Source organism: Strigops habroptila, chromosome Z (assembly GCF_004027225.2).
Source record: "Strigops habroptila isolate Jane chromosome Z, bStrHab1.2.pri, whole genome shotgun sequence".
Lineage (NCBI taxonomy): Eukaryota > Metazoa > Chordata > Aves > Psittaciformes > Psittacidae > Strigops > Strigops habroptila.
The window spans coordinates 60,222,514-60,354,030 of record NC_044302.2 but is presented as its reverse complement, the minus strand read 5'-3'; the positions used below and the strand labels follow the sequence as shown (position 1 = coordinate 60,354,030).

Genomic DNA, 131,517 nt, shown 5'->3' with positions numbered 1-131,517 from the left:
TCCCCATGCCAGGTGTTCACTAATTGTAGAACTGAATAATGGATAATAACACATCCTAGTGTATTTATCAATCCACATATCTTTTTACAATGCAACCGAGGTCATTTGAGACTCTTTGTAGGTTTTTTCATCTCTTACTCTTCATTAACAAGGAGCTGACTGTAAAGGCTGCTGAGCAAAAAGGAGGCGGCATTACCTGGGAACAATAATAGAGGGTGACACCACATGAAATAGTAATTAGGTTTGACCAAGGCCAGGATAGAGTTGCTATAATCAGTATCATTCAGAATTTATTTCACACTTATGAAAGGATATGAGGTGAGATAGATTTAATGGTGACCAAGCTACCCTGTTTCCCATGAACTCCAAACCTTTAAAATAAGAGGGTAAAAAAAAAAAAAAAAGGAGATGATGACCATATTATTAGCAGCAGAGTTAGCTGTCTTGTCCCTGGAAAAAAAATGCATTGCCATTTTAATGAGCTCTAAGGGAACAATAATAGGATAATTATCTTCCAAACACACAGGCCACTGTATAGCCCACTAGGTTTTTGAGGCTGAAAGCAAAGGTAAAACACTTAAAATATATTTTTTTAATCCCTTCAGAAACTTCACAGAGAAAACAAAAGTAAGGTCTGTGAAAAATGGCATCCTAATTCTTAAAGAACTACAGTGCAGTAGTGCAATAAACAAAGAGGTGAAGAAGTTCAGTGTGAAACCACTTGATGGGCAGTTAAGCTACCCATCTTTTCCATGACAAACTAGCTCTCCATCACTGTTTGATGACTTTACATTACTTCTGATCCTTGATTTTACACTGTAGTAATAATAAAGTTCTTATTTTTCTGCAGTGGAAAGCCAGCTGTACTGCAATATCCTAGAGTAAGTGGTGAGCAGATTTTTTAAAATTCCAAATCAAAACAGTAGATTTTTAAATTTTCTGGTGGAAGGGTAAGGGAAATTTGAGTGAGACAGGAAAATTTAATTAATTTTAGCTTTAAACTGGAGAACTATTATATCAAGTGCCATGTTACACCTGGCATCTGTTTATCTCTTTTCTTTCTCTTTTTCAGTCTCCCTGCCGAGTGACTACTAATAAGTAGATTTAACCTGTGCCATCTGTTGTTATACTATAGACCCATCCACAGCAGCCTCCTGTTTATTATAGTATTACATTTAATCCATTTTCTTTTGCCAGCGACTTTTAGAAATACACACGTCCAGGTGAACCAGAAAATTTCAAATCACTGTTAAGATGCAAAGAGCACTGCCTCATATATTATACTACATTCTCTTTCATTAATTAATCCAGTTAGTCTTGGAGTACGTCTTAGCTGTATTTGTTTTGGGTAGGCTATTTATTAAAGTACCTTATTGGAAAGGGCAGGGAAAGCCCTATACGGTTATATTGTATAGCAGATTCAGTAATTGAAGATTTAATCATTATGCATCACCTCTTTGGTCCTTTTCCATGGTTAGATTTCTTCTTTGCTTTGCAGCATTTTTGTTCACTGGGAAAAATACTGCTATCACTGCAGTTCATGACAAAATAATACTGACTTCAATGAGAAGAGGAACTTGTAGCACTAAAGTTTCTTTTGCTGAGCAGAATAGTAGATTGTAGCTCTGTAATCATCTTTCTGTCCTCATCGTAGAAGCAGGAACCTTGTAGGTAACAGTTTATTAGAAGTGATATGCAAGCACTGAAAATGGATGTATCTGGCTGTCATACACACACGGGTTAGTAAAAAATTAGTAGATAGGCATTTTTTCCTTTTCCAAAGCTTTTCAGGTTTTTTTGTTTTGTTTTCCAAAGATGTATTTTGCTGTTGTATATGCAGAGGTTAGTCACAAATGAGTAAATACACATTTATTTATTTATTTTCCAAAGATTTTTAGAGCTATACCTTCCTGAGTAAGGAAACATAGCTATGTTCTTGTCTAGCAAAAATATCAAATACTACAAATAAATCATTTGGGAAAGGTATTGCCATTATGACATGAAACAGTTTTAGATAATTTTAATAAGTGCTGCAAATTTCTAAGTTGATAGGTTTTCAGTCCTACTATTATAATAATCTACTTAGTGTGGTCAATGACTTCAAACCTGCAAGACTGGAGAGTACTTAAATCTCTCCCCTCTTTTTTTTTTTTTTTTAAGAAGTAAGAAAAGATGGCCATTTGAAGAAGTGGTGCTTCCTAACTCTTATTTCAGGGATGAAAACTGGCCATAAAGAGATTTGGCAAAGAATCTTGAAAGTAGGTGGTCAGGATGAGTAACAACCTTATGCAACAGCAGATTTTGCCATGGTATTTCTGAGTTCAGGAAGTGCAGAGGTTAGCAAGGTCTGATGTTATTTAACTGTTAAATAATGAGCTTTTTAATGTGAAACGTAGTGTCCTCTTAAAGAAATTGTTGTTCTTCAGATAGTCAAGAATAACACTTCCACAGGCAATAATATCAATTCAAAGTGACAGCTTATACTTAGGGCCTGCATATTAAAATGTAAATTGATACTTAAAGCCATATGAAAAAATGGAGTTATATCAGTAAATATTGGTTTAAATTGAAACCTCTGTATATTATTTTCCCTTGATTCTATTTTTTCAATGTCACAGTGTCCTGGCTAGCATCTAGATTTGGTTATCTTAAGAGTGATATAAGAGTTCACCTACCTTTCCATTTCTTGTCCTTTTATTTGATTCTGCATCATGAACAAAATATGTTATTTATGTATTTATTTATGGATGTATTTTACTAGTAAACAGTGACTTTACAAAGGTCAGAATAATGCACAAACTTTAAAAGTTTAATCTCTCAATTTTTATTTTTTAAAGTGTAAAATGTTAAGCTAAGAACTATCAAGACTGCAGCATTCCTGGGCCCTAGTTCTGCAAATGACTACTTATAGACACTTTTCCATGTGTATCAAATAGGATTCCTTGCCAGCACAACTCTAGGGTGGGCTAGGTGATACACAGTTTTGGAAAGGGGAGAGCTACATTTATAGATGCACAATGTACAGATAAAGGAGGTTCTCAATATCTTTAGTACTTCTGAAAATCTTGCTTGATTCTTAAGTAACTCAGACCACAGACAAGTAATTTTCCTTCCACTGTCTTGGGGTGACATCCACCTTTCCTCTCATCATTTTTAATCAATTTTGTGCACAAAATACCCAGGTCATTCTTTTCCTTCACTGCAAAGTTTTTCTCCTGACCCTTATAGAAAAGTGAAAGATGCTCCCTTTGTAATACATTTCCTAACTACAATCTGAAGCCATTATTAATTTAATAAAGATACGGATGGTAATCGTGCTGGTGTTCCAATACCACACCCATCTTCTTTTGTTTTCTTTATTAAAAAACCACCAAACCTTAACATCTATACTGAAGACTAACAGTCTGTGAGATATAACTAAAACTAAATATGGTTGATTTTGAATTCATCCAATCTCAAGAACATGCAAGAATTAAAGCACAGGTGGCAGGAGGCCAGGCCTACACAGGCGAAAAAAAGAGTTTACATCAAAACTCAGACACATAAAGCAAGCATTCAAGTGGTGAAAGCAACTATGGGTAACTCAGGAAGAACTGAGAAAGACAGAGTTACAGAGAGACACTGCCTGAATGTGCAGGAGTGGGGTTAGGAAAGCCAAAATCCACGTGGAGTTGGATCTGGAGCAGAATGTGAAGAGCAACACGGAAGACTAGGGAAAAGGTGTGCTGCTGCTTTGCCTCAGTCTTTACTTGTAGGACCCATCTTCAGAAGTCCCAGGCATCTGAGGTCTGTGAGAAAGTTTGGAGCAAGAAAGGCTTATCCTTGGTGGAGGCGGATCAGGTTAGGGAGTATTTAAACAAACCAGGTGCATGCAAGACTGTGAAGCCTGATGGGTTGCACCCACTAGTGTGGTAGGAGCTGGTAGATATCATTGTAAGGCCTCTCCTGATTATCTTTGAGAGGTTGTGATAAGTCAGACAGGTTCCTGAGGACTGGAAGAGAGGACTCCTGTCTTCAGCACGGACAAGAAGGACCCAGGGGACTACAGGACAGTCAGCCTCACCTTAGTTCATGGAAAGGTGTTGGAGAAACTAATCCTGGAAATAATTTCTATGTGTATGAAGGACGAGATGGAAATTGGGAGTAGTCAGTATAGATTTTTAAAGGAGAAATCATGCCTGACTAACCTGATACTCTTCTAAAAAAAAATGACTAATTTGGGGACAGGGAGATGGGGCAGCAAAGAAGATGAAGCCGTAGTCTTCTCAGTGGTGGCCAAAAAAGACAGTCTGCACTAATTTAAATACAGAGAATTCCATTTAAGCAAACGAAGATGGCTTCTTTTACTGTAAGGGTGGTCAACACTGGAACAGGTTGCTGAGAGAAGTTGTAGCATTTGCATCCCAGGGCACATTCAAATCCCAACTGAACAGAAGTCCTGAGCAACCTGCTCTAGGTGGCACTTTGAGCAGAGGGTTGATCTGGGCAGTTCCACAAGTGCCTGTCAGCGTCAGCTGTAGCAAGATTCTGTGATCACTAAAGATATATGGCCCTTCCAACAAAACCTGCACTAAGACCAGCACCGAGAAGAAGCAACAGTGGGTTATGGTCATTGGTGATTCATCCCTGTGTGCAATGGGATCACCTGTTTGCAGACTGGACCCTCTTTTCAGGGAACTTTGCTGGATCCCTGGGGCCTGAACTAGGGACATCACCACAAGACTGAAGAGCCTAGCACAATCTTCTTACTATTATCCACTCCTGCTCTTTCATGTGTGTACAAATGATATTGCAACAAAAAGTCTGAGGTCAGCCATAAGAGATTTCAGGTTCTTTTTTCTGAGGCTGTCCTCTCTGCAATATTAACAATATTCAGCATCTAAGCATGCTACTAAGCATAAAGATCTGTTACTGCATACATTTGAAAAGGTACAGGTTTATTGAGTTAAAGATGCCTCCAAATACAACTGCCTGCCGAAAAATCAAACATTTGTGTCTGGGCCATTTTTCCTCCCTTTTGCTAGATAGAGGAAGATATGACATATCTAAGAACTCTGTGAGCAAGGTAGTTTTTTGCACTCACAAATGTTTATGTGTGGAAAAAGTGGATAAATTAGCACTTGGTAATGGGATGCAGAATGGTTCACCTCCACGTCAGTGTGCTGAATCTGGTCCAGGCTGTCTGAGCAGAAGCTGTAGGTGGCTCTCTAGTGGGAAAGACTGCCTCAGTCTGAGGCAGTTCTATTTCAATTTCTAAAAACAAGTACCCCTTTTAAAAGTAACTAGCCACCATCTCCAGAGTGGTTGCTGGCTAAGCTGCTACCGAGGTAGGAGGTGGGGTGAGAACACCGCTAGTGCAGGGATCTCTCTGAATCTCAGTAGGAAAGGCCCAACAACAAATGACTGAATAAGATAACTGCTTGAATATGACAGAATAAGAAGAGGAATATAGGTAGCGAGTAACATCTTATGTCCCCTCAGATACTGGTTAGCCCAGCAGCTTGGAACAGAGCCTGAACAGGTTTTCCGATGTCATGCTGCACAAAGCAGATCATATCCACATGGAGAAACTCTCCATTTCCGTCATTCAAAGTCATGTATAAATTCCTTACAAGAAAACAGTTCTGTTTTTGAAGGATATTCAAAAGCCTCCTTGTCCTACTTGTCAGATAAGTGCAAGGCTGTACAGCCTTGGTGCCAAGTGGGAGCTGCCCGCAGGCTCCTCTGGTACTGTGTATGGGCTGGATCCATCTCATGGCTGAGGGGCATGTGGGGCATGACACGGCATAGCCTCAACGATATGCTGGGCATGCAGTGCCCACCCAGGTTAAATGTGCTGTGGGTCAACTGGCTCCCATGCAACAGGCTTCTTTTTGGTCAGGATCAATGCAAGAGCCAACAGACCCAGCAGCACAAGCATAAACTCTCTCCTGCAAAAATGCACTAGCTTTGTCATGTGCATGTTACAGGCTGCTTTTCTGCATCCTTTGCTGCCCTGAAATCTGTCAGTCTGGCATGTTTCAAGAACACTAGATCTACTACAAATAAACCAGTTTACTCTGTGAAAGGTCTTCTGATAATGATAGAGAAAAGCAGTTGCATATTTTGTCTCCCCAGGCATATCTTCTCCCTCGGAACTCAGAGCTTTAAACAAAACAAAAAATAGCTGTTTAAATTTTAGGGTGAAGGAGGATTTAGATGATTTGTCTTTGATTCCACTTGTTTTTTAATGAAGATCTTTAATGCGCTCTTATTCAGTAGGTGAATAATTTATATGGTAACAGGTTTGGATAATTGCCAGAGTTAGTGGCTATTGTATTTCAATACAGCTTCAAAGTTATGGAATAATAATAAAATTAGCTGCATTGTGGATCCTGTCTTTCCTGATGTTATCAAGCCTTCCCTAATGTATGAATAATTATTGATATGACAGAACCATTCTTAATATTTTAGTCCAAAGCTATACCACAACGCTGTTTGACACTGAAAAACAAAGACGCATCCTGAAGCAGAAAAAAGGGTTGTGTTGCTGTTGCAGTTAACAAAGATAAAGCTGCTAAATATTGCCAGCAATAAGCATGAGGCTTTTTTATTTCAGGTAAAACTCTGTTTTTTTTCTAATTATTGCTCATGTTGGAAGACTGTTGTGTTGACTTTCAAATGTTCATCTCTCTTAGAAGTAATGTATATTTTTGCTAACTCAGTGAATGAAAACCAGTCTAGTTGGGTATCTTGTGCTTGAATTTGTAAGAGTAAAATGGGATGCTTATTATGTTCCAGGAACGATCTACATATGAGGCAAAAGCAAGCTTTATTCTGGCAGACACACTCGTGATAATGAAGTCGGAATGTTGTAATTACATTACAATCCCTACATTTAAAGGCCTTACTTAGGGAAAAAAGTGAATGTTTTATTCACCTTCCAAAACAATGTGTTATATAAAAAAATAATTGAGAATAGTCAATGTCAAAATTGTCTGCTGTAATACAGTGCTGCAGCTTTGGATTTCTGAAGGTTTGATTGGTTTTCTTTTTTTTTTTAGAAGATGAGCTATATCCCTGCAGCATTGTATGGCCAGACCAAACAGTCCCTATGTATAAGCTGAATCACAGAGAAATTGTAGGCATATCCTGCAAGTGAAGATAGGCACGGATGCCAGCTGGTCTCTATAGCTAAAGAGGCTTAAGGATCCTTTTGGAGAATAGGGAGGAGAAGAAAAACGAGTTACACAGAGCTGGTCTAGGAAGGTGCTGCATGGCCTCATTTTTCAGCAGCTTCACAGGAGTATACACATTGCAGTGGCATTATGCCACTCACTGCTGGGAATGGCAAATTTAGTAGGTCACTCGTGCCACAAAGGAGTATGAGTGGCATAGTTCACTGGGATTTTTCACTGGCATAATAGTAGATTTCCTGCGAGGCTTTTGCCAAGAAATATGAGGTCTGCAGCAGAACTGCTGCATCAGAGGTTTTCTGGAGCACACCTTTTAATTCTTAGGAGCCACATTCTGTGAAGAATCTGTTTCTTTCTTGAATAAAGTTGTACATTTTATAATATAAATATAAATATATATTAAAAAAATGATATGAATTATATAGAAATATAAATGAGAACCCCTTTTTTCTCCCTTCATAGACTTCTGTGAGTGTGCCCCTCTCCCAGGGACATAGTGTGGGCCCTCAGCCTTTACAAGTCTCCCAATCTCCAGTTAGTCCCTGTGCCTGAGCTGGTCTTCATCCTCAGTCCTACTCTCAGCTGTCCCTTCTCCCATGACAGGTTGCAGCTGGGAAGCAAGCTCCTGTTCTTTGGTATCCACCATAGCATCTTATTCTCCTGTCACCAGGAGCTCCTGATGATGATGATTCCTGCTTGCGACAGACTTGTGTGATCTCTGATGTCCTGTGTTTCACACCAAAAGAAATGGTCCATCAGGTTCAGGTGCCAGTCCCTAAGGACAGCTAATGTTCCAGCTTTCTCTCCATGTGATGCCTTCTGTGGTGGCTGTGAAGTCACCCTGGATCATTTTCATAGCAGAATCACATCTCTAATTATCTTAAAAGACAGGTCCCAAGCATCTTTAAGGTCACTCTGTTATCCCCATTTTGATTGAAAAAGTCACAAGGAGAAATCAGTCTTCTTGATTACCAGCCAAAAGCCTTCATAGACCCTTTGGAGAGGAAAGGAGCTGTCAGATGTTGCCGAGCTATCCCATAAACCCTTGTCAGTGAAAAAATGGCTTAGAGGTCACAGGGAAGGACGTGGGGAAATGTACATTCCAGAAACTCTTGCAAGAGCCAGCTGGCAACATTTGCCGTGTTGTGTTTCAATGCACTTGGTTGCCACTGTATTATTACCATCCTTTTTGCAATAAGATGTGCTGCATACTCTAAACAAAACTACTTTACTAGAATTAATTTTCCTGATTTTTCTCATGCTACATACCTGCTACAGACTGCACAAACGAATTATACAACTATCATAAGATAGCAGTAGTTGAAAAAATTCTTTAGAGCTATTAATCTTACACAGTTTTTTAATTCTTTGAAAATGCTCTTTGTTAGAATTATCAAAGGTTTCCTAAATATTAAGTGAGTATACAACAAAGTTGTATGAATCCCACTGAAAAAACGGCCAACAGTGATACAGAAAAAAATTCAGTAGCACAGTACACGTCCCTATTCCAAAACTATTTCTGAATTATTTAGCTGCTGGAGCACTTAAAGACTTTTTCAGAAGCTGTTATAACTCTGGTACAAACTCTTAATATTATTTGGGAAATCATAAGATTTTGCTTGAATTTTGGCAGAAGAGTAATTTAGTAGGCCTTAAAAATTGCAGTGAACCATGCGGAATAGCCTTGAGCTTAAACTAATATTTTTCTTTTTTTTTTTTCCCCTCACAAATTACAGAATTTCCAGGATCGGATTTGTATGTATTAGAAGCTAAGCAGCAATAAGGCAGTTTGTTATCACAATTAACTTATTTAACTTTAAATGCCTACAAAGAAGTGAATAATGTGGGGTCCTCCAGGGATTGATATTGATATTGGGCCTAATGCTGAGGACTGGGAAGCCTGCCCTGTGAGGAAAGACTGAGAGAACTGGGCTTGTTCAGCCTTAAGACAAGAAGATTCAGGGGAGACCTTATCACCATGTTCCACCATAGGGTGGCTACAAAGAAGATGGAGACTCTCTTTTTACAAGGAGTCACATGGAAAAGATGAGGCGTAATACGCACAAGTTTCTCCTGGGGAGATTCTGACTAGACACAAGAGGAAAATTTTTCACAGTGAGAACAATCAGCCACTGGAATAATTTCCCCAGGGAAGTGGTGGATTCGCCAGCATTGGATACCTTTAAGATTTGGCTGGACAGGTTGCCGGGCCATTTTGTTAGACCATGCTTTTGCCAAGAAAGGCTGGTCTATAAGATCCTTGAGGTTCCTTCCAACCTGGTATTCTATGATTCTATGATTCTACCTCTAAACTTCGTAATAAAGAAACAGCAACTTTGTGCCTCCTGGCGTGACCACATGCAAATGATGCTAATGTGCCTCCAGTGTACTAAGATCACTTGCAAGTAATTTTTGTCATTCTTTATAAAGAAGAGAAATTGACAGGCTATGAAAGATTGTACCTTCAGATGAACTCATCACATGCACTTGCCTTTGTTTGTATGTGTAATATAAAATTTAAATTAATTCACATTTGGCTGAATATACTGTATATAGGTAACTACTTAGATATTTATATAAAAATCACTGATTGCCTTCATCAGATTTCTCCACTTAATAGTGATTGACTGGAAGGCTGCTAATCAATACCCTGAGAGCCTGGGAACAATCTTTTCTTTTGGCAATGTAGGCTACACTCCCTTCATGCAGTCTGGTTTGAAATATCTAACATGTAAGTAAATACAGACAAACCGACGCTGCTACCACTGTCCCTGGGCACCACTCCTTTGGGTCAGAAGGAGTTTCCAAAGCATCACTTCATCCTTTTCAAGCCCTGCCATCAGTATACACTAATGCCCAGTGGTCAAACACATAACAGACCTTCTACCTCTACAGCACCACAACGCTCTCACTCTTAGCATTTTTCTTTTTTCAGTGGTCATGACAGAACCCTCATTTCATATCAACTAATTTCCTTTATGAGCAGACCCACCATGTTCAATCTTAAAAAAACCCTCACCAGGTTTCAACAGTCCTCCCACCAGCAGCTTTGTTGAATTTCATCAAGCCCAGATCTCATGTGTTGGGTAGGATGTTTGATTTCCTCAGACTTACGTCCAGTTGGCTGGACACACAGTAAGGTTCAATGTTATTTAGTGATTTGCTTCACATGAAGATGTAGTTGCAAACCACAGTTTTTAATAAAGATAGCACTCAGAAAAACAACACAAGATTTTTGCTTGCAGTCTAAATGCAAACTAATCCATTACTGAGTATAAGAAGGATTTTGCTGAGGCAAGGCAGCATGACTGATTGTAAAAGAGCATGTTATGCTCCCTGAAACAGACATGTGAAGATGCACTTCAGAGAGAGAAATCACAGAAAACTCACAGAGACATTTTTCTTTCTTCTCTCCCCCTTGTTTACCAAGGGAAAAATTGCAACCATTTTCATTTGGGAGATTTACCTAATTTCAGAAAGTCAAATTTCTTTTTTGAACTTTAGAACCAAAAGGAAAGACCAGATAGTTGCAACAGGTAGAGCTTAACACATTCTGAGATATGGATCAGCTCAAAAGCTGAAACAGCTAATGGTTGAAGAAAGAGACAAGTACAGGGTAGCCTAACATCTACAATGCAGCAACCTCACTGTTGTCTTTGGGGCTTAGTCTCACTGCATTTCACTTTCAGTGAACAAGCATTGAATGTGTATTACTCACATAAATCATTTCAAACAAAAGGTTTTTTTGGGAAGTTATACTATCTTTACTTTCAGGAATCCTGGGAGCTGGTTGAAAACGCACTTCATATGCCAAAGACCTGAAACTTGAACTCTCTCTTGTATCAACTGCTACTACTTCATGGCAAGTATTTTTCATTAAAGCAGCATTTAGAATGTGCTTTTGCCTTGCCTGTTTGCAATCTATTCCCATCAATACTTTCCACCTGTATAGAACACAATGAATGTTTTAGAAAGAAAATTTACTTAGAAGTTTAGTCCCTGGGTAGTAAATATTAATTAGGCACTTAAAATATTGTTATAAAGCAGCTTTTGTGACATGGAGGGCATGCTTTTCTGTCAGCTGCTCAATATTTATTTTAGGCATATTAAACCACCCCAGAAATATTCAGTGCACGAAAACCTTTTTATGTTTGAATGGATTAAATTTACAAGTTCAAATTAATGCTCTAAATTACATTTACATAATTCATTCTCCACAAAGGGAATTTGTTTTGCATGTGTAGCTGTTAATATATGCAATTGAAGACAAAACCACAACACACTATTGTTGCTAATTTGGACTAAGCAGAGTTTATAGACCATTTCAGCTCCTTATTTGTTTGTTTGCTGAATCTTTTTTTCAGTAGCTGTGTTTCACAATTAATCAGCATGTACATGTGTTCTCAGATAAAAAAGGTCTTGCTAAATAAACTCACACAGACCTTGCTTTGGTTCTTAGGAATATAATAATGCTTAAAAAGCTATTATTAGTATTTTGCTTATTAGCACAAATATGAAAAGGCAACTGGGGAGTAGCAAAGTAATTGAACAGAAGGTTAGGACTAATGTCGCTCCTTGCTGACTTGAAACATCTGCAAGAAAAACTAATCCAAGACCAAATATTAGTTAGTATTATGCTTTGATTTTAAAAAGACAAGATTTTCCGAAAGTTAACTAAGGCACCTGGCCAGTTGGTATCTTTGAAATTAATGGAAGTTTTGTTGCTAAGTCCCTCTATCATTTTGAAGCCCCAGACCCCACTGTAATTTCCAACACCTGAAACCACTTGTACATTTGACACGGTTAATGTTAGCAATTTGGTTTGCAAAATTGAACATCCTTATTACCCTAATACTTGCTTTCGGAAAACATGCCTTGTATCATACTAACAACCAATGATGTTAATAAGTATGAAGTGTGGGCACTTTATATGGCATTTAATGGCCTGATCTTGAGTGATCTGTGTTCATTAATATGTACTCAAGAAATGAGACTCCCTTTTTAACCCTGTTAGGTTTTTAAATGAACAGAAACATTGAAATTATCTTCTCTTTTCTGCCTTTAACATGTTTGTTCACTAGTTAAGAAGATAAACCAAATCCAGAAGTACCTACAAGCACCTACCTGGCAGTCAAATAAAGTAATTGAAGCCCAGTAGTTATTTGAGTGAATCTAAAAACAATATTTAAGCTGGGCCATGGTTTTTTTCCCTTTGTTGACCTCTGCCTCTTTCAGCACAACATATGTACACAAATAAAATAATTTGAATAGAAAATTATGCCAGCTTCTTAAAGACTTATGTCCTGGTAACTCACACAGACCCAAAACCAGATTATTTCTTAAGATGTATAGAGTAAAATGTTCTTGAACTGTAATTATTGTTACTATTATTATTTATTACCTCAACACTCGTTTCTAGAGCTTGTCTGAACAGGTTTTATTATTAGTGCCGTTTCATTATCTGTAATTTCAGGCTTAATTTCAAAAACTCCCTAAATTTTTCCCCCACCACAAAAATTTTCTATAAAAAGAAAATAAAACAAAATTAGACAAACATTGCAGTGAGGATGCAGGTTAGTGCCTCGACACAGAAATTTCCATCCTCGAATGCCCTTCCACAGCACCTCAAGAACCCTTGTCACCATGGCCCTTGCTTGCTACCATACTCATCCACTTGGCCCCTGTGGGAAAGTGTTACTACATTTCAGCAGGGACTTCCATTGACAGCTGTGCATGGCCTCCAGCCAGCAATGGTGTTCTTCTCTGGTTTTTGTCTTGCTTGGAAAACAGCTGTAGAGGTGAAACTGATACACTGTGCTGACATTGGCAGCTCCGGACCATCTCCAAAAAGACACTAGGTTAAAAAGAAAGTATATGTATTTACAGCCCAGCGCTTATTTAGGGACTGTTAGGCAAAGCCTGCCTTAAGTCAGAGCCTACCTCCTGCAGGGAATGACATGGTGCTTTCTGAATCTGGAGGAAATCAGCAGAAAGCACATTTAAAATTTTTTGAGCTGAGAAGGACTGACTGAGTGTTCATTTGATGCATTCTTACCCCCCATCCTCTGTGCTACTCTTAGCAACCCTAAGCAAGCAGGGCATGAATTTTACTGTGCAAGGGCTTGGTCTTGTAGGTAGTCAAGTAGATCTTGTACCAGGATTATACTGCTATCCGCTCCCCTAGTCGTGGAAAGGGTGGTAGCATCTGTCTTTCAAATGCGGGCTATGGCTCCAGCTATGGAAACCCAGTCAAGGAAATACATGCTGGAGACTACCAGCGAAACCAACAGTACTGAGTCTGGCTGGAATAGAGTTAATTTTCTCATAACAGTTCGTAGGGTGCTGTGTTTTAGATATGTAGCCAAAACAATGCTGATTGATAGCACACCGCATTTTAGCTATTGTTGAGCAGTGATTGCACAACATCAAGACCTCCTCTGTTTCTTTCTCTGCCATTCCAGTGAGGATGCTGGGGGTGGGCAAGTGATTGGTAAGGGGACAAAACCAGGCAGATGAGCCAAACTAACCGAAGAAATATTCCACATCATATAACGTCATACTCAGCAATGAAACAGAGAGGAGGGAGCTTAGGGAGGTTTCCCATGTTTTGTCTGGGAACTGGCTGGGCATCAATCTGACCATGGGAGATGGCAAGTGATAGCTTTTGCAACACTTGTTCTGCTTCATTTTCTTTCTTTCTTCTTCTACTTCTCCTTCACATACTGAACAATTTTTATCTGGACCCACAAGGTTTTTTGCTTTTACTCTTCCTTTGCTCTTCCCTGTCCCACCGGGGATGAGGGGTGAAAGTGAACAAGCTGCCTACCAGGGTTAACCTGCATGATATTAGTTCATCAAAATATGTTAATATATGATATTAAAGGGCTGAAATCTCTCTGTTATTACTGAGCTGAGTGCACTACTAACAGCAAAAGTTATGAGAAATACAAACTTTAAACTGATGCTGTGTGCATTGAGTGATTGTATTTAAATCCTGCTTTTTTTCTGTAGTTATACAGAAATTGTCAAGTTTTGTTCATAAATACTTGTGATATGACTGTACAAGCATGGTATGTTGTTTTCAAAGACTTTAATGATTTTAATTAAAACAATTTTCAAGTTCTAACTGCAGGGGAGTCAAGGTACTTGACTCTGTTTTCTCTGACAATAGGAAGGACTGAGAGCTCTCTACTGTTACACAGAGATGTGTGGAGGGTCCTAACCTGAGAACAGGCTTGGGAACTCTACACTTTAATGTTGAGTGGAGTGTCCTCACTGCAAAGACAAGCCAGAATTTTTTCTACTTCAGTTTGACTATGCAGGTCAGCCTAACCCAGGTGCGAGCAGCAAGCCCTTGCTGGCACATTGATAGCTGGTGTTTGTTACCCAGAAATAGAGGCAGATGTGTCCTGATGCCTTAATAAATTCTGAGGTTCTGTGATTCCTCCACTCTGATTCATAAAAGAGCGTGTTTCTTCCTTGGGTATGAAATGGGAGTCACTGGAGACCTACCTACCTAAAGCTGACTGACACCAACTGCACCCTCACTACAGAATGGATGGCTTAAGAAGCTGAGCCCAAAATCTGGCTCAGGGTTTAGCATCTAGCCTAGATAGCAAGCTAGCCACAGCTTGAAGCTGGGCAAGCTTTTATCTGGTGAACAGGAAGAAGATTTATGTCAACTGTGTAGTAAATGCCCAATTACACTGTATAGTAAAGGTATGCGCAGGGATACCATCTGGTGGGAAGTTTTGCTACTGTTCAGGCAAAGAGAAGTCAACTTGGAAAGTGCACCTAGGTCAATAAATGCAAAGCATTCTTAGCACGTTGTGTTGAAGTCTGATACTGGGGAAAGTGCAAAGACAGGGCTAATACACAGCACAAAGTATTCCAGGATGTTGGAGTCCCTCATCAGAAAGATCTGTAAGGTCTTTCTCTTTCACTCCTATTGAAGGGCAGTTTGACTCATATTGGAGCTGTTCAAGCTTGTATTTGACAAGCTGTAAATAATAAGCAGACCTTTTACATATTTAGAGCTTAAAAAGAGCCTGTTGAAAAAAGCTGGTTACCAACCAAATCATGTTTTAGTAGAACTTGTGCTGTCTCTCAAACTGCACATAAGATACAGGCTGTGCTCTGAATGCCATTTGGTTCTCTGATCCTCTGTGTCCTGCTTCCACTTTCTTTCTCTATGCTGGAATATCAGATGGCTCTCACTCTCAGAAAAACTGCTGGCAGTTGGCCATTTGGAATAGACAAGCACAAAATTCAAAGAGAGGCTTGCCCAACTTGTTTTTAAATGGATTTCACTGGACAAAAGTGATCAAAAGCTGGTATTTTCCTGAGCAATGGAGTATTTTAAGAGAGCAACTTGCCCTTTGTTTGGGGGGAGGGAATGCAGTTTGTTTAATAATCCCTGTATTTCTCATTGCCACCTCAGTTTGCTGGTTTATTATATAGAACTGCCCCTGAAACATGATTGCTTAAAAATGTTTATGCATCAGCCAGAATGCTCGCCTTGTTTGACAAATGGACACATACACAAAGGACAAGCTATCAGTCTTACAGTTCTCATAATGTAGCATGAACAATGTCTGTATTGGTACTGTAGGCTGTTTAGAAGTATGTGAAAGAGAAGAAAATCAATGAGTGCATAAACAATGGGCCCTCAGGAAATAATGGGAGATATGCTCTTTGATCTATTTGACGGGCATTCTGCAGCCTTTCTGCAGGAGCAGATGAGTGGTAAAAGCAAGTAAGCTCACCAGGAAAAAATGAGTTCAGCATAAGGGCTGCAGAAATTACTGCTCAAGAAACCTCTGCTACAGAAGTTAATGGATTGTTTGTGTTAAGGTCAACCAAAAATTTTGGGTGCAAAAGTGTGAATTTCCTGAGCCTAATCACCACTTTAGCTTAGCAAACATGAGTGTTCAAAAGAAAGGCAAAGGAATTAAGCTGTCACCAGTAGACCTATTTGAAGACATAATCACTCCTGTCCACAAGGCCATTTCCTTCCTTTCATTTGCCATACATTATCAAATAACTTAAAGTTTCAGCTAAAGAAAACAAGTGAAAGAGGCTGGGCATCAGAAAGCAGCATAGATATTGTATTGGTACACTACAGACACAATGAGGAAGGTTTAATTACAGGATTTTGTAGTAATAATGTCATTCTAACAAATGGCAGGCTTTTTTTCTACAACTCCTTTCCATTACTCTGCTGATACAAAACCCCGAGCTCCTGCACCTGATCCTGGCAATCCCTTCTCCTCATAAGTCCCACCAATGAACTCCTTCAGTTCCTTTCTTAGGTGCTGCGCAGGGACTATGGACAACCATTTCAGCATCTTCTGCTGCCACTAGTACCGCAGACAGAGTATGAGGAGCTGTCAGTGGTACTTTCTGTTGCAAAGTATTGTGTTTGTGTAGCCCTGCATGTGGGAAAAATAGCACACCACAGAATGACTAAAACTTTACAGGGCTTTTTCAGGCTCAGGTAATTTTTTTTTTTTTTTTAAGTGCTTTTAGTTCCTGAAATACAAGTTGTTATAAAAGTGTCAACTATTATTGATCCAGCTCAAATTCTGATTTGTGAAAAATCAAACTTCAGGGCACATTATTGTGAATTTTCCATTTTACAGCTTTTACGCACAAAAATGATCTCCAGTCCCAATGCAGAGTATGTCGTACACTAGCATTTAAGAGAACAGCACTGGAAAATGGAGAATAGGCACGGAAAAAGATCTGAAATATACGCTTAGAAAATGAAGTGGTGATAATAAACTAAGTTCCATTTAAATTCAAGATAAAGGGAAATATACTCAGAAAATGACTACTCTGATGTACATAAAAGAAATTAATGGACTCCTTAACAGCCTCCAAATGCTCCACATGCCTACATACACAAAGAGACATCTTAGAAAAACCATTACTTGAGGATACCATTAATTCACTAAATAATGGAAAAACATCTGGCTTGGGTGGTCTCCCATATAAATTCTATAAAGTCTTTAAGGAACCTCAGAGGTCCATTTTCTGTGCAACATTCAGCATGGCCTTTGAACACGGTGATGTGCCAAGATGTTTGGTGCTATTCTGGTTGAGAATATCAGATATCTGGTTGCACATATCCAGCATCATTCATCTAGCTGCAAAGACATTTCCAAAGAGCTTAAATCTTACATTTCCCATTACTGAAAATCGCAATTGGGTAATCTTTGTTAATGGAGATTATTTGATTATTAATAAGCTTATTTATGTCTTTCTTCTATTAATCATAGGAAGTAAAAAGGTTCATTTGTACTTCATGAAGTACAAAAATAACTTAATTACAGTGCCTTAGCTTTTAAACAGTAATAACAGGCTTCTACGTCCATATCAACAAATCATATTAGAAATAACATTAGATTTTTTAGAGGAAATATTGTTACTTCAGCACAGAGAGCCAAGAACTACTCAAAGCACCCTTTTTCTTCCCAAAAATGCTGATTTCTCAAAACAAATATTGTTGCTAGGAAAGCATTCATTTCAACAAAATCCCGAGCTTGAAAAATGTTTGGAAAAGTTTCAGAATTATCAAAATAGCCTGTTCAAAATGCAAGATCCATTTTTTTCGCTAGTGTACAAAATACAAGGTAATTACAGTGGCAGTTTTAGCAGGTTGTTGAAGTATGCCAAAGAAATGCTTTAACTAATCTGAACCAAATTCACCCCTGACTGAAGGGCAGGGTATCCAGACTGAATCCTTTCACTGTATTTCCTCGTTACCCATTTAGAAAGATCCCCACAGTACCCTGGGACAAGTAGCTCCTTCTGGCCATAGAACCAGATCTATGAGTTGTTCACAGCAAGAGATGGAAGATTTTCTTCCCATTTTGTGTAGGCCAGGACTGGCCCAAGGTTTTCATAATCTGGATCATCTGGTATCCTTTTGTCACTTTTTTTTTCCTCACAGGGAACTGTAACCACAGCAAGAGGATTAATGCATAGGAAAAAAAATCCATTTTTGTAATTGGAGCTTGCATTTGTTTTCCTGGCATTTTTAATTATTTTATAGTTTCTTCTCTGATTATTATTGCCACTTCATCATCCTGGTTCTATTAACTTAATGGTCTTACTCATTCTCCAACCTTTTTGTCACTCCAACCACTTTGTTTCTTTCAGTTACCTCTTTCTTTCTTCATTCCCTCTCTCTGCTTATTTTTTCTCCCTTAATTTCTTTCGTCCCCTCTGTTTCTCACTCTTACTGTTCTCTCTTTCTTGACTCCCCACCTCTATCTTCTGTTCGTATTTCTTTCATCATCTTCTGATTCTAACTTTACTCCTTTCCTTATGCTGCAGCTCACATGGGTTTCCCGTCTCACTACACCCTCCCATATTCTTCACTCTTGGTAAGATATAAAGCTGAATAGCAGTCATCCCATTTATTGCCATTCCCCATCCCCTCCATCAGTGTATTACAAGAGGAACAAAATTAAGCTGTCCAAATGGCAAGTATTTGTATGTTTCGCATGCTTTTTATACTGGTTTTCTTTTAATATTACTGATAGCTGTTTCCTGTTTCTAAGTATTTCAGACTGTCTGATAGGCAGCAACTTAACCCAGAGCTTGCAGAAGACTTATATAATATTTGTGATTATGAAGAAAGCCTTGCAAATACCTACTAAATGTGGCCATTGCAACGAGGTCAACCTGTACTGGCAGACGTGAAATGGCCAATACTGCATTTCGGAGCTCTGATGCCTGGAGGAAATTATTTGTATCAATATTATTAACTTTGTTTTTACCAATAGTTCTGGAGAGAACATTCAGTTCATATGTTTTTAATACAGTGAAAAGCACCACGGATATCACGATAGTTTTCTGACCCTTGCCTAAATGAGAGCAGATAGCCCAGGTTCTTTGGCAAACAGAATTAAAAATAAAAGCAGAAATGGCAAACGCAAACTACAACAACACAACCAAATTGGCTTGTGCGAATAACATGTACAGCTCATATTAGAAGAAAGAAGGACAACTTTTTCTTCTTAAAGCATGACAAAAGCCGCCAATCCATAAACCGCACTGCCAACAAGGCTAGCAACATGCATTCAGCTTGTCAGGATTTCACAGTGTGCCAAGCCACTTGAGAATCACTCTTGTGGTTACCATGTCATCAACTCCTCAATATGCTTTTGCACTGCTACAGCTTCAAGTAATGATTTTTCTCTTTCAATAAAATATAATCAGCCCCTGAAAAAATATATTTAAAAAACCTGAGAGAGAGGGCTCTCTACTTAAGCCTGGAAATCTTTGTTCTTCAGATATTGATGTCATTCTCTGAGTTTCTCCAGGGAAAAATAGGAAAACCAAAGTTTTTATAAATTAATTTACATGTAGAGCAATCAACAGAATATATCAATTGCTCAGTATCATATAAAAGTGTATTTTCTGCTGGTATTTTAAATATCACTTGAGAATGACTTTGGAAAGACTGTGTCAAATATCTAAGCCCACACTGTACCTGCTACATGTATATCTGTTCTTTCCAGTTTTCCCTGATAGTGATATCTTGAGAACCTGTGTGCATTACACTTTTCCCATTCATGTGCTTGCAGAGTTATAAAATGACAGGTAACTTCATAAATGTTTTATGTATACAGATCATCTTCATCATCTTTCAACAACACATCACACCTCAGGTACCATCTAACCCGAAAGCTCTCCAAAATCTGTGTGACTTCCTCTGACTCTGCTTGCCTTTGAAACAGGCTCTACATTGCTGTGAATCACTGACTGGAAAACTTCCTAATGCTCAGTATGGTCTGGGCCCCTCTTTATCAGCAGAGGGGCAGATAAATCATCAGATTTATGGGCATTTAATCCTATATTTACAGGTGCTCCCTATTCGAAGGTGCTCTGGGTTTAAGACTGGAAAAACAGTGGCAAGCTGAGGAAAGCCCAGAATCAAGGGATAAATGTGGTTGGTTAGTCCCAAAGGCTGAACTGTCAAATAGGTTTGTGAGAAGGGACTAGAAAATAGAAAGCAGTGTAGCTGATGAGCTTAGAAAAGTGATTTTAAAGCCAGGAAACCATAAAAACATCACACAGCTGAGCCAGTAGGACATGAGTGGAACAAAACCAGCTTGAAACCAGGGAAGAGAGGCAAGGAGGTAATAGGTAAAACGAAAAGAAAGAAGTTTGCAAAAGCAGCAGGAGTTTCTAAAGTAGACAAATTTCCCATCGTTCTCGGAGAGTGAAGAGCATGCAGATGAGTTTTCAACCAGCCAGAAACCAGGTAACAATGGAGCAAGTGTGTCTCTGTGAAAGTGTAGGCAAAGTTGGAATGACTTGTTGTCATATTGAAGCTGAGGGATTTCTAGTGATGGGTGCGTTCAGTAATAGGTCTCTTTTGGTTCAAGAATGATTACTGCAGGAAACCAACTTGATTCAAAGTGAGTGCACTTAATATTCTATCATCTTCTCTCAAATATTGTGCTCATCAGTTCTCTGATGCTTTGAAAACCCAAGCGTGGAAAACTGACAATGAAATAACAGGAAGCACAGAATGAGGTCACTCCAGAGCAACTGGCCTATGGATACAAATCAGTAGCAAGTTTTTCTAAGGTGTTCTTCACCACAGTAGGTGACATTTAGCTGCATGAAGAGATGTTGTGGAAGACAAAAGAAAATAAACATAAAAAGTTGACAGAGGAAACATGAACTCCATGCCTGAAGAACATTCCCAATCATCTCTCTGTTTTTCATGTAAAAAAGAATGTTTTGGAAACCGGACAACATGAGGGCTGGGGAAAGCATCAGGCAACAGAATTAATTATATACATCTATGAGACATTCACAATGGCAGACGGAGCAGTCAAATTTTCAACATTGATGTGAATTATGTATTTTCGGACATATCTATTGTTAAAATATTGCCTGAAAGCTAATTTTAAAATGCAAATTCTGTTTCTTTTTGCATCATGAAAAAATATACCTTCAAACTGAATTTGTCAATGAACAATGGACCTGTCATATGCTAGATGTGTGGCACACGTGTATTTCTTAACGTTAGGAAGTCGAAACACAAAACAACAAAAAAGGGAATTCAGTCTCAGCCCACACAGAAAAACAAAGTGTGTCTGAAAAGCCTGTTTCAGAAAATCATAGTCACAAGGAAATTGTGCTGGCAGCACACAAAGGTTTTCATTTCCTACTGTTTTGCATTTTATATTTCAGCTCCACTTTCAAGGCTTTCTGAAGTGTTTTCATCTTTTACCTTTGGGCTGGTGAGAAATTGTATGTACCTCTGCACACACCCAGAAGACATGGTACTGAAAACCCTCTTTGGGGTATGACAGTCCTCAGCTTGTGGGAAGCATTTTACAAAGACAGCTTTGAATTTTGGCACTCTGTTGTGTGGACAAAGCCCTTACTCCGTCCCGCGCAACACCATGCATACCACTGCTCCTTAGCCTACACTGCCTCCCTCCTTGGTGCACTGCTCTCCTCACTTCCTGTCCCCCAAAGGGAAAGCAACCACCTGGGAGAGAGCAACACACTCCAGCCTCCAAAACGAGGGACAGGGAGACACAGGGAAGCACAGTGAATAGAGTAGGAAAGTATCAGGAGGACAGAGAGAAGAAGAGGGGAGTCCCCATTCCCTGGGTGCTGGCGAAAGGAGCAAGCCCACTGACCCATGCTGTGGGGAGCCATGGTAACCTCCGTGGCAAGCTCCTTCATAAATGGATCAGAGCAGGGGAAAGGCAGAAAAGAGGTTTGAAAACCTCAAAAACATGCCACAGACTTGGAGAAACATCTGCCAGAAATGCAGAACACTCGAGTAAGGAGAAAGCATCCGCCATGCCTGGAGGTGCACATTCTTCCATGTCTTTCTTACTCCTTAGGGGCGTACTGTGGCTCATACATTTTCACAACATATGCTACAACATATTTCAGTATGTCACCAATGCGATATGGATCATTACAATGTCACAGTGCAAACACATGGGGGAGATTTTTCAGGTCTCTGTAGTAAATGACTAGAAACAGCTTAAAAGCATACATATGAGGTGTCAGTGGTTAGGATCCTTCAGTCTGGAGATTTCACACCTTTTTCTCACTTGTGGCAGTTGTCTCTAGAGAGTTTCTGGTAATACTAAATTCTATAACACAGGGAAGCTCTACATTCCCATCAGAAATTTGGTGATTTTCTACTTTGTCCTTGGCTAGACCTGAAATCCAGAGGAGCAGGTAGTGCTGCTTTGGAGATCCTCCACTCCTGATGGATGAGAGGCAGAAAACAGTCACGCGGATATTTCACCCCAGGGAATGTTCCTCATTTGAAAAACATTTGACTGACAGCACAGGCCACCATAGCTCACAACCTAAGCACTATGGAGAGTCTGTTCCAAAAAGCTTCCCAGGGGATATAGTCGGTACATAGTCAGTTTTGAAGGGACTCATACCCCATTTCTGCATCAGAGAAGAAGCAAATTCTGAAGATGTACGAGACTCTGGAGTCTGACATCTTTGACCATTTTGGCCACATATGCCAGGATGCAAAGAGCTTGATGTGAAAACTGCGCATGTGAAAACTGTCTGTAAGTGTGGTACGCTTGAAAAGCTGTCCCCAAAAACTGACTCATCTGGCACTTTCCATAGCAGCGTGGCAGCTCCAGGTTTGGTCACTTCCATTGTTGGTGCACCTAGCCTTCATGAGAGTGGAACCAAAGAGCAGCCCAGGTGTTGACACTGGTGGGCTCTGTAGAAATAGGTGCAGGAATAGAAACAAAGCCTGCCTCTGCAGATTTCTCTTCCTTCTCCAGAATTTCACCCCAAGATTTTAGCTACTCAAGAACACATAGTAACTGAAGTAACTGAAATGAAAAATAGTTAACTTTATCCTTGATCTTACAGTTTGTATAATAAGAATAAAAAAAATAACACAGATTATGATAATATTGACTAGAAAGCTCAGACTGGTTGATGTAGCTCATTTTTTTGTTAAACAATAGGTTTGTTTTGTATTTCTAACTAGACAGGGTGTTAGCATAAGGTGATAGGCCAGTAATATTTCCATTAGTGTCATTTATGCTGTTCATGACTCTTTTTTAATAGACAGTACTTGGAATTTGTTTACTGCTTTCTTTTTCATGTCCAATCTGCTGGAGCATCTAGATCAGTTTCATTGCCTGAACCTTTCCCATCAGCTGCACGCTGGCAGCCTATGAAAATACTTCATATATGTAATATGGGGGCTTCATATATAGTTATGTTAAGGCACAGTTATAGTACAAGACCTACCTTTTGTACTTTAACAAGGTAAGGAGCCATGCCCTAGTTTTGTTTAAGCAGTAAAGCAGGTTTTTGCTTGTTATAAAGGAAAGGCAGATGCAAGTGAAGGTTTTCTACAAAAAAGAAGTGTAAAAAGGTTCCTTTTTAGCTCATACTGCTCCTTTGGCAGTCTGGGCTTTGATGTTGTGCCAATCTTGCCTCCAGCAAAGATTACAGCTGCAGCTCTAAGATTTCTTTGCAACCCTTCAAGAACTGCTCCAGCGTGGGTCCTTTTTATGGGGTATAGCACATCAGGGACAGATTGCTCCACTGTGGATTCCCCACAGGCTGCAGATCCTTCCAGAAACCTGCTCCTGCATGGGATCTCCATGGGCTGCAGCTGCCTTCAGGGCTTGCCCGCTTCTTGTAGCACAGCTGCAGGTTGTATAGCTGTTCTGGCATGGTCCTCCATGGGCTGCAGTGGAAAAACCAGGTCTATCACAGTGTTCTCCACAGTCTGCAGGGGAACCTCTGCTCTGGCACCTGGACCACCTCCTCCCCCGCTTTCTCCACCAGTCTCAGTGTCTGCAGGGCTGTTTCTTTCATGTTTTTCTCACTCCTCTTTCTCACAACTGATGTGCCTTGTTTCTTACCCTTTCTTAAATATGATACCACAGAGGTGCCACCAGCACTGTGGATGGGCTCAGCTGTGCCCTGTGGTGAGTCTGCTGTTTTGGAGCTGGCTGGAACCAGCTGTGTCTGACATGGGGTCATTCCTTGTCTCTTCTCACAGACGTCAACCCTGCAGCCCCCTGCTATCAAAACCTTGCCATGTAAACCTAATACGCCACTTCATCATAACAGACTTCAACCTATGTGCTTGTGTGCAGGAGTGCTCCAGCAATGGCCGCTCTATAAGTTCTTCCCCTCATGTCAGAAGAGCTCTAATGACATCACCTACATTGGTTTAAGGTGGAGATCAAGCACAGAGCCATCACTCACCTAGCAGTGCCACCTAGACCTCATGGGCCAGTCCTTAGACCCAATGTAGAGCAGAGACCTGAATAAGATATTGCAAAACCAATATATTCTTTCACTTTTGAACGTTAGCAAGCTGACTATTTATAAACTAAGCAAAGAAAAAAAGCCAAACATGCTCTCTCACTTTACAAATACTTTACATGAAAAGTCTGTCCTTGTTGCCCCTTTTCGGCACTACAGGTGCTGTCAGCAGCAGCTCCAGACACACACGTTTTCAGTCCTGGTCTATCTAGACTTGTGATGAAGAGACTGATCCTAATACTGGTGAAAACAAAAAGCTCCCCCCAGATAATCTCACTGATGCTAGAGCAACACATGGGCTCTTCAGAAAATAAATGTATATAAAACTCAAGTAGCAACACATTGAGAGGCAGTCGTCTGTCTGCGGTGGAAACAAAGCCGCACAAGCCCATGTGATAACAAATGAGAACTTTGGCTCTGATCCATGGCCAGCGATGGAGCTGACCAATACAGACCTAGCCATGGACCATTAAATGTGGGGCACAGCAGTGAAAGGAAGAGATTATCTGATTGCAGTGTATTGTTTTATCAGCAGTTGAGGACTACACTATACAAATAGAATAAAAGTGCAACACATTCATACTCTTGCTTCAGAGAAGAGGCCTGGCTGTATTTGTATTGTGCTGTATATTGTATTATTAATGGCTGCTTAATTTGTACTGCCTTTAATTTATCTTTGATAACACTACTGTGATTACTATTCTACGCACCTGTCTCTGTTGTTACCTTGATCTCTACACATGCTTTTTCTGTTTATTCCATAAAAATTGGATCAAAAGCTTTCTGATGCTTGCTCTATCTGTTTGTACAATACAATCTCCAAAAGTGGAGATTAGTGTCTGTGGAAGTAATACACTCAGAATTATACCTACTGTGTTTTAGAATATGTTTTTGCTAGAAATGGTGCCATCAAACAATACAGCCATCATCAACATAGTCTTATTTTGTCACAGTCGGGAAAAAGACATCTTGCAACAGTTTGTTCTGAGGCATATGAGTATAAAAGGCACTTCCAAGAATCTTGAATGAGATAATTTTTATAGAAAGAACAGTAATAGTTCACAATGCCACCAGAATAGTTCCTGGGTCATTTGTACCAAGACCTCATGATTCAGCCTTGTGTCTCTGAAATACCTGTATTTGCAAAGACCATCTGAAAATGGAAGATTTTTCGTCTTTTGAAAACCAGTTTCCCTAATGACCCTTCTCAAAATAAACCAGAAGGGGAAGAATGATCATTCTCCTCTGCTTTGGCCAACACTACCAGGTGTGGTTCAACTGGAACTTTCTTTGGTAGATTCAAGTGTGTCTGGTAATTTTTTTTCTCAATTGCGAGTGCTGCAAAGTCAAATGCTCTCAGTCAAATGTTCCCAGAAATCAGGCTACTTCTCTGTTTGGTGGCTAATGAGTGATGACTTGACTGGATTTCTGCAGAAGTAACTACCACAGCGCTATCTGAGAAAGTGTAAAGCATGAAGGGAATCCAGTTCACTGTCTGCAGCCAGCCCATACAGTTTTAGTGGGAGTCAAATACAAAAAATGTTTTTTGCCACATAATTAAGCATATGCAGGAGGATGTACATACAGCACAGAAGCCGCTTTTGCCTGATATCTGTGCTATGGGATTTTGGGAGATTTTTGCACAGACCAAAGGTCTTGCGTCAGAGGAGAAATAAATCTAGATGCAGCTGAAAGAACCTTCCCATTGCTATTTTAGGGACTATTTCAACAGAAGGAAGGGGGTGAGGGTGACTTCTAATACAGGAACAATTTCTGTATCATTTTAGATACTGCTGCATGCTCAAAGGACTGCAAAGGACACCATCTCTATGGATTGGAATAGCAATTATTAGAAAAGGAATTTCGTTTTTCTAGTTATTGAAATATACTCATACATGGAGAAGAAAGTGCTTCTAGTTGACACTAGTATTTTGGTGGAACTTCGGGCAGCAAGCTTCATGGAATGGAAAGTTTCCATTATTTAAAGTCTTGCATTTCCATGGAAAGAAAAAGAATATAGAGAAAACACGACAGTGAATTAGACCAACATTTTAACCTTTTCTTTTGGTCATTATTTGGCAAATTCTTCATTGTAAACAGTCAAGTTAAAGTCTGCAGGACAGAAATGTACCTCTTGGAACTAGCTGAAAGTATCTTTGGAGAATATTCTCCCTTTTGTGTCCAAGTGAAAATGCTTTTGCGAGCAATGTTCCAGAAAAGAGAGTCTTATCAAAGCTGGTAAGAGTAACACCACCCCCCACCTCCCTACCTCCCACAAGAGCTTTAGTTATAAAAGCAATAAGCATACACAACAGCCTTTAGAGAATGATATTAGGAAATATGATGGAAAGCTGATGTAAGAAAACCAAATTTACCCGAGCCTGTCTCAACAGCACAGTGCCTCTGGCTTTGAGCCCTTCAAAAGTGTTTTTTGGGAGTGTTCTGTGGATGGCTCCGGTTCAGGTTTCTGAAGGATGGGTGCTTTGCAGCCCCTTGGCTTTGTGAGTACATTTCTCGAATGTTCCCGCTAACACAGTCACAGATCTGAGAGATGAACAGCCCAGGGTAGGTAGCGAGTGCTCTGCTGTCTCACTGCACTTCATGAAACATTTCTTAGTTGGAGTGAAAGTAACGGAGAGACTCTCCTTACTTAAGTTTTGAGAACACTGTATCTATCCAGTCACTTTTAAAGAGCTTTGAAAATTCTGTATAAGCTCTTACAACTCACTCAAGGCAGGTTACTGAAGAGGATTACTTTGCCATATTTAGCAGTAAGTATGTAAGCTCTTGAGTAGTTGTTCTAGTATCTCTGGAAGGCAAAAGAGGCTCTTCATGCTTCCTTTTTCCCTGGTAATAAAGTGTTTGAAAGACACTGCAACAACCGCTACTCCAGAAACAAGCCACTTACTTGAGTCACAACTGACAAGGATGTCTTATCATTGCTTTCTCCACAATATGTTTCCCTTTCCTTGCCAACGGTACTGTTTTCTAGGGCTGCTACAAATCATTCATGTCACCCTTAACACTTTTTTTCTTAACCCTCTTCACTGCAGTAAGCTGATTCCTCCTGCTCCCCCTTACCTCTATAAGACAACTAAGGAAAACTGTATCTGCATGTGAAAAGCCTTATTGTGTTCAGCAAGGCCCAAGGCGGAGGACATGCTTGGCCAGTGGTGGAAATTTCAGTAAAATGGACCTTGGTACTGTTACCGGTATTGCTATTCTGGGCCATGCATGAGTTTCAGAAACCCTTAGCCCCGTATTACTTGCAGCTAAATAGAACTGGGGTACTATAGCAGGGTGCACACTACCATCTGTTGCAAGTGTTTGAAGTATCTAAGCCTTTATTTATTCCATAACTCATTCTACTACTTTCACTAAGATTACTACAGACAGCCAGTAACATCCTTCACCACAGTTTACAAAGATAATAAGGAATCTGGGGGGATCAGCGGGCAGCATTTTAGGAAAATGTGATTTTCAGGGATGGCTGCATAACAGTCCAAAATGTGGAGCTATTCAAAGTGCCCATAGTGGCCCCTTGAAAGCAAACCACCTTGACCAAAGCATACCATATTTTTATATTACCCGAAAACGTGTAAAAGTATTTCACCCGAAATTCTGAGCAACAAAAACCCCAAGTAGGCCATATATATACAAACAAAAAAGGCTCCGTACTTGCATCCCTTCGTGTTTTCTTGGGAACAGCTTTTACTGATTTTGTTCTGCCACCTAGTGATCCGAGAAAGGAAAAATTCCAGCCCTCCTGTGGTGATGTGTGAAAGCAAAACAAAGGTGATCAAGAGTAAAAGCAGCAATACAGAAAGCAAGATGTGAACTGTGCTACTGTAAAACCATGGAGTAGTCAGAAGAAGAAAGGGTGAAAAGAAGGAAGCAAGAGGCTTGAAGATAAAACATTTACCTGGTAAATGGAACCTGACTTGAAATCTCAGCCTGTGTTTCTGCTGTGGCTTTGTTATGGGGGTCAAGGTAGCACAAAGAGAGAACTGATAGTACTGAGGGAGTTCTGCAAGTTTTCCTATGTGGTTTCAGGTCAATCCACATACCGCAATCACTTACACAACGTAAATGTGTAGTACAGAGAGTACTTCAGTTGACTTTGTCTGAGCTGTTTACAAGAATAGTGTGTAACTGCAAGGACAAATTTCTTTATTAAAATGCCAGGGCATGATTATTCAAAAAACTGTGAGGGCTGGATGTCTTTTACATAGTATGTGTGAACTGAAAATGGATAAAGGCTTTTTTTCAGTGGCTTCTTGGGGAAGTACCTGCAACTCAGAAATTATTCACGATAAAGAGACTTTAGAGTCTTTCTGTGTGTAATAATTAGTGTAATATGGCCAAACAGCCAGTTAGAGTCAAATGACAGTTTTGTAGGAGAACGTCAGTCAGCAATTAAGAGTAGTTGGAATATATGGGGTCATAATGATAATAAAGTAGCTACAGAAAGTACCTGGGAAGGTGCAATGTGACAGCAGTCATTCGGTATGGGCACCAGTTTTTTGTGTCCCTGCTGTTATCTGAGCTCACGTGCTACAGTAGTGCAATACTGTCTCCTTAGCAGAAGGAAGTAACATTGGTATGAACCTGTTCATAGTCTTCTTCCTTTCTTTGAACCAGAGCTGTTTAGGAAAAGTACCAGATGTATCCGTTTCAATCCATCTGTAAGACCCTCTGGCAGAAACTAGGCATGTAATGCATAGTTCCTCATTACTTTTCAGTATAGAATCACCTGGAGGAAGCCCTGGTATATAATTCCACAATTGTAAAAGTCCTGCTCTCCCATTTCTACCAACAACTTTTGCTATACTGCAACTGCTAACAACACCCCCTAGGATACTGCTTCATTTTACAGGCTGGGAACAGGGACATCACAGAGCTGAGAGACTGTCCCAGGTATATATGAGGCCTGTGGCAAAACTCACAACTGGACACAAATCCTGGTTTGTAATTCTACACACGGGGCTGTTCTCCCCAACATGGGGACTCTAAATGTTGCAATTTGACTGCCGCTGAGGTTGGAACACTTTCCCAGCATATGGAAAACAAGCAAAAAGACCCAAGTGTAATATTTGTTACACATATTTAATCCTGGTAACATGCAAGATTTTGCATGTAAAAACTCAAGGTTTTCTCATTTCATGTAAACAAATGTGGTCCTCAACAGCCATCTATACTTGTCACCATGGAACTTGCAGCAATGTTGTGTAGGGTGTCCCCCATCTCTCGGACATTTCAAGCCACCTGACATCAAAGGCACCAATCAATACAGCAAAAAGAAAATCTCTGTTTTTGCCATGGCAACCATGGCAACCCATACATTCTGATCAATGCCTTTTGAGGTAGTGCACTGGTTGCTATAGCAAATCCTTACGCTGTAGAATGCCATAGCAACAAGAAATTTTTTATTTTTTTTCCCCTCCGCCTGTATAAAAACCATCATGAAGTAGTTTTGGGCTAAAGACTAAACTGGTTTGCACCAGTCTGTTTTTCTCAATATTCTCAGGTTTCAGATTCGGAGCTCCGTTGGGGCAAAACAGACACATGTGCGCAGTTGCACTGATGATTTTACAGTATTGTATAAATTGAAGTACTTCCTTTGGCTCCTGTGGACTGATAGACTTTAAAACTAGCTTGAAATTACAATCAAACACAAAGGAACAAAGTCTCATCTGATTTACACTGGTGTAAGTGTATGGTATCTTCAGCTTCAGTGAAGATCCCCATAGTTTAGACTGGTGTAAACAAGAGGAGAATTTGGTTCAGCCTCTCAAACATGAAAGTTTTGTAACCTGCCACTTGTTTTTGTGTTTGATAACAGATAACAGCGTAGGATAGCAGCAGGCCTACTTATTCTGTGGGCCTGCTTGCAAGAGAGGAATGGTACCATGTGGGTGAACTGGGCCTGCAGACTTGAAGCTCAGGGCCCCACACTAGCTGCCCCCAGTGCATGTCAGCCTGTGTCACCAGCTGACAAGCAGAGATCTGTGCTCCCTGGGCAAAGAGCTTCTCTTGCCCTGCACCAATGCCCTAGGCACAGATTTTATTTCACCACTTACCTGGTGAGGCTGAAGTTGGGAGTCACCTTCCCAGATACACGCCACTGCTAAATAACATGTTTAAGTGGCTAAAGTAAAGCTACAGTCCTCTTGGAGGTCTGCTGGTGGTTCAGACTCACAAAAATTGGGAACCACAGATTTGTGGCGCTGCATAGTGGGAAGCAGTCTGACCACTGTGTAGCAGAAACCATTTCAGTCTGCAAAGGAAGAGAATTGGTATTCATATTCTGCATCTTTAGCCTCTCTCCACTCATGTCTTTTGTGATAAAGAGGTGATACCTGGTTTGGAGAACACTTACTTGACTCCATAACTTGCTGTATATGACTTGCTGCTTTGACATAGTGTCATCCTGGTTTCAGCTGGGATAGAGTTGATTTTCTTCCTAGCAGCTGGTAGAGTGATAGGGATTTAGGATGAGAGTAATGCTGGTAACACATTGATGTTTAGTTGTTGCTAAGTCCTGCTTATCCTAAGCCGAGGCCTTCTCACCTCCTTACACCGCCCCACCAGTGAGTAGGCTGGGGGGCACAGGATGCTGGGAGGAGACACAGCCGGGACAGCTGACCAAAGCTGGCCAAAAGGATATTCCATACCATATGATGTTGTGCTCAGTATAGAAAGTAGGGGTAAACCTGTCTGGTGGCTGCTGCTCAGGAAATGACTGGGAATTGATCAGTGGGTGCTGAGCAACTGCATGGTGCAACAATTTTTTGTATATTCTAATTCTCCTACTATTATTATTGATGTTATTATTAATATTAGTAATGTTAATACTGTTGCTGTTTTTTCCTTTTCCATCCTATTAAACTGTCTATATCTCAACCTGTAATTTTTACTCTTTTTTTTTTTAGCTTCTGATTATCTCTCCCATCCCAGTGCAGGGCCAGGAGTGAGCAAGTGGCTGTGTGGTGTTTAACTGCCTGCCAGGTTAAAACACAACATATAGAGACTCAATCGTTCACAAAGGTATCTAGGTTGCAAATGCTGCTGTAGCATGAGAATTAGAAAAAGATTTTGAGGAAAGAGTTTTAGGAAAAAAGTGCGCTTGTTTTTTCCAGCTACCTCTGAGCCAATTAAAATTGAAGTATTCCTTTCACCTACCAACCTTGCCTCTTTAACAAATTTTAGTGCTTTTCTAGCTTGAGGCCAGGGAGAACTTGTTTTACATTAAGGATAGGGTTTTTTTTTTATTGTATATGCTCTGAGCATGATAAATTCTACTCAGTATGTTTCCTGGAACTGTTGTACACTGAACTGTTTGAAACATTTCCTGGAAATATTACCGGTTATCTCTAGCGACTAACTAACACCTTGTGAATGTTACAGTAAAAAAACCCACAAAACTATTAGACAGGTATCGACATCCATTGCGTAACTTCTGAGGGCGACAGATTCAGTCACACCACCTGTGCTTCATTAACTTGTCATCTGTATTGGTTAAAACCTATTGTGCATTGCCATGCCAGCAACCACAAAGCAGGTTAAGCTCTCCCTTTTTTTGCAAGACCTATGAAACAGGGATACTTCTACGTAGGCTTCATCCATTATTTAATCTATTATTTCCAAAATGTTCACGTAGGTCTTTGAATCTGTAGAAGTAAAGAGTGTGCATTGGGTTTGCATGGAAAGTTTTGGTAGCAGGGGGCTACAGGGGTAGCTTCTGTGAGAAGATGCCAGAAGCTTCCCCTGTGTTCAACAGAGCCAATGCCAGCTGGCTCCAACATGGACTCTCCACTGGCCAAAGCTGACCCCATCAGCAAAGGTGCTAGTGCCCCTGAGATAACATGTTTCAGAAGAGGGTGAGGGTGGGGGTGGGGAGTGGTGGAGAACTGTGCAATTGCAGCCAGAGAGAGAAGTGAAAACATGTGAAAGCAACTCTGCAGACATGAGGTCAGTGCAGAAGAAGGGCAAGAGGTGTTCCAGACACCAGAATAACGATTCCTCTGCAGCCCTTGGTGCAGAACATGGTGCGGCAGGCTGTGCCCCTGCAGCCCATAGAGGACCCCACACTGGAGGAGGATGCTTGAAGGAGGCTGTGATCCCGTAGGAAGCCCACGTTGGAGCAGGCTCGTGGCAGGACCTGTGACCTCTCAGGGGACCCACAGTGGAGCACTGTGCTCCTGAAGGGCTGCACCCTGTGGGAGAGACTCATGCTGGAGCAGTTCTCAGTTCGTGAAGAGTTACAGCCTATAGGAAGGACTATGTCTGTTGAGGACTGTCTCCTGCAGCAGGGACCCTACGCTGGGGCAGGGGAAGAGTGTGAGGAGACCTCCCCTGAGGAGGAAGGTGCAGCAGAGGCACCGTGTGGCGGACTGACCACAACCCGTATTCCCCATTCCCCTGTGCCGCTGGAGGGGAGGAGATAGAAAAGTCAGGTGTAAAGTTAAGCCCAGGTAGAAGGGAGGGGTGGGGGGAAGGTGTTTTAAGATTTGGGTTGTATTTCTCATTATTCTGCTCTGTTTTGATTGGTAATAAATTGAACTAATGTTTCCCAAGTCGAGTCTGTTTTGCCCATGATGGTAATTGGTGAGTGATCTCTCCTGTTCTTACCTCAACCCACAAGTCTTTCACTGCATTATCTCTCCCCTGTCCTGCTGAGGAGGGGAGTGACAGAGCAGCTTTGGTGGGCACCTGGCATCCAGCCAGGGTTAACCCACCACAAGTGCTAGCAATCATTTGATTAATTCAAATGTTTCTTCCCTGTGTTGCAGGTTCACTGCCACTAGCAATCATGCTGTTGGAAATGTGCTCCTGGATGCCAAGAGTTCAGGATCCAAGCTGGCAGGTTAACCCTGAGCAGGTGAAATTCATAGTTCCCTTTTTGTGTCGAGAGAAACACAAAGACCTCTACACTGAACTCCTAGCACCATCACAAGCATAGAGGTGAAATAGTCACTTGAAAGCATGGTGGCACATGTTCGCAATCCCCTCCTGCTTTCACTGCTTTTTTTGCTACATTTAGGATGCAATATCCCATATTATCATCGTTTGATTAAGCCGTTAGCAGGTCAGGTGGGCAATCTCTTTGAAAAGGTGTAGGTAGAACAACGTCACATATCCTCTGCTAAAATTGCCATCCATGTAATCCTGCTATAAAGGAGTCCTAAAAAAGAAAAGAAACACATGACATCTCTTTTGTGGGAGGAAAGCTGCTGCCTCAAGCTAAAAGAGAAACTGTTTTAGAAGTTTATGCATAGTTGTCTTTACTAAATGGAGTAGCCCTTTCGACCAGCTTATAATTGTGGGAATGAGAAGAGCAGCACTTCAAAAGGCTAATATTAACCAGAGTATGCTAGGGAGTAGCAAGGAGGGGGAGCACCAGTGATGACTTGTAAATGGAGGATGTGGGGTGTGTTCTGCTTGACAGTGAGAGTTAATGACTCTGACTACTTTCCCTTGAAAGAATATTTTTCTCTATTTCAGATTCTAAACTTATTTGCTTAGCTAAACCCTGCTGTAACCAGGATGCTGGCTAAAAATTGTAGACCAAACCCATGCAATTTCTTTAGGAGAGGTTTGCATAAAATATTTGAGCATACATAGCTGTCATTATCAGGATTAGCAACATTCCTTAAAAACACTGAAAATTGAGTTTGACATGCAGTCTCCTAAATCTAGGTGGGTGAGGCCAAAGAAAAACATTTAACATCTAACCTGTGATGAAAGTCACAAGTAGTAGTAATACTGGCATTTAAAAATTTTCAGAGGATTAAGTTAATAAACTGAGTTTTATAGGAAATTAACACCTTTTACAATTAAGCCAAATAAATACCTCCTGAAAACAGCTGTACTGGCAGCTGTCTAAGTTCATTAATCTGCATTTCCCTGAACAGATTCTGCAATAATTAATGGAAGATTAAAATGTTAGCTATTGTTTTATCACAATTCCATTTGCACAAGTTTGATTTCGAGGTATGTCAGGACTTCCTGATATTCCTGTACTTCAGCTCCTAGCTTTTTTTAACAAGTCCTTGGCATTAACAGTGTTATGGGATAGGAATATACGTATACCTTTTGCAAAACCATCTGCAAAGAACTTTTCAGTTTTGAAGTCCATGAAAAGTCTGAAGCTAAAAAACATACCACCTTTCCACTTCAAGAGGATCTTCTAGAGGTCTTGAAGATCCATTAATACTACTTTCACAGGGAGCAGTCAAGATTGTGACTTCATTTTATGCACATTTGATTTGCAGCACAGCTTTTGTTGTTTCTGGCTGATGACTCCAGGATCAATTTTCACAGTTGTTAACAGCAAAGTTTGAGAAGAATTGATACAGGAGACTTTCCTTTGAGTTTGCACATTTCCATTCATGTGAGTTACCTCTAAGCAAGGTCCACTCCCCTGGACCAAGATGTGGCCTGGATACCTCTGTGGACAGAAGGAGAGTGACTGGGGCACACAGAGGCTAGTTCCCTGTGGGCGCTTCAGTGATCAAGTGGTGGGGTGCGCCACATTAACAGCTCGCTTCACATGTAGCCATAGTTACCAGAAAAAAATGTGCAAAAGCTTCTGAGAACAGAGTAATTTATCTTTGTGCAGTAAAAGCATTTCTTTGGTATCAAAAAGAGCAGAAATACTTCTAGGAATGGATGACAATTATAAATATCATTTCTAGTTCACAACTTTCTGTAAGAGGCAGTCATATCCTCTGGATCAGATTTTCATGTTGCCTACAGCAGTTTAGTTCTACAGATTCATTGGTTTCAGGGTAGAAATGAAATCAGGAGAATCAGGCTTAAAAATATTTTTCTCTTTTGATCTGTACTGGGAAAAGAGATCTGCAGCAAGAGGTGTCTTGCAGTTATTCCAGTTTAATTTATGAGTAATTCCGAGCAAGTCAAAGGAATTGGGCTGGTAAGAGATGGGAAATAAAAGTTGGGAGTTAAATTAACGCTTGTGGAAAAGGAAATTTTTTATTACCTTTCTACCAAGGACCACAGCTTTTATTTATGATACACCCCCCAGAAAAAATTAAGGCTTAATCCAAGTGCAGTGAAGAGCAGGTTGATCCAGTATCTGGCAACATCCTCTCCAGGAACTCATGCTGTATTTTCCTCCATGGAAGATCTCTTGAGATTGATTTACACTGAGGAAGAAGATGGAAGCAGAAATCAGATATACTCCTTTTCTCTTACGGGAATCTTTCTCTCTCTCTGTATGTATGTATTTACATAATACACACATATGCACATATATATATGCACATGCACACACACGCATGTTTTCTTCAAAGTAACTTCAAAAGTGTTAAAATTTTCATGAGAAATGAAATGGAGATAAGACTTTCCAAACACCAGCCATGTCCCATGACTAAATGTTCTCTCTTTTTATCAGGGTGATGTCTGGTTTTCTGTACAAAGTCCTCAAGTATATCTTCCTAGATAACTGAAACAATTGAGGCTTTCAATTCACTGTTCAAGGTTTTTAAGCATTTGCTCAACACTGATTCTAGTCAAATCAAAGCAAATTTGTGTCTTTGTAGCAACCTGGTAGAGGCAAAATTCGTGTGATGAAGAAAAGTTAAAGTGATGAAGAAATATGAAAGAATGTGCCTGTATCACAGATGATTTTTATTATGCAAAAAAATTTTTTACACCAGTTCAATGTTAAGAAAATCTTGCTTGGAACATCAGGTTGCAAAACCAGAAATTGCTCACAATGATATGTGAGTGCTGATGTTCAGGCAGAAGCTGGTGATCTTGATACCAACATGAATGATTTTTTTAAATCACGTTTTTGTGAATAGTTGAAATCTAAAAATGTTACCATAAAAAGAAGGACAACATACATAGCTCATATGCCCATATTCAAAGCTACTTTTTAAGACAAGGCATGGAGGGAAGACATATATGTGTCAAAAGAATAATACAGGAAAAAGAATCACCTGAAGTTAGAATTGGAATTTTGATCCCCAACATGAGGAGTTCAACATTACAAGAAATTTTAAGTTGTTACAAGTCTTGATGCTAAGAATATGTAATAAGAAATCTTCCTACTACACACACAAAAACTCTGTTTAGTTAAGTGAGGGGTTATGAAGGCAGATCTAGTGCAATCAATACTGAAGAAAATTCCCCGTTTGAGGATTCTGTCAAGAGGATTCTTGCAGGTTAGATTACAGCAACATCACTATTACATTTACATTGTATGTTGTAGAGAAATGCTCAATCTTAGAGAATTGTCTTTGTTAAAAGAAATGTGAAAGGGAAGATAAAGTTCTATTTTCAATAGCATGGGAAAAAAGTTGAATTAGTGTTTACTTCTAAAGCAATTAGTCATGAAAATGGAAAAAAAAGGCATCACATTATGAGAAATTGAAAAGATTCTTGGCATAACTTAAATACAAAATACTTTTTGTTAGATAGTGTTAAGTATGTGTGAATTTATTTCTTATTTAGTACCATTATCTTTCTTCTCTACCCGAGATAGGGAAATACCAAACACAATTTACCTCAGAGTATCTTTCTAGTTTAAATTCTGTGTAAACAGGCATGATTAATATTATCTTCAGCCAAATTCACAGACAGCAGAAGGAAAAGCTCCTGGCTTTTTCTTTTTTTTTCAGCTAGAGTTATTCAAATATTTGATTTATTTTTTTGTTAATATTTGAGATGAGCCTGAGCTAAACCACTGAATCTTTACATGCTAATCAACCTCTAACCCTTCAGGAAGCTTAGATTTGGACGAAGATGTTTTGAGTTCTCTGTTAGTTCCGTGTATGTTTGGCATGTAGCAGAGAAATGCCCAGGAAACGAAAACAGTTCAACAGCATTAAAAGATGCAAGTTCGTGGAAAGCAGGTGCGTAAGAAAAAAAGCCAAATACAAAAAATAAAGTCAGGCTTTTAGAGACTATGTGAGCTCTTAAATTATGCTGTCAGAAAGATAAAGACTTCCTCAATACCTGGTGAAGAGTTGCTGGCAGCATTTGACTAGCTTTGTGCTGTTGGCAGGAAAATCTGTGGAGTTGAAGGCATTTCCTAATAAAATGTGGCAAGGAACTTCCAGACCAGGGACAGTCAGCATTCCTGTGAAGCAAGTAACAACTTTGTGAATGAGTAATGAAGCTGAAGGTAAGACTTGGGGATGTCAGTCACTGGGGCATGGTCAAATGAAACGCTCTGGCTGATATGAAATCATCCTCCGAGATGGTTCTGTATAAATGCAAGATTAAAACCCTCAAACTGTGGGGTTTTTAAAAAATTTGTATCATTTTACAGAACTGGATTAAGGAGTGACCACTTGCATTGCTACAAATGCAGCATAGCTCCACTTTAGTTACTGAAAGCGCTCTGGCCCGGCGGTGAGAAAGCCATTACTTTTTAGTAGCATTAAAAGGGGAAGAAAAACACAGTAGTCTAAAAGGTTACTGTATTTTGATGAAGAAAACCTTAAGCACGTCCTATTCCCACTCCTCCCGTGAAGGATGCTAGTACCTAGTCATTAAGCCAGAGAATGCTAATGGCTTTCTCACTGCTAGGCCAGAGCGCTCTCAAGTGACTGAAGTGGAGCTATGCTGCATTTGTAGCAATGCAAGTAAATTCAAGAACTTTTCTTTTGTTTTAAATCTGTTACAGTTATGGAATACTTATCTTCGTTTTGCTAGATGTCCTTCAAAATTTCCTATAAATAGTAATATTAGCATTCATTGCAGTAATGAATATGAAAGTGACAGCTCCTTCTTCACATAGCGTTGTGGAATGTGGACACATTTTCAGTATGTTCTTATCTTAACTGGGATAGTAGAAATTGCTTGGCTATTTTATCTTCTTCTGGGCATAAGGAAAAACATTAGGGTTGTCGGGAGTTGGTGGAATACAATTTTCTTTCCAAAGCAGATTTTATTGTTTTGGAAAGATTTTCTAGTGGCTGTTCGTAATTCTGTTCTTAAGACCAGGATTGTGAAATGACACATTCTAGTAAGACTTCCTAATTCCTTAGTTATACAGCACAGAGTCATGTATTAAACTATTATGGAGAGCTATGAAACTAATGACATTTCAAGTGTACTAGTTTTATAACCTGCAGAAAATAGTGTGTGCTTATCCTTAAAATGTGTATGTTTCTGTTGCTGCAAAGAACACAAAGGGATAGGGAATCTATGGTAGAAGCAGACATGCTGTTTTCATTTACATAAATCACCAAGACCTTTCATTGCTCTAGGAATATGAGTGCTTTAACCTTCATCATAAAATTCTTCATTCCACATGCTCAGAAAAGTACAGTTAAATACTGGGGATAAATTTTACCTGCTGAATAATATCTGATCAATTATTTAATCTTTCAGATCATTAATATCACGTTCTTTCTAATTTTCTCCCTAAAATGGCTGTTGCATTGTGACTCTTTATTCAGCTTGAAGGTGAGACTTTGAAAATAAGGATCTGTTATTGAGTCTCACCTTAGGGCAATTTCATTAACCTAAGTGCTCTGTCGGAATAATATCAGCCCAAAATATCAATTTAGCATTAAGGCAAAAGTCCTCTCAGCTTCCCCAAAAGTCTTCTCAGCTTTCCCCTCTGCTTCTTCTCTAACACCCTCCATTCATTCCACTTCTCCATTTCTGCTCCGTAATCATTTCTGTAGCTAGTGGTGTGGAGGAGGGATTGTAACTCATTTGTAACTTGCTTTGTCCACGAGTCATGTGTTACACGCAGACTAACCAAAAAAAAAATTAGTTAAGACACAATGGAAGAAAAGAAATAACTCTCGAATCCTCCATCTCACACTAACTTCTAATCCTGCCAAACTCGCAAATACCAGCGTTTGAGTTACAGGAGCTGTTTATCGTGTTGCGCACTGCCACCCGGTGGTCACCGACTGTAAGAGACACCAAACCTGGGTACGGTACCTGCAACACAGGCTGTCATGAAACAGGCGACAGTTCCAGCAATCATCGCTCTGAAAGCACCACCAGCTATTTCCTTTTTTTTTGAGGGAGCAAGGCTTGCTAGGAAGAAAATGAAAGTATGTGTCAAACATAAGTACATACAGATATAAAGAAGGGGAACTTGCTGGCTTTTCCACAACAAGAGGAAATCCCCACCCTGCAGTTTCAACCAGGGGCAAAAAGAAGGGGAAACAAGACAGTTTTAGCTGGCCATTTGAAGGCCTAGTGCCAATGCTGGCTCTTTCTGTTAAGAAAGTGGCTTGTGTATAAAATGCAACTGCAGTTTGCTTCGGCGGTTTGCATGTTTGTGCTGGCCAAGGGTGGCTTTCACAAGCAAACCCCAGACAGGGCACAGGGGTCTGGCTCCGTGCTGGGTCCTGCCCCTCTGTGCTGGCCCACTGCTGGCACTGCAGAGCCCAGTGGGTTCCCAGGTAAAGGTGCCTGCCAGAGATTCTGGCTGCTTGGTGAGGAGAACACAAGTTTGTTCAACTTTTCTTTTTCCCTTGAGATCTGAAAAGCCTTTTTTTTTTCCCCCTTTCCCTGTAAGACTAATGCATATATGTGACATTTTACAGAGAAAAGCCAACTTTATCTTTCAAACCAGCAGGCTATAGAGATGGTTTACTCCTCTTGAAGCCAAAGGGCTGTAGTAGCTCAGGCTCATGGTTTGAGAGCTGGACAAGGAGGCCTGTCCGCAGGGTTTGGTCCCTTCCCCTTGCCCTCAGCCTCCCTCCCAGTACATCCATGCCAAAGCCTGCACCCCTCTGGGAGCCTTTCCATGCACCGTTGGGTGCTGGGTCCCAGCAGAGCACCTGCTCAGCCCTTAGTGCTGCTAAGCTTCACCTACAGCCTGTTCCTTTGCTTATTTTCTTTAGGATTTGCTTGCTAAATAAATTGTCTGTAAGATGTATTCTTACTCAGGCCTCCTATTACCAGTCCCAGAGAGCCGAAGTTGGCAAACCCACAAAGAGCATAGGTGGCAATGACTTCAGAGCGAACCTGGAAAACAAACACACACCCTTGAGTGGTTTGAGGCAGCTCATGCTGATTTAGAGACCTGAAAACATGGCATTGTGGCTCAGGGCTCTGAGTACTGAAATCACTTTGTTTTACTTGGTTGCTGCCCCAGCGTGTGACTTGCAACAGGCTGGGCTCATACTCTTGCTGAGAAGTACCTGCTGCCTTTGTGAGGATTCTCAAACCATGCGATGGTTTTATTTTTCATGTAATTTGCTGTGCCTTGTTGAATTGAGTACTAGTAATTTAAGACAAAAAATAATTCTTCTTACTAGTGGCAATTTATCTGCTGTTCTCTGAAGGCATGAGTCTGAGAACTTTAACTCAGTTTATTGTCCATAGCTGGACTGCCTCTATAACACTGTTGAAACCTCAAGTTTTGGCATTTATCCCTGGCTTCTTTGTCCCTGAACAAGTAGAGGGGTCCCTGTGCAAAGCTGCTCTGTGCATGCTCCACCCTGTGCACAGAACAGGGAAAAGGTAATGGGTCTTCTAGAAGTGGGTGCTTTGATGTGATAACAACAGAGGGTCATTATGATTTTGGAATCCCCATTAGCAGCTTATTTCCTTCCTGACTTCAGCCACCTTCCTCCCCTTGGGCAACACCAGCTCAGTCTGGACTTCAGATCAGAGCAATGTTGGGTTGCCTTTTCCTCCCACAGAGGGACCGCTCATCGGGCACAAAATTGCTTTGAGTGAAACCAGGCTGAAAATCTTGAAAACCTTCAGAAGAATGTGGTTCTAACATTTTGGGAAAGGAGAAAATGTATCATCTCAGCAAATGGATTTTTACCCCCCCTCGACAGCTTTCAGCTCCTATTTACTGTGATTTAGGCCCAAGCTGAAGATGTCTGAGTGAGTGTTCTAGAAGGTTTCTTGTTTATTAGAAGTTTTTGTTTCCATTTCTGTTTTATGAAGACCAATTTGTAGATATTTTCAGTCATTCTGCTCATATGCAGGAAAATGCTTTTCAAGTGCCCACTCTATCCGCTTTTCCTGGAAAAGCCTTTATGTGCTGTGATTTTCCTGCTTTCATTTGCACTTTCCTAGCTCTGAAAACAGGAAGCCTTATTATTAGTGGCTCAGGCGAGTGAGGTCTGAAGGCCGCTTGTTTGCTCACTCTGACTGTGCTTGGATGTATTAGAGAGTTCTGAAGCCGAAGAGAAATTAAAAAAGGAAGTCAAGCACACTCTCAGCTGAATTGTTGTGCAGCAATTAAAATGGTTACTGGCAATTTTTACTAATGTTATGAATCAAAGTTATTTTTATATCTCACAGTTTTTTATCATGGAAATTAATACTGCTCTTTATAGGCATTAGAAGTGAATGTGGAAGTTCTATAAGGGAAAAAAAAAAAAAGAAAGAAAAAAAAAGGGAAGGTGAAATACAGTTAATGGGATCTGCATCTTAAGGCTGACTTCCAGATTAAAAAAACCCCTATTCACTCATTCAGGAGTTCAGATCCATATTCCACTTATAGAACATAGCATGACTATAGCAGGGTAGATCAGAATTCTATCTAGCCCAGGATCCCATTTCCAGGATTTCCAGGAACACTGGTAATGGATGCTCAGGCAAACATGGTCAGGAACATGTTTTTGATTTTGTGTAGAAGGCAGGTGTCCACAGCATCACACCAGATTAACTGTACAAAAGGATGCTTCCTCATGAAGGGTCCTCTACAATGACAGTTTGTCTTGATTTGAGGAAGAAAAGCCAGTGCAGGTGCAAAAAGATGGATATCAGGTTTTTCGTTTCCTGTGCTTGGAGAGTCAAAATTCAGTGCAGGTTGTGCATGTGGATGCCAGATGGAAGAACAGTTATGGCTACAAAGGTCAGCCTTGATCACTGCGTGCTTTTTGCCTCTGTGCACACACCTAGGATGCCCTTTGTGTTGCCATACTCCAGGTTTCTTCTTCAGGAATTACATTTACTGTTGTGTGGATTTGGGTGGATTTGTGAATGAGAGTGGGCCTAGGCTAAACTAACTTTCATTTGGCAGTTGAAACAAACTTGTTGGACTCAGTGTGGCAAGGGAGGTGTATGCTATGTAACACATATCTTTTATCACTGCCCCTTGCACAGGGGATAATAACCTCCAGCAGAGATGTGCCAGTAATAGCTTCAAAGCAATCACCTAAAGCTTGGTGGATGCCTCTCTTGACTTGAAGTTTAATGCCTGGCTTAACCTCTGCAGGCAGGAGGATCCTCCAGTTCTTGCCCAGGATTTTCTTGGGAGAGTATCTCCTAGGCAAGCGCTAGCTAAAAATGAGGTAAGAAGACACTCACCTTGAAGACAGAATGCGTCTTAAGAGCAGTGTCTTGTGGGACATTACACGTTCCTCAAAACTGTGCTTTTCTTTAGCTATGTTTGTTTGAGATAGATAGCTAATGTGATGACAGTCATGGCAGCCACACGAAGCAGTGCTGCGTTTTCATAATTGAGCTCTGTCACTGAAAGACACACTTTAGAGTAATATGCAACCATTATCCCTTTATGCCCATATTAAAAAATAGGAAGAGTTCCAGCAGAAAAGCATTAGATCCCATAAATCTGTACAATAGAAAATGTTACTTACAGTCATGTACTGTTTCACACCATTAATGTACATGCTCCCACCCTTTTCTCGGTTGTGAATCAGTTGTGAGAGGCGCTCATAAGCCACAAATTCATTGAAGAAAGTTTTGTAACCTAGTAGTCCACCGACAACAAAACTGTCTTCCCAGTCTACCCCCATCATGAAAGACAACGGCATGAAGGCATAGGCACAAATGTTCTGCAAAATATATAAGAGAAAGCAGGTCAAAAGATATTGTTGGTCAGAGAACAAAGGCATGAAACAAGTTCCCTAAACCTAAAATAAAAATGGTTTTATTTCAGCAGAGGAAACTTGGCCTTGAATTCTTGCTGCCAACACATCTGGGAGGCTGAAGGTTTTCAATAGTAAGGTATGCTTGAGTAATTTCTAAAAGACTAACCCAAAATCTAGAAGGTAATTTGGTATATCCCTAATTTTACACCTAAAGTAAACCAAAAGTTTCAGTACCTTCTTTCCCCAACAGTAGCTTCAGATTGGGTGTAGTGTTTGAAGCAAAGAAGGAGGGTGGAGTTAAAACAGCTGGTAAGAGATTGAGAAGTTTAGTTCTTCTGTTGATTAAATGAAGTGTGTTAATGAACATGCCTAATTACTGGGTTATTGGACTCCAACTGGTGTAAACAAGAGTTGTCCCTGCGTAAAAGCTGACACAAGTAAAGCTGTACCTTTTTTTTCTAGCATTAAAGTTTTATGCAGTATAGCTTATTTTTATATGAAAGAAAGTAGCACCAACTGTGAAAGGGTTTAGTCACATTGTCCTTAGTGAACGTAACTGAGATGTTTAAGTAGTTAGTATTCCTGGTTGGTTTCTCTGCCCACAAAAGACGAGAGGTCAGTGTCTCTCAAAAGGAATGGATGGCTGAATGCAGCATGTCTGTGAGTCTCAGGTCCTTGTGGTTTATCTATCCGTCCAAATATTACTCTATCAGCAGTTATTAAAACACCAGGACTTGCATGAGTGTGGCTGAATTATGCATACTTGAGGTATGCATACCCCCTCTGCAGTGGGTGTCTGTGCAGTGGGATAATCTGTGAAAGCTATGCAGGAGAACATCTTGATGTAGCTGAAGCCACATCTGCTCTGAGTATCTATTCACTTCTACAGCACCTTATTGCAATGCTATATCCATGTTTCACACAGGACTGTTAATAGGTGCTTGCAAAACAAAAACCACTGAACCAAGATTGTTGTATTGGGTCAAAAATTATACATGGACCTAGGTTAACAAAAGAAACCCTGTTTAAAACCTGTTTGCTCAGCTGAGTGATCTGGATGCAACTTTACAATATAATAGTGTTGAGAAATAAGTGGTATTAAGAGTGGGTCCAGACAAGTCCTTCCTTGCCCCAGTGTCCTTATCTGACTGAAGCTAGTGAGCATTAAAGACTTGATGGGGCTCTCTGAAGCTAAAGCCACTCTAAAGTTTAGCTGAATGTTAATGGCTCGGGAATTGCACAACTGACTTGGCATCTGCCCCACTGCCAGGTCAGAGGAGGTAGGTATTAGAATACAATGCTCTGTAAACATACTCTGCTGGTTAGCAAGTACCACAGAGGGAAGCTATACATGGGCTAACGGATACAGAAACATTTACATGGCAACAATTTTCCTTTGGCTGTAAAAACATCTTTCAGGAACAATGCACATAAAAATATATGGGCTTAGACCACATTAAAACACAACAACAACAAAAACCCCAACAACCAACCAACCAATCAACCAACCAACCAACCAACCAAAAAAACCCCAACTAACCACACAGGCACTTAATTTGAGAAGACAAATGATACATATATAGAGGCTGCATGAAGGACGTGAAGGACCAGGACACCATACCTCAAAGTTCAGCTGTGGATAGTCAAACAGACTGCCCACCCAAGAGAGGGCTGAGTCAAGGAATGCCAGCAGGGCAAGGAAGGAGATCAGATTCACGGCGATGTTTGCTACCAGCAGGATGGAGGTAGAAGCACCATGACTGGCTGCTTCCAGCAGGTTCTTTGATTCACTTTATCAATAGAAAGGAAAAAAAAATAATAGTGTGAATAATTTTAATTCAAAACAAATCATAAATTGAAAAGTTACATTGGCTTGATTTGAAGTCTACTACTGAAGCTGTCTGTTCACTCACAGGGGAAATGGTGATGATCTGGAGTAGGTTCTTGCTCTTGATCCTGAAGAGTCACTGGGAGGGTATGTTTTTGGTGCCCTGAGGATGAATTCTGCCACATTTGGGTTTGGGCGAGATCTGGATCAGGTCCCAATACTGTGATTGCCTATCCTCCATTGGGACAAGGGAGTTGGCACTGCTCTTCTTCCAGGCAGCCCTTGAGCAGATGCCTGAGCTGTTCAGGAACAGTTCCTTACAAGCCTTTTTTTTTTGCCTGTTGTTCTCAACACAAGTGAGTCTCCCTACAGATGGGCAACAAGTTCACCGCTGCCATTGCTGAAATGCTTGCTTCACCCTTGGTTTTGTATGTTTGCATTTACAGATTTGTTACAAAGCAAAGACAACAACAAAGCATATGAGAAAACCTCTTGGTGGCTCGACTCAGGTAGGCATTTCCCTCTTTCTTTGAAGAGTTTACTGTCGGGACCAGGTCCTTGGCACCATTGTGCCTGTCCCAGTGAGTAGTGGTAACCTGCATACATTGTACTGGGACATGCTGCACCTGAATTCACAAACTACTAATTTGGGGTATATTTGGTGTGTCCTTAATCTGTTGCTTGTGCATCTACTGTGTGCTACCTCTAAAGCCTATGTCCAAGGAGTTATTTTTCCAAATCTCATTTGCTCATGAGTATTACTATTAACTAGAGCTTAGATCAGCTTACCCTTTTGCTATCCGCAGCCCACTAAGAGTTACTGTAGGCTTTTCAGTTTCAGGCCAGAATAATTTGGAGGTGGCTAATGATGCTGGTGCGGACATGACAGAAGCAGTCAGTAGGTGGGAGGCAGAAACCTAAAATTAGAGGTGACAGAAAATACGCACAACATGGAGGAAAGTGATTGAAATTGTTAGATGCTTGGATGATTTTTCTACAGGGGGTCGTTAAAAAGTTCACATTGCTCATAAGGAAGAGAATGAGCAATACAGGAGAAAACCAATTTGATTCAGGAAAAATCTATGCAGTGAAAAGTATGAAGTAATCTTCCAAGAGGCAAACCAATTCTGACTAGTGGCAAACCAGAAGGCAAAAGAAACAAAAAAAAGCCTTGTCCAGTGAGTACAGTTGGGTGTAATAAGAGCAGAGCAGGTGAGCAAGAGTCAACCTTCCTTAAGACTCCCTTTATGATATGCAGTGGCACAAAATTGATTTTGTCATTTGAAGTTGTGTTTAAAAAAAAAATTACATGCTCTAACATAAATTCTCTTCTCCTTTCACCCCTTATTCCACAAATTTTTACACAAAACAACTTCTTTGCTAACCTCTGCAGTATTTCTATCTCTCCTTTTCTTCTCTTACTCTCTCAGTCTTTTTGACCAATACTCACTTCTTGCCTCTGCCTCCCCACTGTACGTTATTCAGATATGGAACTAACATATTTATCAACCATCCCCTAGTCACTCTGATCATAAATCACCCCTTTAACCCTGTTCTTCTGGCTTTGTGTTGCCAGCCCCTTAGCAGACAAGCCATTTACTGCTTGTGTTTGTACAGCTTCACTAGAACCTCAGTCACAAGTCAACCCTTTAGGCTCATATGGCTAGCAACAGTTCCTGCAGGACTTTGTCTGTATCACTACCACAGAAGCGTGAGAGTTGTTCAATTAGTTAGTATATTCCACATGTCAATCAGTCATTTCCTTGCAGCTATAGCAGGAATTCTCTCTGTATTACAAGTAGACGTTTGTGCTACTGTTATCTTCAGCATCAGATCTTGGTATCAATTTTACTGTCAGAAGACAGGTGATTTCTATGGTTAACTCTTTCATTAAAAAAAAAAAAAAAGGAATGATTCGGGTATGTTTGCAAAGCATTTTAGCTGGACTTTCACACTCATATGATTTCAGATAAACAGCATATTTCCCCATCTTACCCCAAAAGAAATATATGCTCCTAAGACACTTCCAGCAATAGTTGAGAATCCTGCTGTCATGACTGCATGGAGTTCAGATTTGGTGATGTGAGGTAAGTAGGGTCGTACCAGGAGAGGAGACTCTGTCTGGAAGCGAAAAACAACTACCAAATTAAGAACTTCCTAGTAAACCCTCAGAGGTTATTTTATTAACAGGGCATCACACTTTCTTAGGTGTTTTTGACTAATTAATCTTAGTGGTAATGAGTGCTCTGAGTATAATAGCTGGGGTTTGGTTTTGTTTTATACACCAAGACAGAAAATCGTACCAACATCCATCTTGTCTGAAGAGAATTCTTGCTGGTTTGCTGTCTCCCCTGATGGCCCAATGAAATTGGCAAGAAATCCTAATCCAATTAATTCTATGTGAATTAAGGACAGCCAGAGGCAAGGCTGTGCACCAGGTGAAATAGATATACCATCCACTATGGGCAGCTTAACGCTCCCAGCCTCTCTGCCATGTGGGTGCGCGCATCCTGGAGGCAGTGTCATGCAGAGGTACTAGTTTAAATCTTAAAGCAGATACAGTGGATGCACCACTGCTAAATAATTGATATGCTAATGTTGCTGTTGCGCTTGGATGCTACAGGTTGATCTTTCCACATTGCTTTGAAGCCTGGGACAGACACTGCTGTAATGCAGGTTTAATGGATTTCCTATTAAAATGGACTGCTAGACTGTGCCACATGCTTTGTGACCCACATTTATGCTTGACTTTCTGTTGGGAAAACATATGTTTCCCAAAACCTATCCAACTGTGCATTGTTGACAACATATGAATATTCTTGAATTCTGGAAATCAGCCACCAGTCCTTCTGTACTGGAGACCTGACTTAATATGAAATTATGATTTTTTTATACACAGATGCATGCTGAACAGCAGTATTCCACAATGTTTAGTTACTCTGTGCGAGCATGTTTTTTATGCTTCAACTCACCTGCCCCACAAATACGTTACCCGCAGCTACCAGAGACTCAACAGGAGTTGTCCCCATGAAAATCTGCATTATCCAACCAACCTAAAATGATTAAAACAGGAAAAAAGAAACAAATCACATTGGTCTGCCTACTCCATGCATTTTCTGAATTAATTAATGTAAGCATTCTGAGACACCTTACAATATTTCCTGGGTTAATAATTTTGGCTTTAAGATGTGGCACCTTCATTTAATAGTAGCATTTGGAAATAAGCCAAGAATAATTAAGCAGAATTGAGAGTACCTCAGGCTCCTCTTGGGCTCTAAATAGTTAAACTATATCTATCAAAGCAGATATTTTGATGTGTCCTTATTACTTTTGCACCTGCCCAAAGGCACTTGGATCATATGAAGGGAAAAAATGTGAAATTTAAATTAAAGCTAAAAATGCCTCATAGAAATTTTAGCACACTATTTCAGCTAGGTGAGATTTGTGGTGCTTATATGTAACAATCTTGTGAATGAGAAGGACAAAGGACTCTTAATGAGTCTCTTCAAATAAGGTTTAACTACGACCATGCAGGAAGATCTTTTCCCTCATATGGTAAGTTTATTGAGTGGACAGGGCAGGAAGTGGACCTTCTGTGGACTTATCTTAGTGGACACTGACACCGGACAGAAGACTTGACAGAAACAAATACTTAGATCTTGAGATGAGGAACTGGCCTCTGATTGCAGTCTGAGGATCTGTGATAGAAATATCACAGTATATGCAATTACTACTGCAATGCTTAGTAGAAAGCAGAAATCTAATGTCTGTCTCCATCCTGTACTTTGGGGGCTGTGAGAGGGGCAGGCAGAAACGAAAATATAAGCAAGTATCGCATCTGAGGAATGCTAAAGCTAGCCAGACAAATCTAACAATTATTATGACGTTGGCAATAATACAATCAGGTTGGGGGGAGGAAAGTGTGCTATGTGATGCCAATTAGGAACTTGCAGTGATAATATTTAGAACTATTTCAGGTTTAAAAATAAAAACTACCTTTCATATGTCTACCCCTGAGCAGCTTGGTGCTGCTGCAGTTCGTCTGCATGTGTTCAAAAAGTGTCCCATACTAGTCAAATGAGTACCTACTGGCAAAAACTCATACCTTTCCAACAAGCCACTGCATGAATCCAATGTGGTAAAGCATAGACATCACTGTGCTGAAGAAAACCACAATAGGCAGGACCTGATTTGGAGACACAAAATCATTAACACTTCTTGAGAGGTTTTCCTTTCTTTGATTCTGTAGGCCATTTAATTTTTGAAAAGAAAAAAGGGTCACATTTTTGGAGATACACTTAAAGGTGTTGAAAACTCATCAGTAAGTCTACACTTACACTGTAAATTTTTTAACCTTCTAGCTCATTTTTTATGTTTGTGCCAGAATTAACTATTTTTTCGTGTATCTACATAGTTTTCTAACAGGACTGCAACAGTTTTGAAACTGTCTGGTTTAGCACGATGTACATTAATTTGAAGCCATGTTGAAGACAGCTAAAACCTTTACTGGGCAATGACATCTATGAAGACATGGATACGTACATCCGTAGACTTTGAAAACCAGGAGCAGAAATATGTACAATGGGACTGTGGTGCAGAATTCAGAGCTCAGCTTCTCTGTGTCTGTGTTTGAAAAATAGTTTAGATTCCTATATAAGAAGAAGTTGAAGAGCTTTTGATTGGGATCGTAGCTGACTTAGTTTCACAGAATCGAGGGCAGCTTCCTTAGAAATTCCGTACTGTGTAGCTGCCTTTTAATTGTACACTGTAGAAAACTCCTCTTTTATTCTGCTTTATTTATGACATTGATTATAATGCCAGTGAGGAGTATTCAAGAGCTCTTTAACTGTACACAGATGCAGAACCTGCTTAAAAACAAATTCACAGGTATATACGTATTAAACATAAACACTGAATATGTCTTTTTCAGGGGAGACTGAAAGAAAAATATTTTCCTTACACATATAATTTAAAAGAATTGCATGAATGGCTAACCTATTGTCTGGTGGATTATTAAATGTGTTGTTTTTTCATACTGAATAAAACTAATATCACTTGATTCTCAAGTATGTTAAATACACAGGATCTCAGCAGTTCTATGCTAGTACACAAACGAAAGAAAAATCTCTCCAAGAGGTCCACAATTAGGGAGACAGATTTGTTGCAGTTAAAGCAGTACCGCTAACACTAGGAAATTTTATGTATGTTCAACTAAGGGCATAATTCATTATAAATAAAAGCAACGAACAGAATGAAAAAGAACAAAAGATTTTGTTTAGACCTTTTCGGTGAAGAGAATCTACACCTTTCCTAGAGGAAAGTACTATCAGCAGTTTTTATAAAGGTTTAGAAACTCAGTTTAGATGACCAAAACCTTTTACTGAAAGGAGAAAGTGCAATTTACAGATATTGTTGTGCTCTTCAACAAGTTATATCAAGTTAATAACAACAAAAAAGTTAATGTTTCTCTAGTTTGATTTTCTGATCCTTTTAGCAATCCTCTAGGGGTAGTTTGCCATGCAGTGATGGCAGAAAGTTTAGTTCAAAAGTTTGGTTTAGTTCACCTTCTCCCCTGCCTTTTCTCTCCTGCAGTTTCCCCTCCCTGTTCCTAAACATGTTTAGACATGAAAATACCTTTGATAACTTTAAAATGTGCTTTTCCATTTTTGCAGTTGCAGGCATTTCTGAATGAAGTATTAGTCTACAAAACAGGGAATTTGCTTTTCAGTTGTGATTGTTTGTGCCTTTATTGCATAAAGAAGCTGGGGACTATTTTATAACTAAGCACTCCTGCCTAAATCCCCAGTGACTTAATGTGGTACCTATTATGTTATGTCTTCATCAAAAAAGCGTAGAAACCACTTAATAGGTAAGTAATGGTAATGAGTTGTCATGTCCAGGCTAGCATTTATGAAAGGCACAACAAAACCACACAGAAAGCACTGCCAAATTATTACCCTAAAATAAGCAGAACATAAAAAGGCTACTTGCAAGACATCACATTGAAGCCAGTTTTCAATTGTGTGGTCTGTAGAGACAAACACAATGAAAAGCACTTAACATGAAACAACTAGTTCATCTAAGGGGAAAAAAAAAAAACAAACCACTTTTTAGAAAACTTTTTTTTTTAAAAAGTAAACCCCACTTTATTCAAACAACCCCACTCTCGCACAAAGGCTTCCCATGGTGTTAATACACTGAAGTGTTAAGTCATTGGTTTTGAAACTTGGGAGAGAGGAGAAAACAGCCTCAAGAAAACTCCTTCTGTCCCCTGCCTATATGGAGTGACCATCTCCCCTCCACCAGCCTCAAGATGATTTTAACCTTTGTGCTGGGCCCATGTGGGGTTGCATTTTGTGGGTGAGACAAGGGTGGTAAAACTGATGCAGGAGCATCTTCTCCCACTTCCAATCCTCTCCTTCCCCTTCTTTGCTGTGCCAGAACCAGGGGAGGGCTCCCTCTGAGGGTGTTAGGGCCTGGGTAGCAGGGCAAGCATGTCCAGGCAACGCCTCTATGGTTAAGTGCTGTGCAGGGGCATGGGAAAGTGAGATGAAAGCTCTGGTGGTGCTCCAGGGTCAGAAACCTGGTGAAACATCAAGGGGGTGAAGGGACCCCAGGCTAGCAGCAGGCCTGGGGAGGGTGAAAGGAGCCCAGCCTTGCTGGAGCTCCAGGTACAAGATACATGTTGTTGAGGAGGAGAATACACCATGCAAAGCTTTGTATTTGAGGAGAGTCTGGAGGGTTAGGGGACTGGGGGAGGTAGACATGTACATGGGGGAAGCACTGATGGGAATAAAGGATGCACAAGGATGATCTTAAGGAGTCTTGAGAACAGCTTTCTTCTGTAACTATCGGGCTATCAAACACATTGTGTACAGCAGTGGGAGGGCACGGTAGAACATCAGCCTTAACTGGCAGTGTTTCTTTTGTTGTCTAAATGTGAGATGTACTTGTAAATAACAGGTCAAGAGTCCCCTTTAGTATTCCTTTTTTTTTTTTTTTCCCAAAAGCATGCACTGTTTGCAAGAAATTGCTTTTAAGGAAAGAAAAGCTGCTAAAACTCATTCTTTTGTCTCATGGACTCCCAGTTCCTTCTTTCTGCTGGAGTCCTCTTATTCTCTGAGTGCAAGAGTCTGCCACAAAGACGCAGGTACTCTGAACAGGGATGACAAAGAGATTGTCTCCAACTTGCTTCTGCTGTTAAAAAATTCACCGGTTTTATTTGCATATACACACACCATTACAGGCTGTAATGACAGTTGTCAACCCAGAGAAAAGTGGGGAGAGAGCCACAAAAAGAAATATGAGAGGAAAGTCAGATGAACCTCAGCTGTAGCAAAAGTCTACTCCTCAAAAATGGTTAGGGTGTTTCCATACAGGAGAAGTGGATGTGTCCCACAGTATAATTCTACCTGCATGGTTAAACCACTAGAATTCCCTTTGTGGACAAACTTGAGTGGAAGTTTAGTTTCCAATGTGTATAGCTCCTGATACCTACTACATACCTTTAAATAGTCAAGTTTTAGCTTTAACTGATGAATAATTTTAATGAGCACCCTGAGAAATCCTGCATTTCAATTGAGAACTGGTATCAAAGTGCTCTTTAGAATTATATTTATGTGGCCTACCAACGTTGCAGTTCATGCTTCCCATAAAGCAGTCTCTAAGAAAATAAATTCTTTAATTGCTATTTTTTAATAAACTGGGTTATTTCATACTTCTTATCTATGCTGCAATATGGTTTGACCTTACTAAAGAGCTATTTTCATGATTATTGCCTATCTTACATGCAGAGAAGGAGTTGAAACCATCAGCTGCTCACAACTCCTTTCCCATTTGTGGCTTGATGTTCAGCTTTTCCCTTACATTCCTTTAAAGAAGTTGCTATTGATGTTTAAGGAATATCCTGGTTTCAGACACTCCTACAGCCTGACCTTCAAAACAAAGCCTTTCTCAGGGACTCATAATCTTCCTGGCATAGAAAGATACTGATATAACAGAAGTCTAATTTCCTACTTGCTGGAAGCAAACTTTGCCTTTTGCAATCAGCAGAATAGATGACTTAGTTCTAAGAGTTTTTTTCTGTCTACTTAAATACTTGGGTGCACTTGTTTATATGGACAAGTGTTCTTTTTTCAGAACTCTGCAACCCTGCATCTGCATATATAGAAATCTGCATTTAAAACAACCCAGTTTAAGCATGCAAATGCATGTGTTTATGACTAATTAGTGCTTCCAAGACTATGTGCTCAAAGTCTGTACTGGGTCTGTAGTCTGTAGTCTGTAGTCTGGTCAGAATTCCCAGGGATGCATGCAAGAGATGTGTATGCGCTGGTAACTGTGTCCAGCTAAGTTAGCAGAAAACTGAAGTTTTCCCTGCATACTGCTAAGGACGTGGTATGGATACAACTGGGCTCTGACAGTTTTCTGTGGACACATGCCGTATCACTTGCCTACTCTCCACCAACAGCTAAACTGAGGCTGAGATTCTTCTCTTCTACAGGGCACTTTGAAATATCTTGGAGCAAGATTTGGACAGCTCAGCGCTATGCGCAAACCTCATGAATTATCTGAAAGACACAAAAAAGCACTTTTGACCATCTAAATCTCGAAATAAATGACAAGTGTTTCAGGAGAGAACAGGCTGGCTGTCACTCACTGACACTGGAAGCAAGAAATCTCTTTCCGCAAGAGGAGCAGATGGAGCGTGTTTTGATGGAGCTATGCATTTGTCTGCCACTCTGTTTACCATATATATTCCTATATTAAGACATATGCAGCTCTGAAAATCAATTCATGGGTTTGCTTTCTTGTTTTTCAGTTTGAAAATAATCTACTTGTCCCTGTTACCCTGTTCTAGACATTCCACATGTCTTTTGCTGGCTTATCCCATAGAATAAGACTGACGGATGTGTGCACACACAGAAGAAAACTTTTGACTGTCTGATTCCTAGTTAAGGCTTTAGTCAGTAAAGTACTTTTCATCACCAAAGGCATTAAAAATCATCTTCAAAAAAGTCATATTCATAAAGCATTGTGGAAAGCCACATGAATAGCACTGGGGGTGTGAATTAAACATTTTCATCCCCAAAATATGTAATTATGAATGCAAATTGTCATTTCAATGCTCAATAGACTAAAGGTGAGAGGAGACTGGAAAGTGAAACACAAGTTTCAAAAATACTGCAATTAAAATATCATTTGTCTTTCTTGCTCAAATGCTTGGTTTTTTCCCCCCTTTAAGACATTCTGACTTTCTTAGTAGCAGCACATTCTACAGGTAGCATTTTCTTTCTGAAGTAGTGAAAGAGCTAAGGGTGAAATATCACCTTCAGAAAAAATGAAGATAAAAGGTGTGTCTGAAATACCAGACAGATGAATGGTCTCTGACAAAGTCCCTATATATTTCTCATAGTTGGGTGTGTTTTTTTGTTTGTTCTGGTTTTTGCTTATTTGTTTTGGTGGTTGTATTGGTTTTTGCGTGTGTGGTTTTTTTGCTTGTTTTGGGTTTTTTTCTCTTTATATGTACTTGATTCCAGCCTAAGCAGGCATTATGCCATGGGCAATATGTGGGAGCAAAAGCAGACTGGCTGCTGGTGCAGGTTAGAGAGCACAGAGCACATAAGCTATATTCTGGCAGTTTTTCAATGGTCTCCTAAGGGAGAGTTGGGAAATCTCCCTGGGATCTTATTAATATAATAATAATGTAATGTAATTCTTCCTGCTTGTGCATGGCAGCTTCTACCTCTTCTACCTGGTGTAAGAATGCATCTAGAATCTCCACTTCTAAAGGGGCAATGTCTGTGAGGTAGTCATGTGCACAGCACTTTAGGATAGCACAGCATAGCATGGTATAGTACTTTTCTCATGGAGAGGTGGGAAAGATAGACTGGCTTTCCGTCACCAGATAGGAGCCTTTTAACTTAATGCGTGTAGAAACATATATCAAAATTTTGTCTACCTGTAATACATGTTGTCATAATTAAACTAAGTGTAACCAAATTCAGTGTATGAACATAAATAAAAGGGCTTTATGTGGGGTTCCCAGACTTTCTATTCGAGTGTCACACAGTAAAGAACAGTTTACCTCTTAGCTGACTTCTTTGGTGACTGCACTAGTATCGCAAGACATAAAATGAATTTATTTGCCAGCCATACTGTTCTTTTTTCTGTTGTCTATCATTTGCCACACATGGTATATATAAAACCTGACTTACCTTAAAAGCAAAGAAATGATCCATATATTTCTCACCGAACACAAACTTAGCACCTGTGTCAGAGTACTCCAGAAAAGTCTACGGACAGAAAGCAGAGAAAGTTAGCCATAAGCTCCAGGTTCCTGCCAAAAACTAAGCAAATATTGCTAGATGTCTTGCAGAGATCTGGTGAGGTCCAAGAAGCTTGTGCTCTGCTCTGTATGGATCTGGGCTTTACTGTGTCTGGCTGAACTGAGTACCTCTGTTTCGTTCTGCCAAGAGCACAGCCTGCTTCAGAGTATTTAGATAAACAGCAAGGGCATATTTTCCTGCAGTAGCCATTATAATAAAGGCCATAAGCTGTACTAAAAGAAGATTTTACTTTTTAGTACTGATACTGTAGTGCATTTCTACACTCCCTCTCATGCAAAAATGTGCAGCAAACAATACAGTTTAAAATGGAGATGTAGTGGCTGAAGTAATGAGTTCTGAAAGGAGCAGCCAAAAGCTAGTCTAAAAAAACCCTTCAACTTATCAATTCTGATATGATGATGTATTTTCAGACTCCTGATGCCAACATACGCAGTTAATGATACAGTTCAAGCTGGAAATGTAACAGCTAGAGTAACAAGTTATGACAGGAGTGACCGTAAACCCTATGAGCTAACGAAAGGGGGCGCCAGACCCGCTTCAGTCAGAGACGAAAGGGGAGATTGAGAACCTGGTGGCAAAACCCAGATGACTCCCACTCTTGCAGATTAACAGCCACACAGACGTCAGACCTGTACCTTCGCTCCCGCGCAGAGACAGTACATTCTGCACTGCCTTGTTTTGAATGCTCTTAATTATCTGCACTGTGAAGAACAGCTGTGAGAATGGTGTCCCTGGGGTGAGAAGTCTGAATGCCCTTCAGTGGGTACTCTCTGACCTATATTTTGGATTTCTCTTACTTATTACTTTACGGTAATGAGCTTTTTAAAAAACCTTTGTGCCTGCAAACTGCCTGCTGGGACACCTACACACAGATCCTGTCCCCTCTCCAGAGATCCTTCTGCTGCTTGCAGCCATGGATTTTGCCACCTGCAGTTAAATTCATTTTCTTATATGCCATGAGAACTATGAAATGCCCCTGGGGCAAGATCTGTGGCTCCTCTGAAGACAGTGGTGCTTCTGCCTTGCCAAATCCCAGGCCTTTTCAGCATGCCAGGTTTATTGCAAGGATGCTTTGGTGTTGGCCCAGGTCTAAGCGTTTCTGTGAGTGCCCCGGCACAATCGTGGTTTTGTGTTTGGAGCGTTATAATTAGTTATAAGCCCAAGGGTGGTAAGGCCATTAAGATATAGGGTCACCCTGGGCACTACTTATGACCCTGTCTCACATGGCCTTGTGTTAACTGGACAAAAAAGACACTAAAAGGTTGAGTTCAGGGAGTCCTGAAGTTTTTGAGAACCCAGATTTTCTCAAGAGGGGAAAACATCCAGGGGCAAATGGACCTTTGAACTGCCTGGCTGTCATGTCAGACTGTCAAGATAGAAAATGATATAAATGTGGGGGTTTTTTGTCCCGTAGCTTACCTGGGTCTGAATGCCTAGCCAGTTAAATACATCAAACCCCACTTTGGTCCTCAGGATAAGCAGCCCAAGAATAAATTGCATTGCTATTCCTGAAAATACTGGTCTCCAAGCAACCTAGATGGACAGAAAAAGAAAACCAAAGAAACTCCTTGTAATTTAAACATTGAATAATTTACTTCAGATGTTTGTTAAAATAATGTAAGGGGATATCTGACTATATTGCAGGATAGGAGCAGCTGCCAAAACAGTTTGTAGGGGACTTGAAGCATGAATCAGCTCTCCTAATTTGAGAGCTCTATGATGTGGATGTCTCTAAGCTAGCTGATCAAAGCCTGGTTTGGTAAGTGTGGACATGCCCATTTCACAACCATAGACTGCAAGTAACCAAATAGCAGGAAAAGGAGAGATAGTTTTTCCTATGCTAAGTTTATAGATGAAATAGACATACATCAAGGCAGCAGAGAGGATTTTTTTCCTTTAAACTGGAATGGAAATATAAAAAAAACCCCAAGTAACTGAGCATGCAGATTCTTCACATATCTGGAGTGGGAATAAGGAGATTTTGCTACAATTTTTTTGTGTATGCTTGGGTGACTTCAACTCTGCTTCTGTTCCTCAGCTTTAAAAATCTTTGATACTTGCAAACTGCTCACAGATAGATATTGCAATTCATAAGACATAAAGGCAGCTGGAAAAACTGTGGCTGCCTATGACTAGTGCGTCTTTACTATACTGTAGATTTCTGCTTTGCTGCCTCAGAAAATATCTTTGTTTTGTGAAAATTGAATCTGATTATTTACAAGGCAAAGACCTGAGATGGCACTCTTCAATTTATTCAGATGATATTTGAATAACAGAAGCCAATTAGGTTTAATAAGTACCTATGGGAGAGCACAAAGCACTTGAAGTACATGAGTTTACCTCAGTTGGAGACTGAGTCCCTGCTGAGGGTACTTTTTCTGTTAAGAAAGCCTTAGCACTGATGCAGGAGTTGAAAAAGTGTTGCTGAAACTTGGTGACCCGAGCAATGAATTAGTTATTAATGTACGACTGATAAAAGCACGCACTGTATGCTAGGCATGCACACAAGGGTAAAAGCTGAAGTGGGAATTGTGGTGGCTAAAGTAACCCCTTTGTAATATTACAGCAGTACAGAAAGGACGTCATCTGGAAAAATAAATTAAATGGCATTGACAAGCCTATGGGAGTGGGTTAGTGAAAAGTGAGGACCTCAGCTTGGCCTCAGCTGCTGCATTTGCAGTGGAAATTAAACTTGTGAGGGATTAAAAGCAACATAATTGAGGGAAGCACGTTTCCAGTTCCATGTGTTTTGTGTTGATGTGATGACAGTTTCCTCAAATAAGTGCTTGTAATGTCCTCAAGACTGCTGTGAATCTCCTGCGAGTGGAAAGGATGGAGCAGGCCTGCCTCATCTTGCACTGTTACTCCAGAGTGAAATGTGTTCCAATCATTTGCATCAGGGCTGGAACAAAGGACAGGCAGCAGACTCCCAAAACAGTGAGATCCAGATGCTGGTACAGCCCCACACATGCTCCTGAGATATCAGAGCAAAATTAATTTCCTCAGAAATTAAATACATCACTGGGTTTCGGTAAGCCTAAATTTTGATGTTCATGTGTTTTCCGTTACTCTTGCTGAACTTGGTACTAGCATAGGAGAATAGTTTTTGAGACACTGAACCAAAAAAAAAAAAACCCAAAAGAATCAGCATGGATTAAATACTCACTCTGGTTGGATATTTGGAGAAGATAAACATCAAGAGAACATACATCGCAAGCCCACAAAAGGAGATCAGCTGGTGAGATCCCTGTTTTGCTGTGTCAAAGATGAGCCAGCAGATGACAGCTATAATAAGAGCTGCACACAAAACCCTAGGAAAAAGAAGTGTCAGACATGGCATCCTGAAGAAGAACAGGTATTCCTTCCCCTCCCCACAATAGTTATATTTCAGTCTGTGAATGAACTCTGAGTAATGTATTAAGCTGAAATGTGTAACTCTAAACAAGCAGGAACCTGCCTTTGCTGATGCAACTCTGACAACAACGTTCATTGGTGGCATCCAGAAGAAATGTCCTCCAACCATATCTCCAAAGTCAGAGTGTAGGCGAAACTCAATAAAGCACAAGTTACTCTTGTCTGGGAGTTCTCCCTGTTAAATGAAGCTTGAGAAGATACCCTCCTTTCTCCTCTATCCTCCTTTACCTTCCCTGTGTTCTTTATTGAATCTTAGCTCTGGGCAAGGCAGGCTGTGGTTTTTACGAATTGCACTCTGCTGTTTAAGTCGTGGGTCCAAACAGCATAGTGCAGGTTATAAACTGTTTACTTCTTTGTAACTGGCTGTAGTCTGTTTAGAAAAATAATCACAACAATTTCAGCTATCTCGAAACAGTGACAAGAGCAATGTCTGCACCTGTGTTCAGTGTTTCTATGGTCTCCAATACCACAGAACTATGTTCAGCTTGCATATTGAAGCCTGAGAGGCAAGGAAATATATCATCCCATTTACAGAGGAGAAAACTAAGTTTAGTCACAGTTCTCTAATGTTATTTGTGTCTAACTGTTGTTTAGCTTCCAGTGACCTCGGCGGTACCTAGATAGATAGTTATTTTTACACAAAATGGTTAGCCATTGCATGGCTGAATAACACTTTCTACACCTGAGACACTTTCTGTCTCTTGGAGGAATCCATAACCTAGTAAAGCACTTAACCTGTGATATGTACAATTTAAGCATTGCAGCCCAGGTATTATTACTGCCCCCGGCTTGTTCCGTCTGCTCATCAGGGCTCTCCTGTTCTGTTTGCTCCTTCCCCCAGAGAGGCTGCCAGATTGTCTAATGGAGGTGTCTCTGTGTCTCTAATGCGACTCCTGAGCAGAAGGACCACAATCTTTATAGCATCTTTCTTAGAATTTCCTGCCTCTGTAGCAAACATTCTGAAATCCTAAGAAAAAGTTGGGATATTTCCCTGAACACAAAAAGACTCCTCCTTAGAGCTCTTTCTCTCCGATAAAAGGTGACCTAGCTGAGACAGAAGGTAGCTGGCCAATTTCTTGTTCTTTTTAATGAGATCTCATTTGGTGTTTTCTTTGGTCTATGAGCCTCTTTTAGCTCCCCATTTTCCCAGGAATAACTTAAATATTCCCGATAACTGCTCAGGAATTCTTGGAATAAGTACCTACCAGTTCTAAGTTTTTACCATTTGTCTACCAGATGAATGTCTATCATCCCAAACAAGGCTACATGATTTTATTATGACACTAAATGTGGCTGGCTTCTTTTCATTCCTGAAGGTCAATTAAAAATTGCTATGGGAATATGTGAACAAGTAGCGTCTACATAACACACATCGGTCTTTAGCAATCTGCGTATGTTAGAATTAAATTTTTTATGTCTCTCACAGCTCTCTAAGCAAGTGACAATAAGGCACTTTCTGGCTTTCAGAGTGAAGGCAGAAGGCTACAATGCACCTGAACTTCTGTGAACATGCTCTTTTCAAACCCAAAACTTGTCCTATCTAAATGTGATGAATTTTTTTTCTACACTTTCTGACAAGATTTTTGATACCTAGGTATTGTGTTGCAATCTTCAAGGTGTACCTGACATCTATAAACTGAAAAATATTAAATTATCCTATATGTATTCTTTGATCTTATTGCGATATAGATCCATATCCCTATGCTTATGGGGGTCTAAGCTGAAAGAAAACTGTAGGGGTAAAATGACTAATGCTTTTTCCTTCTGCATAAATAGGAAGTAATTAATATTTACCATTTCAGCCAAAACCACTGTTCTTCCAGATATCGTACTCCAGGGGAAAAGAACGCAGCAATCTTGTCTCCATACTCAGCTATTAAAAAATCCCAGCAGATGAAGGAGATGGCTAGCACAGTGATGATAAAGAGTGGGAAGGCCCTCTGAAAATTCAAGCTGCAGGCTGCAATGACTACTGCCAAATATGCTGTCACAGAAACAAGAATATGTCAGTGAGGTTGGTCTTTTTAAAAACAGAATCAAATCTCAAATGTAAAGGATGTGGTTAAAGTTAGGCTTGTCTTTATCTTTTCTAACTCTTGGCCAAAGTACTGAAAAATTTTGTTTTCATGCATAGTGTTTTTACTTATGATACGCTCATTGATATGAAAGGTGGCTTTCATCCTGTCAAAGCAGGTTATATGCTTTGGCCAAGACAAATTCATATCAAACATGTTAATCACTTGGGAAAATTAAACATGTCTACAAAACTGCCTTTTCTTGTGTAAAAGTTGTGAACAATGGGTCTTGTTCCTTCTTTCACAGGAAGATGAGTTTATCCAATAAAACTAGTAGAAGAAACACTTAAAAACATTCATCAATTGCCTGATTTAATGGCCTGATTTGATTGGGAAGCTTAGAAGTAGTTTACTTCATAAAGTAGTTGTGAATTGATTTGTCATTTGGCAGGTTCTTTGCAGATACATGCAGGCCAATGAGATATTCAGTTCTTGTAAATAATAATAATTATCTGATTTTGTCTATGGGAAATGAGAAGAACTACTGATTTTTGTAAGGCAAGTTTGTTTTTATGGATTTGATCCTGACATATCCCTAGAACTCGCTTTTTTGAGCCAAGATATGTCTGTACTATGACAAAGCAAGATGAGCTTGTGCTAGGAGGGCAGGATATTCAGCATGCAAGCGACCCTTTTATAACCATTTACAGTATGCTGATGCCTATCACACAGACATATTTTAGGCCTTTATGTTCTCAGTGTTCAAGTAGGAGGATCTCAAAAAGAAGCTTGGTGAAGGGGAAGGAAAAAACCCAACCTACTGGTTAATTGGGAAAGGGACAAAGAAGAATATCTGAATGACTTTGCAGTGCATGCTTACATAAACCACATTTCCTCTAACAAACATTAGCTGTGGATATCAAGTGATATGGGTCAGAACAGAAAACTTTCATTTCTAGCCTGCTGACTCAAGTTCAGTCCAAGTTGACGCCTGACTTTTTAATGTGATTTGTGCATGGTTTTGGGCAAGTTCTTGAAACTGTAATTTAACAAGCCTCCTGGAGTGGGCTGGTAATGAAGCAGACACAAAAACTGAACTACCCTTTCATCCCAAATGTAATTGCTAGTCAGAGTTAAAGCATGATGCAGGAGCAATGTAGCAAGATCTGTGTTTTTGTTAAGTTTGGGAATGAGTGGAGGTTTTGCGATCTGGAACTTTCTCTGGGTCTAAATTCACTTTTATCTCCTTTCAAATGCATTCTTTAAGACAAGAGCTTTTGTGCAAGATAGAAGACTGAAGATAATCTCATAAAGGTAAATAAATAAAACTTCAGCAACCTTAGGTGTAATATACTATACCTGTTACTAAAATTCCATAGATCACATAGTGCATTCTGGTCTTATGTTTCTTGCAAAATTCACAGGCTTTATCATATTTCTTTTGTAATTGCCTAGAAAAATGAAATAAAACAAAACAAAAACAAAAAACCAAACAGAACAGAAACTTAAGATGTACATTAAAAAAAAAAAAAGAGAAATTTGCACAGGAAGATGAGGTTAAATTGACCAAATTTTCTCTGTTGGAGTATGCTGCACCTGGTAAGGCTTAAAATCCCAAAAGTGCCAACAAAAATTGTGCTGACATCTGTAGAGCTTTTTGGGGGGACACCTTTGGTTTGATCTGGGACATATTGTCACTGTTTAACCCCAGCTGGCAGCTAAGTAGCACACAGCGGCTCAGCCACTCCCTCCTAGCCTCCAGTGGGATGGAGAGAATTGGAGAAAGGTAAAACCCACAGATTGAGATAAAAACAATTTAATAATTTATAGAAGATAATAATAATAATAATAATAATAGTAGTAGTAGTAGTAGTAGCAGCAGTAGTAGAGGTAATAGTAGTTGTTGTATGAGTAAAGCGATAGAGAGACGGATAAAGCCCACCACCCACTGACTGATACCCAGCCTATCCCTGAGCAGCAACTTGGGGCCCAAGTTGGCCCCTTCCAGCCAACTGTGCCTACTTTCTATACTGAGCATGATGTGCTGTGGTATGGAATACCCCTTTGGCTAGCTTGGGTCAGGTGTCCTGTCTCTGCTCCCTCCCGGCTTCTCCTTCCCCTGTTCACTGGCAGAGTATGAGACTGAGAAGTCCTTGATCAGGGTAAGTGCTACTTAGCAACAACTAAAACACTGGTGTGTTATCAGCGTTTTTCTCAGCCAAAACACAACACTGCACCAGCTACAAGGAAGAAAATAAGTTAACTCTATCCCAGCCAAAACTAGGACGCAAGTGAAAAAGAAAATCTGACTACCTAACAGGTCAAAGTTAGAAAGCCAATTCTGCTCACCTCTGAAGTACAACTCTTCTGTGCAGAGGTCTGTTAACAGGGTTAGTGCAAACTGATAGGTAAAGATTCAGTGCTCATTACTTACTAGATTCGCAACGATTGCTAATACAGCCAGCCCAGCACTGCAATGTGGAGCAATAGTAGTCGTAAAGGCCTAAAGCTGCATTTGTGTATGCAAAATAACCAATATCCATCTGAAACCTCATTACAGTGTGCATAGATTTTTCTGTGTATTTGAAAAATTGGTTGTTAATTAAATAAACTTTTCATATATGACTTCTCATTTTATGAAAGCTAAACTGATTTACTACGTTTGAATGTCCTATTCTAGTATCTGTTCTTCCACTAGAGAGACACTATCTAGTATCTGTTCTTCACTTCTTTATTTTCTCATCTTGCTAAGGGTAACACAGAGTGATGTCACAAAGGATGTTTTGGGAAATTTTGGGAAACAGCACTTAAGCGATTTAATTTAACGCAGATTTCCAATGTTAAGTATGCTGGTGATGTGGACTTAGTTACAAAAGCTGTAGCTAGGTAAACACCTTGTGTTGTGCAAGCTGAAAAAGAAATCACAGGTGTAGCTCTGCCTTTCTAAAGTGGTGGCTCACACCCTGCAGTCTGTAAAGGCAATGTTATATAAACTGATGAATTTAAAAGAAATTGGAGGTAAACAAGGAGTATTAACTTAATTCATATCTGCACTCAGAACAGCAGAGCAGGAACATACTCCTTCACCATTGCAAAGAGTAAAAGGGTCTCTGATAAGTCTTGTTTGCTTCTGGTATTTGTTTTAGTTCTGGGAGTTCCTGTTGCCTTGCAAATCATAGCTTTTTTTTTTTGTTTGTTTCAGTTGTAAGAACATGAGGTTATCTATCCAATCTCAGCAGAGATTAGCTACAACAGGAAAAGAAAAGGAGAAATGAGGGGCAGATGCATGAATTAATCAGGGTTACTTTATCAAATGTACAGCATCCATCAAGCAAAAAAAGGAAAAAATATTATCTACTATCTCTTGATGCTACTTATGAGTCCTTTGGGATTTAAAATTGTTGTTTTAAGATTACAACTCCTTGTAATCTCTTCTTTGCTCTAACATCTATCTCTCCCTTGTTATTTATTAATTTAGGTGGTATCAGGATATTTTGAATGTTGAGACATATACATGTCACAAATATGCAGCTCCGTTCTGAAAGATTATTTCCTGAAAACCAAGCCTACAGGCTGAAAGTGAAGCACGTTGGAGAAACATAATATCACTTACGAACATTTAAAGTAGAACTTCAGTGTGAAATATTTGTATATGCCAAAATTATTCTTGCTTGTGTTTTGCAACTCGAAAGTTTTCCTGCTCTGCAGATACTCTGTAAGTGAATGTCAACACCTTGCACATGCAGTGAACACTTGTAATCAACAGACTGATCTTTCAAATGGGCTGTGTCTCAGACCACAGGCTATTCAGTACTATCTGTTGAAAGAAATCGATGACATTCAAACTGGAAGTATCCTTTGTGAATACCCCTTTTGAGAGATACAAGGAAGGACATTAGGTCACATTAGTGCGCGCTTTTAGGAGCTAATTTACAAAAAGTAACTTAGTAAAGTTATTGAGTTATAGAGTTGTCAGGTGCTCAAGATAAAAATTAGCCCAGACAAAGCAAAAAACCAAGTACAAAACTGGAGAGCACAGAACAAGCAGTAGCCTGACTGTAATCAGAATAGAGCAAAGTGCTCTTCAGCTTCCAGCCCAGGAGGAGCTTTCATTGCCAGAAGGAATGGTACCTGCTGCTGATAGAAGAGCAAAGGGACCTCGGGAACAGTAAGCCCTGTGAACTAAACTTTATTTATCCCTTTGCTCTCCATGGAAGTACAAATAAGAATGAATAAAAAACACACAGGCTTCATCTCTAAGCCAACTCAACCCATCTCTGTGCAGAGATGCCTCCTACCGAGTGACAGGGCCCATGTTTGAGGTGGAGAGACCCTACTTAGCTTGTATAGCCAATTGTGTACCAATACTTGCCTATGCAGTATTTACTTGTGGCATAAAGCTAGGTACATGCCACTGGAGAGTCTCATCAAACTTGGATGTTTGATCTATCAAATCTCAGCTTTTCTTTTTTGCTAGACAAGATCCTAAATGTTTTAACAAGAAAGTGTTTCATGAACTGCTAACGGAATGACAAACCTCCAAAGAACAGAGAGGAGAAATGAAAGAATATTGAACTTACTTCTAAATACTTTTGCTAGGTTTTTGAAGCCGTGTTTTATGCCATTATACAATGCCATCAGTAAAACTGATCATCCTAACAAGTCTAAGTTCTGTATGTACACATCAAAAGCATAACTAAAATCTTCACAGCTACTTCTGTATGTACGTGTGTACAGGCATGACATCTTTCCAAGTAGTCCCATTTGAGTAAGACAAACTCCTATTTGAGATAACCAGTACGTGAGTTGCTCGTAGAAAGACAGGTTCAAAACAGAGATTGTGTGCTCTCATATGAATGAATATGAAAAGTACAGTATCTTTTCTATGAAGGCTTATATGAAAATTCAATACGACAGCAAAATACTAAGAAATTAAAATATGATTTTAAGTATTATTTCTTAATTTTTTTAATGTCTTCTACAGGGTTTGTAGTTTTCGCCAAATAAACTAATTCTCAAGTAAAACATAGATGTGTGTTTTCATGTGAAGTCACCTGATACAAGAACTAATGAAGTGTAAAAATTCTGCTCCATTAAAATGGCTTTTTTACAGCTCTCTCCTCTCCTCTCCTCTCCTCTCCTCTCCTCTCCTCTCCTCTCCTCTCCTCTCCTCTCCTCTCCTCTCCTCTCCTCTCCTCTCCTCTCCTCTCCTCTCCTCTCCTCTCCTCTCCTCTCCTCTCCTCTCCTCTCCTCTCCCCTCCCCTCCCTCCCCTCCCCTCCCCTCTCCTCCTCTCCTCTCCTCCTCTCCTCTCCTCTCCTCTCCTCTCCTCTCCTCTCCTCTCCTCTCCTCTCCTCTCCTCTCCTCTCCTCTCCTCTCCTCTCCTCTCCTCTCCTCTCCTCTCCTCTCCTCTCCTCTCCTCTCCTCTCCTCTCCTCTCCTCTCCTCTCCTCTCCTCTCCTCTCCTCTCTCCTTTCTTCTTTTTGCACTAGTTATGCAAACTAAAGGACAATAGTGAATCTTTAACTTCCTGAAAGAAAGTTTAAGACCTCTCCCTGAAAAAGGCTTTTATGGAAATATTGGAAGAGTAATTAATGTAAAAAAGGAAAAAAATCTTGCTCCTTTAATTTGAAAGGCTTTAGAAGAATAGTTCTACCATCACACATGTCAATTGAAAGGTATAATAATTTTAAATACAATATGTTTCTGTATTACACAATTGTTAGGCAGTACAAAGGTGTGTGTAGAATAGGGGTATGGCAGTGAAATATGGCAGCTGTCACTCCAGAAGCAGAAACACTGCCAGTTTATTCCTCAGGCCAGGGTGAAGTGAGTGGAAAACTTACTCATCCAAAAGACATTACCCTTTCAAGCGTGGTTGCTCATCATCTACTGAGTCACGTTTGTTTTCACGCAGATCACTCTCAATATTGATGTATTCATGCTCCTGGAAAAAGATCAGTGCCCAGGCTGTGAGAGGGGTGCATGCTTGATAAGCAAGGTATAAAACCCCAGATCCCTGCTGGCAGACGGCTGAAGCAGTCTCAAGGCTTTCCCATCTGCATTGAGCACTCAGCTGCAGCTCTCCTGTTTGCCACCAGCACTGTGATAAATGTTAGGCAAGCCCAGTGGTTAGACTGTGGCTGTGAACTTTCCCAAGCCATCCACACCATTTTGAAAGGGGAAATAAAGGCAGGGGGGAAATACCAGTGTTACTGAGAGCTGAAGAGGGCATCATACAGACTACCACTGCATACACACCAAAAAGCGAGAGCTGCAGGTAGGGGTGGTAGAGCTGTCAATTAGCCAGCTTGCCCAGCACCTCCTACTGATGACCCCTCTTTTCGTTGCTTCTCTTTTTGCAGAATTTTAATATGGTGGAAATTTTATACATGGAGAATGATTGAATTGGGGGGGAGGGGAGCTTAGTGTTTTAAAATTTTAACTAAGCCAATAAATCTATTCTTACGAAAAGCTGCTGAGAAAAGGTAACAGGTAACAATCCTTTAAAGAGAGCTATCATCCATTTGCTAGCTTTGTAGCAGAAACTTGACATTTTCGTCAGAACATTGGTTTTTACTACCAGAATCCACATAAGCCTGGCTGCATTATGGATTTTGAACAACTACAGCTTGACCTCCACCATGATAGATGACTGTCCTTGGGGCAGCTAGGAACAGCACAGCCCCTGAAGCCACTCATCACATGCCATGCCTCCCTTGCATTATTTCCCCTGTCCTGGTCCAGAAGGGCAGAGGGAAAGTGCCTACCCCATAGATACACACCTTCACACTTGTGGCAGGGCCCATGGAGGGCGTGGTGACACAGGGTAGGCAACTGTTGGATTCAAAGGAAGCAGCATAACCACACATCACCCTTGAGCCACGCTCCCACCTCCTTGTTTTAATGCTGTGCCAGGGCAGCATGACCAATGGCTTGCCCTTGGGTGTCCCACCAGCACCCTGGTGATGGCAGACTGTTTCCCTGAACTAGTGGTCTTGTCCTGCCCTCTGGAGGGGACCTGGCCTGCTGCGCCCAGCCAGTGGGAGTGGTGGCAGGCTGCAGGTGAGCTTGCCTTTTCTTTTTCTGTCACTATCATTTGTGCTAACAGCATTCCCCAAACTGATGTGTGAAGCAAGGCCCACCATGGACCTTGCCTTGGCCCCTGCCTTCCATCTGGCTCTCCTGCTGCAGATGCCACCGAAAGTCCTAGAAAACCCTAAGTTAGTTCCTAGTGAGAGACTTGAACAAGCTCAAAGGCAAAGATAATGTAAAATGAGTAACAAAAATGTTGCAGAGGAGTATGTACGTAGAAGCTGCTACTCCTTCCCCTTGGAGAAAGCTCAGCGTAACACGGACCGGAGTCTCAAGTCCTCTTGACTGCAGTTTTTGGAGGAGGAAAGGGGGTGAAAGTTATGTAGCTTTCTGGAACTGCACTGTAACTTGTGGCTGCATTTTCACTAACCTAAATTTCTGTCTCTTTTTGGTCTTGACTGTGAAATAAAACAAACCTGAAAAATGTAGATGCTGCCAACAGGGAGCATTCTTCTCAGTGGCTGTAGGAGGTGGGCTTCTTGCCTGAGGGACACTGAGTGCTGATAGTATTGAAATATCATTTATTCCTAGGCTTAAATTTGGGGTATATTGCATGCAGGTGCTTATCACAGATTTTTAAACCTACATTATGCATTAGGACAGCCCAGCCCTCTGGGTTGAAGAGCCATGCTTTCACATGTGCAGGCTTCTGCCTCAGCCACAGTATGCCTGAGAAAGGGTCAGTGTGGGTATATGTATCTCTACTACACTTGCACACCTGAACATTTTTAATGGGAAATAGGTTTCTTTGACTAAAACGAAGCTTTAATTGACTGCAACTACTTTTCTCTGTTTTTAAAGTTTAAATCGGTTCCTTTTGTTCTTTTTGTTTTGACATTTTCCTTTTTGTTGTCTTTTGAAGAGGAAGGTATAGGTACTGTCTACTGCCATCCTCTCTGAGGATCTCAGATCCTGGTCTAGATCACTGGAGTCTATGCCAGAACAGTCCAAGTGGTCCTTTCCATCACTGTAAGTCTGGAATCACTTCAGCTTTGGGAGCAGAGGCATTTCTTTTACAACATACCTTTGCTGCCTCTGTTTGTACCAAAAAAACCCCATTGGAAGATAGAAAAGAATATCCACAGCATCAGGAAATCTCTATTTCTTATGTGCTGTTTCGAGGACCATCACCAAACTTGGCAAGTAGATATGATTACAACAGGAGAAAGTACTAGAAGTTTTTCATGGAACTTTTAGGGTATCAGACTGCAACTGGAGTGTGGATTTGAAAATATTAATACATGACACTAGCAAAATATCCGTGGGGATTTTTACCCTGACTTTCATGTCTTCATAGTGAGCTACCCACCATGGTGGCTTAAAAAAATGTACAGTCAAAAGAAATCAAAATGGATGTGTTTCTTATGAAATAATCTGTATTGTATTCTCCTGTTCTTTGTCTGGTCAGTCGTAAGTCAGAGCTGTTGCCTCCAGTTTGTGTTTGTTGAGAAATTTCCCTTATTTTGAATGAATAGGTATTTAATAAAATGCATGCCCTGCCTGAAAGATTGTGTCACTAAATGCAATGTTTGCAGCTTCTCTTTCTCCAACTTCTCATGAAAAAATGCTCTGTATCAACTTGTCATTCATGGTATTCTCTCTGATCACCATATCTGATGCCTCTTTTTTATCTTGTATGAAGCAGTTATGACATTAGAAAACATTTTTCTGAATCCTTCGCATCCTGTCAATTTTCTGTGTTTTTTCCTTATTTCTGAGAACAGACCTCGCTTCCATGTCAGTTTATGAATTTTAAATCAATTTCAGGCTTTCTAAAAATATATATCTTGGAAGCATTATCATAATCAATTGCCGAAATTGAATGTGGGATTTATAAAGTTACATAAGGTTATTTGAAACAAGAAAACAATACTAAACCATACCTGGTTAATACGTACAGTTTTCTTATTTTCTGAATTCTTCATTTTCTGTGAATCGTCTCCAGGACCTTTCATATTTGTAACATCCATACCTTCGCTGTCGCTCTGTGACAAGACCAGAAATTGTATTGATTCAAATCAAAGGCCAAAAGCCTTTTTCATATGCAGTAAGAACTGATTTATACCCTGATGCCTGTGCTTCTGTGTTTTAATTCACCAATACAGGGACCTTGCAACTCAGTGTACAGAGCTCAGATGTTCATGTCCTTGCACTATTACACAAACCTGCATCTGCCGTGGGTGTTGCTTGGGTACTGTGAATCTGCTGTTTTCTTGACCCAAACTCACATGCTTTGCCTCAGCACTGGTTCAAGAAGTTTACAAAGATCTAGCCCTCCCTCCACCAATGGCAGAAGGGCCTATCTGGGCCTTCCCCAGCTTGTTAATACCTTTGCTCCAGTATATATGCTTCTTACGCATATGCAGTAAATATGTATTTTTTAAAAAAGATGTACTTTTACTGCTCTTGGAAACATGTGGAGTACCTTTAAAGAGAGCAGTTAGATTTACTGCATTAGTTCTAGGTGGTATAACCACAGAGTTGAAGACAGCCATAATCAACTCCACTATTTCTACTACTGTTATTATTATTAATATTAGTTTTCTTGTTTCTTTATGCTTTGAAGAGTACATTTTTTCTTTATAATGATCCTTGAAGGGCTGGTTCTTATTTTGGTTTTGTAAGAAAGCTTCTTAAACTAAATGTTAAATAATTTATATCCACAATTGATATAAATTAATAATAAATGCTTCATATTTCAGTGGTTTGTTATGGCAGCAGTTATGGTACAGTCATTTCACTGCGTTTTATTGCACGAAGTATCTCATTACTTACATGCTAATAAAACCACAAAATGAGTATCTGCATTTAGCCTTCTAAGAAAACAATCATTTCCAAATGAACAATGCAAAATAAGCTTAACCATATAAAATTATGGTAAAGGCAGGAATTGGCAGTACTGCTAGACATAAAAGAAATTTTGCCTTTTAATGGAAACATGACCTTACAAGCAACCAGGGCACTTCTCGGTGACATATTCTCCTTAAAGATGTTCTGCCTCTAAACTTCACAAAAAGTTGGTTTCAGTAAAAGTGTTTCTGCAATCTTGTGTGTCTGGTGGAAGAAGAAGGACTTGCATGAAGCTGTTGATTTGCCTGCTGTGGCCCTGATAAACCAGATGCTGATATATCAGTTCCCTTCCTTCTAAGAAAAGAGCGTCTTTGCATTACTTTCAGAGGAAGGTATTTCTTTATCAGAAAGCATCGCTGTTACTCTTTGCCTTCTAACCATGATGTATTAGGAGTCTGCCGTAGCTGTCCCTGCAGTCAACAATGAAAGCCTCTACCGAATGCTCCATAAAGTGCAAAAAAACATTCGTCACAAGAAGCAGTGTTTAACTGTAGCATTGAGATATACTAAAAAAACAGCATAATGAAGATGGAGTGGTACAGTTCTGTAATTGGCATACACACACACACACACCTGAGATAGTCTCTTTGAAGATTTCTATACTTGTTGCTGAGCAAGAAAAAGCAGAGATTTCTCAGGACTTTCTCAGCAAACGTGAAACCCAGTAAGCATCTACAAAACAGCTGCTGTCTACAAACAATGGAAGTACAGAAATTGGAAGAAACCTCTTAAAGTCACTTTGTCCAACCCACTGCTCAACTGCAAAAACTACATAATTTCTAGAAAAATTAAAATATATGAATGTATGAGTAATGTAGCAGAAAACTAGTAAGAGCATGACATGACTGATGGAACTCTAAATAGCCCACACTGCAGAATCATAGATTTGTGTTATTTTCTGCAAGCACAAACCCCACTCATTTCAGCTGATCATACCACATTTCTGGTATATTCCAGATTCAGTAGAAACTGGCTAATTATTATTGATAACAGGTTAACTTCAGTAAGAGACTACTTCTGTTGAGTAAAACAGCCACTAAATGCCATGAAGCCGAGTAATTTTCTTATATTTCATAGCATTCTCAAAATACAATTCTTGAAGTATATGTACGAAAGTATATGAAGAAATATGATTCTTGAAGTACGTCTTCATCCTCTCCTTTATGCATTGTTTTTTATTTTGTTTATTTTATAGCATGTTTTGTTAACATGTTTAATGCATGTTCTTTTAACCCTACCCCTTGGAAAAAAAAAAAAGTTTTTAACTTCTTACAAGAATAGCAACATTATGTAGCAAATAAACCCACCTATTCCCTTTTCCTGCTTTTGTAGAGTCTTTCTGAGTTTGCTGAAGGAACATCACACGAAAATGTCAATCTGCCTGTGTTTATCATCTGCTGTTGCAGATTTCTACCTAAGCACGCAGCCAGAAAGCTTCTACCTCATTTGCACAGTATCCTTTTCCACCTTCCTGGAAATGTCTGTAGAACAAAACACCACAACAGAAAATGGGAGTTCAAGCCTTGGGGACTATAGCTAGCACAGCCCTGATATGAGTACAGGCCAGATCCAGCAATATGCCATGTCACTTCTACACCTCCTCAGTCTGTAGTGTCATAAGGAAGCAGGAAGTTAAAAACAAGTAAGAGGAGTGTGGAGGGGAAAATTCTCTTCCCGTTAGGCTACACTTGAAATATTACAGAATCGATCCATCTGTTTTGAATGTTAACAATATGAAAAGTATTACACAGTTGAGGTTCTGATTTCACACTCTGCTGCACTTTCAGTGGTTGAAATTTCCTGCTTCTAAAATGTTTGATTAAATGACAAGGGCATGGGTACTTGAAAGTGAAGTGCTCTTACAATGTTTGTTTAGTTCCCTCTAGATGAGGAGTTCATTTGCCAAGTCTTTTTGCACCACTACATTCTTCGATCTTCCCTCCTGTGTCCTCCCAGCCTTTTGAAGGAGGGATTGGTTTTGCAAAGAGGGTGTAACTTCTATGGGTTGTGCTTCTAACAACAGCACATGCTCTTAGAGTAGATGGTTTTCCACCCCTGCCAGTTAGTGATGAAAACAGATTGGCTATCAGAGCATTCAGACAGCTCCTTAAACTACTTATTGTTTAAGAGTGGGTCATTACATTAGCTGTGGAGATTAGAATCAGGGTACTTAAGTAACTCAGTGAAAAACACATGTTTCAAAGCAAATGTTTTAAGCTACCATGCTGGATTTCATTGGATTTCAGATTGCATTCAGTCAACTGAAATGAAGCCATATGGTTCACTGTTCAAAACTTTGCTATTCTTTTAATATTCAGTGTAATCGAAGACCATTCATCTCAGTTTTCCCCCATGTACTACCTTTTGATAGTCAGAGTGTCAAAATTCTGAAGCAGTTAAAAAGCATTTTAAATATGGATGAAGAAATTTTTTTATCAATAATCACAGCATTCATAAATTCCCGTCAAATGATAAAATTCAGTGTAAGGGCTGGAGGGATGAATGCTCATTATCCGTGTGTTAAACTACAGTAAATGGGCCGTTGAGACAGCAGATAAGAAACATGTACTGCCAGATTTAAATTCAGCTGGATAAATCTTCATGAGGTGTTTTGAAATGGGTTGTAAATTAGGCTCACCCACCTCTGAGCACACTAGTGTTTTCTTTAAAAGCTTAAGTTGTCAGTCTTGAGTGGGATAGTTGGATAGTATCCTGAAATGCAGGATAAACAAGTTTAAATGATAGACTGGCAAAAGCTGGCCATAAAAAAAAGAAATATGAAATCCATTTGCTCTCAGAGCAAGTAAAATGCATTAGAGGCAGAAAGCAAAAGCCAGAAAATATAAAACAGGAAAAAAGATCTGCACATTCCTGAGAAGATAAAAAGATGCACATGACCCCCGCAGTTAATGGCATTCAAAACATCCATTGGTGGCAAGCAGGAACACAATGAGGATGACAAAGACAAGAATCCTAAAAACTTTTTCGCAAGGAATGTTTACTTAACCTGACAGGAAAAGAGCTTAAAGGTATGACTAATTTTCACTGCTTCCTGTAAGAGGTGAGGTAGAATGTCACAGTTAAATTATTAAAAAACCAAACCAAAACCTAAAAACCAAAAAACATGGCTTTAGAAAGCAAGTTTCAAAACGTGGAAAAGGACTGCATACTTTCCTTTGTGTATCTGATGGAGTTACGCAATGCAATGCTTTCCTAATTTCCAAGAGAAATTACAACAACTATGCAAATGAAATGTAAATTCTTAATAGTGTCTATAGTCTTAATTAACCAACCAGATCAAAGTACCTAGGAAGTTCTGAAGAATGGAGATAAACACAGAAATATATGGAATTTTTTATGAGATGTTATAAGCTTGTTTGAATGAAATGGAGTACAAAAGCTGCATATGTTATGGCAGTACCAATGTCCTTATGTAGCATGAGTAAAAGGCAGAATTTTAAAGGGCATCCTTCCTCACATCGGTTTCTTAGGAGCATGGTGTGCTCTGCTACAGAAACAAGTACTGACTGTTTAATGCATCATAACACTGACAATAGGGGGCCATTGAACAATAAATATTTATTAGCTGTTACCTTCCCCTTGCATTGTATTTATTTTATGTTTATTTCTGAGTTCCTTTTAAAAATCAGGGATTTTTTTCATCCCACCTACCATTCCTTTTCATGAGACAGCTCTTATCATTCCTTGAGGAAGAAGTGTGAGTTGTTGTTTAATGTCATCATTAGCAGAGATCTGAATCATCAGAACTGCTTAGGTAAAATCTTTGCCTCTTAAATGACGGCTATACACAAGCTAGGTAAATCCAGTCTCAGTTTTAGGATTACTGTTAACTGTCACAGGCTTTCTGAGTAGGAAATTCTGTGTCCAACAGTAATGATCCTCCAGCTGGTGCCATCAGGGAGAAGTTAGCTGAACCACATTGAATGCAAGAGGCACAATAGTGTTTCTACACATTACATATGACATTATTATAGATATAGATACAGAATGTATTACATTGGCAGGTAGACACTAAACATGGACAATCTTTGGAATAGCGATGAGAGTCTGAAGATAAAGGTTTAGGTTCCTTACATTGCATGACATAATTTAAGCTGATAAAAATTATTAAACCCCTGAATGTCTCTGTATAAACAGTGTGGCAATCTGTTGATTCTAGCCTCTGTGATGCAGTGAAAATCCTGTATCACTAGAAAATCCTTCTGTGTGGATGTGTGTGTTCAAATATCAATAGGCAATGTGAAACTGAGAACTGCTCAAATAGTTATCCCACTCTGACCAATTGTATGGCTAGTCAAAGGCAGATTACTCTGTATTCAACCTCTTCATCCGATTTAGAGCCCCCTCACAACAGAAGGCACTCCCATTCTTGACATAATAAATCTCCAATATGATCCTTCATCCATCATTTGTTAGCCTTGAGCTGCTTTTTTATGTTGAAAGCTGTTTCTTTAACTTGTTTACGTTATAAAATAAACTACCTAACCCAGGTTTACTTTGTCCCTGTCTTATTTTTTCTGTCTCTTTGTGTGTTAATCATTAAATGGCTCAGGTACATCTGAAAGTACCTATGGAGTGCAATCCCACATTGCACTACAAATGGTTTAAATTAATCCCTTTCCAGAACACTTCTGTATTTTGTGGTTTAGGGCAGATACTCATTGCTTGATTCTAGAAGACACTGTATGTTGAAGGAAGAAAGCATTCAATCTTTGTGCAAGAAAAGTTCAAATAGGAAAAAAACCATGAGACTGTTTTCTTCTCAGTGGCTTCTCCTGTGAAGTGATTTATTTTTCTATAAGTAGAAGTTTACCTATTTCCTTCTATGTCTTATCTTCTCTAGGAAGCAACTTATATGTTAAGTCAGAGAAAGACAGTGTAAGGGTAAATGTGAAGAATTTTATGGTGTTCCATGAAACAAAAGTAACCAGAAAACCTGATTCAGGCCTCAGGTTTCATTGCTGGACAGTATTCCTGAGTGACATTTGAATTATTTAAATAGGAGAGGATATGCAGACTCTTGCAAACCTCTGCAGTGGGCAGGAAAGGAAGCACCTGGGTTTCCCACATATTGCCCAGGTGAGCTAGCTGCATAAGGCAGTGGATTAACCTGAATCATTTCATTGTGCTCCACAAACTGCTGAGGAAAGAGATGGTTTTCAGTTTAGGTACTGAGATTCTGTGGGTAGGGAGGGACTTCTTTCCTTCAAGGGTTTGAAGACAGAGACTTTGGAAGCTGACTTCGCTATCTTAGGCACACATTTTGTGTGAAAAAGCAGCAAGGATGAAGCCCTCTCCTATCACATTCACTAGAACTGAGGGATGCTCAAGTTCAAATTGATTTTGGCTATCAGCTCTGAAGCACAGGTGCGTTTGGGGGTGCTTTGATACCCAGGAGAATGCCCTAACCACTGGGCTATCATGTTTTAAGAGAGTTCTCTCTCTGCTCTTGAAGCTGTCCCACTTAGCATGAATTATGAACTGTTGACTGGAGTAGGGATTTGACCCTAACTCCCTTACATTCCACAAATATTCCCTGACCGGCAGATTATCAGATCAATCTATTGCTTGGGTGTCTCTATAGCCCAATGAATAAATATTCAGAGTGGTTGAATGTTGCTGGTGTTACATAATATTCCACGTGCTTGGCATCTACAAAGACCTTTCTGTGTTATTTGAATAGTGTCTGGCTGATATTCACACCCACTATGTGCTACTCTTCCTGCTAGCTGAGCTCAGGGGCAGCGTAGGGATCTGAAGCTGCAGGGGAGAGCAAGGGGTACTTTGCTAATGCAGGGCTCTTTAGAGCCACTGTCTCTTCCTGACCTGTTCTACTTTCAGCAACAAGTGCAGTGAACCAGCCTGGCTGTGGGTTCCCTGCCTTTATTCTGATTAAAGTGCAGGGATGCTGGGCACTGAGAAACATAATTAACTTCTTAACAGTTTTTTTTTGGTGCTTCCATTTTTGAAACCTGCTTTTTTTAAAATCGTTGTTAACATTGCTTTATACATACAATACGCAGAACCTTCTGGATTACCTCCTTACCTCCTCTCTGCACTCTTCTTGGAAGCAGGAGACAATTACAGTTATTTTATGCATGGAAGAAAGAAGATATGCCACGTGATTACATGAATATTTTTCTCGTATTATTAGTGTTGATTTGATGAGATATATGTCTGCTGCATAATGATGACCTCTTCTTCAACAGAACTGTGAATTACCTATCCTCATGAAAAAGCAACAACTGATACAGCAGATGGGAGAGGTGGATGAGCTAGATGTGAGGTACATCAGCCTATAAAATATTACTGAGGCTTTTCAAAGACACTGGTATACCAGGCAGCAGAAGAGCAGTAAGAGGAGCCTACTTGAATGTGTCGATTGTGCTCCAGCCTTGCACTTTGGCAGGGTATCAGTGCAAAGCATGTTGGATGTTGTAAAATACCTGCAGGCAGAAGCAGAAATTGCATCTTTTTTTCGGGGATTGAAGTAAGCACTGTGCATTGTTTGTAAGTCCTTCCACTTCCCACAAAGCAAAAGAAACCATGCTTACCTGGAAGGCCAAATTGTGCACTCCTGAGTGATCATGGGTGGTATCCTTCAGCTCCATGTGTATAGCATGGGCAGGAGAGCTTTCGGTGAATGTTGAAAGATACTTGCAGCACAGGGAAACGGCAGCCAGCACCTCGTTAATCCATCCACAGGTCGGCGAGTATCACTTGAGGTCTGGTTAGCTGGAGGCACTTTCAGGTTGCTCTTGCTCACTCGGGGCTCCACCTTCTCACTCCCCTGGCACAACCTCTTTTGGCCAGCGTGGGAAACTGCATTCAGTGTTTCTTGAGACAAGAGGGGAGAACTCCTGCGAGCCCCAAGAGGCCGATATATCCCTGGGTGATCCCAAAGGCAAAGGTGTGTACTTATATGACACACATTTGGCTTTCGGCACTTGCTTGGGGGAAGATCTTCCACACCCAGATCTTTGAGAGGTCAGAGCAGTTTTTGTCTTTTTTTACAGCTATTCTCAAGTTACAGTTTCTGTGATGTTATCATGGCTCTGTTTTCACGGTGGTTAGGGGCTTCATCTAGCAGGAGAAAACAATGGAAAATGAACAACTGCCATTCCTCCATAACAAACACTAGTTTAGCATTTTCAGATGGCATGTCAAATCTTATGGCGCAGGGTCGTTTGGATGTCTGTCCTCAGATTACTCACTTTTAAAGAAGAGTTTTCTAATACTTTCCAGGCTTCCTATTTGCAGAATGGCAAAATTATGTTCTTAGAACTGTCAGTTGGGTCTCCTACGCACGGTTTTGGTTGGTTTTGGACTTTGTCTTTACAGCTTGTTCTGCGTAAGTTCACTGGAAACAGTAGCACCATTATAGAAATTTATGTCAGAATTTGAAAGAATATAAATTTTGTCTTTCAGGACAACAAAAATGAGGGAATGTTTTATTTCTCTGAAATACAACAACATATAGTTTTGTACACATTAGGTGCCTGAATTTGTAACTTCCTGCATGCAGTTTGTAAATGTCATGAGTTTTGTGTGTGATAAAAGGCAAAAAATTACACCCTGTTTTAGGAATACAGACAGAATGGATTAGCGTGACTGAATATATTCTTGGAAATAAAGAGTAGTTACATGAAAAAAAAGAAGATGCATCCTTCCAACTATGCTTATTATATTATAAATCATATAGTTGCAATATATGATCTCTGAATCTCATAACTGTTGCTCAAAAGAGAGACTAGGGTTTTATTTCTTGTTTGGGTTTTTTTTTATTTTTCTTTTTTTTTTTTTTTTTTTCTTTTTAGTAAGGAGCGCAAAACTTTTAATGATATTTTCTGGTTTTCAGTGTTCAGAATCTTTTTTGATGCCCCAGGTTTTGAAATCAGCTATTTGTATTTGCCCTGTGAGTAGAGCAATTTCTGTGACTAATTGCTTCTCTTTGCACATTAATCGCCAGCAAAAATAGCTGCAAAGCTCTTTAGCAAGTTTGATATAATTGTCTGCTGATTACTGCATACCTCAGCTGTTTCTCTCTTCCTTTCTTCCTTTTCTCCTCTTGCCAGTTTTGGACATGCTTTTTTACTATCACAGTGAGAAGGCAGAGGAAACTAGACAGTGAATCATTTTCAAATCAGCCTATGCAATGTTAAAATCTGCAATGTGCATTTGCATGGATGGGAGAAAGTTCTATCCTGGTAACTATGCCAAGACACAAGTGTTTTCTGCTAATGTTCCTATTCTTCTGACAACTTATTAGATAATTTTAAAAACTGGTTTTCTCATTGAAAAAATACAGAATAACACTGACTCGATCATTTCAGTGCAAAGTTTCCTCCTCTGAATTATATTTTATGTTAGGAAACTCAGAAGATACTGAAAGCAAAGCCAATACACATTCAAGAGAAACAAATCTTGAACCTACTGTAGAAAACATGAAATATGCCATTTCCCTGTGGACAAAGGACCGTGTCATTAAACAAAAGGTTTACTCACTGACATTTTTTGTTGGGCCCAGCCAACAACCTATTTAATATTTGATTTACAGCAAACCCCTTTCCATTTCAGGTTAGATTAAATGCTTAAATAAAGACATAGACTTTCAAGAAGTGTTATGTCTCTGAAGGATATCACATCCTGCCATTTCAATTGATAAGAAGCCTGAACAACTGTTGTCCACTTATATGATTCCTCCAGCTACAAAAAGGCATTAAAGATCCACACTCTAAATTTTAGGGTGTTTTTACAACATTCGACTAATAGTGCTAGGCTCATCCCACACGTGTTGCCAAAGTTCTATTAATAATAGAGAGAAAAATTTACAATAACCAGAATTGCTGCCTAAGAGAAGCAATAAGAAACTTTATGTTCCTTTCTAGTATTTCTACAGGAACTCTAGACCCTCTTTCTTAGTTAGAGGAAAACCAATCAAAAAGCCTAATTCTTTCACTGAGTTTCACATATAAATTATTTTCTTTTTCCTAGTGTGAATAACACATGCAGAAAGTTTTTTTCTTATTTGGAGACATAAATAAACTTTTCCTGGGTGCTTCTCACTTTCTTTTTTGAATGCTAGAAGATTATGAATTAATTGAAAAAATACTGTTGTTTTGTTTAGCAGACCTCAGAAACTAGAAAGGAAAGAATTTTATTGTATGATACAGCAATCTGGAAAAGAAGATCAATAGCACAATAAGTATGGAAAACTACTTTTTTGATATGGACTAGGGAAATTTTCATTTCAATGTATTGTATATCTTTAAAATTTTGCAGGCAGCTGGAACAGTGAACCACTGTTATTTTATCACATATATGACTGAAGCCTAGAAAATGAATAAATTTGAGAAATACAGATTTTTTTTAAAAAGTTTTCTATGTAACAGTTATTTTATTGGATTATTTCCACATGAGAAGTAAACTCATTTATTCCTCTGAAATTTATTAAGGAAGCAGAAAGCTTAAATATAAGCCAGTCCTGCTTATCCATCTCATGTCTTCTCTATGAAAAAGGTCCTTTCCATATTTGAAAAAACTTGGACCAAATAGACATTCTTTGTCAATATCTATAATCTCCAAGCTGCAGATGTTTGCACTACGGCCTATTCAGTTCTTAGAAACATATTCATTAGGTTACCAAGGAAAAGATAAACTCTAAAACAGTATCACGAGAATAAAGGATGAAGGGAAGAAATTAACTGTCTTGTGGGAAAGAAATACAATTTTGCGAGTGTAAAAATCATCCCTCAACACAGAGTTTTCTTGGAAAATCAAACTTTGGGACTAATTTTTACCAAAGGGGAGCTTTTTCCACCCATCCCCCTCCCTAAAAAAAAAGCAAAAATAAAAATTCCCACCTGCATAACTACTGGAAAGCAGAAAGTAAAAAGTTCTTACCAAAATAAAATGTCTGGAAAGAATCAGAATAGTGTTAAGTTTGGTTAAATGAGGACACAAAGCCTTGAAACTTCATTTTAAAAAATCCTTTACATCTGTACAAAGTGACAGTAAATGCTATTAGAGAAGTAGTACGTGTCTTTTTGTACACTTTGTACAAATGTATATTTTCCATCCCTCATAAAGCATTGGTATTGATCAAACTCTGTTGTTCCTTCATCTGTAGTCTTTCGCTAAGATAGAAGAGAAATTATTAAACTTTTGGAAAATTAGGTAATCTAGTGGGATGGGGATATAAAGACTGGATAGTCCAGCGCATCTGACATATGAAGCATGACATTTAGCCTGTTTGGAATACATCGCATTCTGTCATAACGCATGTTGGAGAATTTGTTTGCTAGATAGATAAATGATGGGGGAAAAACATCATCATTTTCAGAATAATTCTGACTTCTTACCAGATGGACCTTATAAAAATATACTACTCCTACAGTCATGAGGTGGCTGGTTGACCAGATGTTGACACCTTCTCTCCCAGGTTCTGCTATGAGTTCAGTCTTTGGTCCACATCAGTCACAGTCTTTTGCCCAGTAAATCTCTAGCTCTTACTCTGGCGTCTAGCTCTCCTTCTGAGATACTTTTGAAATCTGTTCGTGTGTTTGAGCAGAGTAACTGCTGAGAAAGTTGTTCACTTTCTTGGTTTTCTGTGGCAGAAATGAAACTTTTTCTCTTTTTCCAGTTATCCTAAAGTTGCCCCTTGACAGCAGGGAAACATCAGTGTAAAAAAACATCATGTTTAACAAAAGCCATGAATTAGTGAAGGAAAGACTTCTTGGAAGAAAGACAAGGGCCTTTGACGGCTATTGTGTTTTACCTTGTGACAAATACCCATGTAAGGCTAAGCAGCAGGAATCCTACAGCTGTTGATTCTCAGACATTAGCAGCCACTTCAAGAAAGTTTAAAGAGACTACCCCAAAGGGAAAAGGCTTCCCAAGAAGCAGAAAAAGGATTTTATGTGATACCTTAATCATGCAACACAGGCAAAGTAAAAGAAAATAACACTACATAGGTGCTTCCATTCCACATTTATGTGAATACAAAATGAAAACAAGCAAACAAAGCCCAAACAAAAGAAGAAAGGTATACACTTAAAGGTAATAGGAAGTATTATTTCAAAGAATGCTAATAAGGAAATTACTTAATTAGGGCAGAAAGCTTACCTAGGTTCAATGACTATGTTTCAGAAAGGGTTTTGCCACCTGCAGGTGGGAACTTCTGTGTGAACCTAAGCTCAAAGACAAATGCAATTAGGCTTACAAGGCTTTTGAGGCTTTTAACATCTTATTAATCTAAAATTGTCATATTAATCTAAAAGATCTTCATCAATAGATGGTATTTTGATATAATTCTCTTAATCTAACTGAGAAAAAATGTATCTACTGGTTATCTGTCATTTGGACTGTTTTTTCTAACCTTTTATGCATAGAAATATTACTGGCATCAATCTGTAAATGCCACATGCAAAAATGAGCTGAAATGTTAGCATCACATATTTCCTTTGACCAGTGAGGGTTTTTTGATTTTTTTTTCAATTATTATTATTCTGCTTGCAAATTTATACCTTTTGTATGCTAGAAATCTTTCCAACATAACTTCTAGTCATTGCTCAGACACATGAATAGAACCTACAGTGTAAACACAACTGATTTTGATGGGACAACTGTTGCGGTATGCTTCACACAGGATGCAGTTTATCCCTGGGTATGTGTGCAGGCTCATTAGTTGATTTTTAATTTATAATAATTTTGCCTTTCTGTTCAATGAGATGAAGAGATAGTCAACAAGGTAGCCAATCACTGCACTTGCGAAAATTAGACCTCTGAGACAGAAAGTGAATTAAAGGTAAGTAATGCATACTTGTTGTACTCTCTGTGAAGGTAGATGTGACAAAAACCATGGAAATTAATTTATAATTGTGATATAAAGAGGAAATTCAAGTCTTCCTGTAGTTATAGTTGCAGTGTGGCTGGCACGTACAAGGGCTGTGTATACAAAGGCCGCACCTGTGTACATACCTGGAGTGCTTCATCAGAGGAACTCCCCAGTTTGTCTCTATACAGATGAGTGATTGGACTCATTTGTGACAAATTTCTTGATTAAATTCCTAGCTTGTTTTGTCTCAAAGCAGCTGCCTAAGTTGTACTGGATGTGCTGGATTCCATGTGTTGGATTCTCAGTGGCACTAGGGCTTACCCTTCGGGGTTGAGACCAGTAGGTAGGCACTATGAGCATGTTGAGATGTGTCAGCTAACACCCTGAATAATTTTGGGGGCTCCCCGGGGCAGCTGCTACTGCAGAGAAAGGAGTTGACCAAAATGTGCATAGATAAGAGAATTTGAATAGTAAGTAGAAACTGTTCCTGCATATGGAATAGTAATGGCAAGGTAGGATAGCCTTATGTGCATAGCTAAAATAGATAGAATATGTTTCATAGGTACTTAAAACTAGCCCATAGCAACGGATCATGCACATGCTGGAGTAGTCGTTCTGCTAATAGGACTGAGAAGGACCACAGTTTGCGGAGTCTCATCTGATCCAGTGAAGATGCTATTACAACACTTGCAATGGGAGTCCTGCAGCATCCACATGGTGACAGACAGCCCTGTTTGAGACATTCAGTTGCCCACGTAAGCATTACCTTATCTATGCGAGAGATCACAATGAATTATTTTTGTAACTAGCACTCTGTCTGTGAATGTGTGTACAGCTCAGGGAGTCTTTCTTCTGAAACAAAACCTTCTGCTGTAAAACAATATAAATTCATTCTACTTGTTTAAAAGTGAGGTCAGAGTCTGACAAGTTTTGAATATTTCAGTGTTTATTGTATCAATGTTAGTTCCTGTTATGATCCAAACATTAATACTTGCCTACTTCCTGAAGTGCTTCTACAAAAGTAAACAGAGGCGTCCTGCTCTGAACTGCCAATGCAATATAAACTCGAGTATGGTACTGACCTTTGATCCATAGCAGCACAAATAAACATTTTTCTTATGATAAAATATTTCAAAAGGACTGGAAAGAGCACAGTCATGGATCAGAAAATTGAAGAACCTGACCAAAAGTCCTGAAACTATTTAGATATCTGTCTACAAGGAAAAGCTATACATACAAAAAACACTTATTGTTCTGTGTGGTTATTGCTTCCTTGAAGCACTTAACAGTGCTTCTGGAGCTTGGAACTGCAGCAGGATGTTGACAAGCAGGAACTTAAACCAGCCAGCGTGAATCCTAACTTCCTGGGAATGAAGAGGATGTCACAAATAACTGTGCTTGCGCTCCTTACATTTAATGGTGAATCACTCATTGATATTACTGGGATCCAAGGTAATTTAGAAACAATATGAATATCAATGCTCTGTGTGGTTCCCTGTGGAGAAACTCATTACACAGACAACAAAGCTTCACTGCTGTAAAAGCACAACCTGCTACTTACAGAGCTCTGTTGACTGTAGTCCCTGGGCTGGCACCATCACAATGAAGTGAAATATTTTTACACAGAACTGCAAATTTACTACAGTTCAAATTACCTGTATTTAAAAAACAGCACCACTGGTGAGAGATTTAACCTTAACATTTCTATAAGACTGAACTGCCAACAAAAGGTCCTATCTTTCCTTTTTTGTTCATCACCTGGCCCACGCTGTCAGTTCAGCAGGCTTACATTTTCAAAATAACAAAGCTAAAAATTGTGCCCTGATTTACTGCTCTGACCAGAACACCCAGCTTCCGTTCCTCCAACCTCAGAGCCTCCTCACTAACACAAGAAATATGGAAGGAGGAAGAGAACTGGGGTACATGCTACCCTAAGTACCTTTCATCTATACTAGAAATAGATTCTTTTATCTAGTACAGATAACAAGGCCTATCCAAGGGCTTGAACTGTGTGTGCTTTGAAGAGGAAGTAGAGAAAGAATCTGGACTTAATCAGGCTAAAGGGCCGTATTAATATAAGCTCTTTTTGGTAAAATTTCTTACCCATTAGTTTTGTCTTGGTTTTATTTTATTCTTTGTTTGGTTTTTTCTTTTCTTCCCCCCCCCCCCCCCCCCTTGGCTGATACTGATAAAATACACTACTCATAAAACTTCATTAAACAATTCTGTTTTAATTACCTATCTCAAGTACAGTGAAATGAATAACTTTGAAGCAGGGCAAGCATGTACAGTGGTTTTGAACAAATATTCCATAAGTCTACAACAAGAACAAAACTTCAAAAATGAGCCCAGTATGGAAGATAAAGTCTTGCAGACAAATGAGGTTGAATATAACCTATTAACTTGAAGTGGCTGGGATAAATCTTTCCCCCATGCTGCTTCCCTGGGTGTACTAGAGATGATACAACATCTCTCTGATTGATGCAATGGCATCACCCAGTGTGATTCTGTTAAAGGTCATCTCTCTCTCGAGTGCCAAATGCAACTTAAAGAAATAGGAATATCAAAACCGTTTAAAATAAAGAACTCCCCTTTGATTACTGGGAAGTCAATTCCTTGAGATACTTAAACATGATTAAGCACCATTTTGTATTTTCTATATCTGTGTATTTTACATTTATTGGCCAGATACAGAAGTTCAAGTAAAATATGCTTCAGAAGAGAAAATAACTCCCTGGGTTGTGAAATACCAAGGCTAACAAGCGCTCTCAGTTTGAACTCCAGAGCATTTTTTTTAAAACTGCTGCTGCCTAGGGAGGAAGAGGCACCATTTAAAATGCTCTTTTGAATTTTTAATGGATATTTAGAAGTTCAGGCCTTTGCCACAGCTGAGGAGATGAAGAAGTCAACAGTGCCTAAACACAGCTTTTAACGCACTGCTGTTAACACACCTAAAGCTGTTATCACCCTGATAGCTTTCAGGGAGGGCTCTGCCTACAGCACAGTCCGGGACAGTTCTAGGTTGCCCCAGCATCACAGCAGTGTTGTCCAGACCAGTTCTCCTACCTGAAAAGAACCCTGTGCTGGAATCTGAAGATGTTTGTGTCCTGTGTTATCCCAGCAGGAACATTTCACCTATTTCCCTCACTAAGTTTTCTTTGTCTGGGAAACAGTTAGAATCATCTTGCAAAACACCCAGCCTGGAACTATGTAAGATTAAAAAGTATGTGTTCCAAGCACAGTTTAGTATAAAGAGCTGCAACAGCCTCCACCACTCCCTCAGAAATTCAGGATACACATCTTTAAGGTCCAAGAGACACAATACTACAGCTTGTTTGTCAAGGCAAAGAATTTAACAGAATGTAAGTGGATTTGGACAACCAGTATCATAATCACACAAAGGATTCTTCCTTTGGCCAACAGATCCCATGTTCACACAATTAATCTGTTAGTGGAAAAATGATATTTGCAGTCTCTTTTTTTGCAGATCTTGTTTTACCAGACTTCAAAAAAAATCCAAAGCTCCTACCTTACATGTTTATTATGTTTCTGTGCTGCAGGGTGTATGCACTGGTGGTTCATTAGTGCCCTTTCAGCTAAAGATTTGCTGGCCTAGTGAACTTTCTGAATTTCTTAAATATATTGCTAGACAAAGCAACCTAATCATAAAACTGATACAACATAACCTGAAGACAGTTTTTCATTATGTTTCTGACAGACAGAGCCATCATCTATCCCATTTCACGATATTGCAAACGTAAATTTTTTCCCAGCTTTTTCAACAACAGAGCTCCTGCTAGCTGATTTATGCCACCTAGATCCAAGGACTGATGACATTGAGCAATGTTGTTGCAGAAGAATTAACTGCTCTGTGTTGATCTTACATTGGAAACACTTGTAATTTGCTGATAGATACTGCACAGAACTTCTAGATAGAGAAGTTTCCTGTTCACCTTTATTTTCTGATCCCCCTTACTCAGATAGTTCCTTTTAATTTTGGCATATTTCATTACAGGCTACATGTCTTTAAATTCCTTACGTTTTGGCCTCTATAGGTCTGTGGGATCCTTGTGGGTTGTGGGGAATAAATAAAATCTTTTGAAGAATTAGGAGAGAAAGGAGAGTACTGTAAAGAAAGTCAAGCTGAAATCCTTTCAGCCGCATTTCCAAACCTGAACAAAGCACCCAAAGACCTCACAGGGACAGGGGCATATTCAGTATGTATGAGGAGTAATACCTTGCTTAAAAGAAGCAGTTGAGGAAAACCAGAATTATTTCCTGTTGGACTAAAAAGCAAAAATTAGTTTAAAAGCAGAAAGGAAGTGTAACCATGCAACTGAACAAGTTGTTCTGGTTGATTACGGAAACGTGTGCAGAACACGAGTTAAAAGATCTTGTGTGCCTGAAAACTAGCAAATACCAATTGAATAGTGAAGCCACATTAAAAAAAAAAAAAAAAAACAAAAACCAAACAAAACAACAACAATAAAAAAAAACCCCACCAAAAAAAAAAAAAAAAGAGTAATTAGAATGTCACCTCTCCCTATAACCACTGTAAAAGCATGTGCTAATTCCTTTTCCATTCTTGCCATCCTTTGTGGCCTTTTCTCACATGAACAAACTGTCTGTTGACACCCTCTGGAGCTACTAACTACTATTCAAGTAGGAGCTTCTATCAGAAAAGCTGAGTCTCTGGGCCAGTAAGTTAACCAGTAAGTTAAACATACGACACATCTGTTTCTGACTGATTATCCAACTCCTCTAGGGGTAGCTCTAATTATTTGTAATGGATTATTCATTTTACAAAGCTTTACACTTAAGCACTTTAAAGCATACTCGAAAATTCCACTGGAAGCAAATTACCTCGCAAAGCTGCCCTGCACCAGCTGTACGTGAGATTGTTAGGCAGCACCAAACCACAGCATGTGTGGGTCACATTACAGCCCTAGCAGTGACTGATGTGGAGAGCTATGAAAGGGCAGGCGTACTCGCTGCCCCCTTCTTTGGGAGGGGGAACAAGCTCCAGTAAGTTATCTCATTCTAAGCAGAGGAGTTACATTTGTTGGTAGCAGAAATTGAGTATGTGTGGTGTTCTCCAGACAGGCCATGCACGAGAGACTTTCAGAACAGGAAGCCAATGTTTATCCTAAAGTGACACTGTTAGTAAGCATTGGTCTTTTGAGCTATCTTTGAGGTCTGAAGAGTGATATAAGCATTATTCTTCCTATTACTTTTACATGATTATCCATATGTATGCCCTCATTCCATCACCAAATAACAGCACAAAAATACCCGGTCCATACATACAGACAGATGCATTGGTTAGCGTACGTTTGCATCGGTTTTCTTGCCAGGAGTAAAAGTTTGACTTGAAAGACCGTGCTGGCTTCCGCTACTGCCTGTGAGGGCATCCTTAGACCTAGACCGTCAGCTGAAGCACAGCAGCAGCCAAACCCCTGCCTGCTTCCTCTGCTGGCATCAACACTCCCCCTTCTGTTTTGCCCTGGTATTTTCTGTTTGGGTTAGCTGTAATCTTTTCAGCACTTCTTAGCTTGTTATGTCTAGTCTTCCTGAGTAAGGATTTTCTCTCTTTATCAGTATAATATATATCCCTAAACTCAACTATGGCCAGTTATACCAATTACCATAATACTAATATTTTACACATACAGAATAATCTAACCCACTCATGCCTATAAAGTTATCTCCTTGTTCAGTGTCTTGGATCACATTTAGAAATACTACATTGATTATCTGATTATCTTCCTAAATCATATTCAGGCTTCTATTCTTCACCTTTAAGCCTTCCACAAAGTTGAAGCTATTTATTCTATGTCATCTCTCCTGTGTTTTTACCTTGAGTGCACCATAGTCACGTTTCTGCTTTAATATCAGCCTTATTTGCTGTAATTTCCTCCTATATTCCTTTGGTTTTCTTATTATTTTAACGTCATCCTTGCTCTCATCTCTTTCTCTGACTCTCAGCTTTCTATGTCCTGGTGCTTCCTAAGCTTAAAAGCAGGTATCTTCAAGTGTTTCTGAAGACTGTTTATCCAGAAAGCTTTCCTGCTCCTGCCTTTCTTACTGACAATTGTGGTTTACACTCAGTTCCCTCAGAACTTTGATTTACACTGCTGATACAGTCATTTACAGTGTTACAATTAACATGGCCGGAGGACACACTTTTGATGACTGCAAAGCGCTCCTTGTATATTAGCTGCTTAAAATAACACATAGGGAAAAAGGCAAGCATAACTATTGATAATGAGAAGACATCTGATTTTGATCCTTACTATGGATCAGCCGGCTCACAAGAATAATAATGAGAAAAAAGCACAGCCTAGGGTTTCTCTTTTTCACTGAAAATCACCAATTTCCAAAAAAAACCAGTTAGATACTTTTAGCTAGTTCAATGTTCAGTTAGATTTAGTTGAATTTGACCTGCAAACTCCAAAGTTAAGGAGGGGAAAGGTGTTTGGTGCCAGTGAACCAGAAGGCCACGCCAGCAGTGGGGTCTCAACTCCCATGTAAGCAGGCAGGAAAAAGTGATAAGCCCCAGGAGCTGGTCTCTGCTTTTGGGTGGGCTGTGCCCTGGGGGTCTCCAGCAGGCTGGGGGCTCCTCCTACGTGTGTGTGGCCATGTTATGTTGTGGTCAGGGCATCGACTGAGATGCCCATGTTAATGCCAGCCCTGGCGGGTGTGGGCAACAATCCTGGGCATTTTAGTGTGCTTTCTCCCGAAGCCCTTACCAGCATACCTTAGTGCTGGCTCAAGAGAGGCAATTCTGAATCAAGAGAGAATGTTTAAATTTAATTTTGGGGCATGCCAGGAAACGGAATATGCCTTACAGTCACAAAAGTCAGGCCATGGGGAGAATGATTTCCCACGCTGGCCACACTTTTTAAACTTAATGCAGCTTTTCTGCCTCCAGGAGGATGGTTGCATTTACCTGCACGTTCAGATTCGTTAACTGTTTGACAGTGTACCAGGGGGACTTGTTTAGGAGCATTCACGGCTGTCGCATGCTGTGTATTAACATCCACGTCTCTGTGTGTAGCAGTAAATGGGAAAGTCTGCGCTGCAAACGGGCCTGTTGGGCACTTGATGGCAGTGTTTGCGTTAGATGTTTGCAGCCGTTAACTTCATCAGCTCTGCCTTTTCCAGTGCAGCCTCTGGAGAACTATGGGTACTTTTGGCTGCCTGGGGAGGCAGGGTAGGGAGAAAAGAGAAAGAGAGAACCACAGAGGAAGAGGAGTGAAAGGACAGCAAATACAATTTACTCTTTTCAGCCTTACTGTTGCAGTTGTCAGACACAATTTTGCTTTATGGTTGGATTCAACGATCTTAAAGGTCTTTTCCAACGTAAATGATTCTATGATTTTCCTGGTTATTTTTGGCTTTCTGCCATTGAAGCTCTCACTGACGCTATCTGCTTAATCTCAGGACAAAAGTAAACATTTATTTGAAATCTATCACAGTACAGCTGGTAACATTGATCTAGGTTATATGGATTAATAGTGAAGGTAGGATTGTTATGACAGCATTAGCCTCCAGTAGTTATTGTCTCCAAGGAGCCACGATGCCTCAGATGCCTCAGTAGTGGATGAAGCACTTAGTAACTTGCTGGTGTTGCAAAATACTGCTAAACAGGTGGTGAGGTGAGAACGGGTCCCCGAGTGCAGCAAGCGGCATCCTGCTGCACAGCTTACTGCTGACCTGCCCCTGGTAGTACCTTTAGAAATGGATATCTGAGGCTGTCTGGCCTGTACAGATAACTGAAGCAATCCTCTGCTAATGCTGCAAGCAAATGGCAGAAGTATGAAGATGGCAAGAAGCCATTCTGGGGGGTTGGCAAATGCACCCTAGCTCAAGAAAAGGATTGTGGCCAAGAAGAATAAATGAAGCACTTTGGCATATGTATTCCAATACCTAAATTAACCCCTTCTATGTTCTGAAACTTGTAGGCTGTACATATTTTCAGTCCTACCCTATTATGAAATATGAATTGTGGAAATGCTTGATGCAAATAGTAAAAGCTACATTCTATGATTCACATGCTCTGGTAAAACCGTGAAATGCCAGGCATTTATTTTGTGTAGATATTTTGTTCCCCTAGTGCAATCAGCTTTTTGCAGTGTATTAGAACAAGAAAAACATTAAGGGTCATGTGTTCTCCTCTCTTCTCCCTTTCCCCCCCCCTCCCCCCGCCTTAGATTTTGCTTCTCCTTTTACTGTTTGTTTCAGAGAAGGGAGCCTGTTGGTCTCATGATATGGTTTTCACAGCTTTGGGTGTGCAACAAAATCATGTTATAGTATTGCTTTCCTCATGATGCTCACAACTCTGAATTTTTGTTTTAAAAAATGATGTCAGGAAGTAAAAGAAAATCACATGAGAAAACAACTCGGTCCCCTTCAAATGTTAGGAGCAGTCCTCAGCTGGTGTAAAACAGTGTAGATTTAATATTGCTTGTTTTTACCAACCGTGGATATGAACCACTGAGTAATTTATATAGGGATGAAGTTGGGAAGTTTTCATGTCCAGTTGAGCCATCTTTCCACCTGTTTTCATTTGAAAAGCTGTGAACAGACATTTTTCCTGTCCCACTACACAGGCGATTCAGTCTCGTTGTTGCAGTTGATGTCTTTATCCAGCTGAATTATTCCTCTGTCCCCTTGAAATGCTCTGTTATAAATTAATAATTTATGCTAAGTGGAGCAATACTGCTGGGAGCTGGGAGTTGAACTAATAAAAATTCAGAAGTTGCAGGGCCCATTGAAAACATTTGCTGAAATCACTATGGCTCCAGGAGATATTAAGATACGTGTGTGTGTGTGTTTGGGGAGAGAGAGAGAAGAGCTTTGCCCCCTTTTACTTTCCCAAAGGAATGACTAGCAATGGCAGGGTTTAGGAAGACAGCAAGACACTAAGCAATCTTGCTCAGCACCGGAACACTTTGGAAACTGAAATTCCCCTCCATGGAAATTTCTCTGTACTCGGAAAAGGTAAATTCATTTTCCAGCATTTACAATGGGATGAAGAATTCGAGGTCCTTTATTTAGTAGTGATCAAAGTAATTTATTTAGGATGTGGTTATGGGTTTTTAAATTATTTCCTTTGGGAATCCAAGTTTTGAGCTTCTTGACTTGTCTATTGCTCGCTTCTTGACTTGTCTATTGCTCTCCCAGGGAGAATGTTACCTGTTCTGAAACTTAAAGCTGAGAGTCCCTCCAGCTCCAGCTACCTATAAGGATAATGAACTGCAGTTCATGGTGGCTCCAGCACCTTAGGCGGTCCCTGAGCTAGCTGAAAGAGCCCGGGAAGAACACAGCCCTGACTGGTTTGTTGGACTGTGGTCATGCACTATTTCAGTTTTCACAGGATACATTTTGAAATGTTTTATGCAATATCACTTCAAAGAGAAACTCCTAGCAAACTGTTTTCGATAGGCAGGTCAAGTATGGGAGACATGGGAAGGACAACACAGTAACAGCGGCCCCTGTTGTCTCCCCAGGCACCACTTCTGGGGAGTGGATTATTGCTTCATACTGGAGCTATAATGACAATGGCCATTGTGAGACAACCCTACAAAGTTTATTAAAACACCATTCCACATTTGTTCTCTGGTATCTCAGTTAATCTTTTCTTGCTGTCCTCCCAAGTGAGTCTATGTAACCAAGCCCCTGTTGCCCTGGGCTGCCTTTAAAGCTGAGTTGTTACAGCTTCTGAGCCATCCTAGGCATTCTGAGATAAAGGTGCATTATAAGAGTGAGCTGTACAGAAAGAGATAGCTGCATAATGCATATGCTGAGGGTGGCTGGAAATTCTGTGAATCTTGTGAAACGCAGCACATATTCTTGATTTAGTCAACTTCTCAATCTTCTATTGAAACATCGACTCCTCCCCCAACCCTTCCGCCCAGATTCCGAATCACAGAAAATTTAGGTTGCTCACTGAGAAGAAAAATAATCGAATAATGTGGTAGCTAAAAAATTAGTCAGGTACCAGCAGGTGGTGCTCCAGAGTATGTAATGTTATTTTCTTTACTGGAGCACAAAGATCTTTTGCTTTTTTATAATAGTAAAGGATTCTTGAAGGGAGTGTCTCATTATCTCATTGAGTGCAAAGATGATCATGAGTCGATTTTCAAAGATGCTCATGATACAGTAATTTAATCTAAAGGTGCAAAACTCAGTCATAGAAAATGGCTGCAAGTTTTCAAACACTTTCTGTGATGGGTTAGGGTTTTCTTGTGTATTTGGATAATTTGTTTTATTCAAGACCAGATTCTCTTTAGCACCTCTAGAGAATATAGAAATAATAATGGAAATAAATTTATAAAAACCCAAACAAAGCAACAAAAAAAAGCTCAGCAAGCAAGCAAACAAGCAAACAAAAAAAGAAAACCAACAAACGATCAAAAAAAAAAAAAAGAAACCAAAAAAACAAATCACAAAAAAGCCCATCCTAAACAAAACCAAACAGCTGAGAAGAGTGGAGGCTAGAATATTTGCAGCGCAAATATCCATCCTGAAGTAGTTCTTTGCTTTTCTGCTTTTCACAAACGCAAATGTGGAATTTATAATAGTGATTTTTTTTTTTTTTCCTTTAGTATTTAAGAGTGAGAGGACCAGCAGACAGGAAGCAGAAACTTCTGTCTCGCTTGTCAATTAAAAACTGTTTTGGATCATCAGAGAAGAGTTGTGTTTGAAGAACACATGTGGATGTGCTGCTATTACTCAGCACATCCATACAACTTACAAGGAAAGGCTTTTCTTCGTACATAGACTTTCCTTTTCTAAAGGCATCCTTATTAGTCTGGTTAATTGAGTTTTATAGGTTTTCTTTTCTCTTAGGTATATAAAGGAGCTGCAGAGTGGTTAAGAGTCTGGTCCAAATGTTAAGATAAAATTCTGATCTGAGTCTGGACCAGGGTTTTAATTCCTGAATAGTTTCTGATGTTCATCCTAGACCTTTTTTTTTCCTTTACAGTAATCAATTTAGAATTCTAATCTGGATTTGGTTTCCATTCTAATTCAAGAATTCTTGGCTTGGTCACTTTGGTTTTGACTCATTCTTCAGTTGGATATTTTAGCCTAATGATAATGGTTAAAGCAAAATAATTCAGACAAGCAAGACTAAGGGAAATCTAAGTATTCCCTACAGTCATCTGCTTCAAGCAACATTACTGTTTTCGATAATAAGAATTTAGAAATGTTTGATCTTCAAGATGTAATTTTAAAAACAGGTTCTTGAATCAGTGCTCAATCCACTAGCATACTTACACATATGATCAGTAATGAAGCTCACAAAGACATCAACAATGGAAGTAGTTGCTCTTGGCTTGGACTTTGGCGTGGGTGGCTTTGAGGGTAGTGTGTCAGAATATTTCAAAAGAATATAAAAATCAGAGCAATGTGCAAACATTTCCACACTGAGTAAATCAATAGCTGCATTGAGGCACCAGTGTGGTCCTTTTGCCTGTTATTAGATGCTTCTTAGTCCAGTTGTGGTTCCAGTGATCTCAATGTGTTTAATTATAATGGGTTTACTTATGAAGTAAGACAACATTTCATACGAAGAAGATTGTTAAAGATTTTCCTGCAACTAGGACCTTAATCTGTCCGTAGCTTCATCAACAAACAGGGACTGCCTCTCCTGTTTGTTCTATGAAGCTGCCCTTGTTCCTAACAGAAGGGGATCTCTGAACCCTTCAAAATAATAGGAAGCATGAATTCTTTTATAATAAACCACTAAAAAGCAACCAAAAAATAGCCCCAAACACCCCATAATGAGCTTCTGCCAAGCTGTGGTTCCATAAGACCGTAAATTTGATTTGGGGTACTTGTATATGGATCAAAACCCCCCTGCATTACTATGGTACAAATCACCAAAGGACTATAAATTCACTTTCCCTGCCCAAAGTGGTTTTAATGTATTTTGTTTGTGGTTTTCCAGGCCATTTTTATTTTGAATCAAACATAATTTGTCTTAATTCTCTAACTTTCTAATAGATCAGGAGATTGCTTACTACAGCTAATTTGATAAAAATGTGATTATGTGCTCACACCTGATTCAGATCAAATTCATAATATCTGGCAAGTCAGCAGTGAAAAGCTCCATTATTACTCCCTCTGAAACAACATTTTACTTATGGACAGATGTTCTCTTTTGAGTACACCAGAATCAGCTGAAGACATTATTGTCTGCTCCCTCTGAGTATCTTTCTTACCTGGTTTGAAATTTCTATCTTCCACAGTTGTGGCTGGTTAAAGTGGTCCTGGAGCACTCCCTAATCCAAATCAGGCAAAATAAACTAAGTTAATTCAAAACATTACATGAACTGTTTAAATTAATGCAGCTGGTTTGCCATTTGTGGGTTAGGCATCATTCACACACACCGTTCTGCAAGGGTGGCAATCTCCAGCAGACAGCAATCGCTAACAGCTGGGGAGTGGAGAAGGAGAAAGTAGCACATCTGTGAAGAACAAAGGTCTCTCTGCAGCTTTTGTCTTCAGTTGAAAGACTTAGCAGCTCATTAAAGGCACGTTATAAGACAGCTAAAAACTGAATCAGTATGAAATGAGGTAGTAAAGTAATTATCGATATTCACATCAGATTGTTCTTAAAGATTAGGCTTTTTAGTGCTCTTCTGGCATATTCTATGAGACTGTGTTGAAGAGCTGACTTGATGCCACTTAAGATTGAGAATTCAAACTAATAAACATGGACACCTGAAAGTCAGAGGTGTGGTGGTAAACTGGAATATAAAGCCTCGAGCTGAAGACCTTTCGTCCTTTTATAGTCTGTAAGGACAGTGTGTCTTTCGGAGCAGTGCTTCAGAAAGTCTGTATCCTGAGCAAGTCAATAGGAAATACCTGAAAGAGAGGGTGTGATGAAATCTTATACCTTTATGGAGGGGCTGAGGAGTTGATAGAGATCATCTTAATGTGTCAGAGTTTCCTTAGTGCTGTTAATGGACTCTTCGACATAGACAGTTTGGATTGTATAGGTCCTCAAAATATGCTCCTCAACTTTGAGCTTGTCTTCAACAAGCTCTTGTCTCCTGTGTATGTTAGGTTTTCCATACCTACAGCAGCTCTGCTTTCTCAAGAAAAACTAAGACACTGCGTGAAATTCCTTAATTTATGATTGCCTATGGATTTCAAAGTTGGAGGCAAATCCAGCATAACCCTAAGAGTATATCATTGTAAAATTATAGTTAGTAGAAATGTGCAGATGATGCTGATAAACCATCACAGAATAAATATGAATAATGTCGTGGAGTATGTATAAATAATAGGGATGGAACTGTATTTCAATTATTAATAGATTATTGCCATCAATAAACAAGGGTATGAATCTCACATGCTTACTATAATTTACATCCATTAGGTCTTTCTTTTCTCAAGCACATAAATCCATACAATCTGAGCATATACCAGTTTTAAAATCCATAAATATATTATGTAGTAGTTCTCTTTAAGGACCTAATGCTTTGTTCAATATTCTGTTAAAATGTCTCAAATGAAGCAAATGTGCTTCTAGAGTCTTATTTATGGAGGCTCAGAAGAGCAAAACATAAAACATCAAAGTAAAAGCATTTGCAAGCTCAGAGACCACAGTACCCTTCTTTTAACCAAACTGAGAAACTGACTGAGTTTATGGATTCGCATGGCTCTCTGGTCTCTGAGGGAAAGCTGACTATCTCAGAAGCATTTCCCCCCAAAAAAGGAAAATATAGAAACGTGACCTTGAGAAAAATAAAACCTAAATCACCTCAAATTAACTTTCCTTTTTCCTGTGGCGTTATTTTACTGGATACTGATTGTTGAATGGAAGGGCCAAATCAAGATGACAGACTCTACCTTATGGTCATACAGGAATTAGGGCTTCTACCTACAAAGACCTGGTGGGATCAATAGGCCAACTACACCAATGAACACAGCATGGACAGCAAATAGGAGAAGCTGGAAGCCATTGTGCAGCAGGTAAACTATGACATACTTGCTTGCCATCACAGAAACCAGTGGGATGACTTGCACAGCTGGAGTGCTGCAATGGATGACTGTAAGACTTCAGAAGAGATAGGCAGGGAAGGAGAGGTGGTGTGGTAGCACTGTATGCTGGGGAATGTTTTCAATAGAGCTTAATGATGGTGACAATAGAGTTGAGTGCTTATGGGTAAGAACCAAGGGGAAGGCCAACAAGGCAGATATCATGATGGGGTTCTATGATAGACCACCCAGCCAGGATGAAGAGGCATATGAAATAGTCTATAGGCAGCTGGGACAAGTTTCCCAGTCACAAGCCCTTTTTCTCATGGGAGACTTCAGCTTGCTACATCTTCTGGAAATACAATACAGTGAACTGTCTAGGAGGTTCCTGGATTGCGTGGAAAATAACTTCCTGGCACAGCTGGTGAGTGAGCCAACGAGGGAAGGTGTCTACTGGACCTGTCGTTTGTGAACAGAGAATGACTTGTAGGTGATGTGATGGCTGGAGGCTGTCTTGGACACAATGATCACAAAATCACAGAGTTTTCTTTGAGAAGTAAGGAGAGGGCGTTAGCAGAACTCAGACTTCCAGAGGGCACTTTGTCCTGTTTACGAGCCTGGTTGACAGAGTCCCTTAGGAAGCAGTCCTGAACAGCAAAGGAGTCCTGGAAGGCTGGACATTCTTCAAGAAAGAAATCTTACAGGCAGAGGAACAGGCCATCTCAATATGCTGAAAGACAAGTTGGTGAGGAAGATGACTGGTCTGGCTGAACAGAGAGCTTTGTCTGGAACTCAGGAAAAAAAGGACTTTATGACCTTTGGAAGAAGGGGTGGGCAACTCAGGAGGCCTACAAGTATGTCATGAGGTTATGCAGGGAGAAAATTAAAAGGACCAGAGCCCAAATAGAACTTAATCTGGCTACTGCCATAGAAGACAATAAAATATGTCTCAATCTATACATTAGCAACGCAAAGAGGGTTAAGGAGAATCTCCATCCTCTATTGGATGCAAAGGGAAACATAGTGACAACGGTTGAGGAAAAGGCTGAGGTACTTAGTGTCTTCTTTGCTTCTTTAGTAGTAAGACCATTTGTTCTCTGGGTATCCAGCCCCCTGAGCTGGAAGACACGGATGGGGAGCAGAATGAAGCCCCCACAATCCAAGAGGAAATGGTCAGCCACCTGTTATACCACTTAAAAACACACACATATCAATGGAGCTGGATGAGATCCATCCAAGAGTACTGAAGGAGTTGGCAGAAGTGCTCACCAAGCCAGTTTCCATCATTTCTCAGCAGTCCTGGCGAAACAGGGATGTCCCACCTGCCCAGAGGTTAGCAAATCTATGTCTACAAAAAGGGCCAGAAGGAGGATCTGGAGAGCCACAAGTCTGTCAGTCTGACCTCAATGCTGGGGAAGATCACGGAGTAGATCACCCTGAGTGCCACCACATGGCACGTACAGGACAACCAGGGGATCAGGCCCATTCAGCATGTGTTTATGAATGGCAGGTCCTGCTTGACCCATCTGATCTACAACAAGGTGAGCCACTTGCTGGATAAGGGAAAGGCTGTGGATGTTGTCCACCTTGGCTTCAGCAAAGCCTTTGTATCATTTCCCACAGCATTCTCCTGGAGAGACTTGCTGCTTGTGGCATGGATGGGTGTACTGTTCACTGAGTAAAAAACTGCCTGGAGGGCCAGGCCCAAAGAATGATGGTGAATGGAGATAAATCCAGTTGGCTGCTGCTTACAAGTGGTGTTTCCCAGGGCTTGGTACTGGGACCAGTTCTGTTTAATGTCTTTCTCTATGATCTGGACAATGGGATGGAATGCACCCTTGGTCGGTTTGCAGATGTCACCAAGTTGGTCAGCGGTATTGATCTGCTGGAGGGTAGGAAGGCTCTGCAGAGGGATCTGGACAGACTGGATCAATGGGCAGAGGCCAGTGGTATGAGGTTCAACAAGGCAATATGCCAGATCCTACACTGGGGTCACAACAGCCTTTCTTCTTCTCCAGGCTGAACAAGCCCAATTCAGACTTTCTTCATAGGAAAGGAGAGTGCCATTTCAGCCCTTTGACCATTTTCATGGCCCTCCTCTGGAGCTGCAGTAGAGGTCCATGTCTTTCTTGTACTGGAGACCCCAGAAATAGATGCAGTAGATAGAATTCACAAGAGCAGAGTAAGGGAGAATCTACTCTGTCATCCTGCTGGCCATGCTTCTTTTGATGCAGCCCATGGTGCGATTTGCTTTCTGGGCTGCAAATGCACATTGCCAGCTAATGTCAGATTTTTCATCCTCCAGTATCCCCAAGTCCTTTTCTGCATGGCTGCTCCCAATCTATTCCATTGCCCAGCCTGTATTGATACTGGGGGTTGCCCTGACCCAGTTGCAGGACCTTGCACTTTGCCTTGTTGGACTCCATGAAGGTCATATAAGCCCTCTTTTCAAGCCTTTCAAGGTCCTTCTGGATGGCAACCCTTCCCTCTAGCAAACCAACTGCACCACTCAGCTTGGTGTCAACTGCAAACTAGCTGAGGGTGCACTAAATCCCACAGTCCATGCCATCAATTAAGATGTTAAAGAGTACTGCTCCCAGTATGGATCCTTGATGGACACCACTTTTTATTGGTTTCCACAGGGATGCTGACCTTCAAACCCCCAGCATTTGAGGGAGGGGAGAACGCCCCATGCACAGCCTTCTGCATGTCAGTTATCACCAGCTTTCCTGTGTTATTTGTCAGGAAGGGTGCATTTTCTTTTCTGGTCAATGTACCTTTCTTAATATTCTTCACATCCACTGCCAAATTCAGCTCCAAATGTACATTTCTGATCCTACCCCTACATATCTATGCACCCTCCCTATATTATTCCCAAGACTCATGTTCCTGGTTTCACTGCCTGTGCATTTTCTTCTTACATTTTAGTTTGGTCCTTACTGACCCGGGCCAGACTCCTGCTCTCCTTGTCCTATTTTTCACATGTGGGAAATGAGAGTTCTTGTGCTCCAAGAACAATGTCCTTAAAGATCTGCCAGGTCTGTTCAGATACTTTGTCCCTGACGGCAGTTCTCCAGGGGGCCCCATTCACTAATTCCTTAAACAACTGTTTATATAAATTTTATATCAAGCAAATTATATAAATAATCAGCAAGTTTGGTTAATATAAATGACATAGAGCTCTGCAGAAAAAGCCATGGACAATTCTGGTCAGATAGTCTGTTTTCGTTTCCTTGAGCTATGAAATTTCTTGTAGACATTTGATGTTCTGTGAACACAGTGTAAATTTTGGATACCACTGAGCTTCAGCAGTGGTGATCATAGATGTATCTGACTAGAAAATTTCCCAGTGGGTTGTTGCAGGTACATAATTGGCCAATTAACCTCTGGATTATGTCTCAGCTATGATAAAATTTTGATGATGTTGGATTCTTTCAAACGTCTACACAGCTTTTGTCTGCCTCATATAAATCCATGAAATTTATTTATGCCATGTAGAACTACTTCTGCTCTGATTATTTTTCAAGATATCACGTTGCTTATTGCTCCCCATATACACCATCACCTCTAAACTGTGCTCACAAATAGGGTGCTTACATGAGACTAAAGAATTTCTCCAAAACAATAAAACTTACAGTTCTGATTCTAACATTCATTCAATCAGTGTGATAGTGATACCATAGAAGTTCATGGGAATATTGGTATTGCAGAAGCAAAAGTCTTGCAGAAGCAAATACAATTCTGAGTGTGTTTACATTAATAGTGTTTAGTAGGACTTAGTTAGCTGGGTGCCAAAACAAAGAAAGAAACAAAACCCTTACAAGTTCACTTTGCCTACTTTGAACCTCTCAAAAGATTAGAAGCAAACTAATCCAGACCAAGGATTGTATATTACTTGCACAGCACAAAGGACTAAATGTTCACATGTGGAACACTTCATGTTTCATAAGAAACCAGGACCATCCTGTGCTGGCGAAAGTGGGAGAGCTGTTATAATGGGAAGTGGGGAATAGTGAAAGTCTCTGATGCTGATAGCTGTGGATGGGAATAATACCAATTTTAGGAGGAGGCAAAATTTTGAGAGGAGGCAAAATATTTGCAGATTTTCCTATGTTCTGTGGATTTTTTTCTCCCTTTTTCCCCCAGAATGTAGAACTTGGGTGAGAAGAGCACCAAGCCACTGTTTGCATAGAAATCCCAAGCCTGCTGTCACAAGATGGAGATGAATTATACTCGTATCTTTGCAGATATCACATTGCATTTAATAGTATCAATTTAATCTGATATGAAAAAGTTAACAGGATATGAATAGCCTATAATCTGTAAAGCAAGAGCTTAACAGAATGCTTTCAAAATCATGTATGAGACAATACTCTCTCTTTAGGAGGTTAATATGAAATATGGATGGGTGTAGCTGTCTTCTTAGAATTCCTGGAGTAAATGTGTCAAACTGTATAATTTCATATAATTTCATATATGTCAAAAGTGTTGAAAATTTGGTTACATTTTGCATTATGAATCATGAGAACTGAATTAAATGAAAAAAGAGGAGAAGGGCTAGAAATTTAAAGCCTGTGTTTACTAAAGATGTTCCAGCAGTTATAATTTTCCCTCATTATAAACTGTTTTTGTATTGAACATCTGTGTAAAAATCTCTTTCTGTTTTTCAGAAAGAAAAGTTTCTACATTTGGCATGTGGATCTCAATAAAGCCTTAATTTTGTGAAATACTTTCAATACCTTAACTATTACGCCATTGAAATTAATGTATTTTAATGAGGGATTTACTGAATCAGGGCTAAAATGTCCTAAATGTTTTTCTTTTAGAAGGGAAAATCCCTGTTGTACCTTCACGAGACAGAAAGGATATCACAGCATGAGCTTTTCCAGCCTGTGAAACTGAGATGTTAAAGCTTCTTAGACTTTGTCATCATATGCTCCTTCTTGGACTTGTAGCTCTCTTTCCATACTATAGCATTGTAAATCACAGCAAAGGAGTGGAAAGGGGGAGATCTAATCTGAAAAGTAATTAAATAAGAAGTCATTCTGATGTCTTCACCCTTTGCCAGCATCAGAGTATCTCTTCAAAAGGCAACTTTAATTTACAGCAACCTTGTTGTTTCCATTCAGAAGACATTTAGCCACAATCATCATCAGCAAGATTAATTTCAAACAGGACTAAGCTTCAGATCAGGTGGGGAGCTAAATGTTGATCAAATGAGGAATGAAGCTTACCAGTGTCCCTAATGTTCTCCAAGGATAGCTCTCAACCTAAATAATCTATTCCCCTTTCCTCTGGCAAAAGTTTCATGGTTGGATTTCAGAATCTTTTAAGCTTAAGTCTTCATGTTGTATTGCCTCTGACTGGCTAGAGAGAGGTGGACTTCAGATGTTAGGATCTTCTGGAATTGCATCTAGTGGGAACGTGAGCATGTGAACTCACTTAGCCTCAAACCGGAATGGCTGAAAATCTGGGGGTCAGTGAAAGGCAATAAGCTTTGCAGATACATTTCGTGTAATATGGTGCCCAGTTTCATCAATTGGAGGGTAACTTGCTAATGCAATAATGCTGGTCACTTAGCTCACTGCTCCTGAAATACCTCTGTATCTCAGGGAGGAGTAAGAGAATTTCTCAGTTTTAAGTTCATCTGGTACCACAAGTGTACATTAATTATGATTTCATTATTCTCTCAGATAAATAATGCAAGGTCTTTAACAAAGCATTTCCTTAATAACCACATTAGAAACTGAACCTCATACACCAATAAAAGCAATACTCTGTTTAACTTTTACTACCTTTAAATCAGTAAGAAAAATGATAGGGTAGTAAAACATTTGACAGAGAACAGAGAAAGTTAATATTTTAAGTAAGTGAAGAATTATTTTGGCACAGCGTTAATTTATAAAGCAATCTGCACATATTCAGCACATCAGCACTAAGAGGAAATTAGCTACCAGTGAAAAAAAAGCACTGAACAGTACTGAAAACAGACATTAATTTCCCTTGCAGAGTCATTAATTTGCCGTAAAAATCAGAAGAACATCTGATACATGGAGGTTATTTTTAAATCTAATCTCACATGGTATAAAATTATTCGTGAATTGGACAGGATTTAGCTCCAACTCTCAGTTTCTTGAGTGTGGGAGGAGCATAGCCCCAGTGCTCTCAATGGCACAACAAATATGGATTTTACTGGCTTGCAATTTTACCACTTAGAAAACAGAAAATAGAATAATTCATCTCTTAAAGAGTGCATACTGGTGCAGCTCAATTAAGCCATCAGATCACTGTGGTTTGCACCAGTTGGGAGCCTAAGCTGTACGCTTGTGTAACAAGAGGGAGAGTTAGGTTGCAAGTGAGGAGAGCCTGTCAGTCAATAAAGCTGCATTACCCCAGTGTGAATGAGAAGGGAGTGAACTATTTGTGCCTGGTGTCTTCTAATTCTCCTCTTCTAGCTCTTGAGATCTGGAAATTGGAAAATAAAAGCTTTTTTTGTATAACTCAATGAAGATTTAATACTTACCTAGAGTAAATTTTGCCTTTATAACTGACATGAGCGTACATTAAATGACTGCTCCCAGTGAAGGGCTCCTCTGCGTTTTTCTTAAAATCTGTAACAGCAGCCTCTAAACCTCAGCTAGGCAGAGAGGGGATGGGGGCTTCAACTGCATTAGTGTGAAAATTACAGAACAATGATTTCCTTACACTGAGTAGATAAAGTTCTTAAAAAAATTAAAATCTACTCTTTTTTTCCATTTTATTTAGTTTATTTTTTTTCACTCAAATTGAAACTAAGGGACAAGGCTCGTTATTGTTCCCAGCCAGCAAAAGCATGGTACAAGAGCTCTTCCATTTGAGTAGGAAATTGCTTTTTTGGGTAAATGCGGAAATGAGTCATTTGAAGAAATCATGAGATTTCTGCAATGCATTTTTTTACCATATGGAAACAGGTATGCCCAAACAGCTGAAGCAAGCCAGTTTCATTCTTGTTCTTTACAGAATACACTCAAAACCAAAACCCTCTTCCTTTGCTATTATCCTACTTTATTGTTTTGATTCCTATTGTTCCTTTGCTTCTGGTTTGCAGAAGCATGCACATCCTAGCCTGGGTGTGCAAAATATCCTCAGATTTTGAGTTTTGGAAATTTTTCATTTACAAATGAAGAAAATAGACAGTTATCCTCAAGTTGCCTTTTCAGAAGTTTCTAATGTGTTTTTTTAGGGAAGACCTAAACCCTTCAAAGTTACCTAAGCAGATTCTACAAGCAGTACCTAGAAACAGGTTCTACAACCAGTAGCATAGTTAAAAGTCCTAATATGTGCGTTTTACAGTAACAATATTCCTCTGCCATTTCAGCAGCTGCACAACACAGTCATGTGCATGCAGCAGGATAACAAAAAGAATGTATATGCTGGTTAATCAAAGGAATGAAAACATCTTGATAGACAGAGCCCCAAGAAGATAATTCAACCAGAGTAGAAATAAATGAGCAGACTTTTAACTGAACCCTGTAAAAGACCTGATTGGTACTTCTATGACAGAGAAGTGAAAACGACCTTGGCCAGACCTAATTTTGTCAATTCGGGAGTAGAGTCTGTGCTACCGTAACCATAAATGCTATGCACAAACTCACACACATATGCCAAAAAAAGATGTGAAGCTGGCGAAGCTGACCTGAGCAGGGAGAGAGTTTTCTCTGCCTCCACTCAGAGGGTGCAAACCTGAGGACAGCTTCACATAACATCACTGGAAGAATACAGTGATTGTCTTTGATTCAGTATTAGGCAAAAAGACATTGAAGTCACTGCATTAACAAAGGATTATGCAAACTAAGACTGCACACAACTCTGTCTTCCTTGGAGAATAAAGAAAGGGTCAATGAACCAGGTTCAGTAGTTGTCACGATGCTCAAGTATCACTCTTCTAAAGCACAAAAGCTTTTTATGTGTGGTTTCTACAGAGCTAGCTGCACCTGATATAATTATTCATATCATGAAGCATCAAGATGCTGTCTTTATCGGCTGAAAACACTTGCCAGGATTTCACAGCTGGAAGTTAATTTTTATTTGGCATACTGTTATTTATGTGGATTTTTGCACAGTCTGCCTGTTACACTCTTTCAGAGTATTCATGAATACTTTTGCTGACTCTGTAACATCTCCTTCTGATCACATAACAGTCAGAGAGATCACTTCATGCATATTGGTCAACTGTCTTTTTTTTTTTCCCGACATGACAGGAATAATTTCTCCTTGCACACTAGCCTTTGACTGGATGTCAGTGACCTCCAAAAACAAAACCTGCTCTTGTGGTGTTCCTGTCTTTATCCAAGTGAAACAAATCAATGCTCTTGCCCTGCAAGGCCTGTTAAATTACCACAGGCAACCTTGCTGAATCTGCAAGTTTCAGATTCATATTGAATTAAAGAAAGCCAAAGGGGATTCCCATATTACAACATCTTTGTTGTAAGGGATCCTAGCTAACAGAGTGTGCAATAACATTTGATTTTATCTATTGGTAATGCAAAAGAGATGAAATACACGAATCACTCTGTAATCCTCTACAATTTATACACAATATTCTAAGTATAAAAACATGATTTTCAGACTTCAAAGGAGATTTAGGGTGCCAATCATGATTAGATTCTTTATAGAAATTAAATTTCTGAGGCACAGATGTTTATTGGAAACTTAATTCCTACTGAAGGTGAAGAGCAACTAGCTTCTAAATACCATGTGTGTTGAAAGGAACATTTTTTCTGTAACTGCTGAAGAGGTAGGCAATTGATGGGGACAGGAACAATCTTGTTTGACCACTGGTTAATCTTACTAATGAAAAACAAGTCCCAGATTGTGCTTACCTCCTTGCAAACTGAATGACAGCATGGCTTGTTAAATGAGGAAACTGAAAGTATTAGTGCTTGTGGTTATTTGCAGTAGTTGTTTAGAATTACTGACTGTTTAGATACCTGTAATTTGTACTAATCAGGTGTTTCCTTAACAATTAGTCATAAAATGTAAGAACTGATTATCTTTCATCACTGACTTTTACGCATGGCAGTTCTGTTTTTAGAGCAGGTCTGAGATACATTTGTATGGGGAAAAGCTCACATCATCTCATTAGTAGTTAAAGATTACTTCAGTTTTCAGTGTCATCCATCCACTGTAATTCATATACACAAAGTTTAACACAATGTTAATTTTGATCAAAATAGTATGCTAAGGAAACAGCAAACGCCTTCACAGAATAGTATTATTTTCTCCTTTTTTAAGTGTTTTGTTAATTTCACCACCCTGAGAGCTGCCTAAGAAATAGGATGGGAGAGGAGATGATTTCTTATGTGATTTTGCTTCAAAACTGATTCATTTTCAGTGAGAAGCCTAAATTGCAAAGTATGAGCACCTATAGGATGTTTGCATACAGTTCCTTTGGCTATCTATATCTCATGTTTTCTGTCAATCATATGCTTTTCTGTCACCCTGCAGTTACCCACTGTGAATTTTTTCTCTCACTTACACTATTCAATTTCTACTTGCTACCTGAAAAGAGGGTTTGGAGGGTTTTTTTTTATCCTATGGCTTCTCCTGGGTTTCTCTTTCTCCTTCGATTTATTTTCTATTAGTTTATAGCAACCATTGTCTATAATAGCAGTCTCAGATTTCTAGAAGCTATTACTCTCTTATAGACAGGACACTTCATTGATTGTTCTGAACATAACATGTTTCAGTGATAAGATTGATGGGCATGAAATCCCAAGATGACAAATTGACAAGGCTTTTAAACTAAGGGGCTGTGCAGCTCTGTGATTTCTTTTTTTTCTTCCCTTTTTTTTTTCTTTTTTAAAAAAATACAGCAATTTGAAAAGGTTTGTAGAGTTCCTAATTCAAAAAAGTAAAAAAAGACATTAATAGATAAGCACAGACATAGATGCTTTGCTTTGCAGGAGTTGTCTTTGTAATGTGACATAAACACATGTTACTGTTTTGCAGAGGAATAACAGCCAAGTTACTGCAGAAGTGTACTGACATGATCACTTCCTCCACACTATGCAGAAAGGAGATAAGGTGTTTCTATTAACAGCACTGGCAGAATCACCAGCCTTTCAAGTAGGGGTGGCTACAGATGGGTTGGAACACAGTGAAAGTTTGTGAAGTAGGAGATCAGCAGAAAGCAAACTATCCCTCTTTTTTCTAAGTTGGTAAAAGTATAAATAAGCAGAAGAGAACACCACTTTTGCTCCCCTGAAATTATTTGTTATGTCAAACCCTGATCTACCTTGGAACTGAGGCTCTCAAACAAGAATCAGATTCACATGCTGAAGGTCTGCCACCTTCCCTCTATAGTGTGCAGGTGGCAGACAGCATCCACTGTTAACAAATGCATAATCTGTTAATCATTGAAGGAAAACATTAAACTTTCATGTTTTCCTGAGTTCTTTATAGTTGTGGGACAAGGAGCAGGAGATCTATAAGGACAATTCCGTATGGAGCTATAGGAGAAAAAGCCAATCAACCAACAAAATACAAAGGAAAAAACAAGACATGAGAATCGGTATGGAAAGCACAATAGCACAAATCTATGCATAACAGTAGTTTCACCATTTTCAACCACAGTTATTCTGGTTTGGGTGGTTTTTGTTGTTCCCCTGCTCTCCACCCCCCCCCCCCCCCCAGTAGAGATATGGAGAAGGTATATTACCACAGAAAGGAGATAAATAAAAGGTGCAGGTTTAATGTGTGTCTATAGAATGATCAGTGAAGTAACTTAGACAGGGGTTAAGGCTATACCATTTCTCTAGCAAGACTAAAGCTATTTAATTTTATGAGAAAGTATAAAATTCCTAACCAATAAAGACTGTACTTTTCCAGAGGTGTAATATATTCAGCCCATAAAATTCATCATTACAGCAAGTGATCAAGGATGATAGTTTAGCAAGTTTGACAATGAGACTAAAGGGTTATAATCTCAACATTTAGAGTTGTCACAACTGTAGGTACTTTGTAAAGAGCAGGTTTGTTGAACAGATGCCCTAGAATTTAAGATGAAGTTTAGCAATTAGGGCTTAGATGAATACAGCTGTAAAGGGCTTTCACCTTATTGTCATAACCGTAGCATTCTTGTATGTTTCTCTGAAGCATCCATTGGTGGTCAGATTCACAAATGGAAAGATGGATTAAAAGGCCTGAAGAGATCATTGTAAAACAACTTTTTAAGATGATAATCCAACTTTCAGCCCCCATGCAAATACCCTGTTTTATTATATTGCAGCAGTAATTTAGCTTCCCACATTTCCTTACTATGTTTTTAGATTTAGAAGTGATTTTGTTTGCTGCTTTTTAAAATACAAAAAATTAAATTCTAAGTGAAGGTAATTAATACATGGGTGTCCTGGGTTTAGCTATAGCAGTCATTTTTACTCCTTCTTAGTAGCTGGTGCAGTGCTGTGTTTTTGACTTTCAGCCTGGGAACAGTGCTGATAACACTGATGTATTTAGTTGTTGCTAACTAATGTTTATTCCGACCAAGGACTTTCTCAGCCTCATGCTCTGTCAGGGAGGCGGGGAAGCCGGGAGGAAGCAGAGACAGGACACCTGACCCAAACTAGCCAAAGGGGTATTCCATACCACAGCACGTCATGCCCAGTATAGAAACTGGGGGGAGTCACCCAGAAGGCCCAGATCACTGGGCTGGGTATCAGTCAGCAGGTGTAGAGCAATTGTATTCTCTACCCTTGTTATTTCCCTTATCATTATTGTTATTGATGGTAGCAGTAGTAGTTTTATATTATACCTTAGTTACTGGACTGTTCTTATCTCAACCAGTGGGAGTTACATTCTTTTGATTCTCCTCCCCAACTCTCCGGGAGCGGGGGGAGGAAGAAAGAGGAGTGAGCGAGCGGCTGTGTGGTTCCGAGCTACTGGCTGGGCTTAAACCACAACAACGGGAAACAAACTCCATATCATATTGTCCAGTATATGGTGGATTGCAATTTGTTATATGCTATCATAAACTGAATGTTGTATTTCTGGTGCCTATGAGCAACAGAAAGCAGAAAGCAATTAACAAGTCAGAAGGCTTATCATACCACAAAGGCAGTATGTTTACCACTTCAGCTAAGAAGTGGTAGATGAAGAATACAATTTTGCATTTGTGTTTATATATAGGCTTGCATTGAAGAGACACAGATAGAATATATATCTTTTGGCCTTTGTTATTGCTATCAGTCAGAGAAAAGCTATGTAATAACATGCAGACAAAAAAGTGCATCTAAGCATACATCTCCACCTTGGTAGTCTATGTACTTTATGACTTCAGAAACAACAAAAGTGTTAACCATATTCCCAGCTGGACCTGCCTCAGATGAATAAACATCTCTCCATACACATCAGCTAATATCCAAAATGGCATATTTTTCCTTTAGCAGAGTGTGTAACATCTAAGGGAAAGACGCTGAAGCCATCAGAGCTGAAAATATAAAATCATAGACATTTTTGTCTTCAAGGTACCCAGCATAGATCAGGCTCCTGTTATGCAAAGATGTGTCTGAATGCATAATACAAAAGCATCTGAGCTCCCAGGAGTTTACGTGTTAAAAGGGGATGCTGTTGACTGAGGAGAATGATATAGCACGGTGTTGAGATGCATCCCTTATGATATGATCTCGAAGTACGAATTATGGTTGTCTTCTGTCTAAGAACCCAGAAGTCCTTTTCTTCAGCATACATCCCTGTGCCAACATTTATAATTGGGACCATACTAGAAACTACATGCAGGTTTTCATTTAGTACTATGCTATCTAGTAAAGAGGAGGGTTTTGTTTTAAAAATGAAAAACAACACAGTAAGATTGAACTGCCAGATCTGCAAGATTAAGCTGCCAGATCTAAAATGCCTGAACCATATGGTGCACAAGATGAAAACTGACATTTTTATTTTCCTGGGGATCCTTGAAAAGTAAATGCGTAACAGATGAAAATAATCAAGGTGCCTGAACGCCATTTTCAGGTCACAGTGCAACAAGGTTTAAAGCTCTGCAGTGCAATCCACAGAAAGCCCATATTTATACGAGTAGTCAGGAGTCGCTCACATATAAGCAGAGTTGCTGAATCTTGCATCTAACATAGTTTTCCTTCTAACATGATTTCTCACCTTTGTTGGGAAGGTATTGAGTAGGGCACTGAAGGGTTGGGTATATCTGTAGCTGTGTGCTACGTACCAAAAGTCTTATTGTAACCTGTGAATTTTAGGCAAATATGGGTCTTCATGGACAGCAAACTGCTTAAGTTTCATGATAGTGTCCTGTTGACATACAGCATGGTATTTGGAATCTTGTTTGGTTTTGGGACACTCAAAATTCAGATCTGCACTCAAGATCCGTATGCGTGTTCTTTGGGCAGTAGTCCAGCTTTTGTACTTCATTACTACCAGCCTTTGTGTGCAATTGAATGTAGCTATGAGAACATGGGCCCGATTCTCTCATGTCTTCACTGATTTAATCTTGGCTTAACTGCACTGAAGCCAAAGGGAGGAATTTCTTTTTCCATCACTTTGCAATGGACAGAGTATAGTAAGAAAAGTTATGCTTCTGAAAGCTTAAAGCCTTAAGAAAGTATTATTTGTTTCCTTTTCTGTTTATTACATTTCTGAGGAAAGATCAAAAGAAAGCACAGGAGCTCGGGGATTAAAAAGTATATTTGTTTTCCCTGGAGCTTTTAAAATCAAAAATATCTTAAAAAAATAGGAAAAAAAGGACTTCGTTATTGAATTTGTATCGTAGCAAAACACAAAACGTATACTTCTTAATATTTAAACCCACAAAGCCCTTCCCAAGAAGTCTAGAATCTGATTTGTAATGTCATGATACTTAATATCTGCATATGACCATGCAGAATAATTTTTGACATAGAACTGAATCTTCAGAGGGTATCTGAACTGATGGCTGGGATGTCCGTGTTTCTGGTTTTCAGTGCAAAGGTTGGGTCCATGGGTTTTATACCTTTTGTACTTACTACCAGAGCCTGGAAACATCATCCCTCCACAGGAATTTTGGCTGCTGGGGCTCAGGACCAACTCAGAGGGCAGCGCTGTCCCCCTACTGCTGTGGGAAGAGGCTTCCAGACACCTGTGGGGACACGGTGGCCAAAGTCCACCCATGTCCTCTGAGAGCTGCTTTTAAGCTGGTACCTGGGCTATGGATGCCCTTCTGCTTCCTGGCTTCCTTGCTTCCTGGCTGGAGCGGTGGGACATTCCAGCTGCTGGCCCTGCTGCCCCAGGGAGCTTCAATGGCCCCTAATGCCCAGGGAGCAGCCAGCAAGTGTCACTTGAAATGGTGGTTCTGTTAAACCTGCCATTCCTCACCAGACTCCATAATCATGCCAGCTGCAAGGCCAGTGACAGTGCATGGATCAGGCAGACCTCGCCACTGACCTGAACGATAAAGACCAATCACCTTCACCAGCTTGCAGCTTTACACACTGGAATAAGCGCATCTTCCAGACCAGCTGCAGTGAGAGGTCAGCTCATGAGGACAAAAACTCTAATCTGCAATTTTACAGGAAGCAGCAAAACAAAATTAGTGTCCTTAGTTGATGCTCCAGGCTCAGAACACCTACTTCCTGGTGGGATTATTGTAATATTCACCACATGGAGTTAACCTTGAAGATCCTATGGAAGTTACAGCTGGTGCAAAGCATCCCAATAGGCAAGGAAGAAGGCTTTACAGAATTAAGCAGAGGTAAACTTGCATGTCAGCCCACAAGGTGATTTGCCTTGTTTAGATAAACGCTGTGGCTTTTTGAAGAAGGAAATGCAGAGCACCTCTGTGATGCATTTGTGCTCCCAGCAATCCATAAAAGTCTAACTCCAGCATTAAATTACCAGATGCTCAGCGGTTCACTAATCCACTAGCTATTACACCCACATTCCAAGGTTTTCATAAGAAATGCTACATTGAGGCCTTTAAATGCCTCCTGAAGCAATGGCATGCTGCAGAGATTCTCTCTCCCCTTTCCTCCAGATCAGGAGGGAATTGCCTCCATGAGTTATCCCCCCTCTAGGATAGCTGTGGGTAACATCAGGCTTAAATCCTTAGAAGTTCTGGAGGATGGTAGAAGTGTGTGTGGTGCAGGAAGGCTGTTCTACTGAATATTGCAGTGTTAGATGGGTTCCTCGTCTTTGTCCTCAGGCCCTCCACAAATATACCTTTAGCTTAGATGTTATGAGAAATGGCATAGGAAATGTATTTTCAAGTATGTTGTTTGATGTTCTAGGCAAACATCTATTCGGATGTGCCCAGGTAACCCAAAAGCTGGATATTATGCCTTAGGCCCAGATATAAATTTGTTGTAGTGAGCGAATCATAAATCCTTTTGCTAACCTAATGGCAAAAAATGTAGTGCTTAGGACCTTTCCCCTCAGATTTGAGGAGAAAGTTAAGTCATAACATCAATTTGTCAGCATTTTCCATATAACTGGCATAGCTGCAGTTTCTTCTGGGTCTTCTAGAGTATGTGAAAGGTGTTATTGTTTTGAATTGAGAAAATATGTTCTGATCCCCTTCTATCATGCATTGTAGAGTACGCATTTGACGTCTGAACTGGACTAATTCTCTGCTATTATCAGTCTGTCATAACTCATTCCTTATTAGTAAAATTTTGTCTTCTCCTGAAACATACTTTTGTAGCTGAAAGTCAAAGGCATTAACAATCAGAAGCACTTTATCCTGCACAAAACATCCCACCCTGCAAAATGATTGCTGTGATTGATTTCCTAAATGGCAATACACTGTTTCTCTTCTCTGTTCGGATGGACAATAACTAGGAAGAGTCCTGAGGTAATTAAATAGGTCTTGGTTCTATCGAAGAGAGGCTATATAAATTTTCTGAAAAAATCAACATAGGAAATGAGTAATTATGACTGATAAGTAAGCTTAGGAGAATGTGAAGCCTTTACAATAGTTCCCACCTTCTTTTTTGCAGGACAAAGTGTATTTGTTTATGTGAGATACATTCCAGCTCTGTATGTAAGGACACCTCAAGTCATCTTTTTGGTGAATGAAGGAACTGCGATTTGGTTAAAATATTTGTCCTCCTTTTCAAGGAATTGATTTATATTTATTAATTAAACTGAGGATTAGGGAAAGTTTCTTGTGCCTTATTCCCATGTTTTAACTGCAAGTTCCAGGAGGGCACAGACTGGTGCGTTTAGAAAGCACTCCAGTACTACAGCAGAGAACAACACCAAAACAGAGTGATAGCATGCCACCATTTTACCAGACCAAATTGCATGAATATGCATGAGACACTAGGTTTTTTCTTTTTATGTTAGGAAGCACACGATTTGTAAATGTGCTTGGACACTTGCAAGGTGGGAAACTGAGTAGGTGACAGCACTGTAACAGGGCTCTGGATTCTTCCAGGTTGGTAAGCCGACAAACCAAAGATCTCCATACTTACTCCTGAAGGAATCATCAGGGAGATATTTTAATAAAAATAGGACATGAAATAAAAAGAAGACTTCATGAATCAGTAATAAGTTGCAATATAGTCACTACAGAAGTAGATGTAACTTCAGTCAACACATTTATTCATACAATAAAATCTCTATAAACACCATTGAAATGATAGTGACATATTACTTAAAAACTGAATTCAGGCTTTACTTTTGCCTAAATTTTATTTACACACATTTTTTGCTTAGAGCAAGGAACTTAGATTCAATGTCCTGAGTAACATGATTTCTTCAAGCAATTCTGAATTTGGTACTTAAACTCTTTTCCATTGAAATTAAAAACGTTTGAGTTGTTGAACAGCAATGTTTGGAAGTCACAATAGCTATTCTACTACACATTACAAATCACTCCAAAATTCACTAGCATGCCATTATTCCTTTTCCAAACAGTATTTTTGCACCAGGATTAGCTTTATTTTATGCAACACTGAAAAGAACACAGTCCAATAGAGAAAATGCTGTGAAAACCTTAAAATAGTGTCTTTATCTTACTGAATCTTTTGCTTTGGTTACTCTTTATTTTCCTACATAGTATCAAAACATGATTGATATGTCTAATTTTGCTCTATTTTTGTACAGTGTCACTGCAGTAATCCAGTACACAAGTACAAGAGGCAGTATTCAATTCCATCAGTTTCCATAAGAGTGGACAAAAGCACCCACAAGTCAGATCTTCATGATAGAGCATGCAAAATCCTAGGTTACCTCAGAAAGAAGACAGGCTTGAAAATGTTCTATCTAAAGCTCTACTAAAATATGGGAGATGATTTTAAGTTTATGAAGTAAGAGTTTAGTGAAAATGAAGCCATTTCTGGAGGGCTGTTTAATCTACTTTGTGCTCTGAATGTTTAGGATATGGAAGCTCATTAATCAGATGAACTTGGGGGTCTCCAAGATACTGCCACAGCAGACTACTGCAGCCACTACAATTAAGCACACCCAGCCGGTGCTGCAGAGACTTACCTACAAAACCTCACTCACAAAACATACCAAACTGAACTGAACCCCATCCGTCCTTTGCTTTTCCTGCTTTTGTACAATTGAGGAATTGCCCTTTAATCTTGCTGCCAAACAATTTGTATGCAACAGCTCCACTCTTAAAGGCAGTTTTTGGAAAAGCAATTTATTTGAGATTGTGAATTCAATCATATACCTGACGTTATATTATAAGGAAGGTACATCCTCTGTTCCACATATTTCTCTGTGCTGCAACTCGCTAGAGTCAAGAGGCAAATCCGCTGGATCTACACAGCACCTGTATATCTGTCCAAAGCAGATGACGTGCCTTCTTCAAGAGGTATATTTATCAATATTCATAATTAAATATTTCCATAACTTTTTTTGTTGAAAAGAAAACGTTTTTGATTTGGGGAACACCAAAAACTTTAGCAGACTTATGAACTACTGGAGGGATGGGAGCTGTTTTCTCACTGATCCTTGTTGACTATACCAGTGTACGACTCTTAAGAGATCCAGTCACTGTGTCTTAGGATGTCTCCATTCAACTTGCTGTGGCAGCATTTGTTTATTGTCCTAAACATCTCCCAGGTCACACTGCTTGTAAGTGGTGAAACATCCAAATATTTGCTTGGTAATAGAAATTCTAGTTGGAGAGTGTCTTTCTACGAGAGTGGAAGAGGAATGAGATAAAACAGCAAACTACTTGAAAACATTAAGTTCATTGAGAGATTTGGAACTACCTGGTCCAGTCTATCAAGTTGCCCCTGTACCTGGTCAAAGGGGATACCAAAAACTATGGTTGGCTCTACCTGCATTTGTGGTAGAGCTGCTGTCCTCTAGGGTTTCTTTTAGTTTTAAAACTAAAAAGGTTTAGTTTTGTCTTTAGCAAGGGTTCAAAGGAGCCCAGTGTATGTTTAGAAATGAGTTAGCATTCTTGAATACAAGCCTTTTACTTACAATACTTTTAAAAGCTACATCCTTTCCCAGGGATTTGAACTCACAAATTTATTCACACATCATCACTGTATATAGTAATAACACATAGAACATATATATTTCAATGTATAGGAATTAACTAGAAAACAAAAGCAGGGTTCATCATATCATAGCAGAGGATACCATATACAGAAACATATTCAGCAAGTATATACTCAGCATAATATTTATCTTTCATTTTGGCCACAGAGTAGCGAAAAATCACGTATATGGGGAAACGGGATTTTGATGTTATCAAATTTGGTATGATACCATTTATCTCAGCAGCAACAAAGTAATATTTTTAAGGCAGGTAATAGACAATTGTCCTGGGTTCAGCTATAGCAGTCATTTTTCTCCTTCTTAGTAGCTGGTGCAGTGCTGTGTTTTTTCAACTCTCAGCCTGGGAACAACGCTGATAACGTCGATGTTTTTAGTTGTTGCTAAGTAATGTTTATTCCGACCAAGGACTTTCTCAGTCTCATGCTTTGCCAGCGAGGAGGGGAAGCCGGGAGGAAGCAGAGACTGGACACCTGACCCAAACTAGCCAAAGGGGTATTCCATACCACAGCACGTCATGCCCAGTATATAAACCGGGGAGAGTTACCCGGAAGGCCCAGATCACTGCTGGGGTCGGGCTGGGTATTGGTTGGCGGGTGATGAGCAATTGTATCCTCTCCCCTTGTTATTGCACTAATCATTATTATCATTGGTGGTAGCAGTAGTGGTTTTGTATTGTACCTTAGTTACTGGACTGTTCTTATCTCAACCTGTGGGAGTCACATTCTTCCGATTCTCCTCCCCATCCCTCCGGGAGCGGGGGGAGGAAGAAGGGAGGGGAGTAAGCGAGCGGCTGCGTGGTTCCGAGTTACCGGCTGGGCTCAAACCACGACAGTTCTTTGTGGCGCCCAACGTGGGGCTCGAAGGGTTGAGATAAGGACAGACCTGACCAGAGTGTGTCTAACCATATTTGTGATAAGCGCTCATTGTTACTACTTGTCACAATGGTGATTATTTGGCTCTCAGACTTGTTGCGCTTGATCTCAGAGTTTCAGCATGTCGTACCTTACTTACAGCCACTATTTGCTGTTTTAGTGTTCATCGGCTGGGGGGCCTGGGCTAAGGTTCTTGTTTCACTGTACTTCATGGTAATGACTTGTAATACAATAGACTCATTGATCATGAAACTGGTCTGGTTTGTGCTTCCAGCGTGGCCACCACCTCTATTCTTTGGGAGGTATATAATGAAATATTTCAGCAATTGCATATCTTTTTTTTTCTCCTCAGGGGGTCAAACTACGAAGAAGGCATTCCCTTACACCCCGCGTTCCCCCACCAGCGTATTTGCAACAGCAGTTGAGAGTTCTGAAGGTTTTAGATGGCCTTTGTATACCCTTGAGACCTGCCTGCTGATTGTGCTGGGGACCAGCATGTTGGCAAACATACGGAGTGTATTTCACCCACTGCCATCCTGTCCTAGGAACATCCTATTTCATCTGATCTCGAAAGTTAAGCAGTATCGGATTCAAATCTGGTCTAGGGTTAGACGACGATATAGGAGGACCACTAAGAGATTTTCCCTGAGGCTGGACAGTCATGAGTGGCAGGGTGTGTGGGATAGTATGGGCGAGTATCTAGGCCAGTGGGGCCCTCCAGTGCTTTGGAACTTCACCACTGAACAAGTGCAACATCCGGAAAAACTAGGAAAACACTTAAACGGGTGTGCTGTCATCCTGGTTATATCAGAGAGGGACAAATCATGGCAACGTGCTGGGGCTTGGCCTACGCTTACAGAGCCCTGCTCAGCACTATCCAGCACCTTCGAAGGGAAAAAAATGTCTCTGGATCTGATGGCAAAGCAACAGACAACGCAGCTATGCCAACTACAAGCACAGCAGCTACTCAGACCCTGACCACAACAGACAACACAGCTACTCCAAGTACAGCAGCTACATCAACCCCAGTGACAAGCACAGCAGCTACTCAAACCCTGACCACAACAGACAATGCAGCTACTACAAGTACAGCAGCTACATCAACCCCAGTGACAAGCACAACAAGTACTCAAACCCTGACCACAACAGACAACGCAACTACTCCAACTTCGAATACAGCAGCTATACCAACCCCAGTGACAAGCACAGTAGCTACTCAAACCCCGACAGCAACAGGCAATGCGGCTACTCCAAGCACCGCAGCTACACCAACCTCAGTGACGAGCACAGCAGCTACTCAAACCCCGCCAACAGACATTGCAGCCACTCCAATCCTAGTGGCAGACACTGCAGCCACTCCAACCACAGTGACAAACACTGCAGCTAAACCAAATGGCCAGTTTGTGACAATGTCTGTTGTCCCCCTAAGCAAAAGCAAACGAGAGGCACAAAGAGCAACCCGTGAAGCGAAGATGAAGACCCAATGCCATTACTACATGGAGCAGCATCTGAACAAGAGTTACTACTACGTGGGTCAGAGGAAGAGGAAGAAGAAGAGGTGACTTCTCGACCCCGGACCTCAACCGAGCTGTGGAATATGCAAAAAGATTTCACCCGTCTTCCAGGGGAGCACATCGTCACCTGGTTGCTCCAATGCTGGGACAATGGGGCCGACGGTCACGAGCTAGAAGTAAGGAAGCCAAGCAGCTGGGATCACTTGCTAAGGAAGGAGGAATTGACAAAGCGATTGCAAGAGAGAAGCGAGCCCTCAGTCTTTGGAGGCGGCTCCTGGCAGCTGTGAAGGAAAGGTTTCCCTACAAAGACGATATTACGAGTCGCTCAGCCAACTGGACCACAATAGAGAAAGGCATCCAGTCCCTGAGGGAATCAGCCATTATAGAGATGATCTATCGTAGGCCGGATGTCAGGAACACATCCGTAGATCCAGATGAAGTCGAATGTACACGACCCATGTGGCGGAAACTTACACGGAGTGCACCATCATCATATGCCCACACATTGGCATCAGTGACCTGGAATGATGGAATATCACCAACAGTGGATTGCCTGATTTGTCAACTCCGAGAGTTCGAAGACAATCTCACCCCTTCCATCATTTCAGCTGTGGAAGAACTGTCCCAGGAGTTCAAACAATTGAGAGACAATTTATCTGATCTATCCAGCTCCCCACGTGTACCAACCCATGTCTCAGCTATTAACAGAAGGCGCCCTACTGCTTGAGAAAGAAAATATAGGAGGTAAACGCCACGGGCCACCCTATGGTTTTACCTGCGGGATCACGGAGAAGACATGAGAAAGTGGGATGGAAAACCTACTTCAGCTCTGGAGCAACGGGTGCGTGAACTGAAGAGGAGAGCAATGGTCACGGATGATCCTCCCAGGAAAGTTGCTGCTCCAGTCTCTGGTGAGCAGTTTCCCAGATGGAGTGGAAGAGCTGATTTTACTCCAGCTCCTGTGATAAGGAATACTAATCCCCTTCTACAAGACTTAAGTGGAGAATTTTATGGTCACTATTAGAGGGGCCCTGCCTCCAGCCAGGTGGAGGAGAGGGATAATCGGGTTTACTGGACTGTGTGGATCAGATGGCCTGGCACATCAGTCCCACAGAAGTATAAGGCTCTAGTAGATGCCGGTGCGCAGTGTACCCTGATGCCATCAAGGTATCAAGGGGTGAAACCCGTTTATATTTCTGGAGTGACAGGAGGATCCCAAGAGTTAACTGTACTGGAAGCTGAAATCAGCCTGACTGGGAGGAAGTGGCAAAAGCACCCCATTGTAACTGGTCCAGGGGCTCCATGCATCCTTGGCATAGACTATCTCAGGAGAGGGTACTTCAAAGACCCAAAAGGGTGTCGATGGGCTTTTGGTATCGCTGCCTTGGAAACAGAGGAAATTAAGCAGCTGTCCACCTTGCCCGGTCTCTCAGAGGATCCTTCTGTTGTGGGGTTGCAGAAGGCCGAAGAACAACAAGTGTCAATTGCAACCACAACAGTGCACCGGCGGCAATATCGCACCAACCGAGACTCCTTGATTCCCATCCATAAGCTGATCCGCAGACTGGAGAGCCAAGGAGTGATCAGCAGGACCCGCTCACCCTTTAATAGCCCCATATGGCCAGTGCAGAAGTCTAATGGAGAGTGGAGACTAACAGTAGACTATCGTGGCCTTAACGAAGTCACACCACCATTGAGTGCTGCCGTACCGGACATGCTATAACTTCAATATGAACTGGAGTCAAAGGCAGCCAAGTGGTATGCCACAATTGACATTGCCAATGCATTTTTCTCAATCCCTTTGGCAGCAGAATGCAGGCCACAGTTTGCTTTCACTTGGAGGGGTGTCCAGTACACTTGGAACCGACTGCCCCAGGGCTGGAAACACAGCCCTACCATCTGCCATGTATTGATTCAGACTGCACTGGAACAGGGGCAAGCTCCAGAACACCTGCAATACACTGATGACATCATTGTGTGGGGTGATACAGCGGAAGAAGTTTTTGAGAAAGGAGGAAGATAATCCAAATCCTGCTGAAGGCCGGTTTTGCCATAAAACGGAGTAAGGTCAAGGGACCTGCACAAGAGATTCAATTTTTGGGAATAAAGTGGCAAGATGAACGTCGCCAGATCCCCACAGACGTGATCAACAAGATAACAGCAATGTCTCCATCAACTAACAAGAAAGAAACACAAGCTTTCTTAGGTGGTGTGGGGTTCTGGAAAATGCACATCCCAAATTACAGTCTGATTGTAAGCCGTCTCTATCACGTGACCCAGAAGAAGAATGATTTCAAATGGGGCCCTGAGCAACAACAAGCCTTTGAACAAATTAAACGAGAAATAGTTCCTGCAGTAGCCCTTGGACCAGTCCGGGCCGGGCCAGATGTGAAAAATGTGCTCTATACCGCAGCCGGGGAGTCCTACCTGGAGGCTCTGGCAGAGAGCTCCAGGGGAGACTTGAGGTCGACCCCTCGGCTTTTGGAGTTGGGGATACAAAGGATCCGAGGCCAGCTATACTCCCACTGAAAAAGAGATACTGGCAGCCTATGAAGGGGTTCGAGCTGCCTCAGAAGTGATTGGAACTGAAGCGCAGCTCCTCCTGGCACCCCGGTTGCCTATGCTGGGCTGGATGTCCAAAGGCAGGGTCTCCTCTGCACATCATGCAACTGATGCTTCATGGAGTAAGTGGGCTGCACTAATTACACAACGAGCTCGAATAGGAAATCCCAGTCATCCAGGAATTCTAGAAGTTATCATGGACTGGCCAGAGGGCAAAGATTTTGGGATGTCACCAGAAGAGGAGGTGACGCGTGCTGAAGAGGCCCCACCATATAATGAACTGTCAGAGAGTGAAAAGCAATATGCCTTGTTTACTGATGGGTCCTGCCATATTGTGGGAAAGCATCGGAGATGGAAGGCAGCTGTGTGGGGTCCCCTGCCACAAGTTGCAGAAACTGCTGAAGGAGAGGGTGAATCGAGTCAGTTTGCAGAGGTGAAAGCCATCCAGCTGGCCTTGGAAATTGCTGAACGAGAAAAATGGCCAGTACTTTATCTCTATACTGGCTCATGGATGGTGGCAAATGCCCTGTGGGGGTGATTGCAGCAATGGAAGCAGAGCAACTGGCAACGCAGAAGTAAACCCATCTGGACTGCTGCACTGGGGCAAGATATCGCTGCTCGGGTGCAGAACCTGGTGGTGAAGGTACGTCACGTAGATGCTCATGTACCCAAGAGTCAGGCCACTGAGGAACACCAGAATAACCAGCAAGTGGATAAAGCTGCTAAGATTGAAGTGGCTCAGATGGACTTAGATTGGCAACATAAGGGTGAATTATTTTTAGCCTGGTGGGCCCATGACACCTCAGGCCATCAAGGCAGAGATGCAACATATAGATGGGCTCGTGATCGAGGGGTGGACTTAACAATGGACACTATTGCCCAGATAATTCACAAATGTGAAACATGTGCTGCAATTAAGCAAGCCAAACGGTTAAAGGCTCTCTGGTATGGAGGACAATGGCTGAAGTACAAGTATGGGGAGGCCTGGCAGATTGACTATATCACACTCCCATCGACCCGCCAAGGCAAGCGCTATGTGCTTACCATGGTGGAAGCAACCACCGGCTGGCTGGAAACATACGCTGTGCCCCACGCCACTGCCTGGAACACTATCCTGGGCCTTGAGAAACAAGTCTTGTGGCGACACGGCACCCCAGAGAGAATTGAGTCAGACAATGGGACTCATTTCCGGAACAACCTTATAGACACTTGGGCCAAAGAGCATGGCATTGAGTGGGTATATCACATCCCCTACCATGCACCACCCTCTGGGAAAATCGAGCGGTACAATGGGCTGTTAAAAACTACACTGAGAGCAATGGGTGGTGGGACTTTCAAACACTGGGATACACATTTACCAAAAGCCACCTGGTTGGTCAACACTAGGGGATCTGCCAACAGGGCTGGCCCAGCCCAATCAGAACTTTTACGTACTGTAGAGGGGGATAAAATTCCTGTGGTGCACATAAAGAATTTGTTGGAGAAGACAGTCTGGGTTATTCCTGCTTCAGGTAAAGGCAAACCCACTCGTGGGGTTGCTTTTGCTCAGGGACCTGGATATACTTGGTGGGTAATGCGGGAAGATGGGGAATTCCGATGTGTACCTCAAAGGGATTTAATTTTGGGGGAAAACAGCCAATGAACTCAATTGTACGCTGTTGCCTGCTCTATAACACTTTTATAGCCCACCAGCTAGATATCTTCAGTCACCATCAACTGACCCTGACTTCCCTCCGATCATCACCCCAACAAAGAATGAATTTTGAGGAAACCAGACGAGCTCAGCAGTGACCAGACGAGTTTGGCGGTGTCATCAGCAGGCAACACTACATACTGTCCCTCCTGCCCTGAAAGACTATTACAAGAGATGGAGCCTGGCATCATGGACTGGATGAATTCAGCAATTTTATAGGGATTGGTCCATGGACTAGGGAATGATATCTTTCTCTTTGTGTGTGGGTGTGGGTGTATATATATGTGTATATATGGGACAGGGACGATGGTGTGTTGAGAGATGTGGGATCTGAGCATGACATGAATGGTATGGAATAAGGGGTGGATACTGTCCTGGGTTCAGCTACAGCAGTCATTTTTCTCCTTCTCAGCAGCTGGTGCAGTGCTGTGTTTTTTAACTTTCAGCCTGGGAACAACGCTGATAACACTGATGTTTTCAGTTGTTGCTAAGTAATGTTTATTCCGACCAAGGACTTTCTCAGTCTCATGCTTTGCCAGCGAGGAGGGGAAGCCGGGAGGAAGCAGAGACTGGACACCTGACCCAAAGTAGCCAAAGGGGTATTCCATACCACAGCACGTCATGCCCAGTATATAAACCGGGGGGAGTTACCCGGAAGGCCCAGATCACTGCTGGGGTCGGGCTGGGTATCGGTTGGCGGGTAGTGAGCAATTGTATCCTCTCCCCTTGTTATTTCACTAATCATTATTATCATTGGTGGTAGCAGTAGTGGTTTTGTATTATACCTTAGTTACTGGACTGCTCTTATCTCAACCTGTGGGAGTTACATTCTCCCGATTCTCCTCCCCATCCCTCCGGGAGTGGGGGGAGGAAGAAGGAAGGGGAGTGAGCGAGCAGCTGCATGGTTCCAAGTTACCAGCTGGGCTCAAACCACGACAATAATACTATGGTTTTGTGTATAACAACACTAAAATTTTTATGAATAATTCCACTAATTTTCACTACCCCAAAGAATCAATGGCTCTTGATATGCCTCTTAATAAATGAGTGGACAGTTTGCACAGAACTAATTTTTTGATGTTTGTGTTTTTCTCCCTTCCTTTGAATTATTTTTGCCTCAGAGTGCAGAAGTTATTGGTACATATGAAAAAATAATAAATAGAGAAATCAGGTTCTCCATTAGAATACCTTGCTTATCTGTCCAGAGGCAGTTTCAAATTCTAGGAAACACGCAGGCATAGATGTTAGTTCTTCAAGCTTTGTGTTTGCAGTGGAACAGTTTCCATTCCAAAGAATTTTGCACGGATTAGAAGCACTCATATGCATGCAATTGAAATGCCACTGACAAATGCTGAAACTGAATGGAATGTGGTTTAATGGAATGTGGTTTAGCAATGCTTATGATGTTATCAACAAACAACTGTGTGGGTTTCTTAAAGAGCTTATGGTGCTGATGTCAAAACCTTCTGGATAAAATGAGACATGTTCTTGGCAGTTCTAGCATTTAAAAAAGTAAGAAAAACACCCATGAAAGTTCCCCGGACTTTGATGTATTTTTATACATTAATCATTAAAAAGGTGGATTTGTCAAAAGCTTTTTGTAATGAAAGACCATAGGCAATACAGGTCTAGGCCTTGAGAAAGCCGCAATCTCAATTCCATTTTATTTGAAAATGTCAAGATTAGAATCCATGAATAAGTTTCACTAGCACATTCATGCATGACTGATAAGAAACAGCGATAAATTTGGACAACAGTCTAGGAAGACACCTTATTAAAGTCTTCCTGAAAAATCATCCTGAGATCATATGAAGCTCTTAGGGTCTATTAATCAAAAGACTCTTCACTTCAAGTGTCAAAAAGAAAAAATAAAAGACACTGAGTATTAACTGCAGAGTACAGAAAAAGATATTTCAGTCTATCATAAACATACTGTAAACTGAAAGAGGTACTTTCTCTAACAAATTCTCTTGGAGTCAGAGTATGGAGACACAGTTTTGGTTTTAAACTGAAAATCACTTATCAGAAAGACTCAGCAAATTTTGTTTTCAGTTGATCACAATAAGTGCCTCATTATTCAAATCACAGGCATTAAGCTGCTCTCATACAAGTTTGTTAAGGTTTTTTAGCTGTTTGGGTTTTTATTTAAAATAAAAGGTCAGGCTAATTGAGATTTTAATTCAAGTGAATTCTGTAGCATCAATGTGTTGGCAAGAGATTCAATGTGTAAAGAAACAGTTCGTTCTTGAAACATCACTAAATTATTTCAGTGAAAATTCATGGAGGCATTAATAGAAAAGGTACAGAGAATTTTTTTCTAGGTGTCATCTGCTTAAGCTGGAAATCCATGTAAGTAGATGATAACTACCTAAAAACTCTTGGACAGTGAAGATAAGCCAAGAAATACCAAAACCCCACAATGCATCAAAAGTGAGACCTTTCTGATTTTACGTTTAAGTGAATTTAAGAGACACAACACACTGACCTTTTCCTAACTTTATGTACAGGAATTCACATCTCTGCTCTACATAGTTCTGTAATGTGGAATCCCAAGTCAGAGATTTGCTATGTTATTATTGTCACATCTGGTTTCGCCACGTAAAGGAAGGCTATCAGGGCTAAAATGTTGTTTATATATCCTTAAGGAAACATCTGCGGTCAGAGATGGTCAATTCTTTTTATTAACTGCCAAGTATAAGCCTTAAACTGCATCAGGCTGACTGTCCTGGCAACACTGCTATAATCAAATGGCCTTGGAGACTTTTTTCCCATAGCATTATCTACTAACAAATTAGCAAAAATCCTTCATAGTCATTTCAAGCCAGGATGTCCACTGAATTGCTATTAGCCAGCAGTGGTGGCAGGGACAGAAGACGACTTCTGTGTACAGAACGAATCAAATTTCCGAGTCATGTTTTAGTAGCCAATATTTTCAAACCACCTCCAGCCCAGCCTGGCTAGGACCAAGGCTTGCCAAGATCCAGACCTCTGCAGAAGTTGGCATAGGCAGAACTCCCTTTCATTACATGTCACATAAGAGACAAATATTTTTTACCTATTATGTTTCTGTGGCTTTGGCTCCTCTCCTTGTTCGGCTTCTGGATGCATGTCACCATTCATGGGAATAACTCAATTCCCATTCCGCTGTGCTGCCTTCACCAACCTTCCACCAGTGATGCTCTATCATGTGCAAAGCAGCACATGAGAAAGGTGTATTCAGTGTATCCTGATGAGGATTTGGAAAACAGGCATATTTTCTTTCCCAATACCTTTTTTTCTAATTTCTAATTGCATAGCCACATGCCAGACTGGTTCTCTACATCCCAGTTAGACAATGAGTTAATGTCAGCTGCTTTTCCCCACATCACCCGTGGAAGGCAATCAGATAAATTAGTATAGTTGGTTTACAACACACCACACCAACCATATAGATGCCTTGTTAGTCTTTTGACTACCAGCTAAGGAGTGCTACACCGAGGGCAAAGCACGTGTAACTCTGAAAATAGTCTTAAATTGTGAGGTGGGGGAAGTTTGTCAGTTTATATTTAGGGAGGGTGGATTACTGATGTGATTCTTTTGGTATCAAGTGGAATTACTAAAGCAATTATAAAGCTCAGTATGAGGTCTTCATAAGAAACTGTTGTTACTGTTGACCACAAGGGTCTGGATCAGTCTATACGGAAGGATTACGGACGTTACTCAATCGGCCTCTTAATTTATGACAGATAACTTTTATCCTTCTGCACTGTGAAGCAATTAATTTCCTTTGTTTGAATGTATACATTCAAATCTAGTTATGTGACTATTAAAAAGTACTTGACATTAATATTTTAGTGAAAGCTAGATTTCCCTTTTCCCTATGCCATTCCTAAATACCACCAGTGCATGCTATACAGTTGGAGAAGCCTAGGAATTTTGGAAAATTTACATTAGCAAGAGCTGATTTAAATTCTCATGAATTCATGCTCTTACTTTTGTTTACAACTGAGATTCCTTTTGGAAATATTTTTCATGATCTTTCACGAAATTGTGATGAGCACAGGTAAATTCATTTATCTTCTGAACTGTGCATGGTCTGCTCTACATGGATAAATTCTTCAGGTTCTCTACTTACAGAAATGGTATAGAATTTCAACAGCTGGGATATCAAATAAACATGATTTCTTTTAGTACTGAATTTGCCAGATCATCCCTTCAGTTCCTTATCTGGGTTTTCTTTCTTCTTTGAATTTTGAATCTGGAAGATAAAAGTCAGGAATGAAGGTCATTTCTGTGGCCTGAGAGTAGAAAGGCCAAGATTTTAATATGTTCAGAGATGTTTTATCACCTCCTATTTGAATTTTTGGCAAATGCCTTCTAGACTCCGTCAGAATGTTTATGTTTCTGTTTGAGCCACAAGGATGCAGAGTACTTGTAAAAATACCATCTGAAGCATAGACTTAGTGACTGCAAAGTCAGTTGCATACTTCAAAACCTGATGGAATCCAGAATGGATTATGCTGCTTTAAGGCCCTGAGCTGTTCCTCATAGAAGGAATTTTTCAATGGGGGATCCTGGCACCATCACAGCCATGAGGGTGAAAGATATTAAGCAGTAACCATCTCACAAACTGTTGTGGGGGTCTGGCCTAGTCTGTGGGATAACTTTTTATCAAGGTGAAAAAGAAAGGCTGCTGCAAGGTAAAGCACTTATCTGCCTTGTTCTTGTCACAAATCATTTACACTGTAGTTAAACCCTAATTCTAAGGGCTTGTAAATGCCTTAAGAATTCCTCTGCCTTCCTTTCTGTCTTGGCATCTAGTTTTGTGATTTACTTTTAGGTAGAATGGTAAAAAATTTAATCAGTGTGCTCTGTTTTATATGTGGGGTTTTCTATAGAGTTAATTTTGGAGAACACATATGTGGCTAATTAACAGTAATTTTGTTTGTTCGTTGCTGCAGAAAAGTTGCAGGTGTGGGAAAAATAATGCCAAGCATTGTTCCTGGTGCTAGCTGTTGCTGTAAATTAATATAATTTACATTAATTTACAGTGTTTATCCTGAACTGACAAATTAAAATGATCAGATAAAATTAATGGATTTTTTCCTGAACAAAATTTTGTATTACTGATCTAAGTGAACCCCCTTCCTCTCCATAGTAACTACATGCCCTAACTCAGCATATCAGCAATTGTCAAACAAATTTATACAATTTTTCCATTTCTTTTGATATGAGCGTGCACTGCTTTGGATATAGTTAGAGCAACCTGTTTTGTCAGCGATTAGCTGATCTGTCTTGGGTAGCTGCTCATGAGCTGCTCTTGCTTCTTTTCCAGCATTGGTTTTAGGCAAAGAACAGGATGAAGGCAGTGGGTGGATGCGGGCACCACCACAGCTATAATCCAGTGCTGGATTAACCAATGTGATCTGGGTGACCCAGGGCCTGTGGTGGTCCAATGTGGGGCTGTCCCGCTGCAGGGGCTGGCGTTGTGTGAGAACAGGAGGAAGACCAAACAGAGCAAAAGCCTGCTTCTGGTCAGTGAATGTCATTTGTTGTATGAAATACCGTACGTGTACACGTACAGGCATGGAAACAAGAAAGATTCTCAGGTAGACAATGTGAGCAATGATAGTGGAGTGACAGCCTTCAGGTCTAAATCTCATTAATGTCTACACTGAGACTAATGAAATCGTTATAAAAGTAAAGTAAATGAGAATCAGATCAGACAGCATAAAGAATAGTCTATAGCAACAGTAGAGAGTTCAAATCTATAAGGAAAAGTGCTTTTCTTCTGAATAAACCCTAAATTTTCAGAAAATCAAGGGTGTTCAACATTAAAAGGTAAGGCAACCAAGCATTTGTGAGGATAAGCATATTGAAACATGTAGCAGCTTCCTTGCATTAAACAGAAATATTTAAAACAAGCACATTCCTAGCTATTAGTTTATACCTTCACAGTTGGTAAAATATGACATAATCGCCTCTGCAAGAAAGCAATGCAAAAGTGAAAAGTTAAAAAAGACCAAAAATAAAAGTAAACTCTGAGGATTTACAATATAAACACTACAATCATGCCAGAGGCATTGCTGGAACTACAAAGCAATAAAACCTGCTCTCTGGGGTGACTTTCTTCCTGCTGTAAGTTCAGTCCTTTTATTTTACATCCAGTTAGCTTCCTATAGCTGTTAACTGAGGGAAACTATAGTGAAATGCTCTATTTCTGTGAGGTATATAAAGTTGTGTATGCTCCAAGGTCGCGTCCACTCCATTCTCCCCAATATAATCTTAAACTATATTTACTCTTTCTGTCCCACACTGGTGTTTTGGTACAGAGAAACCATTTGCTTCCATTGTTGCCTCATCTCGCTTGATCCCACAGTTTCTGAAGTAACAGAACAGACTGATGTAAAGCTATGACTGCAATATATGTGGCCTCTTGGTATTTATGCTTTGGACACTTGTCCACTACACAGTTTCTGGTACCTTGTTTGAGCTGGATAATGCATTCATCTAATAACAGGCTGTGTTGAGAGAATTAATACAGATTGGTATTACTAAGTAGATGACATGCTTGTCCCTTTAGTACCAATAAGGCTTCTGAAGGTGCTTCTGATGAGACTCCCTTCCTGCAGTGTAGGTAGAAATGCTAGAAGCTAGTATAATTTGCAAACTTTCAAATTATCTAGACATAATCTCTGAGACCATCTGGATAGTCAATAGCTTTGAAGACTGGGCCACATAGATTGTAGATGGCTATTTAATTACAGAGCTGCAAATATCTCATACACCTGTTCCTGAAACTTGAATCTTTAATGTTTAAACTTTGCAACATCAGTTTTAATTTAATATTTTAGTATTCTTATGAAATTTTCTTCTGTGGTCAGAGCTTATGTCTTCACTCTGTGTCCTTCTTTCATCTAGTATGTCAATCAAGCAAGAGGAAATAGCCTGAATATTTTATATGGTAATAAACTGACATAAATTGCTCTAACCTAATATATGTTGTTCTAAGTCACTCTTCTTTACCCTTCAGCACTGAAAGTATGCAGCTTTATTTGACATTAAGTTTCACAAGCTCCCTAAATCCAACACAGTTGCAGGTCTTGGAAAAAGAAAATCCCTTATTCTTCCTAGACAGGTCTTAGATGTTTTAGAAATAACATAAGCTAATTTGAACAAATATATTTGGCAGCTGAGTCTGAACAAAGATGTGGTATCTTCTATTCCTCTGGAAGATTTGTTATGGGTAGGTACCACGGAAGTGGTACCTTTTTCATTTGTAATCCTGTTGAATTCAGTGATATGTTACATGCTAAAAGGATCTCTATTCATACAACTAAGAATGATACAACCCAAGCCAAAATATTTAGACATATAAGACATTATGTGGAATTACTGAGCTCACCATTGAAATCAATGATGTTGCTTTGGGAGGGCATTTCTTTTCATACTTGTTACACAATCATTAAATCACCTTAGCACTTGTTTTCGGTGTATCTGTTTTGGCACTGAATTACTTGCTGTGATGCCCAGAAACACTTTAATTATGCCCAAATTAAAAATTAATTGTCTCCCTCATGTCCTATACTTCTGCCTCCTTCCCTGACAAGGGACAAGAGGAAACACCACAGTAGAAAGCAGTGTCAACACTCTCAAGCTCAAGAAATAATCTTCATGGGCACCTTAAATAATATATGCTTTGCCAATGATCCAGAAGGTCCCAGTCTAAAAGCAATTTTTATAAGGTGAGTTATTCACATGTACAGGTTCAAGGAGTATATGTGATTGGTTTTATAGTCATTTGCCTTATTTGTTCAATTTCATTTTCAAGATAGATTGTACCCTGGGCTGTAATCATACAATCATAGAATCATAGAATGGTTTGGGTTGGAAGTGACCTTAAAGCTCGTCTAGTTCCAACCCCCCTCCCACAGGCAGGGATGCCTTCCACCAGACCAGGTTGCTCAACCCAACCATGAGCGCTTCCAGGGACAGGGCAGACACAACTTCTCTGGGCAACCTGTTCCAGTGCCTCACCACCCTCATAGTAAAGAATGTCTTTTTAAAACCAAACCTAAATCTCCCCTCTTCCAGTTTGAAGCCATTCCCACCTTGTCATATCACAACATGCCCTTGTAAAAAGTCCCTCTCCAGCTTTCTTGCAGGCCACCTTTAGGCTCTAAGGTATCCCTGGAGCCTTCTCTTCTGCAGGCTGAACAAGCCCAACTCTCTCAGCCTGTCTTTGTACGAGAGGTGCTCCAGCCCTCTGATCATCTCATGGGCCTCCCCTGGAGTCACTCCAGAAGGTCCATGTCCTTCTTATGTTGGGGGACCCAGAGCTGAACACAGTACTGCAGGTGGGGTCTCATGAGAGCAAAGTAGAGAGGGAGAATCACCTCCCTCAACCTGCTGGTCGTGATCCCTTTAGCGCAGCCCAGGGTGGAGTTGGATTTCTGGACCGTGAGCATGCATTGCCAGGTCATATTCAGTTTTTCATTCACTAGTACCTGCTGACTATGCTTCTTTTGGTGCAATCCAAGATAGCTTTCTAGGCTGCAAGTGCACACTGCCAGCTAATGTCAGATTTTTCACCTCCAATATCCCTAAGTCCTTCTCTGCAGGGCTGCTCTCAATTCATTCTCTGCCCAGCCAGTAGCTGTGCTTGCGATTGCCCCAACCCATGTGCAGGACCTTGCACTTGGCCTTATTGAACTTCATGAGGTCTGCACTGGCCCACCTTTCAAGCGTGTCAAGATCCCTCTGGATGGCATCCCCTCCCTCCAGTGTGTCGACTGTACCACACAGCTTGGTGTCGTCAGCAAACTTGCTGAGGCTACACTCCATCCCACTGTCCATGCTGCCAACAAAGCTGTTGAACAGGATGCGCCCCAACACTGACCCCTGAGGGGCACCACTCGTTTCCGGTCTTCAGCTGGACATCAAACCATTGACCATAACTCTCTGAGTATGACCATCCAGCCAATTCCTTATCCACCAAGTGGTCAATCCATCAAATCCATGCCTCTCCAGTGTAGAGACAAGGACGTCATGTGGGACAGTGCCAAATGCCTTGCACAAGTCCGGGTAGGTGATGTCAGTCACTCTTCTTTTACCCACCAGTGCCATCGCCACATAGAAGGCCACCAATTTATCAGGCATGATTTGTCCTTAGTGAAGCCATGTTAGCTATCACCAATCACCCCCTTATTGTCCATGAGCCTTAGCATAGTTTCCATAAGGATCTGCTCCATGAACTTGCTTGGCACTGAGTAGAGACTGACCTGTAGTTCCCCAGGTCTTACTTTTTTTCCTTCTTGAAAGTGGGGGTTATATTTCCCCTTTTCCAGTCAGTGGAAACTTCACCAGACTGACACGACCTCTCAAATATGATGGATAATGGCTTGGCAACTATGTCCACCAGTTGCCTCATGACCCATGGATGCATATTGTCAGGTCCCATGGATTTGCGCACCTTCAGGTTCCTTGGATGATCTCAAACCTGATCTCCTACAGTGGGTGCTTCTTCATTCTCCCAGTCCCTGTCCCTGCCTTCTTGGGCAGTGTGACGAGCTCTTGCTGGCGAAGACCAAGGCAAAAAACTCATTGAGTACATCGGCCTTCTCCATGTTCCCTGTAACCAGGTCTCCCATTTCCTTCCAGAGAGGGCCCACATTTTCCCTTCTGTTTTTCCCTGATGTA

The 131,517-nt window shown here is 40.3% G+C and overlaps 1 protein-coding gene across 1 annotated transcript; it reads right to left on the bottom strand.

The window, feature by feature from the left end:
- Positions 1–35,460: 35,460 nt before the first annotated feature.
- SLC28A3 (solute carrier family 28 member 3) lies at positions 35,461–77,471 on the bottom strand. Its single transcript, XM_030470558.1, has 18 exons — positions 77,415–77,471; positions 69,873–69,974; positions 66,759–66,841; positions 62,257–62,348; positions 60,677–60,866; positions 58,635–58,779; positions 56,888–57,001; positions 55,337–55,414; positions 49,225–49,305; positions 48,092–48,172; positions 47,115–47,240; positions 45,909–46,036; positions 44,913–45,081; positions 43,058–43,255; positions 40,379–40,460; positions 39,423–39,521; positions 37,476–37,599; positions 35,461–35,659 (listed from the first exon to the last, which is right to left on the bottom strand). The coding sequence occupies exons 1-18, from the start codon at positions 77,469–77,471 to the stop codon at positions 35,545–35,547; spliced, it is 2,064 nt and encodes a 687-aa protein (XP_030326418.1). The 3' UTR covers positions 35,461–35,544.
- Between the last annotated feature and the right edge of the window lie 54,046 nt (positions 77,472–131,517).

Bases quoted from the DNA above. Each gene is read 5' to 3' on its own strand.
- SLC28A3 (XM_030470558.1), bottom strand. From the start codon at position 77,471: ATGGAGCTGAAGGATACCACCCATGATCACTCAGGAGTGCACAATTTG. The intron at 69,975-77,414 runs GTAAGCATGGTT...GTCTTGTCACAG, and splicing joins TGCACAATTTGGCCTTCCAG to AGCGACAGCGAAGGTATGGA. The intron at 47,241-48,091 runs GTGAGTTGAAGC...TTTCGCTTCCAG, and splicing joins GTAACGTATTTGTGGGGCAG to ACAGAGTCTCCTCTCCTGGT.